Source organism: Oncorhynchus clarkii, chromosome 5 (assembly GCF_045791955.1).
Source record: "Oncorhynchus clarkii lewisi isolate Uvic-CL-2024 chromosome 5, UVic_Ocla_1.0, whole genome shotgun sequence".
In the NCBI taxonomy this organism is placed as follows: domain Eukaryota; kingdom Metazoa; phylum Chordata; class Actinopteri; order Salmoniformes; family Salmonidae; genus Oncorhynchus; species Oncorhynchus clarkii.
Genome location: NC_092151.1, coordinates 61,632,672 through 61,758,058, shown reverse-complemented (window position 1 = coordinate 61,758,058; position 125,387 = coordinate 61,632,672). Strand labels below are relative to the sequence as shown.

Sequence of the window (125,387 nt, the reverse complement as noted above, 5' to 3'; positions counted from 1 at the left end):
TAAGCTGTGAGTGTGTAATGGAACAGCAATCCCCCCATCAACTCCCTCCAGCATGAACGATCAAACAACAATTCCTCAATACTGATGAGACCTAGAGGCATCTTGGCGGTGCATGGGAGAGTGGGGGGTCAACTGATGGATTGGAGAGGTGAAAGGGGTTAACGAAGCAACGGTCTGGTCGTCTGTCTGTGCCTGTGTGGTACAGAGGGTGCCGCAATCTGACCCGAAACATTGGCTTTTCTTTAATCAGGGAGAGAGAAGGAGGGCAATTCCTCCAAATCATGCATCACATCTGTAACGAGCGAGAGGCTATCAAAGGCTTCACAGATAGTTACGGGCAGATTTGCCTTGCGCTTTGTGACTCACGGCTTCTGCAGTTTCCTGCACTTTGCTATCAAAAGGGGTTCGGCCGGGATTCGAATCTGAGGTCATTCCCCCAGTGCCACTAAATTGCAGTTGGAGTTGCATCTGCAGCTGGTTTGCTGTCCAGACGCAGGCACCGGCAGTCCTCTCTGACTGGAAACAGAACCAGAGGAAAACAAGGTCTTGTTTATCATTTCCTACCTTCATCTGTTGCGGCCCCTTGGAAAAAAAGTGTAACACTAATTCAGGACCAGCCACATCTGAATTTAACCAGAGAATATCAGATAAAACACTGGAGCTCCAACACTGAGGTACAGTGAGAACGTGGCGCTCATGTTTACACACCTGATTATCATGCTATCAGACTACATGCTATTTCATTAACTCATTTGAAATTCACTTAGCTCCCTTTAGCCTTAATGAACCCTATCGAGCCCAGTGATGACATCTGGCATCTCTGGGTTTCTTTTGAACCTCCCTTTTTCCAAATTATCCAGGGACTTTAAAAACAGAGAAAACAGGGCCTGTGTTGCCGTGACAACCTGGGTGAGACGAGGTGTGTGTGTGTATGCGTGTGGTGGGGGATGAGGTTGAGTGAGACGAGGTGTGTGTGTGTCTGCGTGTGGTGGGGGATGAGGTTGAATGAGACGAGGTGTGTGTGTGTCTGCGTGTGGTGGGGGATGAGGTTGAGTGAGACGAGGTGTGTGTGTGTCTGCGTGTGGTGGGGGATGAGGTTGAATGGCTCGTCAGGTTCAGCTCCGAAAAGTTCCACTGGATGAATATGACACAGAGCAGTCTCCCTGGCCTCAGTTTGCCCCGTATTTACATTATTAAAATGAGACGGGCAGACAGGGAGGTGACAGGCGGCACAAGAGGGAAATCAGGGCCCTGTCAGAACTGTCACTTGCTCCACTGGCCAAAGGGCCCTGACCCCAATCCTATCCACTGCAGGGGAGGAGAGAGAGAGGAGGGGGGAGGGGGCTGTCATCTAGACCCTGTCTGTCTGCTCATCTCAGTCACCACACACACACACACACACACACACACACACACACACACACACGCACACACACACACACGCACGCACGCACGCACACACACACACACACACACACACACACACACACACACACACACACACACACACACACACACACACAATTGTTTTACTATCCTTGTGGGGACCAAACAATTGATTCCCATTCAAAATTATTTTTTCCCTAACCCCAACCCTAACTCCTATCCCTAAACCTCTAACCCTAATTCTAGTAAAACCAAAAACACACCCACACTCACAACCAGCTCATGTTGCAGCCGCTCCAACTGTCACTGGCAAAGATGTGTTGAAAGTCTGCAATTTTAAACACATCGAAATATTCTGTCTTGGAACGCCTGGCTACGGATGGCTGCAGGCTTCATAGGGGGACTTTCATCGCCTGCTCCACACTGTTAGCTGACTCGCATTCTTCATGAGTCATAGTCATTCCAAAATAGATGCTAAATTATCTGATATCTGAAGGCCCCGTCCCATATGAAAGTGATTTTTCACTATACTCCCTCTCTCTCTTTCCCTCTTTCGCTCTCATTCATAATATTTCTGAAAAATAAGCCCTCAGCTGGAACCAGGATGAAGTTTATCATTACTGTAACTGCTCAATGAGAGGGGCTGGCTTGTTTTAGATGAAATCCTACTGATCTACTTCCTTACTGCAGCTGTCCGTGGAGAAAGACCACTGACACTACAATGCTTTGTGACCACCCTCTGTGCTTTAATGAAGAGCATGACCTCCTGCACACGCACACGCACACACAAACACACACACACGCACACGCACGCGCACGCACGCACGCACGCACGCACACACACACACACACACACACACAGATCTTAATCTACTACAAGGTGAGGTCTGGATCTGATTACGCATTAGGGGAAGGAAAGGCACATCTTTTTCAGTTTAGAGTCCACTTCATGCTCCTACAATGGCACAAGTATAAACACTGAACATGCATTCTAAAACACACACGTACAAGTTCACAAAGAACTTTGACACGCTACTCAGATCCTGCTCATGTTCAATTAGCTAAATGCTCCCCCTTATACGAAGCAGGTACAGAGAACGTGTATGTAATGTCCTTTTAGAGGAAGGTGGAGTGCATGGTCTAAACCTGATGGTATGCAGGGACCTGGGGAGTTGACTTTCACATTTGCATTCATTATCCACTTCCAGAAATGGCTAAGGTTACAGTACATCAGATAGAGTCTGTAGACCTGCTCTTTCCTTGACTTTGGACGGGCATACGAAACTATAGTAGGTCAGGCTATTCCGCCTATCTGGAATATTGTACTGCACTTGTTTTGTAGATGTGTCTGTCTGTCTGGCTGGGTGTGGTCTAGTACTATAAAGGGGTCAGGGTTCACTTCTCAGGATGACCCACTAACCACTCACTCCTGTAATCTGTGAAATCACACCCTGTCCTAGAAACGTGCCAGAGAACGTCTCACACAGGAGGACCTTGGATTAGTGCCAACGATTCATACCAACAAACCCAGCACCACTGTATAATAATGAGTCATAGAGATATGGTGTAACGACAAGGCCTAGTAGTAAAACCAAACCAGTTTTCCCAATAAATGTCATTCACATGATTCAAATAACCTGTATAGCTGTTATTTCCAGTATATTTCACTGTGACACAATGTGACTTCCCTGTGGAGACGTAATTAGCCAGATATACAATCTATTACACACATAGTAGCAGTCAATGAAGTCTCTCAGTTGCCTGACAGCAGGTCATTATTTACTGCAGCCATGCAGGCATGTTGCTGATGTGAGGGACTTGGGTCCAGAGAGCTTTCCACACAACACTTCTCCTCCCTCCACAGACAGATGAGGCAAGGCAGGTGGGTCTTTCTGGCCGGGCCCCAGACTGAAGTACGCAGGAAATGGAGGGGAGGCGGAGGCCCAGATTTACCTGAGTGTGGAGGCGCGTGGCGTCTTAACCTAGCCCTGTTTTATGGTTGCATATTGCTTCCTTTATGACCCAATCTATAGTAATCTGTCTTAACTCCAATGGGTGGGCAAGCTAGTCAACAACCGGTAGGTGTGCCGACTACGCATTCTTAGCTGTTATTCCTTTCTGTCTGTTACCGTTTTTTACCCACATCGAGGTTCCCTGTGATTTAAGGGCTCCTCTTTCAGCTTCCTTTTTTTCCCTGGGCTGACAGCTCTTTCCAAGACAATGATGTCTGGCTCCATCGAACTGGGAGGCGAGACTCTTCATTTGAAAAGGTCAAAACAAAACCATTAAAACTCCGGCAGTTGGCCTGAGGGAGGGACTGCCCTTGTCCTCCACCTTGCAGTGCCTCGCAGTCCCGGGGTTGAGCCTATGTCTCCCTCTCCATCTTATGGAGCGGCCTAATTTAAGCCGAGAACTGAGTGCTGCTGACAATATTTTCTTTGGCAGATGATGATTCCAAACATATGGTGCTGCTGCCTGAGTAAGACTGGCTGACTGGCGGTTCCCAGCTGATCTAATGAATACTTACTTTACACCTTTCACAAAAACCTCTCTAATAACAGTGGTCATTGAGGAAAACACTGAGCTCTATTCCCCTCTAAAAAGTTACTGCTTGGCTCACAGTCTGTGTATAACACTGCAATGCCTACTGTAATGTATTGTAGGTCATTACAATGGTGTATGAGGAGGGTAAATCATTTTGGGGAGCATGGCTTGGACTCTATTAGCAACAGTATATTAGTCTGGGTAGCAGACAGAGCTGAATAACATCACTGGGAAAGGGTTGTTTCTGGCATCAAGAACACTTGGTCCCTTGTCTCACTGTATCTTTAATCTAGATTCAGATTCAGATTGTTTAATTGTCACATGTACAGGGTTGCAGGTGGGATTGCAGTGTACAGTGAAAATCTTGCAGGACTAGTGAAATAAAAAGTGAAAATATAATAGAAACAATACAAATAGAAATACTGTGACAGTGATGACTAAAAACACTGGGCTGGAGGCAGAGTAAAGACTGTTGAGGGGGGTGGTGGGGAATGACTATAGGGGGAGCAGCAGCATGATCAAAAAGTAATAATAGACATTTTAACAACATAATATACATGTTACCATCTAGGCTATCAAACTCTGTAATTGTTTCAGTTCTCCACAATTAGCTCTCTCCAAAGTCTATAGATAATTTGTGAAGCTCTAATTCCCCATGTCATTAAAACAGTCATGCAAATGGACACTCTCCTAACATAATTAGCTCAAGTCTTTGAAAGAGGGTTCCTTATTGGCAATGGTATTGTCTCCTTTTTCTACTCTTTCAAATCCACAGGATGTACAAAGTGGTAAGATGTAAAAAGGAGTGGATTCTTGGAGCCAAAGTCAGACTCAATAAACCCATTGATGAACCCAGTTAAGAACAGAAAGGATCAGACTGTGGTTGTTAGCTGGTATTTGTATTTTTTAAAAGTTGGCCATTCATGATATCAAACTCCGGTGTTAGAAGCCATTGAGGTTAGACTAATTAGAGTACCACACTGCCACACATTTTCCGCAACATTCCCAGGGTGTCTGAGTGTGTGTGTGTGTGTGTGTGTGTGTGTGCGTGCGTGCGTGCGTGCGTGCGTGTGTGTGTGTGTGTGCGTGTGTGCGTGCGTGTGTGTGTGCGTGTGTTTTATTTCGCCTTTTGCCTCTCAATGCCAGGAACAGCTGGCAAGAGATCGATTTTCATCGTTTCCGACTCAGACCAGGGCCACAGTCCTTATTCGGAAGGATTAAAGTGGCAGGATTCGTGGAATTTTCCCCTCCTGTTCGCACCATGATTCTCTCTGAAGCCCCTCAGACTCTTTAGAGGAAACATTGCATAAGGTCTAATGAGCAATGGGAAAGCCTCTAGCTCACATATTAAATGTCCACCACAATACTAAGCAGAGCACAACCCAGCCCTCTCACACCCTCATTAACATGTGTGCCCTCTCCCTATTCAAAACAGCCTGTCCTTACTTTAGCCAGGTGCTTCCCTTCTTAGCTTTTACTCCATGCTGTCGAGGCAGTCACTCTGACTTAGCATTGATGGTGAGTCATGAGGAGGAGTTAGACATAATATTTAAGACATAATATAACTTTCTCAGTTAATGGTTGAGCTTCTTGTCCTTGTTCCAGTATCAGGAACATCATCAATAAGGAAAAATAAGTGACAGACGGAATCACATTTAAATACTCAGGTGTCCATACTGCCTGCAAGTGTACACCAACGATAGGTCAGGTTTACTGCAACTTCATTTTAAGGTGTCCTTATTAAAGTATAAATATATATGTAATTACACTGTAACAAGTATTGTAATTAATTGTCATAATTAATAGTTACACTATACTAACAACATGAATGAATTAATGAATAAATGAAATTTTTTGAATGAATGAAGGAAATTGTATTTTTGTGTCAAATAGCCAACTGGCAACCCATCCCTTATGGGATTAATTGAGACATAAACAAACATAACAATAATTCACTATGGTAATTCAATTATAATTATTCTTCCGGTGTTCTCTGCATTGAGAAATGTTTTTCTCAATTTTTCATGTTTTTAGTCAATATGTCCCACTCATGCATTTTCATCATGTTGGGCTAAATTATAGAACTCCGGGATGCGACTCTGGGATGCTGGCCTTCCAGGCAGAGTTTCTCTGTCCAGTGTTTGTGTTCTTTTGCCCATTTTCTTTTTTTCTTTGTATTGGCTAGTCTGAGATATGGCTTTTTCTTTGCAACTCTGCCTACAAGGCCAGCATCCCGGAGTCACCTCTTCACTGTTGACGTTGAGACTGGTGTTTTGTGGGTACTATTTAATAAAGCTGCTAGTTGAGGACTTGTGAGGTGTTTGTTTCTCAAACTAGACACTCTAATGTAGTTGTCCTTTTGCTCAGTTGTGGACCAGGGCCTCCCACTCCTCTTTCTATTCTGGTTGGAACCAGTTTGTGCTGTTCTGTGAAGGAAGTAGTACCCAGCGTTGTACCAGATCTTCAGTTTCTTGGCAATTTCTCGCATGGAATAGCCTTAATTTCTCAGAACACGAATAGACTGCTGATTTTCAGAAGAAAGGACTTTCTGGCCATTTTGATCCTGTAATCGAACCCACAAATGCTGATGCTCCAGATAGTCAGCTAGTCTAAACAAGGTCAGTTTTATTGCTTCTTTAATCAGGACAACAGTTTTCAGCTGTGCTAACATAATTGCAAAAGTGTTTTCTAATGATCAATTAGCCTTTTGAAATGATAAACTTGGATTAGCTAACACAATGTGCCATTGGAACACAGGAGTGATGGATGCTGATAATAGGCCTCTGTACGCCTATGTAGATATTCCATTAAAAATCAGCCGTTTCCAGCTACAATAGTCATTTACAACATTATCAATGTCTACACTGTATTTCTGATCAATTTGATGTTATTTTTAATGGACAAAAAATGTGCTTTTCTTTCAAAAGCAAGGAAATTTAGCAAGGACATTTAGCTAGCTAACCAACAACTGTAACAATGTATTTGAGAGACAACAAGTAGTTATTGTACAAAGGTATTTAAGTTTTCAATAAACATTGGAGACGACATATAGCTTACATGTTGTCAACAATCTAAGTCAACCTATCTGTTTTGCCCCATGGTTGTGCGCTTGTCATTTTTGTTGGTAAATAATCAACCCGTCTATAGAAATGATAGTGATCATAGATTGGAGAACGGTAGGGCTAGTAGGCTAATTGTAGTGTCTTTGCTAAATTGTCATACAGTCTTCTTCTTTACCACAGATTGCCACAAGGTCTCGAAAGACTCCAGGGTGGGAAAATGCTTACAAAAAGAAACAGATGAAGACACAGATCCTGTCAATTTCCATTGTTACTTGTAATGTTAAAGGATAGGTAGCATGAGTTTTTACTCACAACGTAGTGTGGTCAAAGACTTAGTAACTTAGTTGTAGTCACGGTGTGGTCGTTTATTTTCTTAAATCACTGAACACAACAGGTGTTTATTTAATACAGGCTTATGCATTATAGCTGTATTTCTTTGTTTTCGCCAAGGGAAAGTTCAATCAGTGACGTCATTGGTTGATTGAACCTGCTGTTTGCTGTCTGATCAAAAAATAATGATTTGTAGCTATTATTCTGGCCTTTGTGTTTCGATGATTGCGTGATCATGCTAGCAGCGAGTAGATATAGTTGTCCTTGTTCAAAAGAGCCATTGGACATGTCTCAACGAGGTTCCTATATGCCAGGACATTGTCGGATATCTAGGTTGTCTCATTTTCCCTGGCTTTGTAAAGACTACAGCCTGACAGGAACCATTAGTACCACTACAAGCCAAGCTAGCTATGTTTAGCTAGCTAGCTAGCTGTGTTTGCTATACCTAAAATGTACTGTAGTCTAACGTTATAGCTACAGTAGATAACTAGTCTAGGTAGCCACAATGCCTCTCATTAGGATCAAAACTGGAGACATATTTTAAGGATGATAAAGGAGAGAAAAGGAATGACTGGCTTGATGCCTCATATTAGTCTTGGAATAACTATACCTATGTGTTGTAGCTAGCTAGCTAGCTAACGTGTGTCTGTGAGATGTATCACATTTAACTTGTTTAGCGTAGGCCGTTTCCAACTTCACTCACTATTTGTAGCTGTATAGTCTTTTTGTTTGTATTGTAGGTCTTCACTAGCTTAATGTTCCGTTTGGTAGCTAGCTAGCACTCACTCACATGGCTGGTAGCACAGTCATGGAAAGGGACATGAGGGAAGCTCTTTAATATTAGGTTTTTCTAAGTAGTGAGAATGCTCAGGAGCAGGCAATGTTTATAACTGATCTTTAGACATGTACTTTTCTTAAATGTAGTTTTGTAATTGACTAAAACAAGCAGACAACAATAAAAGTGTTTTTGAAAAATGTCAAGTTTTAGGTGTGAGTCAATGGGGCAACCTAGGCTGTTTACCCCACAGGCAGGGCCGTGACTTTCTATCTAATACAGGCTGGGACAATAACTATAAAAATAGTTTTTAATTTTTATTTTCAGATATCTTCAGAACTACCCACAATTCACTGTTGTCAACGTCAGCTGGCTAACGTTAGCTACTAGCCATGCTAGCATGTAATTACATTCAAAAATAAAGAAGAAAGCATATAAATTCATGTGAAAAACTGCATTTCCTCTTCTCCTGTGCATTTGGTAGTGGTAGTCAAGCTAGCGAGTGAGTTGTAGTAGTTTTCCGTCGTCCACAGCTAATGTTCGTTTTCAATTCAGACCCAATAGCTTTTTAAAAAGTGAAATATACCAAGGAGGTGTGTTATTGCTGGGTGCAGTAATACCCACAAGGAAAGGGGTTTCGACTAATTTGTGTCCCAAAAATGAGAAGCTAGCATTAAAATGGGACCAGTTTGTCTGGTTGAAGCGAGCGGATTGGAGTAAGGGAACAGTGGGCACGTCTACTGTATGCAGTGCTCATTTCATCCCAAAGGACTTTGATGGCTATAACCAGTGGAAGGCAAAATTTGGAATGAGGCCCCGACTGAAACCAGGTGCTGTGCCGAGCGTGAATGTGAAGCCTGCAACCTCTGTTTCCTACCGACCTACCGGTACATTGTGAGTGTCAGCAGTGATAGAGATAAACCGCTTAAATTCAATTTGGATTTACCTTACTATATTGCTATTCAATTAACTGACTCTCCCTCGGCTGGTAAAAATGCCTCTCCCTCTGAAGTGCTAACTCATCTGTCTATCAGTAAGTTCTGTGGGTTCTTACCTGTGCTAGACTAGTTAGTGTTGTTCTCTGGCTTACTACTTAGCTATGCCAACCGTGGGGTTGGCTAGCTAGGCAAGTTAGCTGGCTAAACTAGCTAGCAGGCTAAAATAACTAACTTTAGCTGGCTGGCTTGCTGGTTAAGATAACTGTATATACCAGTAGTTAACATTTTTTGATAACTGATTAGATGGCGTTATGTATTTCCAAAATGTTGGTTTACTTTAATTTAGCTGTAATCTAGGTGCTGATAGCGCCTGTGTCACGTTCTGACCCTAGTTCTTGCGTTATTTGTTTGTTTTAGTTGGTCAGGACGTGAGTTGGGTGGGCATTCTATGTTTTGTGTTTCTAGGTTGGTTTTCTGTGTATGGAACCTAGTATGGTTCTCAATCAGAGGCAGGTGTCGTTAGTTGTCTCTGATTGAGAATCATACTTAGGTAGCCTGGGTTTCACTGTTGTTTTGTGGGTGATTGTTTCCGTGTCTGTGTTTGTTCGCCACACGGCACTGTTTCGATTTTGTTCACATTTATTGTTTTGTATTCATTGAGTGTTCAGTTTATGTTTTATTAAACTATATGGACACTTACCACGCTGCGCATTGGTCCTCCGGTCCTTCTCGCTACTTCTCCTCAGAAGAGGAGGAGGAAAACCTTTACAGAATCACCCACCAGCCAAGGACCAAGCGGGGTGGTAACGGGCAGCAGCAACAGCGGCCGAAAACACAAGACTCCTGGACGTGGGAGGACGAGTTGGACGGAAAAGGACCCTGGGCAGAGCCAGGGGAATATCGCCACCCCAAAGCAGAGCTGGAGGCAGCGAAAGCAGAGATGTGGCATTACCGGGAGCTGGCACGGCAGCGCGGCTGGAAGCCCGAGAGGCTGCCCCAAAAATGTATTGGGGGGTGGCACAGGGAGAGTGTGGCAGAGTCAGGAGTCAGACCTGAGCCAACTCCCCCTGTTTACCGTGAGGAGCCAAGGATGGAACCAGAGCCGGTGTTGGAGGTGAGCGAAGCAGAGACAGTGAAGGAGTTAATGGGGAAATTGGAGGAGAGAGTTATGAGGGAGGTGCTGTGTTGGTGCATGAGGCACGGCATTCGCCCGACGGAGCGTGTCGGGGATTTGATGGCACCTGGGTCAGCTCTCCATACTCGTCCTGAGGTGCATGCTAGTCGTCTGGTGAAGACTGTGCCAGCCTCACGCACCAGGCCTCCTGTGCACCTTCCTAGCCCTGCATGTCCTGTGCCAGCTCAGCGCTACAGTGCTCCTAGCTGGGCTAACCGTGGCGGGTGTTGTACAGGTCAGGCACCGTGTTATGCGGTGGAACGCTCAGTGTCCCCAGTACGCGTGCTTAGCCCAGGGGGCTACATCCCAGCTCCCCACATCTGCCGGGCTAGGGTGAAGATCCAGCCAGGACGGATGGTGCCAGCCCTGCTCTCAAGATCTCCAGTACGCCTTCACGGTCCGGTCCATCCAGTGCCACCTCCACACACCAGCCCTCCGGTGGCAGCCCCCCACACCAAGCTGTCTCTGCGTCCTTTGGCTACAGGTGCCCCCGCCTGTCCAGCGCTGCTAGAGCTTTCCTCCTCTCCAGCGCCGCCAGATTCTCCCGTCTCTCCAGAGCTGCTAGAGTCTGAAGTCTCTCCAGAGCTGCTAGAGTCTCCCGCCTGTTCAGAGCTGCTAGAGTCTCCCGCCTGTCCAGAGCTGCTAGAGTCTCCCGCCTGTCCAGAGCTGCTAGAGTCTCCAGCCTGTCCAGAGCTGCTAGAGCCGCCAGTCTGTCCTGAGCCGCCAGAGCTGCCAGTCTGTCATGAGCCACCAGAGCCACCAGTCTGTCATGAGCCGCCAGAGACACCAGTCAGCATGGAGCCGCCAGAGCCGCCAGTCAGCATGGAGCCGCCAGAGCCGCCAGTCAGCATGGAGCCGCCAGAGCCGCCAGTTAGCATTGAGCCGCCAGAGTCAGCATGGAGCCGCCAGAGCCGGCAGTCAGCAAGGAGCCGCCAGAGCCGTCAGTCAGCCAGGAGCCGCCAGAGCCGTCAGCCAACCAGGAGCTGCCAGAGCCGTCAACCAGCCAGGAGCTGCCAGAGCCGTCAACCAGCCTGAGCTACCTGAGATACCCCTCAGTCCTGAGCTGCCCCTCAGGCCGGAGAAATTTGTCAAGTCCAGAGGTGTCCCTCAGTCCTGTGGGCCTATTTATTAGGGTTCCCAGGTCAGGGTCAGCGGCAAGGGTCGCCGTTCCTAGGAGGCCACAGAGGCGGACTAAGACTATGGTGTAGCGAAGTTCGCACCTTGGAGGGGGGGGGGGGGGGGGGGTACTGTCACGTTCTGACCCTAGTTCTTGTGTTATTTGTTTGTTTTAGTTGGTCAGGACGTGAGTTGGGTGGGCATTTTTTGTGTTTCTAGGTTGGTTTTCTGTGTTCGGCCTAGTATGGTTCTCAATCAGAGGCAGGTGTCGTTAGTTGTCTCTGATGGAGAATCATACTTAGGTAGCCTGGGTTTCACTGTTGTTTTGTGGGTGATTGTTTCCGTGTCTGTGTTTGTTCACCACACGGTACTGTTTCGGTTTTGTTCACGTTTATTGTTTTGTATTCATTGAGTGTTCAGTTTATATTTTATTAAACGATATGGACACTTACCACGCTGCACATTGGTCCTCCGATCCTTCTCGCTACTCCTCCTCAGAAGAGGAGCAGGAAAACCTGTACAGCCTGGCTGACTCATATAGTGCTAACATAACATTAGCAGGCTATTAGGGTAAACATTGACTGGCTAGTAAGCTAGCAACCTTGCAAGCTGATTTGTAACAATAAATTCAAAAACTATTTTCTTGTAAGTTGGCTAAAAATGTAATTAAAACCAGTAGTTATGAATGCATATGATTTGGTTTTATTTTAAGTTAAACATTTGACGTTATTTTTGTTGGAGTTTACATTATAGGGAAGAGGCTGGCTTGCCGGGTCCTCCATATAACATCACACCCCACATAACATTTTTCAGCATTACTTCGGCATTATTCAGAATTCTGATGGGTTTTATGTAATAACTCCAAAAATAGAAAAGTGAGGTGTAGCTTTGCTTTGGGACTTTTGATGCATATACTTATGCAAATCCATATGTTACACGTGGTTTAGTTAATGCTACCTACCCTTTGAAAAGGGGAAAAAGACAATGCTGTTTTTTTCTGAATTAGCTAGCTAGGCTACACACCATACTATAGGCTGTAGATTTGAGTCACTAACTATTAAAATCGTTATTTTATGTTATTATGTTATTCTAATTAATCAAATTATTAATACAACAATATAAATCCTCATTATTTTGTAAGAAATGTAAGGTATTTTTAAATGTTGCAATTAAGTTGACTAAATTAGATGCTCATATTTAGTTTGTTTTCACTGGGTAATGAGTAGTAAATAGGTATATGGTAATTGTTCATGGGTAACTATGTACATAGGTGACGTACTATGTAGGTACACAATAATTACAATTACAATAAGTAGCCCTTAAGATACACTTTGTTTTAACTAGCTAAATCTTGTTTAATTACATTGTAATTATTCAGATAGTACATGTACTCTGTGGTGTACTAGTGGGTTTATCCTCCCACTTGGACGGCAAGGAGCTTCAGGTTGTCATAATGGGCAACAACACATTAATTATAAGTAATTTTTGAAATTACAATCTGGGATGACATTTGTATGGTAGACCCCAGTCAGTGAGGTTGACCTATATCTGATCTGTTTTTGTCAACTCAACCAAATTCACCCAGATTATACACTTTTGGGGTGCAGCTGCTAGTGACAACATTGAGTGGAGAATTTGTTGAACAGTGCGTATTCATGGGTAGGTAATTAGAGCCTATTGAGCCACCAACCTTTCCAACCTTGGACACCTATAGCGCTTCTGTCCACGAGAGATTCAAATTTTGTGACAGTTGGTACTGAACCAGATGCAGCTGAGAAGAAACGAAACAAATGGTGGACACGTGCCCATTTGTATCAAGCATGGTAACGAGCATTTGTTGTTTCACCTGTAATTAGACTGCAATTACCGCCTGTTACATGTTGTTATTACAGAGTCATTACAATTAACTACAATACTTGTTACAGTGTAATCACACATGCAATTACACTGTAATAGGAACCCTTAAAACTAACTGTTAGCAAGTTCTAGCTACAATAAACAGAAATAAACTCGTATTTTAGGGACTAAACAATAAATATCATAACGTGGACATTGCTGAGGCCAATTTGTAAGGTCTTTACAAGCAGCTAGTTGCCTGTAAAATAATTTATCCTACCCAATTCAAGTTCAACCTAGTCCTTCTCTGGCCAGTGAGTGACAGTTTCCCCTCTCTCAAATGGGTTTAAATCCTTTCCACAACATATTCTAGAGGGGTGGAAGATTTTCTTCCTATGGGCCCAGTCCAAGTCAAATACTCATGAACTCATTGCAGAGGAAAGTCGCACATCAAACAGCAAGATGTTGCAAAGCTAAGCTGAAGGGAAATGTGGTAAACAGGACACACCTCCTCCCAGTGTAAACTGCACAGATGAAGAACGTTAAAACAGCAAACTGACACATAGCGAAGCAGACATATTTTAATGTGACTTCTCTGATTATACTTGTCACATTACCTTATTTCCTCAGGTTAAACGCGGTGTCATAGCCTGGAGGCTGCTCAACTGTTTGATGCCCTTAGCCACACACACCCTTCATTTCAACAGTGTGTCCTTTTCAAGTGAGATGTGAACATGGCTCATACATTGGCATGCCTGCCAACTATATTTCATGCTGACCTGACATGAGAAAAAAGGGAAAAGTATGAAAACGAGGTTGGCCAAGCATAATGATCCAATATGTATTTTGAACTGGACTAAGGCTGGCTGAGGAACATCAAACATTGTGTTGTGATTTTATTGGTCTCCCTACTCAGTGATTGGCTGTTGGGGTTTATCGTGTGGAGGTCGGTCTGACCTCGACAGCTGTTGTGCTCTGCTTAATTCGTAAGTTATGACCCATGACCTTGGACAGGATATGATTCGTGCCGACTTTCAGAGCTTTTGTAAATACATTGATTTGTTTTTCTTTTCGATCATTGTACCTCCACCATTGGCTAAAAAGAAAAACATGTTGAACCCCAATCAGTCAAAAAGAAAACTCTCTCCTCTCATTATTATTTCAACAAGCTATTTTTAGCCCCTTGGTGACACACAAATGAAGGCCTACTTAGCCCGTGTGGTTTTTGCAAGCTATCTTTCATTGGTTTGCCAGGCACTTTATCATGGCTGATGGATATTTAGGTGATTTGATTAACAAATACTTTAAAGAGCTGTGGGGATTTGGTCTGAATGCAACAATAACACGTTTCAGGTATTGATATCTGACCTGTGTGTTCAAAATCATCAGGACAGAACAGCATGCTTTTTCAGACAGAACTGCACCTTGGAGTGGATTAGCAAAATTATGCAATTGATGTCTGGCCACAAATCGTGTCCAGACCAGTACAAGAAGTGTTACATTTCAATATTCCACAGATCATTTAGTCATTTAGTATAATATTCCACTGAACTCTAAGAACATCACTGTAGAGTGGTGGTATCATATTGTATCTAAACACAAATATGAGAACACGAATCAGCATCTATCTGGATCTCATACACAGTTGAATTAATTCAGATATCCCAACCATTTAGATTTTGGACTATCACTCCTTTGCTCACCTTTTGGTCTCAAGACTGTGCTACCTGCTCTCTTCAACCCCACCTTCCCTCTCTCTGTCTCAGTTCCTTCCCTCTCTCTGTCTCAGTCCCTTCCATCTCTCTGTCTCAGTCCCTTCCGTCTCTCTGTCTCAGTCCCTTCCATCTCTGTCTCAGTCCCTTCCATCTCTCTGTCTCAGTCCCTTCCATCTCTCTGTCTCAGTCCCTTCCGTCTCTCTTTCTCAGTCCCTTCCGTCTCTCTGTCTCAGTCCCTTCCGTCTCTCTGTCTCAGTCCCTTCCGTCTCTCTGTCTCACTCCTTTCCGTCTCTCTCTCTCAGTCCCTTCTGTCTCTCTGTCTCACTCCCTTCCGTCTCTCTCTCTCAGTCCCTTCCGTCTCTCTCTCTCAGTCCCTTCCGTTTCTCTGTCTCAGTCCCTTCCATCTCTCTGTCTCAGTCCCTTCCATCTCTCTGTCTCAGTCCCTTCCATCTCTCTTAGACCCAGCTTCTTCCCTCAGCTGTTCCATACTCAGGTCCACTGGGATTGATACAATATTTTCCGACCTCAATTAGCAGAGTGCCTGTTGACTAATTCCGACTGTTTCTGCACCTGAGAGGTTGGAAGCATGGTCTGGAAAAACTGAGTGGGGCGAGGGCGTAGTAGGGCTGTCGGGGCAAATGTAGCCGTGTTGACAGACTGTAAGGGCAACACAGAGGACAAGGAGGGGCCTCGCACTGGACAGTATTCAGGGCTCTGCTGAGCTGTGCTTCCCCACTCACACCAGCAACATTAAATCGTGTGGGAAGGAGCAAGGAGTCTGCTGTGGGTGAGTGGTGTGAATGTGTAAGTTTGTGTGTGTGTGTGTGCTTGCGTGCGTGCGTGCATATGCATTTGCGCGTGCGTGTGCTCATGTGTGATGTGCTCACAGAAAGTGAGATTTATGTTTGGATAATTAAGTAATTGCTGTTTTCTTCATCTTGTATTAGACACTTGAGAAAATCAACTGAACACAAAAATCTACTCTGCCAGCCAAGCCACTTAAAGATAATATACTCTCTTTTCACCGGGACAGTTGTACTGCGGCTGCACTCTTGTATCTGTGTCAATGGAAGCTCATTACAAATGCAGAGCTTCCTCCCAGTCGTCCCTCTCCAATCTATAGCACAGTGACCGTATCAGTATCAAGGAATTCTCTAGGTAAAGAGGGTTTAAGTCGAATTGAAAAAGCCTTTACGCAATGGCCTGTGGTGACACAGAACCCAAACTAGACCTCAGAATAGACCGAACCAGATTGTCTCATTGTGAGGTATGACCACATCACGACCACACGGTCCCTTGAACTAATTTCAAGGCAAAGCCTGAATGACCACTGGTTTGGCAGGGTGCTGCTGTATGTGTACAGGCAGGTACACACCCTCACTGTGCTGTAGTGTTCATAGAGAATCTTTCTTTCCAGGGCAGGAAATGAGAGGATCGTGGTTAAAGACAGCATTGCATTTGGGGGCAGCACATTTTCATGGGGAACCACTCTGTACAACCGACTAACCACTTCTGACAAGATCATGGAAAGCCACAAATCTTCCAATCCAGATGCATCACTTTTCCTGCTTTCTAAGGGAGCATGAAAAAGTTTCAGCTAGCTACAGTCCTCTTATTAAGTTCCCTTGTCATGCCAATTCAACATTTCTACTGCTGCAGCCAATGAATTTAAAGGTCCAATGCAGACATTTTTATCTCAGTATCAAATGATTTCTGGGTAACAATTAAGTACCTTACTGTGATTGTTTTCAATTAAATTGGTCAAAAAGAAATACAGATGACTTCTTTGCAAAGGCCAATTGCTCAAGCAAGAATTTTGCTAGGACTTTCCGGGAGTGGTCTGAGTGGGGAGAGGAAAACTGAAAATGAGCTCTTATTGTAAGCATTTCACTGTTAGTCCACACCTATTGTTGACGAAGCATGTGATGAATACAATTTGATTTGATTGATTGGCAGAGAGGTTTGGAAATCTTATTGGCCTATTAACTAATTTACTACATGTTGATGTCACCATGAAAGGCCAAAACTCAATCCCACCAAAACAGGCTGACATTTCTGGCAGTCTTTTCAAACAGCTATTACACTGAAAGGGCATTATCATAATTTTCACAGTATTGTTCCAACCTCATAGTGTGGAAATATATATAAAACACAGGAAAATCACGTGCTTGACTCAGCAAAACTGAGTTTTGTAGTCATGGCTGCATCACATCGTAAATTAAGGTTGGGTTGGTTTCAACCCTGCCCACATGCCCACAACTGGCAGCACACAAGTAATCATCAATTTGGCGTGCAGATGCACGCGACCTGATCGTAATGCCTATGGTAAATTTGGGTTAAGTTTAGATATCCCTATGGGGCTAGTTAGGGAGCATCGGTAAATTACAAAATATACATTGGACAATATGTTAAAATTCCACTTGCTCCATATTTCAATAACTTAAAAAGCTCAAACAACATTTAAATGGTAGAAATTTGCATACAAATATTGAAAGTATTTAATGAGAACTGAAAGGTGTGCAAAATTAAAATATTGTCTTATTTACATTGTGTAATTTATTGACGGTCCCTAACTAGCCCGAAGATAGGCTATCTAAAGTCAAACCAACTTTGCCACCTTCGCACACCAGCCAGCTGAAGCTAATTGGCAGAAGATTTGCTAACTCTTTCCACCTGTGAACACACACGAGACACCCACATCAACCACACGCCGAAACCAACTCACATTTGAATTGAGTCAGGGCCGCTAACGTTTCTTAATGACCCAAACGAGGCCAAATCAGGAAGTTCCGCCTCCCTTTAAAGTGTCAAACATAGATAGTTACATTTAATGATTATATCTGACATCTAAACCACCAATATGAAAATTTGAATCCCCATTTGAGGGAAACGAACACCGACACAATTTTGAATTGTGATAATTCAAGTCAATGTGAATTTATGTTGGCGTGTGTGTGAGGTATAAAACTGTCTGCCAGATGAGTAGTCTAGTTAACAAATGTTAACAAATGTCACCAGACGGTTATAAGGCTGTACACAGTGGCAGACTGACTGGGCAGTCCCTGCTGTTACCTCGGTAGCATGGAAAAAACCTGACTCACCCACTGGCGTAAAAAGGCATTAACGACTAAATGGATAAATATAACCGTCAAAGGTGTAAACGTCTCAAGGCTGTCCAGTGGCCACTGGGAAGTCAGTTCATGACCAGCGACAACTTGTCTGACCTGGTCAAAGGTCTGAAAGACACCATTGATTGAGATCGTGGAGTGAGTGACACCAGTGCACGTCCCTCCTCTCAAGTGTCCTTATTACTAACATCAGATACAGTGCTGTCCAATCTGGAAAAACTAGGACAACTGAACATACTGAGATGAGATGGTAGCAGGTGATGAGGTCTGATCTGTTTAAGGCATTTTTGGAAGATCCTTGATGATACTGTAGGTATGTGTTAGGAGATTTATCACGTTGCATGGGTATGTGGAAATTCTCTGACTGTCTACAATAAATTAAACACTGTTGGCGAGCCCAGTACACTTGCTGTACACAGATGTGAAGCCAGCTCTCTGATCTGATCTGAAGTTTTCACACACACAGGATCGGTGTTAGATTGATTCTGGGTCTGTACTTAACAGTTTAAATCACAAAGGCTCCAAATTATCCTGACTATCCCCTTAAAGAGCGCTAAATAAACTTGGTGAGAAAACAGTGAAAAATTTAAAATTGCTGTGCCCATGTAAACTGTGACAGAAATGGTTTGTGGGTACATCTGCCCCTTGCTACTAGAGGACTTTCAACACAGTTTTGACATGTTAAGCCCCTGTGAAATTGAAGCTTTTTCCCAAGCCCAGTTTGCACGACCAACTGATGCACAATGTCTTTCCTCAAGTCTGCCTTGCTGTAAACACAGTGCCGGGGTTCCCATGAGGAGGCTTAAACCACACTAGCTTACCTAGCAACGTCTACCGCTCCAAACACGGCACAAATAGGCGCAAAAGGCTGATACAAGCCAGTGAAACTCCTATGAACCACTATAAAAGTAGCAAGATCAGAGAGTTTACACCACCATAAAAGACAATAGGCACCCCATCTCTTCTCCGTCACATAGGAAAGATAGAAAGGGGAGATAGTGTCAGCTTACTCACTTTCAGCGTAGTTTTTCCGTCTGGTGCCGTCCACCTTGCCTGTTTTGTCGATACAGAGAAAGAACTTGTTGGCGGAGTAGAGCCGCCGTAGTCGGACGTCGCCCTCTAGGTGATTGTAACTGCGTGTGTGCCGCTCCAGTGTCCATGAGCAGTTGATGCCTCTCGCGAGTACTTGGAGGGGTTCATGCCCTACCCCGAGCGGGCAGCCCCCCAGAGCTGTGCCAGCCACCAGGAGCAGGGTGAGGAACGCCAAGCGAAGGGATGCAGCACTGGGCAAGGGGGGAAGCCCAGCGTGGGCAGTGCCAATGGCAGCGAGGTCAGGACGGAGACTAGCGACGGGTGGCATCCATCTGCACATGGTGAGTCAGACTCCCAAGGTGCACATTGCACAGGCAGTATGCATGCTGGCTGGCTGGAGACCCGGGCTGTGTGGTCCAGGTGAGTGGTCGCTCTCTGAGGGTGGGAAGGGGTGATGATCGAGGGAGCAGCAGACCCTGTCACTGAGGATCAGAGCAAAGAGGAGCCTGGGCTTCCAAACAGCAGAGCAGAGAGGAACCTGGGCTTCCAACCAGTCCTCTTTCCCAGATGAGTTTGTTTCTTAATTTGTGTGTCTGATGAGGATCTCCTCTTCTTTGTATTTCAGCTTTTATTCACCGGAAAACAATTCACTTTGTAAATCCATTGCCAAAAGCAATCTGTTCTTTTTTGTTGTTTCCTTGTTCTCCGAAAGCTTGTTTTGTTCCTTGGCTTGCGTCCTTCTTTTACGGCTGCAGAGTCAGTCAGTGTCCTGTCTTGCGATGTGTGCACCTTGCGATGCTCCTCTCTCCAGCTGGACTGGAATAAGGTGCTTGTCTGTGCTGCTGACCCGTGGCTGAGAATGAGTTGAATGAGGAGAGAGAGTGAATGTGTGCATGTGTAAGTGTGTGTGAGAGTGTGATAGGGAGAGAGAGTCACAGAAAGAGTGAGTGTATGTGTGTGTGTGTGTGTGTGTGTGTGTGTGTGTGTGTGTGTGTGTGTGTGTGTGTGTGTGTGTGTGTGTGTGTGTGTGTGTGTGTGTGTGTGTGTGTGTGTGTGTGTGTGTGTGTGCGAGAGCGAGAGAGAGAGAGAGAGAGAGAGAAAGAGGAGAGAGTGAAAGAACGAGGGAGACAGAGTTAGAGTGTGTGTGTGTGTGTCTGTGTATATGTGAGTGAGGAGAGGCAGAGTTAGAGGGAGGCAGAGGGTTGAGAGACAGTGTGTGTATGAGGGAGAGAGAGAGACAGAGGCAGCAGCTCGTGAGTGAGCGAGCGAGCGAGAGAGGCAGTCAGTGAGTGTGCGTCAGGTCTGTCTGCCTGTATAACGCAATGAAGCAGTAAATGAATGTCCTCACTCTCCCTGTGCAGTCAGTCCTTTCTCCTGTGTAGAATGGGAGGCTTGGGCTTGTCCTGCATTTTATCCTGGGCAGGGCTTGCATCTGGGGGGTTGAAAGGAGAGGGGTGGGGCCACAATCATTGATAACTATTTAAAATAAACGAGAGAGGCTTGCACCATCTCCCTTCTATAATTTCTTAACATAGAATTGTTCTCCTAATCATGGTTCCTAGACAGCCATTAGTGTCATTAAGCCTGCGAACTATAGGTTTTATTGCATCATGGAAAGTGTCAACTGGAAAGTGTCAAGTCAAACACCTTTGTTGTCCCAGCTCTTGAAGATGGTGAGGAGTTCTCCCAGGTCAAATCATCAGTAAGAAAGTAACTCCAGTAAAGTGACATGGGAGGTGGACTTTTGTGACACCTGAGACTGGACTGTTTGTAGACACATGGGACAGATTAAAAAGGGCTTTAGTTTTTGCCCCTGTTTTGCATCAATATGTCGGAAACAACGGCAGAGGGGAGTGTTGGTAGAGCTGTTCCAGTGAAGTCTTTCTGGTCACCTGTGTTAATGTTTCTATGAGGCTGTGTCTGATGTTCACCTTTGATTCGTAAGACCAGGGTGGTAATGGTGAACACGTGTTTTACTACTTCACATTGTGTCTTTCTGTCTGTGAATCAGGACTGAGTCATTGGCTTCAGAGAAATGAAAGACACCCTAATGCATGACACTAAATATTTCTCAAAACTGTCCATATACTGTCCTGTCCTCACTCCTTAAGTTTGTTCCTGATGGTATTTGAAGAGTGGCTCAAGTTCACTGTTATATTCATTAATAACGAAATTATGATAAGACTGTAACTGCACTGTAGGCTATGTGTTGACCTTCTTTTTTTGTTTTGTTTTTTTTACACCAAAGTGAAACAAAATGAAATATTTGATATCATCTGTTTCCGCCAGCCGAGGGTGCTAGGAGCATTCACTATGAGACCAGCCGCAGCACTCCACAGCACATGTTTTAAAGTGTGTCTATCCAGTTAGTGCGGCACTTACTTCCCGGTTTCAATGATGTGTACCGCCCCGGGGCGACCACGGTGTCCAGGGGTGGAAGTGTGTTTGAGGGGTGCGTGCACAGAGAGGGCGACAGTCACTTCACACTCTTTAGCTTGTTAACTGCTACCAGGAGTTGGCTGTCCTTATATCTCCCCCCTCTCCCATCATAAAAGACCAGTGAGACAGAAACCAGCCGCCCTCTCTCTCCCCCCCCCAGCCCCAACCCCCGGCAGCCGTTCCTGTCTACCTGCTTGTTCTGGCCATTAGATACAGTGGACCTCCTCATCAAAGCCTCTCTCTCTATTTATCTTCATAGGCTCTAGTAAAAATCACAATTTTCCCCCACCAATTAAACCACGCTGCAGTGTCTCTTGACTTCCAGTAGGTTTATTCCTTTTTTCCTACAGACTGTCCTTTCTTCCCCTTCTTCCGCCCAGCGGAATAACTGTCTGTTTGTCGCTGCCTGCCTGTGCTGTTGCCAGGCTGGAGGAGCCTGGGCCGGGAGAGCACAGCACACATAGGGGATGTGTTTTATGTTAGCATTGTATAAAACTGTTTCCCAATCTTCAAAAAAATGTAAATAGTTCTCAGGACAGCTGAGTGTTCGCAGGCTTGCCTGTGTAATTGTTATAGGGTGCTCCAGCTCTCTCTATCAGCGGTGTAATGGAAAACAATATTCTTCAATGCCCTCTGAAGTACTAGAAGACCTTCTATCACAGCTGGCTTTGCTTATGCCTGCTCAACAATGTGTGAAGTTAAATACAAATATGCAAATCTAATTGTAATCAATAAAGAGTATACATCTACATTCACGTGTGGCTGGTAGACTTTACATCATGCTGTGGGCGTGTAGGTCTACATACCATTATAAAAAGATAGCTCAAATAACTGGGTCAAGGGGGTTTTCTTTGGGGTGTTTCTTTGGAATTCTATTTGAGTTGAATGACTCTTTAAGCTGATTTCTATGATAGCTCTTCTATTTCCACTTCATTCATATGCCAGCTGCTTGGTCATCCCGATTTTCCCTTCATGGAGAGGGAACTCTTTCATGTGGCCTGCACCAATCTGGTGCCCCTCTGGCCTTCACATACCCCCCCAGGAAGCTCCATTTGCCCATCCTCTCTGAAAATTGGCCATAATTAAAATCATACAATCATGCTATGTACTGTATAACTTCTTATTTAAAAGTCAGTCTTCCCCGGAGGTCAAAGAACAAAGGTTCTGCCCTCATCCGAATGTCAGATGTGGCAGTAGATTGCTTTGTGGTGTCCTGGATCCAAACGTCAGTGCAAAGCTAGACACAAGCTCATGCATTGCTGTCTGTGGCTTGACTATAGACCCATACAGTATCCTTAGTTATTGAAGTTAGACATATTATTGTAGAGGTTGAATATGAGTGACCCAAAATGAGTTGTGTGGATATGGTGCTTCAAATAATGTCGCATTTTTAAATTATTTTGAATATTTAAACACATTCAAGTATATTTATCTTGGTGTGCAGCATATTCTCAATAACCAGTACACAACATACTATATTATTTATTTTGATTTATTTCACCTTTTTTTAACCAGGTAGGCCAGTTGAGAACAAGTTCTCATTTACAACTGCGACCTGGCCAAGATAAAGCAAAGCAGTGCGACAAAAACAACAACAGAGTTACACATGGGATAAACAAATGTACAGTCAATAACACAATAGAAAAATATATGTACAGTGTGTGCAAATGTGGTAAGATTAGAGAAGCAAGGCAATGAATAGGCCGCAGAGGCAAAATAATTACAATTTAGCATTAACACTGGAGGGATAGATGTGCAGATGATGATGTGCAAGTAGAGATACTGGGGAGCAAAATAGCAAAAAAAAGAAATAACAGTATGGGGATGAGGCAGTTGGGTGTGCTATTTACTGATGGGCTGTGTACAGGTACAGTGATCGGTAAGCTGCTCTGACAGCTGATGCTTAAAGTTAGATAGACACTTATAGTATAACATTAAATACAGTAGGCCTATATGACAGCATCCAAGTCCATTCAAGACTTTTAGTCAATGTGATGATCGTTAAGAAACAAGGCCCAAAGCCCATTGGTTCCCTATCCTAAAATACAAGGCATATGCTAAACTCAGAGATCAGTAGCCGGTGGGGGGCCCTCTGGTGTGACGCAGCTCTCTCTCCAAATGAGAAAGGGCTTGCTTGTTGGGAGTTTGAGCCCTCCCCTCTCTCCTGCAGAAGGCTTTCAGTCGGCTCCCACGTCGCGTCTCCCAGCCAGGGTGCGCCCTGAGCTGAGAAAACTCTGCAGCCCGGGCACCAGAGGAGGATGTTCACAAGCGAAGGAACCTAATCTTTCCCAGCAGGGATCCAAGCGGCTCTGTAAGTGTATGAATGGAGATAATATCTCTGTAATGAGGCCTGTTTTGTACCATCAAAGTCTTCAAAAGGGCTTGAAACTCGACCTCCCTCTTAGCACTGACGATCCCTCAGTAATAGCTCCTATTATTAATTGTTTTCTCTCTTTTGCTAACTCCACTGACTCACTCCCTGTTTCTGGACTTAATCTCTCTCTCTCTCTTTCTCTCTCACTCTCTCTCCCTTCCTCTCCCTCTCTCTAACTCTCTCTCCCTCTCGCTCCCTCTGAGGCTCAATCGCTCTTCCCCTTCCTCTCTTTATCTTTATTCCTCTCCTACTCTCTGTCCCCCTCTTTCCCTCTATACTTCTCTTGCTGATCTTCAAGTTTCAAGTTTTATTACAGTAGTATGGGATACACATGTTATACACCATCCAACTAAATGCTTACCTACAGGTTCCTTCTCGATGATGAATAACAATAATAAATAATAAAAGATAAGACTATGAACATAATGTAAATGGCTCAGTAAAATAATTATAGTCCAATATTTACACGTGCTTTTGGAAAAAGGGGATTGGGGGCAAGTGTTTAAATTGTACAGTATTTAACAATCATAATAAGAGTATGCCAGCAGCTATGATGTGTCTGTAGCATGAATATATGTGTGTGTGTGTGTGTGTGTGTGTGTGTGTGTGTGTGTGTGTGTGTGTGTGTGTGTGTGTGGATGCGTGTATGTCTGTGTGGGCGGGTGTGTGTGCGTGAGTGAGGTGCAGAGAATCAGAGCAGGTGGTCAGTCCAGTTCAAGTGTTCAGCAGTCTGATGGCTTGTAGATTCTTTCAGTTGCTGACCCCTGACCTCACTTTTTAAGCTTATGATAGAATAATTCTGCTCTTTTATCTCTTATCCAAATATTAAAAGGCAGATTTATATTGTGAGTATACAAATGTCTTCACATTTACTGTAACAATGTGTTAGCTAACATCTATTTGTAACAGCTGTGGGAAAGTTAGTAAATTCGCAAGGGACATAATGTGTAAATACAGTGCATTCGAAAAGTATTCAGAACCCTTCACTTTTCCACATTCTGTTACGTTACAGCCACATTCTAAAATGTATTACATAGTCCCCCCCACATCAATCTACACACAATACCCCATAATAACAAAGCAAAAACATGTTTTTAGAAATGTTTGCAAATCAAATAAAAAAAAACTGAAATATCATATTTATGTAAGCATTCAGACCCTTTACGCAATACTTTGTTGAAGCACCTTTGGCAGCTTTTACAGCCTTGAGTCTTCTTGGGTATAATGCTACGAGCTTAGCACACCTGTATTTGAGGAGTTTCTCCCATTTTTCTCTGCAGATCCTCTCATGCTCTTATCAGGTTGGATGGGGAGCGTTGCTGCACAGCTATTTTCAGGTCTCTCCAGAGATGTTTGATCAAGTTCAAGTCCGGGCTCAATCTGGACCACTCAAAGACATTCAGAGACTTGTCCCGAAGCTACTCCTGCATTGTCTTAGCTGTGCGCTTAGGGTCGTTGTCCTGTTGGAAGGTGAACCTTCGCCCCCAGTCTGAGGTCCTGAGCGCTCTGGAGCAGGTTTTCATCAAGGATTTGTCTGTACTTTGCTCCGTTCATCTTTCCCTCAATTCTGACTAGTCTCCCAGTCCCTGCCGCTGAAAAACATCCATACAGCATGATGCTGCCACCACCATGCTTCACCGTAGGGATGGCATAGGCCAGGGGATGAGCGATGCCTGGTTCCTCCAGACGTGATGCTTGGAATTCAGACCAAAGAGTTCAATCTTGATTTCATCAGACCAGACAATCTTGTTTCTCATGGTCTGAAAGTCCTTTAGGAAGCCTTTTGGTAAACTCCAAGTGGGCTGTCATGTGCAATTGAGGAGTTGCTTCCATCTGGCCACTCTGCCATAAAAACCTGATTGGTGGAGTGCTGCAGAGATGGTTGACCTCCTTGAAGGTTCTCCCACCTCCACAGAGGAAGTCTGGAGCTCTGACAGAGGGACCATCGGGTTCTTGGTCACTTCCCTGACCAAGGCCCTTCTCCCCCGATTGCTCAGTTTGGCCAGGCGGACAGCTCTAGGAAGAGTCTTGGTGGTTCCAAACTTCTTCCATTTAAGAATGATGGAGGCCACTGTGTTCTTAGGGACCTTCAATGCTGCAAAAAAAGTTTTTGGTAGCCTTCCCCAGATCTGTGCCTTGACACAATCCTGTCTGGGAGCTCTATGGATAATTCCTTCAACCACATAGCTTGGTTTTTGCTCAGACATGCACTGTCAACTATGGGACCTTATGTAGACAGGTGTGTGCCTTTCCAAATAATATCCAATCAGTTTAATTTACCACAGCTGGACTCCAATCAAGTTGTTGAACCATCTCAAGGATGATCAATGGAAACAGGAAGCACCTGAGCTCAATTTCGAGTCTCATAGCAAAAAAAAAAAAAAATCTGTTTTTATTTTTAATGCATTTGGGATTCGATCTAGCAACCTTTTGGTTACTGGATCTAACCACTACGCTACCTGCCGCCCCATTTCCCAGCATGGGCATAGGGTATTGTGTGTAGATTTTAAAATAAGGCTGCAATGTAAGAAAATGTGGGAAAAGTGAAGGGGTATGAAAACTCTCCGAATGCACTGTGTAACATACTGCCAATCAATTATTATAACAAAATAACCTCTGTGAATATGCAAATTCATCTGTCTTCACTTGTCGACTTCCTGCCAGTTTGGACCAATGAACGTGTTATTGATATCTCTGTGCCACACACTGTGGGTGACTGAGTAAACATCCAGGCCTCATTCAGGAACTGACCATACCACCACTATCACTGTGCCCTGGCCTAGTCAGAGCATGGCTCATTTGCATATCCTGCTTCGTGACTATTGTCTATTGTTGGTGGCCTGGTAATAAACGGGGCACCTATCTGATGGACTGAACTGTTCTGAGAGACCCAGAAGCTATCCTCATCCTCCTACGATGGCGGGAGTAGATCTCAGGGCGATAGCACAAACTGTGGCTTTTTGAAGAAAAAAAGAGACATGACAGGTGTGATTAAGTAGCTGTGATTTTGCACATCAGTGATACCAAAGCAGATAATCAGAACACTGATAAGGTGAGACACAGAGATAGCGGCATGTAGACGTAATTACTGTAATGACCTCTGCTGGCTCAGCATTTTAAAACCCCTCAGAGGTTTTGGACAAGAACCAAAAGGGTACTTTGAGTCTAGCATTAAGTACAGTGATGGGAATAACTAAGCATCACAAAGGCTAAATGTTACATGCACCTCTGTAGTCTCAGCCATTATTCCACTAAGTAGCACTTGTAAATACCAGCATAAAAAATCTTTACAATATTTTCTGAGATGACTCACTAATTCAAACCATCTTAATGTGCCTTGCCTCTTTGTGTGGGAAACCCTGTGAGAGTGGTGTGAGTCAGAATGGTCAAGATGTTAGTATTAATCCACTGTTGACACTCATACTTCAAATATTTGCTCAATCTGTTTGGTAAACGAACAAAAGAAAGTGTTGGAATTAAAAATGTTATTTATGGCAATATTTGGAAGAGAAAATGAATAATGAATACTTACGTAATGTGACCAACAAAAACACATTTCCTATAAATGGCTATGCATATACTGTACTCACTGGCGTGCCACACACCCCTGCACCCCCTGCAAGGCGGAGGTGGGTTTGGGTTGGGTGAACCCTGGAGGTCTGCCCCCTCCCCAGATAGCATATGAACACGTCATAAACCATGACAGAACATTTGGAATTACAGGAAATTGGTGGTAAAACTGCAAAATTATATCACAGCCTTATGGCAAAATGTGTAGAATAGCATGAAAAAAACTTTCAAATCTAAATTCTCTCAGCCTCATTGCAAATGGTTTAGAATAGCATGAAATTAGCTATACAACTGTTTTTTTCTCTTTGCCCCATGGTAAAATGTGTAGAATTGTCTGAAGTTAGCTGTTTCCCACCCAAAAAATCTACCAAAACAAAAAATATATATATACTTTTGGGTGGGGGAGCTTGCTCAGAAACTGCAGTACGCCACTGAGTGTATTATACATATACTGTCCAGTACACACACAATCATTTCCAAAATATGTTTTCTTGACCATTTCAACATTATGACTAATATTTGACATGTCCAAGAACGACTCCTCTAGGAAGTCAGTTGGACAGCCTAAAGCAGCCATCTCTAAAAACTTTTTTCCACAGGAATGTCATTTGTTCCATCTGAGAGGAACACACACACACACACATGCCAAAAACATTTACAAACACAAGCATTTCACAAGGCATCTCCATCAAGTTTCCCTGGCCAGGAGAACTTTCAAAACAGCGTCCATCTGTAAAACAAATAGCGAGCCCCTACAGAGGTGTGCAAAGAATCCAGATGATCAAAGTGTGTGAGAATGGCAGCCTTGTCCTGGCCTGGCTATTATCAGGGCCATGAATGGCTGTCTTCTCGCCTTTTGTTGGCCCAAGCATTGACAGTCACTCACCCTGCAATGACTGTCACACCAGCGTAAAGAGCCAGCCGCCGACAGAGGCCAACCACATCAAACGAGCCTGTCGAGGGGCCCTACTCGTGAACCGTAACAAGAAACACCTCCTGATCCTCACCTACATCTCAGTAGCAGACACCAACCGCTGTGACTGTGATCCCAACCACCACCTCCATTGAGAAAGATGTACTGCCTGGACCTCATTTCCCAGCCTGGCCTCTCAAGTAGTACTTATGTTAACTTCCAGCGCCTCACACAAAAGGCTGCACTAGTCTTTAGGAATGCTTTACGGGTGACAAGAGGAATCTGACACTTGTTAGGTCAAACGGCATGCAGGCTATTAGAACGATGTAGAATTTATTTTCTGCATTACTTCAACTAAGGATACATTGAAAAGGGCCTATGAAAGAATATTCCATTTTGATGCAGCGCGTAAGTGAATCTCATTGTATTGTATTGCAGAAGCACTGTGCATTTGTTTCAAAGGGTATGCTGAGTATGATATTGTAGTGAACAGAGGGGCTGTATGCATCGCACCAGTAGGGTTAACCGAACCAATTTACAAGCAGAACTAATATGATTATTTTTAAACATGGTGTTATATTGTAATTACACATCGACAACGTGTATTGGCAGTTCAAATGTGTTTCAAAAGTTCATCAGTGGTATTTGGAAGCCTTCCAAAAGGTTGTGATGTGGCAATTTTTCATTCCAACCAACACATAATTGTACTGCAAGACCACTTATGTGTTACACCTAGTTTGACCTTAGTTCTACTTATTTTATGGTGAGGCTGCCACCTATAGGTGATATAGGTCATTCACAGGTTTGAAACTCATTGTCCTTTATTCTTTTCAACAGAGGTCATCATTTCTATAATTTTATTTAACCTTTATTTAACCAGGTAGGCTAGTTGAGAACAAGTTCTCATTTGCAACTGCGACCTGGCCAAGATAAAGCGTAACAATTCGACACATACAACAACACAGAGTTACACATGGAATAAACCAAACATACAGTCAATAGTACAGTAGAACAAAAGAAAACAAAAAGTCTATATACAGTGAGTGCAAATGAGGTAAGTTAAGGAAATAAATAGGCCATGGTGGCGAAGTAATTACAGCATGAAATTGATCAGATATTCCTGAATAATACAATAAAACTTCATTTTCAACAAACATAAAAGTGATTATTCACTGAGACTAAAGGTAAAACAAAATCAACTTTGCGCATACATTTCACAAATTGCATATTTATGATTCCTTGTTTAATTGGAAATATTTTACACTCCATTGCAGAAAAAAACGTGTACCTCCTTTCAAAACAAACACTGCTCGATTTATCGGTGCTCTTCTATCCGTGCCTGTACTCAGATCCATTGTGTTCGATTAGCTGGTGTAATTCAAAATGGCAGCCTAGTGTGGGGAAAAGTAATGCGGTTATTATGTCAACATGTCACTTTTGAGACTCTGTACCTTTCCAAAGTGTCTGAGTGGTCGCATACTGTTGGAAATAAGTGTTCGTCGCGTGCCATATGTTGACCATTGCCTTACAATCCGGAATAACATTGAAAAGCACATTTCAGGTATGTTTTGTCCCTTGCTATCTAGCTAACGTTACTTACTGTATGTCAAGCCAAGGGGACGGGTGCACGAGAGAGTTCCAGCACAGCACTGTCTAGTTATAATATATAACTAGTTATAATATCCTTGCAATATTTGGTATCCCTCGATAACTATCTATTAGTATTATAATATATAAATTGATTTACCAGCTGTAGTTGACCAGCTATTACATACCCATGCTCAATTCTCATCCTGTCGAGATTTTAAAACCACGTTTGTAAACGCAGAGATGAGCTAAATGACTGTATTTACAGCTTATGTAACTATATTAGGATCTCCATATTATAAACTTGCAGGTCGTTACCTGTCAAAAACGTCAATGCAATATTTGCTCAATTTTATTTATAAACCTCAACACGAATTGGCATCTGATCTGCGAATGTCCCAGGATTGTTTTTGAAAAACACAACTAAAGTCACAGTGCATTCAGTGTGTCAGTTTTTGTCAAAGAAAAGCTCACAACACCTACTACTTGCAGAGCCACCATGGACATCACAACGAAGACATTTCTCAGCTCTGATCCCAAAGAAAGAAGATGGGAAAAAACGAGTATGGGAACAATCTCAGCTGATGGATGGTGCGTAGGCCTACTTGCTTTACTAGGTTTGGAAATGGTCAATGGTTTTACATTTTGCATGCTATTCTTAGCATGCATAAGATACCTCATTCTTATGTTGATTATTTCATTATTTTCTCTCTTCCCTTCCTCTTTGCAGTGCTCGAAGCCAGGATCCAGCAACTCCAATCTGACGTCATTGTAGATGTCCAACATGAAAAGGTACAATTTGTTAAAGCTTCCAAGTCAGGGATAGGGGCTTCTTCAGGGAACAGTCCCAAGAATGTGTTTGGGGAGAGGACTGAGGTGCCCAAGGCGGGACAGACTATTAGTAAGGGAGGGGGACAGACTGGTAAAGGAGAGGGCAAAGATGCACCAGCCTCCAAATCCCGCTGGATGGAGAAACTGAGCCAGGAGAAGAAGACAAAAACAAAGAAACTGAAGCAGAAGCTAGGCCTAGAGGATAAACCTGTGAAAAGCAGCAAAGGCAAACTGATGCTACCAGGTACCTCACATAAAACCATATCGACAAAAGCAGGAATAAAGACTGCATCAACTGTTAAAAAGAGTAAAACTCTGAAAAACCAAGAGCACACCATGGCAGCTTCAAAGCATGAGCACACTATGGCAGCTGCACCGGTTGCTGCTGCTAATGTGCCTATTAGAAAAGCCAAAAAGAAGGGTAAAGCCTCGAAGGAGCCAGCTCCTGAGTTGTCGGAGGCCAGGAACAGGGCCGAGGAGATGGAGAGGAAGGCTGAGGCCAAGGCCCGGGAGCTGGCAGAGGTGGAGGAGCTGGAGAGGAAGCTGAACCAGTGGGCTGTGTCGGCCAGACCTGAGCTTGTGCAGGATAACAGCGAGGCCAGGGTGTACGGCGACGTCCAGCGCAGTGTGCGCTGCTACCTGGAGGCCTGTGTGTTCTGTGGGGACATCGACAGAGCTCACCGCTTTCTGCTCGGCCACCACCGTATGGTCAGCCGACGCAACCTGCTCAACATAGGACTCTACAACATCATGATGAGGGTCTGGGCCAAGAAGGTAAGTGCAGCTCAGTATTTTATTTCTATGGCATGTAGAGCTGCAACTCTGTGGTATCTTACAGACTTGTGTAGAAATTATGCAGGGCCTCCCCATGTGGAATATAATATTATCCTGAGTGCGTCTCTCCTTGTTGTATTCCAGGGCTCTTTAAACCAGATTGGCCGTATGTTCATTCTGATAGAAGAGGCTGGTCTGAAGCCTAACCTTGGCTCTTACTGTGCTGCTCTGGAGTGTATGGGTCGAAACCCTGACTGTTCCCCACATGTCATCAACAGGTAGGCTAACCCACAGACATTTACAGGCCTTAACTCATTAGTGTAACTCTGAGCCTCTTGATCTTAGATAAAGATACTAGTATTTGCCAAACATTATATACAGTGCCTTGCGAAAGTATTCGGCCTCCTTGAACTTTGCAACCTTTTGCCACATTTCAGGCTTCAAACATAAAGATATAAAACTGTATTTTTTTGTGAAGAATCAACAACAAGTGGGACACAATCATGAAGTGGAACGACATTTATTGAATATTTCAAACTTTTTTAACAAATTAAAAACGGAATAATTGGGCGTGCAAAATTATTCAGCCCCCTTAAGTTAATACTTTGTAGCGCCACCTTTTGCTGCGATTACAGCTGTAAGTCGCTTGGGGTATGTCTATCAGTTTTGCACATCGAGAGACTGAATTTTTTTCCCATTCCTCCTTGCAAAACAGCTCGAGCTCAGTGAGGTTGGATGGAGAGCATTTGTGAACAGCAGTTTTCAGTTCTTTCCACAGATTCTCGATTGGATTCAGGTCTGGACTTTGACTTGGCCATTCTAACACCTGGATATGTTTATTTTTGAACCATTCCATTTTAGATTTTGCTTTATGTTTTGGATCATTGTCTCGTTGGAAGACAAATCTCCGTCCCAGTCTCAGGTCTTTTGCAGACTCCATCAGGGTTTCTTCCAGAATGGTCCTGTATTTGGCTCCATCCATCTTCCCATCAATTTTAACCATCTTCCCTGTCCCTGCTGAAGAAAAGCAGGCCCAAACCATGATGCTGCCACCACCATGTTTGACAGTGGGGATGGTGTGTTCAGCTGTGTTGCTTTTACGCCAAACATAACGTTTTGCATTGTTGCCAAAAAGTTCCATTTTGGTTTTATCTGACCAGAGCACCTTCTTCCACATGTTTGGTGTGTCTCCCAGGTGGCTTGTGGCAAACTTTAAACGACACTTTTTATGGATATCTTTAAGAAATGGCTTTCTTCTTGCCACTCTTCCATAAAGGCCAGATTTGTGCAATATACGACTGATTGTTGTCCTATGGACAGTCTCCCACCTCAGCTGTAGATCTCTGCAGTTCATCCAGAGTGATCATGGGCCTCTTGGCTGCATCTCTGATCAGTCTTCTCCTTGTATGAGCTGAAAGTTTAGAGGGACGGCCAGGTCTTGGTAGATTTGCAGTGGTCTGATATATATATATATATATATATATATATATATATATATATAAATAAAATGCCTAGACCTTCAAGACTCTGTTGGAAAGTGGGATTATAATGTGTAAGATAATTATTTGTGGTCTTGTATGATTATTTCTAGGTGGCCAGTGCATGCGTTGCCTGAGTTTGCCACTAGATGATGTCAGACTCTCCTATTAGCTTTGCGGTTCATGTTTCTCTTTATTCTAGCCTCTTCTGTTATACAGTGTTAACAACAAAAATGTATGCATGCATTACTTTAATTCGCTTTGGTTAAAAACGTATGCCAAATGCATTTATTATTATTATTATTATTATTATTATTATGTCTAGACATACTGGGATTCACAAAAGCCTGATGAAATATTCTGAAAATTAGACATTGAGCAGCTAGTTAAATATGAGATCTGATATTTCTGCCCATTTTGTTACCCCATGCCTTTACCATGGTCTTTTATTTTAAAGAAAGCTGCTATAATAGTTCCTGTAATATGTTGTTGAGTGGGGCATTGTGGCTCATTGTGGAGTGCTGAGCATGTGGACCAGCTGTGTGTGGAGAGGTGCCATCGAAGCGTCTCTCCTGGAACTGAGGTGGCAGGTCAAGGAGAAGTGTTATAGTTCAGCCTCCGTGATCCATCATTTCCTGCTCTCCTCCATCACTATAGGGCCTATTGTGGTCTCCACATCAACCCATTAGAGGAAACTGTTTTCAAGTGGACTGGTTACTATGTGTCCTGTGCTATGTTATTTTATCAATTATCAATTTATCCTTCTGACATACACTATATATACAAAAGTATGTGGACACCCCTTCTTCTTAGTCAATTTGTCTATTTCAACAACACCCGGTGCTGACTGGTGTATAAAATTGAGCACGCAGCCATTCAATCTCCATAGACAAACATTGGCAGTAGAATGGCCTTACTGAAGAGCTCAATGACTTTCAACGTGGCACCATCATAGGATGCCACCTTTACAACAAGTCAGTTTGTAAAATTTCTGCCCTCCTAGAGCTGCCCCGGTCAATTGTAAGTGCTGTTATTGTGAAGTAGAAACGTCTAGGAGCAACAAATTCTCACCTGAAAAGTGGTAGGCCACACAAGTTCACAGAACTCCGAGTGCTGAAACACGTAGTGTGTAAAAATCGTCTGTCCTCGGTTGCAACACTCACTACCGAGTTCCAAACTGCCTCTGGAAGCAACGTCAGCACAAGACCTGTTTCGTCGGGAGCTTCATGAAATGGGTTTCCATGGCATAGCAGCCGCACACAAGCCTAAGATCACCATGCGCAATGCCAAGCGTCGGCTGGAGTGGTGTAAAGCTCGCCGCCATTGGAAACACGTTCTGGAGAAGTGGAAACACGTTCTCTGGAGTGATGAGTCACGCTTCACCATCTGACAGTCTGACGGACAAATCTGGGTTTGGCGGATGCCAGGGGAGTGCTACCTGCCCGAATGCATAGTGCCAACTGTAAAGTTTGGTGGAGGAGGAATAATTGTCTGAGGCTGTTACATGTTTCCGGCTAGGCTCCTTAGTTCCAGTGAAGGGAAATCTTAATGCTACAGCATACAATAGCATTCTAGATGATTCTGTGCTTCCAACTTTGTGGCATCAGTTTGGGGACAGCCCTTTCCTATTTCAGAAGGACAGTGCCCCCGTGCACAAAGCAAGGTCCATACAGAAATAGCTTTGTCGAGATCGGTATAGAAGAACTTGCCTGGCCTGCACAGAGCCCTGACCTCAACCCCATCAAACACCTTTGGGATGAATTGCAACGCCGACTGCGAGCCAGGCCTAATCCCCCAACATCAGTGCCCGACCTCACTAAAGCTCTTGTGGCTGAAAAGAAGCAAGTCTCCACAGCAATGTTCCAACATCTAGTTGTAAACCTTCCTAGAAAAGTGGAGGCTGTTATAGCACCGAAGGGGGACCAACTCCATTTTAATGCCCATGATTTTGGAATGAGATGTTCGATGAGCAGGTGTTCACATACTTTTGACCATATAGTGTATTTTAATATGCTTCTTCTATATTGTGTTTTCAATTGTTTCGACTCTTGGCCAACTGAACGGAAGCTTGGGAAGTTGTGAATACTGTAGCAGAGTACCTACAGAGAAAATAATTGATGCGTATCAGGTTTCAATAAGGGATACAGTATTTGTCTCGTCCAGATGTATCACAACTATAGTGGCCAAATAACTTCTTAAAATTAAGCACATGAATCTGATTTACAAGGGGGGGTAGAGCCTAACTGGCATACATAAGCAGCACGTGAGTTTCAAGTTTGGGGAAGATAATTTTCACCATAAAAATGCACCTTTTATAATAAAAGCATTACATGCATAATTGCATTTGCGGTCACTTTTGATAATGGTGTTTTCGCATCCCAGAACTGTCCCAGACTATGTTTGGAATATTTATTTCTTGCACAGAATAGAATAGGTTGACTTTTGTACTACGGGGATTGTAGATTGACATAGACTAGTGCTGTTCGTTCGGCTTACTCATCTTGTTGGCTGATCTTCCAATATCGTTAATATGCATCTCGGAATTGGATAAGGACGTGCGCAGTTGCGTCCCCCATGTGACTCTTCACTTGTAGCCTGTGAGAAAGACCCCATCACGTGATAAGTGACAGGTGAATCAGAGCGCTCAGCACTCGGAGAGAAAGTTCACTGGTCGCAAAAGGCATAGATTTTTTTGGGGGTTCATTACGGCCACACAAAGGGGATACTGCCGTGAAATTCTAGCCATTATCAAGTGCTTGTCAAATTGTGAATGAGTGACTGATGTAGTGTGTACAGTCTGCACAAAAACAACGAAGCAGCTTATGCCTTTCAAGCAACCTTTTTTCAAATCCTTAGTCGCATCATGCAGCCTTACAATGTATTAAACATCAAAACATATAGCCCAACATATGTAGAATAAAGTTACATTAATAACTCTAAGTTAAGAATATAGGAATACCTATTTCTTTGTTAACCTCTCAACACAGATGTGTTGAGGGAGTGTGTGTACACTCCCTCAAATCGTTTGGAGAAAATGTCCTTTCTATTTTATTCAGCTTTGTTCAATTGTATTCTTCATACTATAAAATAATGCCACTGAATTCTAAGCAAATCTTGTCTGCTAAATGAACTAGTGTAGCCCACAGCCATTTGGCATAGCCTGATCAGTACCTAATACAAGGACAACTCAGAGTATTCTATTCTTCTGAAATAGACTACATTTTCTTCATACCATGCTTCGTTAGACCGGTCTAAAATAAATAATGGATTTATTGCGAAGTTGTAGGCTATATTACATGGATTTATTCGACTATTTAAAATGTAGATGTTCCAAAGGTCTGCATCAGTGGCTTGTAGGCTGTGTGGAAGCCAAGAGTGGCTAAATGTGTTTATGTTAATTAACGGTCAATTACTGTGAGACCGACAGTTATTTGCTTGATAATCACCAACTGATGAAGTTTCGTCACCACCGCAGCATTAGCCTGGGGGAGAAATCACCAATGAGTGTTATTAATTGAGTTTAGGCCAGTGGTGGTGTCAGTGACTGTATGCTTCCTCCAGACATTGGCCTAGCCTACATCAGCCTATCTGCTGGCTGACTATATAGAGACAGGAGCCGGATGGATTTCAGTCATGCCAAATGGATTGTGATTGATACTGTATGCTTTTGGTTTCTTAACAACTTGTTGTCAGTAATTTGATTTTGCTTATTGGACAAGGAACTTACACCGATTTTTCACCAAGCTTCCAAACAATTTCTCATTGTCAATTTGCTGACTAGAACGTTTGGCTAATTGATTCAATGTTTTTATTTTTCTCTCTGCACAAACTGGCTTGTATGAAGGTGTTAATATTCATAATAACACAGGTTTTTCTATCAGATTTTCTTTCTAGTTGTGTTGGACTGCAGAACTTGTCTCCAGCTATCCCTCCCTACTACTGTTCCCCCTGAGGATGTCACCCTATGCAGGGTGGCCCAATGACAAAGCAGGTTGCAGTGCAGTAGGGGTGGAGAGGGGCAGCTGGTTGGTCCATCGATCGCTGTAAGGTGATACCAATGACATTGTTGTTCTGCGGTGGTGCTCTCTTGCTAACTCTTCAGCCCAGCCAGTACATATTTTTCGCACACTCTGTTCTTCTTCCCCTGTTCGTCTCCAGTTCCCCCTCTCTCTTCCTGTCTCTGGCCGTACTGTATCTCCTGTTCAGATATGGTTGCCATTGTCCGCAGTGGCGCTGTGCCTAGCGACTAGCATCCTTTTAAAGCACATGTCATTCCTACAGAACTAAATCTTCAGCTTGCTCAATTCAGCTTGCTTCCTCTGAATGGTGTTTTTTTTCACTGGTTGCCCTTTTCTTGTGGCAACGGGTCACAAATCTTGCTGCTGTGATGGCACACTGTGGTATTTCACCTAAAAGATAGGAGAGTTGATCAAAATTGCATTTGTTTTTGAATTATTTGTGGGTCTGTATAATCTGAGGGAAATATTTGTCTCTAATATGGGCATACATTTGGCAGGAGGTGAGGAAGTGCAGCTCAGTTTCCACCTCATTTTGTGGGCAGTGTGCACATAACCTGTACGGCGGCCTCTCAATAGCAAGGCTATACTCACTCAGTGTACATAGTCAAAGCTTTCCTTAATTTGGGGTATGTCACAGTGGTCAGGTATTCTGCCATTGTATACTCTCTGTGTATGTTTTTTGGTTAATTCTTTCCATTGTGTCACGTAATTATATTTGTACCTCTCTTTGTTGTCATGGGCCAGCTTGCTGAGGGGACTGTTCTTCAGGTTCATTGCTCTGTATCAGAGTTTCCTAAAACAATAATTGCCCACCTCATGGTTCAGCTGTCAGAAATTTGAGCACTAAATGTATCAGGGCATTGCATACATAGGCCAATAGGCTTAGTCGTCCACTGTGTGACATTTAATATACAAAAATACAGTGCCTTGCGAAAGTATTCGGCCCCCTTGAACTTTGCGACCTTTTGCCACATTTCAGGCTTCAAACATAAAGATATAAAACTGTATTTTTTTGTGAAGAATCAACAACAAGTGGGACACAATCATGAAGTGGAACGACATTTATTGGATATTTCAAACTTTTTTAACAAATCAAAAACTGAAAAATTGGGCGTGCAAAATTATTCAGCCCCCTTAAGTTAATACTTTGTAGCGCCACCTTTTGCTGCGATTACAGCTGTAAGTCGCTTGGGGTATGTCTCTATCAGTTTTGCACATCGAGAGACTGAATTTTTTTCCCATTCCTCCTTGCAAAACAGCTCGAGCTCAGTGAGGTTGGATGGAGAGCATTTGTGAACAGCAGTTTTCAGTTCTTTCCACAGATTCTCGATTGGATTCAGGTCTGGACTTTGACTTGGCCATTCTAACACCTGGATATGTTTATTTTTGAACCATTCCATTGTAGATTTTGCTTTATGTTTTGGATCATTGTCTTGTTGGAAGACAAATCTCCGTCCCAGTCTCAGGTCTTTTGCAGACTCCATCAGGTTTTCTTCCAGAATGGTCCTGTATTTGGCTCCATCAATCTTCCCATCAATTTTAACCATCTTCCCTGTCCCTGCTGAAGAAAAGCAGGCCCAAACCATGATGCTGCCACCATCATGTTTGACAGTGGGGATGGTGTGTTCAGCTGTGTTGCTTTTACCCCAAACATAACGTTTTGCATTGTTGCCAAAAAGTTCAATTTTGGTTTCATCTGACCAGAGCACCTTCTTCCGCATGTTTGGTGTGTCTCCCAGGTGGCTTGTGGCAAACTTTAAACAACACTTTTTATGGATATCTTTAAGAAATAGCTTTCTTGCCTCTCTTCCATAAAGGCCAGATTTGTGCAATATACGACTGATTGTTGTCCTATGGACAGAGTCTCCCACCTCAGCTGTAGATCTCTGCAGTTCATCCAGAGTGATCATGGGCCTCTTGGCTGCATCTCTGATCAGTCTTCTCCTTGTATGAGCTGAAAGTTTAGAGGGACGGCCAGGTCTTGGTAGATTTGCAGTGGTCTGATACTCCTTCCATTTCAATATTATCGCTTGCACAGTGCTCCTTGGGATGTTTAAAGCTTGGGAAATCTTTTTGTATCCAAATCAGGCTTTAAACTTCTTCACAACAGTATCTCGGACCTGCCTGGTGTGTTCCTTGTTCTTCATGATGCTCTCTGCGCTTTTAACGGACCTCTGAGACTATCACAGTGCAGGTGCATTTATACGGAGACTTGATTACACACAGGTGGATTGTATTTATCATCATTAGTCATTTAGGTCAACATTGGATCATTCAGAGATCCTCACTGAACTTCTGGAGAGAGTTTGCTGCACTGAAAGTAAAGGGGCTGAATAATTTTGCACGCCCAATTTTTCAGTTTTTGATTTGTTAAAAAAGTTTGAAATATCCAATAAATGTCGTTCCACTTCATGATTGTGTCCCACTTGTTGTTGAAAAAAATACAGTTTTATATCTTTATGTTTGAAGCTTGAAATGTGGCAAAAGGTCGCAAAGTTCAAGGGGGCCGAATACTTTCGCAAGGCATTGTATATACAGTACCAGTCAAAACTTTGGACACACCTACTCATTCCAGTTTTTCTTAATTTTACTACTTTCTACATTGTAGAATAATAGTGAAGACATCAAAACTATGAATCCAGAAAAAAACAGCTTCCAAATTGCGCAACGGCACTTAAAAATATTTCAAAAGTTGCCTGTAAACTTTGCCAAAACATTTCAAACTACTTTTGTAATACAACTTTAGGTATTTTTAAACGTTAATAATCGATCAAATTGAAGACTGGTCTATCTGTGTTCAATACAGGAAGACAACAAACCAAGCTACTTTTCAAGTCTTGCGCAACTCTCAACAGTGTTACGCAGTTCCTAGATGGCCATACTTCTTCATTGCACAATGGAATAACCTCAACCAAATTCCAAAGACTGGTGACATCCAGTGGAAGCGGTAGGAACTGAAGTACCCCGAGTTCCTAAGAAATATTGTTTCCCAATGAGAACCCAATGAACAGACAGAGACTTAAAAAGAAATCTGAACGGTTAGTCCTCGGGGTTGTGCCTATTACATAAGTTCTGTTATACTGACATGATTCAAACAGTTTTAGAAACTTCATAGTATTTTCTATCCAAGTCTTCTAATAATATGTATATCTTATATTCTTGGCATGAGTAGCAGGAAGTTGAAATTGGGCAAGCTATTTATCCAAAAGTGAAAATGCTGCCCCCTATACCTTTTAACAGGTGTGCCTTGTTAAAAGTTAATTTGTGGAATTTGTTTTCTTAATACATTTGAGCCAATCAGCTGTGTTGTGACAAGTTAGGGCTATCTTCTGTATACCCTCCTATTTGGTAAAAGACCAAGTCCATATTATGACAAGATCAGCTCAAATAAGCAAAGAGAAACCACAGCATCATTACTTTAAGAGATGAACATCAGTCAGTCTGGAAAATTTCACATCTCAACATCAAGTGTTCAGAGGAGACTGAGTGAATCAGGCCTTTATGGTGGAATTTCTGCAAAGAAACCACCCCTAAAGGACACCAAAAAGAAGAGAAACATGCGCAATGGACATTAGACTGGTGGATATCTGTCCTTTTGGTTTGATGAGTCCAAATTTGAGATTTTTGGTTCCAACCGCCGTGTCTTTGTGAGATCCAGAGTAGGGGAACAGATGATCTCTGTATATGTGGTTCCCACAGTGAAGCATGGAGGAGGATATGTGATGATGTGCGGGTGCTTTGCTGGTGACACTATGATAGACAGCCTCTCCGTGACAATTTGGCCCGCTACAATTGTATTTATCGGGTTGTATTTATCGGCAATTACCGGCTAACGAAAACCCTGCTTTGTATGTGATTGCTTTGTTATGGAATGTTTGGGAATCACTTCCTTTTAGATAGTTGTAGAATTTAACGACTTTTCTCTGGATTTTTTACATTTGCGGGTATCGTCCTAATTCTGCTCTACATGCATTATCTGGTGTTTTACATTGTACATGGAGGATGGTTTTGCTGAATTCTGCATGCAGTCTCAATTTGGTGTTTGTTCCATTTTGTGAATTCTTGGTTGTGAGTGGACCCCAGACATCACAACCACAAAAGGCATTGGGTTCTATAACAGATTCAAGTACTTTTAGCCAGTTTCTAATTGGGATGTTGAATGCCTTGTATCTCAGATCATTTACAGCTTTGTGGAAGTTACCTGTGAGGCTGATGTTTAGGCCGAGATATGTATAGTTTTTTTTTGTCTGCGCTAGTGCAATGGTGTCTAGATGGAATTTGTATTTGTGGTCCTGGCAACTGGACCATCTTTGGACACCATTATTTTTGTCTCATTGTCTCATTGTCTTATTGTGCAGGGCAGTTGGAGGAGTTGTGATCAGACTCAGGATGGGGGAGTCATCACCAAAAGAGAGCCCCTGGTTGTGCTCTGATCCCCTTAAAGTCCTGCTGAAACCGCACCACCACTGTTCCAGACTTGCACATGTTGACGGAGGTTGTTTCAGTTTTATGGTCCTCAATGTCTACTGTTCTGAGTTTCCACCCTGGGCCAATACCCTTTCTCATGACAGAGGGGTAGTGTGCTCCTATAGCACAGTGCCATGCAAGGAGATTAAGCCATGGAGCAGTGGGATGAAAAGATCTCTGCATTTGGGTGGGGGAGGCTGTGATGCTCTGCTGCCATTGTTGGGTTCACATGATTTCACACCTTAGTGCTAATTGAAGTTTCAGCTGGGACATCTATCCTATCCTAGGAAGCGCGGTAGCTTAGTAGCCTTATTAACTTAACATAAGCCTTTATATAACACAATTACCTTGAGATTATTATTTTACTTTTTGCCTTCAGAGGTAGCTTCAGTGTGAACATTGCTCACTCAGTTTTGGGTTGGATGGTATTTCCAGATTTCTTCTGTGTTTCTTCTCCAGGTTTTGATTTGACAGAAGTTTTTTTCTGGATAGTCTTTGGTAGTAATAATCCTTCAAGGTAATTTTGTCCAAAATAATGGTTTTTAGATTTGGAATTTTTTATGTAGAGGGTATAATCCCTTTATAAGTCATTGTGGGAAAAATCCAGGTTTGTCTAAGTTTTTCCAACTCGAATCATGTGCAGAAGAGTTCAGGGAGCCCATCAGGTCATGACCCCCCCACCCCCTCCTTCCTGCATCATTGTCTGACCAGTTTACAGAGGAGTACAGAGTCCAGGGATGTGTCCTATAAGGAGCATTGGTGCCAATTCTGATGGCTGAATGGTAAAGAACATCTAGCCGCTCGAGAGCACCCTTGCCTGCCGATCTATAAATGATGTCTCCGTAATCTAGCATTGGTAGGATGGTCATCTAAATTAGGGTTAGTTTGGCAGCTGGGGTGAAAGAGGAGCGATTACGATAGAGGAAACCAAATCTAGATTGAACTTTAGCCTGCAGCTTTGATATGTGCTGAGAGAAGGACTGTGCACCGTCTAGCCATACTCCCAGGTACTTGTATGAGGTGACTACCTCAAACTCTAAACCCTCAGAAATAGTAATCACACCTGTGGGGAGAGGGGCATTCTTCTGACCAAACCACATAACTTTGTTCTGAACACCTCCAAAACAAAAGTTAAAGTGTAGAGAGAGCTTGTTGGACACTAAGAAAGCTTTGTTCTAGAGCATTTAACACAAAATCTGAGGGGCCAGCTGAGTATAAGACTGTATCATCTGCATATAAATGGATGATAGAGCTTCCTATTGCCTGAGCTATGTTGTTGATGTAAATTGAGAATGTGTGGGGCCTAGGATTGAGCCTTCGGGTACTCCCTTGGTGACAGGCAGTGGCTGAGACAGCAGATTTTCTCACTTTATACACCGCATTCTTTGAGAGACGTAGTTAGCAAACCAGCCCAAAGACCCCTCAGAGACACCTATATTCCTTAGCCGGCCCACAAGAATGGAATGTTCTTCCGTATCCAAAGCTTTGGCCAAGTCAATAAAATAGCAGCACAATATTGCTTAGAATCAAGGTCAATGGTGACATCATTGAGGACCTTTAAGGTTGCAGTGACACATCCATAACCTGAGCGAAAACCAGATTGCATATCCGAGAGAATACTGTAGACCTCAAGAAAGCCAGTCAGTTGACTATTGAGTTTTATTTTATTAAGTTTATTAAGTTTTTCCAACACTTTTGATAAACAGGGCAAAATAGAAATAGGCCTATAACAGTTAGGATCAGCTTGATCTCCCCCTTTAAATAAAGGATGAACTGTGGCTGCTTTCCAAGCAATAGGAACCTCCCCAGAAAGGAGAGATGGGCTTGGCGATGATGGGAGCAGCAACCTTAAAGAAGAAAGGGTCTAAACCATCTGACCCAGATGTTTTTTTTGGGTCAAGTTTAAGGAGTTCCTTTAGTACCTCGGACTCCAGGAGAAACTTTGTAGCGGTGCAGGGAGAAGCATCAGGGAAATTAGAAATAGAAGGGGTGGGAGATAAGGAAATGTTGGATGGGCAAGGAGGCATGTCTGAGTCAAATAGGAATCCTGACTTAATGAAGTGGTGATTAAAGAGCTCAGCCATGTGCTTCTTGTCAGTAACAACCACATCATCAACATTAAGGGACATGGGCAGCTGTAAGGAGGAGGGTTTATTCTCCAGGTCTTTAACCATTTTTCCAGAACTTCTTGGAGTTAGATCCAGAGAGAGAGAACTGCTCCTTAAAGTAACTAACTTTGGCCTTCCGGATAGCCTGAGTGCACTTTTTTCTCATTTGCCTGAACGATAGCCAGTCAACCTGAGTATGCGTGTGCCGAGCCTTTCACCAAATGCAATTCTTGAGGTGGAGTAACTCTGCAACATCAGAGTCGAACCATGGGCTGAACCTGTTTTTTTAATTCTCATTTTCTTTACGGTGTGTTTTTTAACAATACCACTTAAAATATCAAAAAAGAGGGTCCAAGCGTCTTTGACAGAGGGGCTTAAACTGATTCTATACCATTTTACAGAGGCCAGTTCAAAGTTTTTTACCAAGCGTCTATGACAAATCAGGACAGGTTGTTTCACTGAGCAGCCATTACGAACACAGGCTCTAAAACGGTGATCACTAAGGTCATTACAGAACACCAGACTGATACCTATCAGGATTATTTGTGAGGATAACATCGAGGAGAGTAGCCTTTTCTGGGTGTTTGTAGTCATACCTTGTGGGATTGGTAATTTAGGGAGTCCCATTGCTTTAGGACTTTGTCAGGTGGTTTAAGCATGTCCCAGTTTAGGTCACCAAGCAGGACAAATTCAGACAGTGTAAGGGGCCAGGAGAGAGTTTAGGGCAGGTAGGGTACAGGGCAGGTAGGGTACAGGCCGGTGATGATGGAGGACGACAGCACCCAGCAACAGTAAACAAAGAGGTATTTGAAAGTTTAATGCTTAAAACCAGCAAAGCAAATTGTTTGGGGACAGACTTGGTGGAGACAACCGAGCACTGAAGGTGATACATGGTAAAGATTGCCACTCCCCCACCTTTGGAAGATCCGTCTTGCCGAAAAAGGTTATAACCAGAAAGGTTAACAGTATTAAACAGTACAGGGAATTTAAAAGCCAATCCAATGTGTCATTCCCATCCAAGTATTTTAAACAATACCCAACACATGCAAAGAAGTCGGGGTGACATAGAGGCAGGTATCCTAGCGTTAAGCGTGTTAACTGAAAGGTCACTGGTTCGAATCCCTGAGCCGACTAGGTGAAAAATAGTCTGTACCCTTGAGTCAGGCACTTAACCCTAATTGCTCCTGAAAGTCGCTCTGGATAAGAACATCTGCTAAGTGACTAAAATGTAATAAAAAGGGAGGATTACATTTGATTCTGTGAATGCCTAGAGAATTGAACTGGAGTGGTAGCAGTGTGGCAGCTGCTAACGAGGGGCTGCTGGGTGTTTAAGCAGGATTTCCTGTAGAAGGTAATTAGAAGGTAATTAAGGTAATGTTATTTAATCACTGTCTTGCAGAAAGGTGTAGAGGGCAAAGGAAGGCTCTCATTATCAGAGGCTGATGACAAATCTTACACCCTTCCATCCCTTTGTCACAGTGTTCTGTCTTACTCCACTAGAGGGCAGTGGTAACACGTAAGCCCAGCAGGGCCCTCTGTCTCTGGGTTACATCAAGGTGTTACACATCAAATGCCACAACCTAGGCTGACTCTTCCTCTTCCTACAGTGCTCTGAAGTAGTCACATATAGCAACAGTTTAAATCAGAAATGTAGGTTGACTTAGCCAAATAATACACTTCAGTTTTGTCTCTTGTTTTGTTCACAAAATCAGTTATCCAAGGGTCTGCTTTAAATTAATCAGGCTTTAGTTTCCTTCCTCCCTTTTAAGCTTCAGTTGTTGCTCCATACACTACCATCTGTTTCCCACTGGCTGTTTGCACATTGCTGTCTCCTGAATTGAGCAGTTCATTTATGGCAGGTGTGGAGTCTCTGGATGATATCATTTGAATAAACATGACACTGACTTTCTCTGTGACCATCTGTCTGTGGACTGCCTGATATTTCCAATGCGTCTGAAAGAACCAAGTGTCAATGCAAATATTCTGTTTGTTATGCTGCCGTTGTCAATCAGCTGTAATAAAGCCATGCATAATGATATCAGAGGTGCTTTCAATTTGATTAAGTCACCATGGGGCCACTGTGAACTACACTGAGTGTACAAAACATTAAGAACACCTGCTCTTTCCAAGTTCATAGACTGACCAGGTGAACGCTATGGCCCCTTATTGATGTTACTTTTTAATTCCACTTAAATCAGTGTAGATGAAAGGGAGGAGACAGGTCAAATAAGTATTTTTAAGCCTTGAGACAATTGAGACATGGATTGTGTATGTGTGCCATTCAGAGGGTGAATGGGCAAGACAAAAGATTTACGTGCCTTTGAACAGGGTATGTTAGTAGGTGCCAGGCTTCAGAAATCCGGTTTGTGTCAATAACTGCAAAGCTACTGTGTTTTTCACGCTCAACGTGTGTGTGTATATAAATGCGGAAGACGCATTTCAGTTGAATGCATTGTTGTACAATAAAATTGGAATCAATCACATTTATTTATAAAGCCCTTTTTACATCAGCCGATGTCAAGTGCTATACAAAAACCCGGCCTAAAACCCCAAACATCAAGAAATGCAGATGTAGAAGCACGGTGGCTGGGAAAAACTCCCTAGAAAGGTAGGAACTTAGGAAGAAACCTAGAGAGGAACCAGGCTCTGAGGGGTGGCCAGTCTTCTTCTGGCTGTGCCTGGTGGAGATTTCTAACAGTACATGGCCAAGATGTTCAAACGTTCATAGATGACCAGCAGGGTCAAATAATAATAATCACAGTGGTTGTGGAGGGTGCAACAGGTCAGCACCTCAGGAGTAAATGTCAGTTGGCTTTTCATAGCTGGTCATTCAGAGTTGGAGACATCAGCTGCGGTAGACAGAGAGAGAGTTGAAAACAGCAGGTCCAGGACAAGGTAGCCCGTCCGGTGAACAGATCAGGGTTCCATAGCCGCAGGCAGAACAGTTGAAACTAGATCAGCAGCACTACCAGGTTGACTGGGGACAGGCAGGAGTCATCAGGCCACGTAGCCCTGAGACATGGTCCTAGGGATCAGGTCCGGGGAGAGCGGGAGAGAATACTTAAATTCACACAGTACACTGGATAAGACAGGAGAAAACCCCACCCAATTTGCCAAAGAACAGCCCCCTCACCACTAGACGGATATCTTCAAACGACCAACTTACTACCCTGAGACAAGGCTGAGTATAGCCCACGAAGATCTCCCCCATGACACGAACACGAGGGGCGCGCCAACCTGGACAGAAAGATCACGTCAGTGACTCAACCCACTCAAGTGACGCACCCCTTGTAGGGACGGCATGGAAGAGCACCAGTAAGCCAGTGACTCAGCCCTGTAATAGGGTTAGAGGCAAAGAATCCCAGTGGCGAGAGGGGAACCGGCCAGGCAGACACAGCAATGGTGGTTCGTAGCTCCAGTGCCTTTCCTTTCACCTTGACACCCCTGGGACAGACTACACTCAATCATAGGACCTACTGAAGAGATGAGTCTTCAAAAAGACTTAACTTCTTGACACACCCATCCCGTTAGCGGGATCATTTTTGTCAACATCCGCTGAATTGCAGAGCGCCAAATTCAAATTAAATTACTAAAAATATTTAATTTTCATGAAATCACAAGTGCAATATAGAAAAACACAGCTTAGCTTGTTGTTAATCCACCTGGTGTGTCAGATTTCAAAAAAGCTTTTCGGCGAAAGCATACCAAGCGTTTATGTAAGGACATCTCTCTCAGCAGACCAAACATTACAAACAGCTAGCAGCAAAGTAGATTGGTCACGAAAGTCAGAAAAGCAATAAAATGAATCGCTTACCTTTGATGATCTTTGGATGTTTGCACTCACGAGACTCCCAGTTACACAATAAATGTTCCTTTTGTTCCATAAAGATGATTTTTATATCCAAAATACCTCCATTTGGTTGGTGCGTTATGTTCAGAAATCCACAGGCTCGAGTGGTCACGACGGGGCAGACGAAAATTCCAAATAGTATCCGTAAAGTTAGTAGAAACATGTCAAACACTTTTTATAATCAATCCTCAGGTTGTTTTTACAATATATAATCGATAATATTTCAACCGGACCGTAGCTTCTTCAATAGGAAAGAGAGAGAAAATGTCTGCTCCACTCTGTTGGCGCATGCTAAACACTGCTGGCAGCCATCCACTGACGTGATGTGATCTTTCTCGCAAATTTTTCAGAATAAAAGCCTGAAACTATGTCTAAAGACTGTTCACACCATGTAGAAGCCATAGGAAAAGGAATCTGGTCCTTTAAATGGAGGGAAGGCATGCAATGGAACAGAGAGCTTTCAGGAAAAACAGCACTTCCTGGTTGGATTTTCCTCAGGTTTTCGCCTGCAATATCAGTTATTTTATACTCACAGATAATATTGACAATTATATGCATATTCTAGATTCTGGGCCTGAGAAATAGGCAGTTTCATTTGGGTACGTTTTTCATCCAAACATGAAAATACTGCCCCCTACACTCAAGTTAAAGGTCGAGACCAAGTCTGCGTCTCTCACATGGATAGGCAGACCATTCCATAAAAATTGAGCTTTATAGGAGAAAGCCCTGCTTCCAGCTGTTTGCTTAGAACTTCTATGGACAATGAGGAGGCCTGCGTCTTGTGGCCGTAGCGTACGTGTAGGTATGTACGGCAGGAATAAATCGGAAAGATGGGTAAGAGCAAGCCCATGTAATGCTTTGTTGGTTAGCAGTAAAACCTTGAAATCAGCCCTAGCCTTAAAAGGAAGCTAGTGTAAAGAGGCTAGCACTGGAGTAATATCATCACATTTTTTGATTCTAGTCAAGATTCTAGCAGCCGTGTTTCGCACGAACTGAAGTTTATTTTGTGCTTTATCCGGGTAGCCAGAAGGTAGAGCATTGCAGTTTTCTAATCTAGAAGGGACAAAAGCATGGATTCATTTTTCTGCATCCATTTTTGGAAAGTTTCTGATTTTTTGCAATGTTACGTAGCTGTCCTTGAAACAGTCTTGATATATTCGTCAAAAGAGAGATCCGGGTCCAGAGTAACACTGAGGTCCTTCAGTTTTATTTGATACGACTGTACAACCATCAAGATGAATTGTCCGATCCAACAGAAGATCCCTTTGTTTCTTGTGACCTAGAACTAGCATTTCTGTTTTGTCCGAGTTTAAAAGTAAAACATTTTCCGCCATCCACTTCCTTATGTCTGAAACACAGGCTTCCAGGGAGGGCAAATTTGGGGCTTCGCCATGTTTCATTGAAATGTACAGCTGTGTATCATCCGCATAGCAGTGAAAGTTAACATTATGTTTCCGAATGACATCACCAAGAGGTAAAATATATAGTGAAAACAATAGGGGTCCTAAAACGGAACCTTGAGGAACACCGGACAAACCATCCACAGAGAGGAACTGATATCTTTCCGACAGATAAGATCTAAACCAGGCCAGAACTTGTCCGTGTAGACTAATTTGGGTTTCCAATCTCTCCAAAAGAATGTGGTGATTGATTGTATCAAAAGCATCATCAAGGTCTAGGAGCATGAGGACAGATGCAGAGCCTTGGTCTGACACCATTAAAAGGTAATTTACCACCTTCACGAGTGCAGCCTCAGTCCTATCATGGGGTCTAAAACCAGACTGAAGCGTTTCGTATACATTGTTTGTCTTCAGGAAGGCAGTGAGTTGCTGCGCAACAGCCTTTTCTAATTATTTTTAGAGGAATGGGAGATTCGATATAGGCTGATGTAGTTTTTAATATTTTTTGGGTCAAGGTCTTGCTTTTTCAAGAGGCTTTATTACTGCCGTTTTTAGTGAGTTTGGTACATATCCGGTGGATAGGGAGGCGTTTATTATGTTCAACATAGGAGGGCCATGCACAGGAAGCAGCTCTTTCAGTACTTTAGTTGGAATAGGGTCCAGTATGCAGCTTGAGGATTTAGAGGCCATGACTATTTTCATCAATGTTTCAAGAGATCTACTATTAAAAAAACGGTGTCTCCCTTGGTCCTGGCAGTGTTTTGCAGACTCAGGACAACTGAGCTTTGGAGAAATATGCACATTTAAAAAGGAGTCCTCTCTTGGGGAATGCTGCTTTTTAGTTAGCTTTGCGACAGTATCCATTTTTGAGGGGATTGTTCTTATTCATCTCAATTAAATTGGAAAAGTAGGATGATCAAGCAGCAGTGGGGGCTCTTCGATACTGCACGGTACTGTCTTTCCAACGGTACTGACTTCCAGTTTGGTGTAGCGCCATTTCCGGTCCAACTTTTTGGAAGCTTGTTTCAGGGCTCGGATATTCTCTGTTTACCAGGGAGCTAGTTTCTTATGACAAATGTTTTTGTTTTTAGGGGTGCGACTGCATCTAGGGTATTACGCAAGGTTAAATTTAGTTCCTCAGGTGGTTAACTAATTTTTATGCTCTGACGTCCTTGGGTAGGTGGAGGGAGTCTGGAAGGGAATCTTTGGGGTGCACGGGAATTTATAGCACGGCTTCTGATAATCCTTGGTTGGGGTCTGAGCAGATTATTTGTTGCGATTGCAAGCGTAATAAAATGGTGGCCCGATAGTCCAGGATTATAAGGAAAAACATTAAGATCCACAATATTTATTCCACGGGACAAAACTAGGTCCAGAGTAGGACTGTGGCAGTGAGTAGGTCCGGAGACATGTTGGACAAAACCCACTGAATCGATGATGGCTCTGAAAGCCTTTTGGAGTGGGTCTGTGGACTTTTCTTTGTGAATATTAAAGTCACAAAAATGTGAATCTTATTTACCATGACTACAGGATCCGATAGGAATTCAGGGAACCGTGTAAATTGATATTTGGTATCGTAAATGTTACCAACACCTCCGCCATTGCGGGATGCATGGGGGATATGGTCACTAGTGTAACCAGGAGAAGAGGCCTCATTTAACACATTCAATTAATAAGGCTTAAGCCATGTTTCAGTCAGGCCAATCACATAAAGACTATGATCAGTGATTAGTTAATTGACTATAACTGCCTTGGAATGTGAGATCACAATCTCTTTCAATAATGACAGGAATGGAGGAGGTCTTTGTTCCAGTGAGATTGTTAGAGCGAACACCGCCATGTTTAGTTTTGCCCAACCTAGATCGAGGCACAGACACGGTCTCAATAGGGATAGCTGAGCTGACTACACTGACTGTGCTAGTGGCAGACTCCACTAAGCTGGCTATCTCATTGTGGAGCTAGAGGAGTTAGAGCCCTGTCTATGTTCATAGATAAGATGAGAGCAACCCTCCAGCTAGGATGGAGTCCGTCACTCCTCAGCAGCAGGCCAGGCTTGGTCCTGTTTGTGGGTGAGTCCCAGAAAGAGGGCCAATTATCTACAAATTCTATCTTGGGAGGGGCAGAAAACAGTTTTCAACCAGTGATTGAAATGATTCAGTGAACAAGTTTATTAGCAAGTGCATCGGTGATGTTTTATCCACTGTGGCTATTAAAACCTTCCCCAACCAGAAACCGTGGATTGATGGCAGCATTCGTGCAAAACTGAAAGCGCGATCCAAGGGAATCAAACAAGCTAAGCGTCAGTATATGGCTCAACGGGTCAGACACGAGACCTATGTGGCAGGGTCTACAGTCAATCACAGATTACAAAAAGAAAACCAGCCCCGTCGCGGACACCGACGTATTGCTCCCAGACAGATTAAACAACTTCTTTGCTCGCTTTGAGGACAGTACAGTGCCACTGACATGGTCCGCTACCAAAACCTGCAGGCTATCCTTCACCGCGGCCAACGTGAGTAAAACATTTAAACGTGTTAACCCTCGCAAGGCTGCAGGCCCAGACGGCATCCCTAGCCGCGTCCTCAGAGCATGCGGAGACCAGCTAGCTGGTGTGTTTATTCAATCAATCCCTATTCCAGTCTGCTGTTCCCACATGCTTCAAGAGGGCCACCATTATTCCTGTTCCCAAGAAAGCTAAGGTAACTGAGCTAAACAACTATCGCCCCGTAGCACTCACTTCCATCATCATGAAGTGCTTTGAGAGACTAGTCAAGGATCATATCACCTCCACCCTACCTGACACCCTAGACCCACTCCAATTTGCTTACCGCCCCAATAGGTCCACGCAATCACACTGCACACTGCCCAAACCCACCTGGACAAGAGGATACCTATGTAAGAATGCTGTTCATCGATTAGGCTCAGCATTTAACACCATGGTACCCTCCAAACTCATCATTAAGCTTGAGACCCTGGGTCTCAACCCCGCCCTGTGCAACTGGGTCCTGGATTTTCTGACAGGTCGCCCCTAGGTGGTGAGGGTAGGAAACATCTCCACCCTGCTAATCCTCAACACTGGGGCCCCACAAGGGTGCATTCTCAGCCCTCTCCTGTACTTCCTGTTCAACCATGACTGCGTGGCCATGCACGCCTCCAACTCAATCATCAAGTTTGCAAACAACACTATAGTGGTAGGCTTGATTACCAACAACAACGAGACAGCCTACAGGGAGGAGGTGAGGGCCCTCGGAGTGTGGTGTCAGGAAAATCTCACACTCAACGTCATCAAAACAAAGGAGATGATCGTTGACTTCAGGAAACAGCAGAGGGAGCACCCCCCTATCCACATCGACGGGACAGTAGTGGAGAAGGTGGAAAGTTTTAAGTTCCTCGGCGTACTCATCACGTACAAACTGAAATGGTCCACTCACACAGACAGCGTGGTGAAGAAGGTGCAACAGCGCTTCTTCATCCTCAGGAGGCTGAAAAAATATTTCTGGTCACCAAAAAACACTCACAAACTTTTACAGATGCACAATCGAGACTATCCTGTCGGGCTGTATTCCCGCCTGGTACGACAACTGTTCCGCCCACAACCGTAAGCCTCTCCAGAGGGTAGTGAGGTCTGCACGCATCATCACTATGGGCAAACTACCTGCCCTCCAGCACACCTACAGCACCCGATGTCACAGAAAGGCCAAAAAGATAATCAAGGACAACAACCTCCCGAGCCACTGCCTGTTCACCCCGCTATCATCCAGAAGGTGAGGTCAGTACAGGTGCATCAAAGTTGGGACAGAAGCTGTTTTTCAGTCTCGATCTCAAGGCCATCAAACTGTTAAACAGCCATCACTAACATTGTGTGGCTGCTGCCAACATACTGACTCAAATCTCTAGCCACTTTAATAATAAAAAATTGGAGGTAATACATGTATCACTATTCACTTTAAACAATGCCACTTTACACAATGTTTACGTAACCTACATTACTCATCTCATATGTATGTACTGTACTCTATACCATCTACTGCTTCTAGCCTATGTCACACAGCCATCGCTCATCCATATATTTATATGTACATATTCTTATTCATTCCTTACACTTGTGTGTATAAGGTAGTTGTTGTGAAATTGTTTGATTACTTGTTAGATATTACTGCATGGTCGGAACTAGAAGCACAAGCATTTCACTGCACTCGCATTAACATCTGTTAACCATGTGTATGTGACCAATGAAATTTGATTTGATTGAGTTGTGAGACTCTGCTGTACAGCTCATCACTCCCCCTAACTGGGAGGGGGCCAGAGACAATTACTCGATGCCGACACATCTTTCTAGCTGCTTTTCTAGCTGCTTTGCACTTGGTGACCTCTGACTGTTTCATCCTAACATCTTTGGTGCCGACATGGATAACAATATCCCTATACTCTCTACACTCGCCAGTTTTAACCTTAGCCAGCACCATCTTCAGATTAGCCTTAACGTCGGTAGCCCTGCCCCCTGGCAAACAGTGTATGATCGCTGGATTGTTCTTTTTAAGTCTAATATTGTGGGTAATGGAGTCACCAATGACTTGGGTTTTCAATTTGTCAGAGCTAATGATGGGAGGCTTCGGCATCTCAGACCCTGTAATGGGTGGAGGATAGACCAGAGAAGGCACAACCTCTGAATCCGACTTGGGGAAAACCGGTAAAATGTTTCTGTCGTCTGAATGAGTGACACCGGTTGAACATTCCTACAGCATTTCCTTCCAGAAGCCATGAGAAAATTGTCCGGCTGCGGGGACTGTCCGAGGGGATTTATACTACTATCTATATTTATTGGTGGCACAGACACTGTTTCATACTTTCCTACACTTTATTTACCCTTGACTAACGATTGCGTCTGAAGCTGGGCTTGCAGCATGGCTATCCTCATCATAAGGCGATCGTTCTCCTGTATATTATGAGTACAGCGACTGCAATTAGAAGGCATCGGAGGTCGTGTAGTACCATGTCCAGATAAAGCGTCCGGGGTGAAAAAGTTGAATAAAAATTGTTGAGCGTTTTAAATATAAAACAGTAATTAAAAAGTAAACACCGTAAAGTTGGCAGGTAGCGAAGTAACGTTATCAACAAACCGCACATCAGTACGTAAACAAGTCTACAAGTTGTGACCGGAAATTACATCAAAACTCCTAGCTGAACCAATCTTAGTCCTGTCACCCCTTTCCCTTTATCAAGAATGGTCCACTACCCAAAGGACATTCAGCTAACTTGACACAACTGTTGGAAGCATTGGAGTCAACATGGGTCAGCATTCCTGTGAAACGCTTTCAACACTTTGTAGAGTCCTTGCCCCAACAAATTGAGGCTGTTCTGAGGCCAAAAGAGGGTGCAACTCAATATTAGGAACGTCTTCTTAATGTTTTGTTCACTGTGTATGAGACACTTGGCCACACCTTATGAAGACTAAGGTCAAAATATTGACTTCTATGTTTTTATACTGATAAATGTGCATTCCTAACTTTGAACTTCAAGCAAATAACATATTACCTAAAGATGGTGTTCAACACTTGTAATCGATCCGTTGCCTTTACCCCCAAGGCACTTGTCATCTGGACGTAGGCCTGGATATTTATGGCAAAATTCTGCTTTTTAGGGAATAATGTGTATTTTCTAACTCAACCCATTGTGTTTCCTGGTCTGTCCTCAGGGTCTTGCGTCAGATGGAGGAGGATGGCCTGCCTGTGGACGAGCTGTTCAGTCACTGTGTCTTCAGGCAGGATGAGAGGGACATGGTGCTCAGAGCCATCCACACCGTGCAACCAGACTTCCAGTCCAGCATCAACACTATCCTGCAAACCTGCTCCTCACCACTAGTCAAAGACTTCTACACAGAGGTAGGACACAAGTTGAACCATGAGTAAAGTAGAGTAGACACCTCAAGCCAAGAGTAGAGTAGACGCCTCAAGCCAAGAGTAGAGTAGACGCCTCAAGCCACGAGGAGAGTAGACGCCTCAAGCCACGAGGAGAGTAGACGCCTCAAGCCACGAGGAGAGTAGACGCCTCAAGCCACGAGGAGAGTAGACGCCTCAAGCCACGAGGAGAGTAGACGCCTCAAGCCACGAGGAGAGTAGACGCCTCAAGCCACAAGGAGAGTAGACGGCTCAAGCCACGAGGAGAGTAGACGGCTCAAGCCACGAGGAGAGTAGACTGCTCAAGCCACGAGGAGAGTAGACGGCTCAAGCCACGAGGAGAGTAGAAGTCAAATAGAATAATTATCACATCTAGAGTAAGTAGACTGGACTAGAATGACAGAATAGAACACTACTTCCATTGTTGGAGACAGAAATGTCTCTTTGGCCAACTGCCTTGCTGTCTGACACATAACATGCTTCTTCTCAGTCCATGCCTGGAGCCCTCTCTGAAAGCAGTGGTTGGACTAGGTCGTGTTTTTATGTCCTATAACAAGCTCTATGAAATCATGGTGCATTAGCTACATGTATTTTTGAACATAGTGTACACTTCTTTTTAGACCTCATGTTGTTGTCCTACATACAGTCTGTTGGTAGAGTAAAGGAAAACAATATTCGGGAACAGAGAAAGCTTGATGAATTTATTGATGATGACATCATCATAGAAAAACAACAACTGACAAAGTAGGGTTCTAGGAGTAGTGATGGGTGTTAAATAGGTGTTTAGTTGGGATGACTGTAGAGTTGGAGCAGCAGTGTGAATGAGGAATATGCCAGCCAGGAGACCCTAGCACTAGCAGCAGAATGATATGATTGTCACTCCTCCTTTCAGACATGTATCATGATATCCATTTTTAGACATGGTGGCAAAACGCTGCTCTCTATCTGGGGGTGCTGCTGTGCTGTGCTTCCTCACACAATTCATTTCCAGCCAGTACAGTACACAGTTGTGTTTTTTGCAGTGCTGGCCCACGTTCATTCTCTTATATTTTGTGACTAGAGAAAAAAATCGATATAGTTACATATCGGGATATTATTTTTGACGATCGATCGTATTGTTTTGACAATATTGCAATATTATTTTTGTGCTTTTTGGCTGTACCTGCACCAAAACTCCAGTATTTTCCTTCATAGCTTATTCTCCATTATCCTTTTAAATAGGCAGCCAATTTGCTTTCAGCACTTCTATTTCCATGCCTTCCATGCCTATTTCCTTACCTTTTATCTTCGCTCCCTCTTGTTTGGAGCATTGATCACAGTATCGAATCGCAATACATATAGAATCGCAATACATATATATAGAATAGCAATTCACATATATAGAATCGCAATACATATATATAGAATCGCAATACATATATATAGAATCGCAATACATATCCTAAAGGCACCCAAGTATTGAGATGATATGGTATTGTGAGGTCCCTGGCAAATCCCAACCCTACTTACATTATTTGTCAGGCTGACATATCGCAGGGTGCCATGCCAGTAATGATATGCCTGGCTCTCTCCCTGTTTGGTCTCTGACGGTCTTGGAATTTGATGTTACAGTAATTCCCTAGGCCAATGTACACGGTCACCAACATAACCGTGGATTTTCTCTGCAACGTCACTATTACAGTTACACTTAGTTATTATCAGTAGCATTTCATTATTATTATTTAAGTTATTACCGCTAAATATTAGTCTAGTATACAAATTAAGAAATCTCTGATTGGAGAGGATTGTAACATTTTTGTATTGACACAATTTAACACATAGGCTATCAGACTCAAAAGAAATGTGGAATTTCACTATTGCATTACACTTTGTTGCTGATTTTACCTTTTCTTTCCATATTCACGTTTTTTTTCTCGTGTCCATTTTGTTTAAATGTATGTTACTGTTTGTCTTAGGTCTGTAAGGCCCTATGTAAAAAGGGGACTTCACAATTCTTTGTACACTTGATTACATGCATATACTTCTTAATATAACCTTTTTGAAACAAGGCATTACACTTCGTTATTATCATGGCATTTCATTATTGTTATTCAGTTTATTACTTATAAATATTAATCTATTAAATAAGAAATGGCAGGTTGGAAAGGAGCTGTCGCATTTTTCATATACTGAGTCAAAATAAAGCTATATGCCCATCTTGCCCTTGTCTGTTGGCTTTAATGAAAAAAACACAGATCCTATTTTGACGCACAACTCCATTCACATGAAGTCCGATGGTTTCTTTAAAATTTCCAAAAATATTTGCGTAACGTCACAAACCCTGCTGGTCATTCAATGGCAGTGGCCTTGGCATATGTTCCGTCAGAGAAGATGCCATAATGAGAGAAATTATGTAGCGTAAGTGACTGAATACAGGCCTTTTTACAAGATTAAATCATGACAGGAGTGTTTGATTCTTATTAAAGAGTTGGAGTCCAGACAGGCTACTTCAGGAAACTTTCTGAATGGACTTACACTACCCTGGTCAAAAGTTTTAGAACACCTCCTCATTCAAGGGATTTTCTTTATTTTGACTATTTTCTACATTCTAGAATACCAGTGAAGCCATCAAAACTATGAAATAACACATATGGAATCATGTAGTAACCAAAAAAGTGTTCAACAAATCAAAATATATTTTATATTTGAGATTCTTCAAATAGCCACCCTTTGCCTTGATGACAGCTTTGCACACTTGGCATTCTCTCAACCAGCGTCACCTGGAATTCTTTTCCAACAGTCTTCAATGAGTTCCCACATATGCTGAGCACTTGTTGGCTGCTTTTCCTTCACTCTGTGGTTTGACTCATCCCAAACCATCTCAATTTGGTTGAGGTCGGGTGATTGTGGAGGCCAGGTCATCTGATGCAGCACTCCATCACTCTCCTTGGTAAAATAACCCTTACACCGCCTGGAGGTGTTGGGTAATTGTCCTGTTGAAAAACAAAGGATAGTCCCACTAAGCCCAAACCAGATAGGATAGCGTATCGCTACAGAATGCTGTGGTAGCCAGGCTGGTTAAGTATGCCTTGAATTCTAAATAAATCACAGACCGTGTTACCAGCAAAGCACCCCCACACCGTAACAGCTCCTCCTCCATGCTTTACGGTGGGAATCACACATGTGGAGATCATCCATTCACCCACACCGCGTCTCACAAAGACACGGCAGTTGGAACCAAAAATCTCAAATTTGGACTCCAGAACAAATGACAAATTTCCACCGGTCTAATGTCCATTGCTCGTGTTTCTTAGCCCAATCAAGTCTCTTCTTATAATTGGTGTCCTTTAATAGTGATTTATTTTTTATCAATTTGACCATGAAGGCCTGATTCACGCAGTCTACTCTGAACAGTTGATGTTGAGATGTGTCTGTTACTTGAACTCTGTAAAGCATTTATTTGGGCTGCAATTTCTGAAGCTGGTAACTCTAATGAACTTATCCTTTGCAGCAGAGGTAACTCTGGGTCTTCCACTCCTGTGACGGTCCTCATGAGAGCCAGTTTCATCATAGCGCTTGATAGTTTTTGCAACTGCACTTGAGGAAACATTCAAAGTTCTTGAAATGTTTCGTATTGACTGACCTTCATGTCTTAAAATAATGATGAACTGTCGTTTCTCTTTGCATATTTGAGCTGTTCTTGCCATAATATGGACTTGGTATTTTATTTTTGTATACCCCCCTACCTTGTCACAACACAACTGATTGGCTGAATTGCATTAAGAAAGAAAGCAATTCCACAAGTTAACTTTTAAGAAGGCACACCTGTTATTTGAGATGCATTCCAGGTGACTTCCTCATGAAGCTGGTTGAGAGAATGCCAAGAGTGTGCAAAGCTGTCATCAAGGCAAAGGGTGGCTATTTGAAGAATCTCAAATATAAAATATATTTTGATTTGTTGAACACTTTTTTTGGTTACTACATTATTCCATATGTGTTATTTAATAGTTTTGATGTCTTCACTATTATTACACAATGTAGAAAATAGTCGAAATAAAGAACAAGTAACTGTTCTAAAACTTTTGACCGGTAGTGTATAGGCCTGTAGATAGAATCAGCGAACCCACACACGCATACCCCCGTAAAAGGATCCGTCAATCAAAGCAACCAGCGTATGTCAGACACAAGCAAATATTTATCCTTTCCTTAAAACTTATGAAAAAACCTAGGCCTACCTTAGGCTTTCCGAAAGTACGCTATATGATAATGAATTGACAAGGAAAGTATGAAGGAGAGAGACAGCTATGCGATTCGTATGAAATTGACTGTCATTAAAATAGAAACGAATACATGTAAAATTTCCATTGCCTATTTATCAGCATTTCATTGGTCTATAAATTAAGAAAATATTCTGTATCAAATTATACCATGCCAGGTGGGAAAGGATTGGTGCGTTGTCCATTTGACACAACAGTAGGGCATTCTACGCCTCAGAGCCAGAACAATCTTGTCTACTGCTGTTGAATCATTTTTGAATAGTCACACATCCAACTTTTTTTTTTTTAAGGAAGACTGATTAAAAACAATGTAAACCTACTTCCTGTGTAACTAACCAGGCTGGGAAGGGTGTACCAGGAGAGCATATTATCTATCATATCTAGAAAAGGTCAACAGAACACTGTGCAGCTGACTACATGTAAAACAGGTCAAACGACATACAGTTGAAGTCAGAAGTTTACACTTTACACATACACTTAGGTTGGAGTCATTAAAACTTAAAACACTCCACACATTTCTTGTTAACAAACTATAGTTTGGTAAGTCGGTTAGGACATCTACATTGTGCATGGCACAAGTAATCTTTCCAACAATTGTTTACAGACAGATTATTTCACTTATAATTCACTGTATCACATTTCCAGTGGGTAAGAAGTTTACATACACTAAGTTGACTGTGCCTTTAAACAGCTTAAAAAATTCCAGAAAATGATGTCATGGCTTTAGAAGCTTCTGATAGGCTAATTGCCATCATTTGCGTCAATTGGAGGTGTACCTGTGGATGTATTTCAAGGCCTACCTTCAAACTCAGTGCCTCTTTGCTTGACATCATGGGAAAATCAAAAGAAATCAGCCAATTGTAGACCTGTACTGGTTCATCCTTGGGAGCAATTTCCAAACGCCTGAAGGTACCAGTTCATCTGTACAAACAATAGTACGCAAGTATAAACACCATGGGACCACGCAGCCTTCATACCGCTTAGGAAGGAGGCGCGTTCTGTCTCCTAGAGATGAACGTACGTTGGTGCGAAAAGTGCAAATCAATCACAGAACAACAGCAAAGGATGTTGTGAAGATGCTGGAGGAAACCGGTAGAAAAGTATCTACAGTGCCTTGCGAAAGTATTCTGCCCCCTTGAACTTTGCGACCTTTTGCCACATTTCAGGCTTCAAACATAAAGATATAAAACTGTATTTTTTGTGAAGAATCAACAACAAGTGGGACACAATCATGAAGTGGAACGACATTTATTGGATATTTCAAACCTTTTTAACAAATCAAAAACTGAAAAATTGGGCGTGCAAAATTATTCAGCCCCTTTTACTTTCAGTGCAGCAAACTCTCTCCAGAAGTTCAGTGAGGATCTCTGAATGATCCAATGTTGACCTAAATGACTAATGATGATAAATACAATCCACCTGTGTGTAATCAAGTCTCCGTATAAATGCACCTGCACTGTGATAGTCTCAGAGGTCCGTTAAAAGCGCAGAGAGCATCATGAAGAACAAGGAACACACCAGGCAGGTCCAAGATACTTTTGTGAAGAAGTTTAAAGCCAAATTTGGATACAAAAAGATTTCCCAAGCTTTAAACATCCCAAGGAGCACTGTGCAAGCGATAATATTGAAATGGAAGGAGTATCAGACCACTGCAAATCTACCAAGACCTGGCCGTCCCTCTAAACTTTCAGCTCATACAAGGAGAAGACTGATCAGAGATGCAGCCAAGAGGCCCATGATCACTCTGGATGAACTGCAGAGATCTACAGCTGAGGTGGGAGACTCTGTCCATAGGACAACAATCAGTCGTATATTGCACAAATCTGTCCTTTATGGAAGAGTGGCAAGAAGAAAGCCATTTCTTAAAGATATCCATAAAAAGTGTTGTTTAAAGTTTGCCACAAGCCACCTGGGAGACACACCAAACATGTGGAAGAAGGTGCTCTGGTCAGATGAAACCAAAATTGAACTTTTTGGCAACAATGCAAAACGTTATGTTTGGCGTAAAAGCAACACAGCTCATCACCCTGACCACACCATCCCCACTGTCAAACATGGTGGTGGCAGCATCATGGTTTGGGCCTGCTTTTCTTCAGCAGGGACAGGGAAGATGGTTAAAATTGATGGGAAGATGGATGGAGCCAAATACAGGACCATTCTGGAAGAAAACCTGATGGAGTCTGCAAAAGACCTGAGACTGGGACGGAGATTTGTCTGCCAACAAGACAATGATCCAAAACATAAAGCAAATTCTACAATGGAATGGTTCAAAAATAAACATATCCAGGTGTTAGAATGGCCAAGTCAAAGTCCAGACCTGAATCCAATCGAGAATCTGTGGAAAGAACTGAAAACTGCTGTTCACAAATGCTCTCCATCCAACCTCACTGAGCTCGAGCTGTTTTGCAAGGAGGAATGGGAAAAAATGTCAGTCTCTCGATGTGCAAAACTGATAGAGACATACCCCAAGCGACTTACAACTGTAATCGCAGCAAAAGGTGGCGCTACAAAGTATTAACTTAAGGGGGCTGAATAATTTTGCACGCCCAATTTTTCAGTTTTTGATTTGTTAAAAAAGTTTGAAATATCCAATAAATGTCGTTCCACTTCATGATTGTGTCCCACTTGTTGTTGATTCTTCACAAAAAAATACAGTTTTATATCTTTATGTTTGAAGCCTGAAATGTGGCAAAAGGTCGCAAAGTTCAAGGGGGCCGAATACTTTCGCAAGGCACTGTATATCCACAGTAAAACGAGTCCAAAATCGACATAACCTGAAAGGCCGCTCAGCAAGGAAGAGGCCACTGCTCCAAAACCACCATAAAAAAGCCAGACTACGGTTTGCAACTGCACATGGGAACAAAGATTGTACTTTTTGTAGAAATGTCCTCTGGTCTGCTGAAACAAAATTCGAACTGTATGGCCATAATGACCATTGTTATGTTTGGAGGAAAAAGGGGGAAGCTCGCAAGCCGAAGAACACCATCCCAACCTTGAAGCACGGGGTGGCAGCATCATGTTGTGGTGGTGCATTTCTGCATGAGGGACTGGTGCACTTCACACAATAGATGGCATCATGATGAAGGGAAATTATGTTGAAGCAACATCTCAATGCATCAGTCAGGAAGTTAAAGCTTGTTCGCAAATGGGTCTTCCAAATGGACAATGACCCCGAGCATACTTCCAAAGTTATGGCTAAAGGACAACAAAGTCAAGGTATTGGTGTGGCCATCACAAAGCCCTGACCTCATCCTTTTGAAAATGTGTGGGCAGAACTGAAAAAGCGTGTGCGATCAAGGAGGCCTACAAACCTGACTCAGTTACACCAGCTCTGTCAGGAGGAATGGGCCAAAATTCACCCAACTTATTGTGGGAAGCTTGTGGAAGGCTACCTGAAACGTTTGAACCAAGTTAATCAATTTAAAGGCAATGCTACCAAATACTTATTGAGTGTATGTAAACATCTGACCCACTGGGAATGTGATGAAAGAAATAAAAGCTGAAATAAATCCTTCTCTATACTATTATTCTGACATTTTACATTCGTAAAATAAAGTGGTGATCCTAACTGACCTAAAACAGGGGATTTTTTACTAGGATTAAATGTTGGGAATTGTGAAAAACTGAGTTTTTAAATGTATTTGGCGAAGGTATATGTAAACTTCCGACTTCAACTGTAGGCTATACGTACCAAGTGGCATCCTATTCACTGTATAGTGCACTACTTTTGACCAGGGCCTTGGGGCTCTGGTCGAAAGTAGTGTACTAAATAGGGAATAGGCTAAGGTGCATTGCAAACACCAGAGGTCTGCAACATTTACAATCTGCTTCTGCTTTCATAATTGAGTACTGGCTGAGAGTGAGTGAGAGAGAGAGAGAGTTGTTGTTTACTCAGTGCCAAGGTTTCATAACACTGTCTCATGAGTAGTCTCAATTACTGTCGGCATAAGCTCGTTAAAATATTATTTGTGTAATGTACTATTTGGAATATGTATGAAGTTTTAGCAAATGCAGTTTGGTCTACTATTTAGACATTGTCATTGAAGATTTTGTGTTTTTATTCTTATAAAGCACACAGCCTTCTTAGTGGTCATTCATTTTGATTCCCTCTCCTGCCCTGGGCTGTGGCTTAGCTGACAGATAAGTCTTTGCCAGGGGCCCTTGAAAACAGACAGTGAGGAGGAGGAAGAGAAAGACAGTGGGAGAGGCGTGGTAGTTGTCCCATTCCAGCCTATGCTGAAAGCCGGGCATCGCATGACACTGCTCCCTCTCTGGACAATCTCACAGCCCCTGGGTAGCAACAAGCATCTGACTCACTTCTTCTCACGCAAACAACAATACACATGAACAAATGCTTATTATTCAGTCCCCTCTCTTGGCCCAGCATGAACTGCCATAGTCAAGCTGAAACACAATGTCTTGAGACCTACACAGAGATGTGTCTATATACGTCAGTATATATCCTGTCGTTTCTCAGCAGCAAAGCTTGCTCTTAAAAAAAAGATTAAGAGCCCATCTACTCCACAGAGAAGGTAGTATTTTGCCATGATGTAGTGCAGCAGAGCCAATGCCCAAGTGATTTATCTCCCGGGTAACCTTTAGCTTTGTTTTGGCTGCGGTCCAATAGCGTGCAGTCTCTTCTCTTGAGGACAGATTTAGTGTTTGTCTCCTGGGTTAATAAAGCATCAACCCCTATGTAATGTGTTTTCTGATAATACCCAGTTGTCCTTGCACAGGCCACTGACGTCCTCTTTCAATAATAAATGACAACATGTATAAGCACACCGGACCTCTCAGTATGTAGGCCTACTCAGTACCCTTCCTGCTGGACCACTTAGCCAGCTCTGTATTTATATAATGAGTGTATATGGGTTTTTTAATTGGGTGGCTGCCATACCTTTGCTGGTTAAGCTTAAAGCAGCAGCACATAACGATATAAGCATAGTTATTTTTTAATTAGCCACAGGGAGGGTGATGGGATGGAAGGTAATTTGCATATCTACTGGCCGTTAAATTAAGGCTTTGTGAGTTTGGTTTGCATTAGTTTGTGCCCTCGTTTCCTCCGTATTTGTCTCTGTCAGGTGACTGCAGGCACAGGGGGAATGATGGCATGGGCCTTAGTCCATTTTGTGCCATCACTCCCAGCACTATACACACCAACCCTGTTGGGCCAGTGGGCAAAAGGTCGCTGGTTCAAATCCCTGAGCCGACAAGGTGAAAAATCTGTTTGTGCTGTTGAGCAAGGCACTTAATCATAATTGCTCCAGGGTCGCCATTGAATGGCAGACCCTGTCTGTGTCCCCGCTCTCCGAGGGTGTCTCAGGGAGAGTGGGATATGCAAAAAACACATTTCCAATTCACACGCGTGTATTAACACCCACTTGTACATGTGTGAAGTAGGCCAAATATAAGTACACCCCACACACACACACACAGAGAGAACTACATTGACGTTAAATGTGTTACCATCCAATTCTAGGTGTTAGCAATATCCACACTCCTATGTAAAGACGTATACTGTAGTTAGATTTTCACTTTGATCTCGGAAATGAAATGCCGATCGGTCAAGGTACCAGCTCACAGTAATACAATTTGATGGCGCACACAGGACATGACTACACGTTTTAACACCGAGCATAATGAGCCATTTGTTTTGCTTTATAGTCTTGTGGAGCTGAGCGTCTAGTGATAAAAGGCTGGGTAAGGCTCAGCACCCTGACCTGACAAAACCCTACCCATCAACACAGTCCCTCATTATTCAGCACACACACACACACACATACCCTCTCTTTGGCCAGGATTGTACACACACACACTCTCACACACACACATACACATTCCAAAATGTATCAAAGCAATGTGTGTATTCTCCACAAGGAAACATTGATGTACCAGAACTATTAAGTCTAATAATAGACTTTAGGTTTAATGTAGGCTCCCTTCTAGTGTGTCTCTCCTATGATGCAAGGTAATAGTCTCTCCCTGGAGATCCCAGTCTGTTTATGCCCCCCCCCCCCTTATCCTCTGCTCTGTCTGTGTGTTTCAGAGGGCAGATGCTAAATACCCCAAGATGGCCTTCAGCCTGGAGGAGCTGCAGGAGAGGTTCAGCCGTCAGCTGAGCATCGAGCAGGCCAGCACCATCACCATTCACTCTGTGGAGGCCATGAAGCCTGTCACCTCACACATGGCCAAGATGGTAAACAAACTGGCCACCTACACATATAGTCTGGCCTAGCTGGAGTAACAGTGACATATACTACTATAGTAATACATTATGGAATAGAAATACACTATAGTAATACAATATGGAATAGTAACACACTGAAATATACTACTATAGTAATACAGTATGGAATAGAAATACAATATAGTAATACAGTATGGAATAGAAATACACTATAGTAATACAATATGGAATAGTAACACTGAAATATACTACTATAGAAATACACTAGGAATACAGTATGGAATAGAAATACACTAGGAATACAGTATGGAATAGAAATACACTATAGAAATACAGTATGGAATAGAAATACACTATAGGAATACAGTATGGAATAATAATACTGAAATATACTACTATACTAATACAGTATGGAATAGTAACACACTGAAATACACTATAGTTTATTGCCTGCACCTAGCAAACAGTTTTTTAAATGATTTGGAACGGCAAGCCAGGCAGAATTAAACGGGCCTATTTATATAATGAATATGAATTTGGAGGGCAGAAATGATTAAATATTAAAGCATTAGACCTCTCACTAAAGGCTTCAGTCATACAAAAGTTATACTGAAATCCAAACTGGTTCTCTAGTAAATTGGTAGGAATGTCTCACCCCATGTTCAAGAATGGTCCGTTTCCCTTTATTCAGATTACAACCTCTCACTTTCAGTTATTTGAAAAGGAAATCATCTCAAATATTGCTATTTTTTTAAACAAGCCATAGATAGTTGGTTGCAATTTCATTTTAATCCACCAGAAAAGACAGAACAAATAATACAACAAATATTGTGGTTAGTTTCTATTTTTAAAACAAACCATAGAAAGTTGGTTGCAATTTCAATATAATCCACCAGAAAAGACAGAACAAATAATACAACAAATATTGTGGTTAGTTTCTATTTTTAAAACAAACCATAGAAAGTTGGTTGCAATTTCATTATAATCCACCAGAAAAGACAGAACAAATAATACAACAAATATTGTGGTTAGTTTAACCATATTTGGGAGATGATTTCCTTTTCAAATAACTGAAAGTGAGAGGTTGTAATCTGAATAAAAGGAAAAATACCATTCTTGAACATTAGACAGTTTTACTAATTTGCTCGTGAACCAGTTTGGATTTCAGTATAACTTTTGTATGACTGAAGCCTTTAGTGAGAGGTCTAATGCTTTAATATCTAATCATTTCTGCCCTCCAAATTAATATTCATTATATAAATAGACCCGTTTATTTCTGCCTGGCTTGCCGTTCCAAATAATAATTTTTTTAAAACGATTTGCTATGTGCAGGCAATAAACTAGAGTGTATTTCAGTGTGTTACTATAAATATATTTATTTAAAAAATATTCTTAAATAAAAATGTAAAAAAAGGTATAATCGTCATAAATGATAAATAGGACTGGTGGAGTTATGTCACACATGCAGCTAACAAAAACATATGGAAATGTCTGCTCTACCCAAAATTACAACCAACTATTTGCAATACTATTCTGCAAAAATGGAAGAGGAAAGTGGAAGGGGGAAAAAGTAAGGAACCTGTCTGTCAGCCCTGCATTAAAGACCATAATTGGTTAAAGAAAATTGTGATAAATAAAAAAAGTATACCAGTTTAATTTATTAAGGACCAAGAAATTGACAGTCGTGCAGTATAGATTGCAAAATAGTTTGGAAGAGATTTTTGACGTACCATGGCACATGATACGCAAAATGATGCCAGATTCAAAACTTTGAATTTTACCATTTAAATTATTATACGAAATTCTTGCAACCAATATAATGTTATTTATATGGGGGATACAACCTTCCCAGCTCTGCAGATTTTGCTGCAAAGAGACAATCATTAGATCATTTTTTTAAATACTATCCATATGTAGCTTGTTTTTGGTCATAGGTCCAGGAATGGCAGAAGAATTGCAATATTTACCTGGAGCTAACCCTGCAGATAGCACTACTGGGTGATCGGAAAAGTCAGTCAATCGATCAATAATATAATAATTATTTTTTATTTTCAATTTACATTCTGTAGAAACAATGAGAATAGAAAGGTTCAGAACTTTTGTGAAACATCACATCAGTTGAGAAATATATGGCAAATAGAAATCCAATATGGATTATGTTAAGAGATAGATGGGAGGGGTTGAATAGAGCTGAAGGTTGAGACTAATAACAACTTATAATAAATAGACTGTGTCCATAAAATGTATGTAGTACGTATAAGCTGGAAATACAGGCGTAAGCGTTGTTGTTCACTAGTTTACTCCAATTGGGGGAGGGGTGCTAGGGTTAGACAGTAATAAAGTAAAAAAAATTTTTTTTTTAAGTGTGTGTGTGTGTGTGTGTGTGTGTGTGTGTGTGTGTAAGCAATATAGCATGAGGGGGTGTGGTATATGGCCAATATACCATGGCTACGGGCTGTTCTTAGGCACGACGCAAACCGACCTCAAAAAGCACTATTCGCTCAGCATTACCAATGACAAAATCATATATTTTCATGATGTTGATGTATTTTTTTCATGTTCAGTCAGTGTCATCTGTGAGAAAAGTTTGTGTCCAGACTTCAGTCAAAACTTTGAACATTATGCATTGAGGCCACCAGACATCAGCTATATTATTCCTGCGATGTGTCCCTCTCCCCATATCTCAGTGGTCTGGGGCCAGGCATTGGCATTTACAGTTTAAACTCTCGCTGCATTTCCAGACAATGTTTCAGACTGGGAGCCGGAGGACGAGGGTCCCTGGTGGTCCTGCAACATTTACAGCAGGCAGAGCAGCATGATAATATATTGTAATGAGGCTCTCCTGAGGAGGGAGCTGAGTCACCTTTACAAGCCAGGCCAGCCTATCTGCTCGGTGTCAGCTGGGCGCTCTCCTCCTGGCATGGATGGGGAATATGACAGTCCCATGGATGGAAGGCTGACCTGGTTTTACAACCTGGCTGGAGACGTCTGTCCTCTCACCATCTCTGAATCTGAACACATACAGATGCACCAAATATATTGGCACCTTTCCACGATTCACTATTTCTTCTCAAATAAGTTGAAATTGAAAAACGTTGTGTTCACACGTGTATTTGTTTGATTTACAACTGCACAGGACCCAAAAAATTTAATGTATTTCACCTGTGGTAAGTTGCAGGTGCCTACCGGGTAAAAATAGCCATTCAATCAGTTTTTCAAAGAGAAAACATAATATTCTGCTTCATTGATCTCCATTGAAAAAGTGCAAGGAACGCCTTCCAAATATTGAGTTTTGTATTTATTATGGATCCTTTGGCAACAGCTACTCTTCCTGGGGTCCAACAAAATTAAGGCAGTTAACATTTTTTTTAAACATTACAATACATCCACTGGCTTTACTCAAGGGGGGATATGCCAGTGGCATGTCGTTAGTAAAGATTTTAAAAAGTAAGGGGCCTAGACAGCTGCCCTGGGGAATTCCTGATTCTACCTGGGGGGAGATGCAGGGTGGTATGCTGCTGGCTTAATAAGTGTAAGTGCTTGTTGAATGTCCTCCCCTTTAAGCGTGCTGAAAGTCTGTCAATTTGTTTACTGAAAAATAGCATTGGATCTGGTCAAACACATCCAAATGGTTGGTAACAGGCTGATTGGTCGGCTATAACTTGTGCTTCCCTCCATGCCTGAGGGAACACATTTTCTAGTAGGCTTAAATTGAAGATATGGCAAAAAGGAGTGGCAATATCGTCCGCTATTATCCTCAGTCATTTTCCATCCAAGTTGTCAGACCCGGTGGCTTTTTCACCTCTTCCACACTTACTTTACGGAATTCAAAATTACAATGCTTGTCTTTCATAATTTGGTCAGATATACTTGTGTAGTGTCAGCGATGTGTAGTGTCAGCATTTGTTGCTGGCATGTTGTGCCTAAAGTTGCTAATCTTGCCAATAAAAAATTATTAAAGTAGTTGGCAATATCAGTGGGTTTTGGGATGAATGAGTCATCTGATTCAATCAATCAATCAAATGTATTAATAAAGCCTTTTTACATCAGCCGATGTCACAAAGTGCTGGACAGAAACCCAGCCTAAAACCCCAAACAGCAAGCAATGCAGATGTAGAAGCATGGTGGCTATGAAAACTCAATAGAAAGGCCAGACCCTAGGAAGAAACCTAGCGAGGAACAGGCTCTGAGGGGTGGCCAGTCATTTTCTGGCTGTGGCGGGTGGAGATTATAACAGAACATGGCCAAGATGTTCAAACATTCATAGATGACCAGCAGGGTCAGATAATAATAATCAGCTGAGTTTTCCTTTTTGCCCCATATGTAATTTAAGGTGCTCCAAAGCCTTACTATCATTCTTTATGTAATTTATCTTTGTTTCATAGTATAGTTTATTCTTCTTTTTATTCAGTTTAGTCACAATTTCTCAATTTGCTGTACGTTTGCCATTTGGTTGTGCCGATTTTCCTGACTTTAAGATCACTGACGTCATGATTTGACCTTTTATCCTCCAAGTTCCCAATTTGTCTTGAAAGCACCACAAGATGCAGCAGCAACATATTTTCCACTCAAAGGCTCTGTATCTGTATGCTGTACGCTTGTGATAAATAAGATGCATAACGAATGTACTGTACACAAGCCTATTTAATTCCACTAAATTAATTTATAGACAGATAAGCATGACCAGTCAAATGTATTTCCATCAATGAATCGGCTAAAAAGCATTATTTCGCAATGGGATTTTTTTCCTTTCTCCTGGACAATTGGCTGGCGCAAATTTTATTCATCGTCTTTAAAAAGATATATCGGACAAAAGCTGGCTATTACCTAGCCCTGCTATTACCATACCCTGTTCAAAGGCACTTAAATATTTTGTCTTGCCCATTCACCCTCTGAATGGCATACATGCACAATCCATGTCTCAATTGTCTTACGGCTTAAAAATCATTATTTAGCCTGACTCCTCTTCTGTATCTACACTGATTTGAAGTGGATTTAACAAGTGGCATCAATAAGGAATCATAGCTTTCGCCTGGTAAGTCTATGTCATTTGAAGAACAGGTGTTCCTAATGTTTTGTACACTCAATGTATTTGGCCTCAATTGTATGTGCTGAATGCCACAGATACTACAGATCTAATGTATTTGTTGTTTAACCTTAAGTCAAAGTTGAACTCATGTCCAGAGTGGATATAAGGCAGAACATGTTTTCATCCACACTAGACCATGCAGTGAGACCATGTTGTCTGTTTCAGCGGGACCTTCTGGCAGTGCAGCGGTTAGTGTGGCACAAAGCCCTGGTTGGGGCCCTGAGGGAGGGCAAGATAATCCTGGCCAGCAGCACCCAGAAAGCCGTCAGACTCAGCCTCTACCCCTACCTCTGTCTGCTGGATGAAAAGGACTATGTAGACATCATGATCCAGGTATATAACCCGCTGAATACTATCAGTATATTGGTGCTTGGGTCATACACACATCTGTTGTTTTAAATCTCACCTTTTTGAAAGGTGATGATCTGAATGATCCAAAGTTGAATTTGACTTTCCGCAATGTTCTGCGCTCGGATCCCTCAGATAAAACCCACTGAATCCCAGCAGTATCTATGACCTTGGGTCCTATAGACCTCTGTTGTATTTAGAGTTCAGCGTTTAGGTTTATTTAGCAACTTTGTAGCATTGCATAAAATGTAATTCTATAAAATCTGGATAGTCCTAATCATGTTGCTCTTTGTCTGTGGTCAGAGTCTGTCCAACCTGCCTCCCAGTGGGGAGTCTCTCCACATCCTGGCCAAGGAGCTAGGCAACCGGGTCCACAACATGTTCTGCATCCGCATGAAGGGACACAATCAGATGGTGGACAAGCTTAGCCATATCTACAATGAATATGCTGAGCTACTGGCCAAAGACTCTAAGGTATGAAACTCCTCCACATCTGGTCTTTATCTGGTCTTTATCTGCATGCAATTAGAAGACGTATCAAATTATTGACCTACTGTTTGACTTAAAGAAAACCTCCTTACTGTGCCTTGCAGGAGTTTGACGTATTGCCTAGGGAGCGATGGTGGAAGCTGGAGGCGGAGCATAGCTCTGGTCCCTCCCTGCTGGGGGACGAGACCCACTGGCCTCACATGGTGGTGGTGGAGCTGGGTACCTATCTGGTGGACCTCATGGTCAACCACATGAAAGTGAACAGCGACATCCTCAACTCTGCCTACGACCGAAAGCTCATCCCTGTGCTCTACCACATGTACACCTTCCGCAGTAACAAACAGGTAAAGCATATAATAGATTGGAATTGTTAGTTGAAGTGATTTTATGCTAGTTTGGACAGGGCTGTCTGTCATAGCTTCTCCATCTGTCTTCAGCTCTCCTCTCTCAGCTCAGCTCCCTCATATTACTCTCTGCCTGCACGGTCTGGCTCATAGGCATATGAATAATAAAACCGCTTTCCCTGCAAGAGTTGACGGCGGTGCAGTTGAGTAAGACGAATGGCTTCCAAACTAATCCTTTTTTACTGTCCCCTTAATTGGCTGGCTGATTTACTGTCCTGGGATAACTGACAAGGAAATTAAGACACTTTCTATATTGTCCTCCGAGCCTCGTTCCTGGTGGGGGAAAAAAGCACCTGCCGGCATCTCAACCTGGTGGACTTGATGTGCTTTGACAGTGGAGTCCACTGTGGGTTTCGAAGCTTGTCTCTGGCCACCCATCCTTCTGCTGTTCTGGCTCAGAGGGATAGAGGGTAGGCCAGCAGGGGTGCAGCCTAATGATTTTACAGCATGCACAGTTAGGCTCTGCCTGGTTGATGGACTGAATCTGTTATAATATCTCTCTTTCTCTCTTTAGCTCTCTCTGTGCACTGTTGGTTTATACTGTAGTGCTGTTCAATGCTGTTTCTGTCTGTCTGGGTTTGGATGGTGAAGCCTTTCAGGGAGTAGTTAGTTCATCTCCGGCTGTCACGTGATTAAAACCGCTATGAACTGGGTTCCCGAGTGGTGAAGCGGTCTAAGGCACTGCATCACAGTGATAGAGGCGTCACTACAGACCTGGGTTCGATCCCAGGCTGCGTCACAACCGGCCGTGATTGAGAGTGCCATAGGGCGGCGTGCAATTAGCCCAGCGTCATCCGGGTTAGGGGAGGGTTTGGCCGGGGGGCTTTACTTGGCTTATTGTGCTCTAGCGAATCCTTGTGGCGGGGCGGACGCCTGCAGGCTGACCTCGGTTGTCAGTTGAATGGTGTTTCTTCCGACACATTGGTGCAGCTGGCTTTTGGGTTAAGCAGGCGGGAGTTAAGAAGCGTGTTTTGGTGGGTCATATTTCGGAGGACGCATGACTCGACCTTCGCCTTCCGAGCCTGTTGGGGAGTTGCAGCAATGAGACCAGATCGAAATTGGGAAGGAAAATGGGGTAAAAAATAATAAATAAACCTTCTATGAACCAGACACCTTAGCTGAAGCCATGATTAATGTGTTGCTGTCTCAGCAAATAAGCCTGACTGTTTTACTGAAGCTTAATTGAAACATTCAGCTCTGTTTTGAGCATAAATTTGATTGGACTGGTACTGTATTTGTATGATTTGTATTTCATGTAATTAATTAGATCTCTTGTGATGTGATTGGCTCCAGGTCGGCTTCATCAAGCCGCACCCCATCCTGACGCAGATGCAGCAGGATGCCATGGACACCACGCTGACTTTTGACTCCTACGTGATGCCCATGCTGTGCCCGCCCGTGCCCTGGACCTCGGCTAAATTCGGCGCTTACCTCCTCACCCCCACCAAAATGATGCGCGCGGTGGAAGGCGCCAACCAGCATGAGATCCTGCTGGAGAAGTGCCAGGATGCTGACCTCCATGCCGTGCTGGACTCCCTCAACCAGCTGGGCAACGCGGCCTGGAGGATCAACCAGCCCCTGCTGGACATCATCATCTCCATCTTCAATGACAAGGGTAGTGAGAAGCTGGACGTTCCGCCGCCCAACTCTGAGGCTCCTAAGATTCCCCGCTACAACCAGCAGGACTCAGCCACCTTCACCTCAGCCGAGAAGGCCCACCTGAAGAGGGAGGTGGTTAATGCCAAGAAGAAGTGCAGTGAGATGCACAGCCTCAGGATGGACGCCCTCTATAAACTCTCCATCGCCAACCACATGAGGGACGAGGTCTTCTGGTTCCCCCACAACATGGACTTCCGCGGGCGCACCTACCCGTGCCCGCCCTACTTCAACCACCTAGGCAGCGATGTGACCAGGGCCGTCCTGGTGTTTGCGGAGGGGAAGCCCTTAGGGCCGGGCGGGCTGGAATGGCTGAAGATCCACCTGGTCAACCTGACAGGCTTGAAGAAACGCAGCTCGCTGGCCGGCAGGTTGGAGTACGCCAACTCCATCATGGACGACATCCTGGACTCTGCAGACAACCCCCTCATCGTCAGTCTGCTAACAATGTTTTCTGTTTCTTATCATACTGTTGGAGCTCGTAGATTGAGATTATTATTCTACCCACTGGGAGATATTCGAACCGTTGAGTAGTAATGTTGTGTATCTAGTACTGCATTGTCTATGAGTATCTAGTACTGCATTGTCTATGAGTATCTAGTACTGCATTGTCTATGAGTATCTAGTACTGCATTGTCTATGTTTCCATGGCAGGGTAAGAAGTGGTGGCAGAATGCAGATGAACCCTGGCAAACCCTGGCCTGCTGTATGGAGATAGCCAACGCCGTCAGGTCACCTGACCCCACACACTTCATCTCCCACTTTCCTGTACATCAGGTAATGACGTTGACCTCTAACCCCTACCACTTGACCCTCCATGTAGATCTGAAAGGATTATATAGGTACAGTTGAAGTCAGAAGTTAACATACACTTAGGTTAGAGTCATTAAAACTTGTTTTTCAAACACTCCACACATTTCTTGTTAACAAACTATAGTTTTGGCAAGTCGGTTAGGACATCTACTTTGTGCATGACACAAGTTATTTTTCCAACAATTGTTTACAGACAGATTATTTCACTTATAATTCACTGTATCACAATTCCAGTGGGTCAGAAGTGTACATACACTAAGTTGACTGCCTTTAAACAGCTTAGAAAATTCCAGAAAATTATGTCATGGTTTTAGAAGCTTCTGATAGGCGAATTGACATAATTTGAGTCAATTGGAGGTGTACCTGTGGATGTATTTCAAGGCCTACCTTCAAACTCAGTGCCTCTTTGCTTGACATCAGGGGAAAATCAAAAGAAATCAACCTCTGAAAAAAAATTGTGGACCTCCAGAATTCTGGTTCATCCTTGGGAACAATTTTCAAATGCCTGAAGGTTCCACTTTCATCTGTACAAACAATAGTACGCAAGAATGAACACCATGGAACCACACAGCCTTCATACCGCTCAGGAAGGAGACACGTTCTTTGGTGCGAAAAGTGCAAATCAATCCCAGAAAAACAGAAAAGGACCTTGTGCAGATGCTGGAGGAAACAGGTACAAAAGTATCTATATCCACAGTAAATCTAGTCCTCTATCGACATAACCTGAAAGGCCGCTCAGCAAGGAAGAAGCCACTGCTCCAAAACCGCCATCAAAAAGCCAGACTACGGTTGCAACTACACATAGGGACAAAGATTGTACTTTTTGTAGAAATGTCCTCTGGTTTGATGAAACAAAAATAGAACTGTTTGGCCATAATGACCATCATTATGTTTGGAGGAAAAGGGAGGCTTGCAAGCCGAAGAACACCATCCCAAACGTAAAGCACGGGGGTGTCAGCATCATGTTGTGGGGATGCTTTGCTGCAGGAGGGACGGTTGCACTTCACAAAATAGATGGCATCATGAGGAAAGAAAATGATGTGGATATATTGAAGCAACATCTCAAGACATCAGTCAGGAAGTTAAAGCTTGGTGGCAAATGGGTCTTCCAAATGGACAATGACCCCAAGCATACTTCCAAAGTTGTGGCAAAATGGCTAAAGGACAACAAAGTCAAGGTATTAAAGTGGCCATCACAAAGCCCTGACCTCAATCCTATAGAAAATGTGTGGATGGAACTGAATAAGCCTACAAACCTGACTCAGTTACACCAGCTCTGTCAGGAGGAATGGGCCAAAATTCACCCAACTTATTGTGGGAAGCTTTTGGAAGGCTACCCGAAACGTTTGACCCAAATTAATCAATTTAACGGCAATGCTACCAAATACTAATTGAGTGTATGTAAACTTCTGACCCACTGGGAATGTGATCAAAGAAATAAAAGCTGAAATAAATCTCTCTCTACTATTATTCTGACATTTCACATTCTTAAAATAAATTGGTGATCCTAACTGACCTATGACAGGGAATTTTGACTAGGATTAAATGTCAGGAATTGTGAAAAACTGAGTTTAAATGTATTTGGCTAAGGTGTATGTAAACTTCCGACTTTAACTGTAGGTGTAAGCAATATGGTCATCCAGCCTAAATGATGTGTTCAGACATCAGTTAGCTGTCTGTTGGCTGGGCTCTGGCTGTGTAATAGAGCCAGTGGTAGAGCAATCTGCAGGGGTAAGCACAATCGGTGCCCAGTTAAAACCTCACGAAGAGCTGAGCAGCCCATTGACCTGGTCTTTCTCTGCTGCTTCAGGACTCCATCCATGGCCACGGTTCATCTTTTATTTGCCACTCCAATAAAAGTTGCTTGCTTATTTGCTCTCTATTTTCCTTTTTATTATTTTCGAGTCTCTCTGTCTCTGTGTGAGAAGTCAAGGTCCAGATGTCTTTTGGAATGAGCGTAGTAATTTGACTGGTACTTAATTGTCTGTTACTCTAGCCTCGGAAAAATTACAATCTGTGGGCTATGTCATTGTTAAATTAAACGAATGCTGCCAGCAGTATCACACTCGACTCCATCCACCATTTTTGTGATCTGTTATAGTGTTGCATCTCTCCCTCTCCCTCCTCTCTCTCAGGATGGCTCGTGTAACGGACTGCAGCACTATGCAGCCCTGGGTCGAGACGTGATTGGTGCCACCTCTGTGAACCTTATTCCCTGTGAGGTGCCCCAGGATGTCTACAGCGGGGTGGCACAGCAGGTCAGTCAGCCTGGGCACCAGAGGGCGCAGTGGGCAGGGGTTCTAGTTAATGCTGGGGTGGTTGAATCACCCTTCCCTTACCACCTGATTCAGATGGGTTGGGTTAAATGCGGAAGACACATTTCAGTTGAATGCATTGTAGTAAAACCCTTTCCCTTATACTGTAGTAATAACACCAACTGTCAAAACAGCTTGGCTGTAATGCCCAAATTCATGTTCTATTTATCTTCCTATTTCCTTGATGAGTGTCTTACATTATTGAGCTTCTTTATTCATTTACTTGGGTGGTTGGACTCCTATTGAATGTCCTTTTCCTTAGCACAGTCTATAATAACAGCACCTGCTCTCCTCAGCCTTACATCAGGCTTACTTTGCCTCTTTGCCCCAGAGCCCTCTTTGCCCCAGAGCCCTCTTTGCCCCAGAGCCCTCTTTGCCCCAGAGCTCCTTTTTGCCCCAGAGCTCCTCTTTGCCCCAGAGCTCCTCTTTGCCCCAGAGCTCCTCTTTGGCCCAGAGCTCCTCTTTGTCCCAGAGCTCCTCTTTGTCCCAGAGCTCCTCTGCCCCAGAGCTCCTCTTTGCCCCAGAGCTCCTCTTTGCCCCAGAGCTCCTCTTTGCCCCAGAGCTCCTCTTTGCCCCAGAGCCCCTCTTTGCCCCAGAGCCCCTCTTTGCCCCAGCTCCTACAGCCCAAGCATTCTGCTCTGAACAAGCGTCTCATTTTAAGGGGAAATAATTTGAGGCTAATAGTGAGCCTATTGATTTTAGCACCGGTGGGAGTGGAGAGTGTTTATGCTGTGATAAAGCACAGTGCGGCCATGCCAAAAACATCAAGCCTCATTTAACTGGAGCAGCAGAGTACATTGAGGAGTTCTCAATGAGCTGGGCTGCCCGTCAGAATAGTGCTGTGTCAGTGCTCTCTGCTCCCTCCTACCTCATTGTCCACTCACCCCTGGGAGCTCTGATTAGAAAGCAGCTGATGAAATCATCTCCGCTCTGAGTCCTAGGGAGGAGAAACACCTCCTGTACACACAGGGCCCCAATCATCCAGGTTACAATGTTTACAGGAAGTATACACCCGGTGTAACTTTAAAGTGATTGCAGTTCATTGATTCAGACTGTACACTTGTATAACTAGTACAGCAGGTTCTGTACAGGCTATACAGCAAAGTGCTGCTAAAGCAATTGCTCTATTGAGGCAGTGTGGTAGCTGTGTCGCAGGCACTGACAGTCTAAACCCTTGTATTGTCTGTAGCACACTGAGTCAATGTGGTGCTCTTATGCTCCCAAATGATGCTCTGTGCCTGTCAGTCAGTGAATGATACTATTGTGAGTCAGTGCGATTCCCTTTGGACAAGATGACAGTGTGTTTGGTGCTCTCTGTGGGTTTTATAGGTGGAGGAGTTCCGTGTGCGGGATGCTGAGAAGGGTCTGAAGATCGCCCAGGTGCTGGAGGGCTTCATCAGCAGGAAGGTGGTGAAGCAGACGGTGATGACGGTGGTGTACGGGGTGACGCGCTACGGAGGACGCCTCCAGATAGAGAAGAGGCTCAAGGAGATTGATGACTTCCCCAAGGTAAGGCCTACCAGTAGCCTCCAGTACCCCAGTGAGGACAATAAAGATTGGTTCCATTTATCCATCCTCGGGTGTTGGCTAATCTATACCATTATACTAGTGTGTACCGATACCACGATAGTATCACGGTACCAAAACGTCATGATACATATGATACCAGCATTTTAGAATACCGTAGTACAATTTCATATGATACTACCACATTTTCGTCCCCTACTGATCTAAAGAACCTGCTGGCGCCTGTTATAAAATGTTTATATATTCAGTTGATTTGAAGCAACAGCCACCAGTCTCTGGTATGCGCCGGTCCAATAATATCCACTTCACTTTCATGTTGCAACTGTAATCAGCCAGCAGTATCCCCTTCCAGCCATCACTCGCATGCCTCTCTCCGTCCACGCTTCCTGCACATCTGTTCCTCCATCAGTTTTGTAAATATCATTTAGGGGATGCAGACCCCGATGAGTCTTCTGGTGTTACATTGGAGCAGCGCGCAGAGCGTACAAAGTTGGCATCATTTCATTGACTGTTACCAAGAGCACAGGCTAGTCTTAGTAGACTGCAGGTTCACTGTCATGCGCAGCCTCTGAGTGCCAGAGAGGGGAAATGGACAGGCAGGCTTGCAGCTTTACAGCAAAGAAATGGCTCGTCTCTAGCCTAAACGGTTACAAAGAATATGAGCCATAATAACGGAGATAACTTTTATAACTAGACAAGTCAGTTAAGAACAAATTCTTATTTACACCGACGGCCTACCGGGGAACAGTGTGTTAACTGCCTTGTTCAGGGGCAAAACGACAGATCTTTACCTTGTCTGCTCGGGGATTCGATCCAGCAACCTTTCGGTTACTGGCCCTGTGCTCAAACCACTAGGTTACCTTCCACCCCGTCTACACCATTTGACCACTTCAAATCCCCAAAGAGAGCTGTTGTTGGTTTTATGATGTCACTATGAACTTTCTAGATGAATACTTAACAGTATTATATAACAATCTCCTATATCATATGACTGTGTTACGAGAAATGGCATACACAGCGATACATTCCCATGTGTGGCATACTGATGACTGATGTCATTCACTGTATATCCGTCTATGATAGCCATTGATTTTATTGATCTTTAGGTACTTCACACAAGCACGTAGGCCTGTTATAATACAGTAGCAAGGGTGCAACTTTCACTGGGGACAGGGGGGACATGTCGTCGTCCCCCCAACATTCAGAAATTATATTTCTGTCCCCCCCTAGAGTTTCTTTTCTCATAGCCAGAGAGATGTTAACACTTGTAATTAGTTCAACAGGGAATCTGGGAACAGTGTAATGGGAAATTATTACTACAGTGGAACGAACGGCTGGGGAAACCGTCTGATCACACTGAGATTTATATACCACTGTAATGTGACGATCGTACGTCTCTAACCTTTTAGTTCAATGCAGCAATATCACAATGAATTTAATACCCCTATTCTCAGTCAAATTCTATGCCAAAATCATTGATACCTATATACCTATACAATTGGTAATTGTCCCATCATAACCTACTGTATTATGGTAATTGATAACAGTATGGAATAAGCCCCCCACCCAGTTGATGCAATCATACAGTTGAGTATGTAAATGTGGTGGTTGGGATGTCATTAGTTACAGTGGTGTCAGGGGTAATGAGAGTGCTGATGGCAGTTCTGTGGACTCACAGCCTGTCTAAGGGGCCCTGCTGTGGTAGGGTACAGTAAAACTTCTGTGCTCCCCCAACAGCAGAACTGGGAAGGAGTTGGGATAGACAGGCAGCAGCTGGGAGCTTGTGGCACCACACACACTGATATCCATTTTTTGTTTCTGCTTATAATTTCCGACATTTTGGTAGGCTATGTGTTAGTCGACTTGTCTATAATTAGATGAGGCTTCTCTTTGTCATTATGTTGCCCTAGAAGACTAAATAAACCTTTGCTCAACAGGATAATGTAATAGATCGATATTATTAATTTTTCAATTTAGTTGAAATTGGTAAAGTTTTCTCTGTCATCGTTCGCGGAGCAAAATAATTCAATAATGTAACAAAAAAACGGGAAAAATGTGCAAAATGTCCAAATGACATCCGTTTAACCGGTGGTAAGGAGAAAGAAAGCTGTGAAAACGACCCAACGATTTCAGTTCGGCTTAGATGCATATTTTATGTCGTTAAAATACTATCCGATTTTATGACGCTGTTACGATAAAGACAGCACCTCTGCAGATGGTATATAACTGAGCATTGCATTCTCTCGATATGCAGAAATAAAGATATCATATTTCTCCAGTCCAAATTTTGCCTACATTTGGTGTATCATTTTACTCGAAGAAATGCTTAATTCTGCAGGAGTTATTATTGAGGCTACTGCCTTATTTGCACAGGACTAGTATTACTAGAGAACGTTCTTTCTCTTTTTTATATCATTTTACAGATATAACGGAAGGCTGGAGTTTTTGTCTAGGCGTGAAGATATTTCAACAAGTCCAGGCGATAACCGGCTACACTGATATCTCGAGCTTGGTTACCAAGTTTCTAAACCTTACCAAACCATATTTGATATAGTGTCGCCATTATATTTGAAATGAGCAAGTGTGATGATAATCATTAGTATATTTTAGCGATCTGTAGTAGAAGATATCCTAATTGTCCCCCAGCCTTCAGATGTGAGCTAAACAGTTAACTTGGTATGCGTTTTTTGGTTATATATGAGGAAGTGAAATTGTTCCAAACGTTGTATGCTGCTTTGCGATCTATTAACAGCAAGGGTTGTATTAAATAGACGCGATATTTTTTAATGATGCATTTGGCGATGTTCAATTATAATTCGCACAAAAGAATTCACTGTGAAAGTTGATACATGTGGGCCCTTCATATATAGGCTATGCACAGCACTTTGTTCAATATATCGAATCAGTTATTATTTTTTTGCTCAAACCGCGAGCAATACCTGGCAAACTCAGACATTTATCTCAAAACACAGGGCTGTCGATTCGCACGAGACTAGTATTATCAGAGGACTTTGGAGTTTGCCAAAAAACAATGGGTTTTTCTGGTTAGTCAATGTCCAGATAAGCCCTGAAGTTTAAGTGTATGCAATAATACTAGAGAGCCTAAAATAATTAAATAAAACCTCAATGTAGCCTATATAAATTGCGCAATAATAAAACATTTATGGATTATCGTTTCTCTTTATTCAACCCTCCTGCCACCCACCCGCCCTTCAGCCACACAAGATTTAATGACCCTTAACCCATCCGCGTCTATCAACTAGGGCTGAGCAGTTTTACGATATACCGGTATTGATGCACATACCTTCTTGCGTTTTTTACATTACCTTCTATAACTGTATTTTAATGTTTGGTTTGTTGAATATGATATGCCGTGTGTAACGCCCATTTTTATAGTTTACTCCGCTACTTGAGTCATCTCTCTCTCTCCATGCTGCTTTCCACACAGACCTAGCCGCCCCCTGTCACTCAAGGGGCGCATTTGTTGTTCCTCGACCACCAAGACACTTGCGTTCAGGCTGCATGGTCAATGCAGCACATGTAACAATGTTGATGACAATGATGCTGTTTTCACTTTGCGTCTTAATATGAACCCACAAACGTTCTATAATTACACAATTACTCTGTGTTTCTTACATCTGCAAACGGCTAGTTTATTTTCTGAGCAAGTTGGGCCTAAATCGTGTTAGCCGCTAATGCTAATAGAGCAAACATAATTAGCTATACAGCCTGATAATACCGGTGATGGTGTAGACCTAAATCAGCATGTTGTTTGTGCAACAGTATCTTCTAAATCCAAAAGGAATATGTGAAGAAAGAATATGTTAGCTACATGAAGTAGCTAAGAGAAAACATTCAATGTAGCCAAAGATTATAGGGTCCACTAGGAAAAAACGTATCAACACTTTGGTTCCTACCCTGTCACAATCACTCCTCCCTGGCATTTTCATTCGTTGTCATGTCAAACAACACTGTATTCAAAGTGCCCACTATTATATTCTAACTATAGAATTAGAATAATCATTCTATTTCCATGATTCCAACAGTTCATTCAAGGGTTTTGCTCTAAATCGCAACATTTTGTTAAAAATAAAGCCCTGATTGTTTGCCCATATCTTGCAGCCCTTACGTGGCAGTGTGGAAATGATCTCAAATGAGTGCAGGAAATACAGAAATATATGAAAATACAGAAAATTATTTTTGGTTGAATTGAACAGTATAAAACAATCAGAAGGGAGACAGACCCATTTTAATCACTTAGAATGTATGTGTTGCCACCCTAGGATCACACGCTACTCCTAAAGCAAACGTAGAACTTTTATTATTCAAAAATGTTAAATATTGTAATTCTGTCCAATTTTTTAAAATGTATTTAAAAAAAGTGATATGATATTTTGGCCATATCGCCCAGCCCTAATACATGTATCAACCCATGAATTGTATGGAACAGACCATAATTTACCTTGTGGAGTTCCTCAGGGTTCTGTACTTGGTCCTTTTACTCTTTTTGAATATGTGCAAATAAATGTGTATATAGATGTGCTCGATTTTGATATATGTATTGTCCTGCCTTTGAGATGTGTGTGTTGTGATTGCAGGAGTATGTATGGGATGCCTCTCACTACCTGGTCCACCAGGTGTTCAGCAGTCTGAAGGAGATGTTCACCGGCACTAGAGAGATCCAGGTACATGACACACATTACTAATATATCCATTTACCTGCTGCATATGCCGTCTCCACAGTTCACCCAGCGCGCAAAATGAGTGTGTGAACTTATTATTAACGACTAATTTACTTTACTATTAGCGCAATAGCTGTGCTTGGTCATCATTTTCATTCCCTTTATAGTTCACATACATTTAGGACGACATTCACCAGCACCTGGTACGGTCTCATAAATTAAAACCATAGGAGTGAGAATGATCAGGGTATCTTAAGGACCCACCGCCCACTGTTTCTATTAGCTCACCAGGGGGTGAGGGCTGACATGAAATATCCCTCCTTCGCCTCGCCCCTGCTCCCGGTTCATCTCTAAATGGGTCGGGTCCTGCTGGGTCTACACAGCAGTGGCTCAAGGAGAGAGCAGCAGTGGTTAAGTACATGATCAATCCCTCTCTCCTCTTCCTCTCCTCTCTGCCTGGGTAAGGGAGGAGAAATAGGAGCGAGGGAGGGAGAAAGAGGGCCACAAGGAACACAGACAGTCTGATGAATGGGCAGTGGATGATGACCTCTGGGACGCTAATATGGCTTCCATTCCTAGACAGTGAATCTGTGTGAGAGAGAGAGAGTGAACAGACTCAGCAACAGCCAGCCCAGCACTGTAATGTGTCTAGTGTAGTGTTCTACTGTCTGCAAGCAACAACTGTCCACCTGTTTATACAAAAATGCTCCATCTGTTGGCACTGGATAGAACTAATCACGGAAGAAGCTGCATCTAAGTTTAAACTGATCATACTTTCAAGCTGCTGAGTGAATGTAATATGTCTATTTTCTAAAAGCAATTTCACAAACATCCTAATTTGAGCAGAACATAGTCCATATGTACTCACCAGTCAACAGTAGATGACGAAAGTGATTTGAATCCCCTAGCTCTGATGTGTATCTACAGTAGCTGGCAGCAGAGCAGTTGCATGCTGTGACCTGTGAGTGGTGTTTTAAGTGTCTTACTTAAATTTCACTGAGTGACCACCTCTCCTCCAATTAGCTAACCCGTGGCGGGGCCCTCTGTTTCAGGACTGGCTGACGGAGAGCGCCAGGCTCATCTCTAAGTCGGGCAGCACGGTAGAGTGGGTGACACCCCTGGGCCTTCCCATCATCCAGCCCTACCACCGCAGCCGGACACAGATGGTAAGAGTAAATGTCACTTACTCTAGATACTTAAGATGTTGCTTAGTTGGATCTCAGAGAAGAATAAAGAAATAAGTATATATTGAACATCTTACACCCAAGCGGTGATCCTTCCTTTGTGTCCTACTACACTTGTGTTTACAGTAAAGGCACCCTGTCCTGCTGCACTGTTATACAAGCTCATACATGTCAACTTTGCCCTTTTCAAAGAAAATATGTGCATATTTATACAACATACAGTGGGGCAAAAAAGTATTTAGTCAGCCACCAATTGTGCAAGTTCTCCCACTTAAAAATCAAATCAAATCAAATCAAATTTTATTTGTCACATACACATGGTTAGCAGATGTTAATGCGAGTGTAGCGAAAAAGATGAGAGAGGCCTGTAATTTTCAGCATAGGTACACTTCAACTATGACAGACAAAATGAGAAAAAAAATCCAGAAAATCACATTGTAGGATTTTTAATGAATTTATTTGCAAATTATCGTGGAAAATAAGTATTTGGTCAATAACAAAAGTTTATCTCAATACTTTGTTATATACCCTTTGTTGTCAATGACAGAGGTCAAATGTTTTCTGTAAGTCTTCACAAGGTTTTCACACACTGTTGCTGGCTCATTCCTCCATGCAGATCTCCTCTAGAGCAGTGATGCTTTGGGGCTGTTGCTGGGCAACACAGACTTTCAACTCCCTCCAAAGATTTTCTATGGGGTTGAGATTTGGAGACTGGCTAGGCCACTCCAGGACCTTGAAATGCTTCTTACGAAGCCACTCCTTCGTTGCCCGGGCGGTGTGTTTGATATCATTGTCATGCTGAAAGACCCAGCCACGTTTTATCTTCAATGCCCTTGCTGATTGAAGGAGGTTTTCACTCAAAATCTCACGATACATGGCCCCATTCATTCTTTCCTTTACACGGATCAGTCGTCCTGGTCCCTTTGCAGAAAAACAGCCCCAAAGCATGATGTTTCCACCCCCATGCTTCACAGTAGGTATGGTGTTCTTTGGATGCAACTCAGCATTCTTTGTCCTCCAAACACGACGAGTTGAGTTTTTACCAAAAAGTTATATTTTGGTTTCATCTGACCATATGACATTCTCCCAATCTTCTTCTGGATCATCCAAATGCTCTCTAGCAAACTTCGGGCAGGCCTGGACATGTACTGGCTTAAGCAGGGGGACACGTCTGGCACTGCAGGATTTGAGTCCCTGGCGGCGTAGTGTGTTACTGATTTTTGCTCACCGTTCTTGTGATCATTTTGACCCCACGGGGTGAGATCTTGCGTGGAGCCCCAGATCGAGGGAGATTATCAGTGGTCTTGTATGTCTTCCATTTCCTAATAATTGCTCTCACAGTTGATTTCTTCAAACCAAGCTGCTTACCTATTGCAGATTCAGTCTTCCCAGCCTGGTGCAGGTCTACAATTTTGTTTCTGTTGTCCTTTGACAGCTCTTTGGTCTTGGCCATAGTGGAGTTTGGAGTGTGACTGTTTGTGGTTGTGGACAGGTGTCTTTTATACTGATAACAAGTTCAAACAGGTGCCATTAATACAGGTAACGAGTGGAGGACAGAGGAGCCTCTTAAAGAAGAAGTTACAGGTCTGTGAGAGCCAGAAATCTTGCTTGTTTGTAGGTGACCAAATACTTATTTTCCACCATAATTTGCAAATAAATAAAATTAAAAAAAATCCCCTCATTTTGTCTGTCATAGTTGAAGTGTACCTATGATGAAAATTACAGGCCTCTCTCATCTTTTTAAGTGGGAGAACTTGCACAATTGGTGGCTGACTAAATACTTTTTTGCCCCACTGTACAGTACCAGTCAAAGTTTGGACACACCTACTCATTGTGTCAAGTTGGCTGGATGGCCTTTGGGTGGTGGACCATTCTTGATACACACGGAAAACTGTTGAGTGTAAAAAACCCAGCAGCGCTGCGGTTCTTGACACAAACCGGTGCGCATGGTAGCTACTACCATACCCCGTTCAAAGACACTTAAATTGTTGTCTTGCCCATTCACCCTCTGAATACACAATTCATGTTTCAATTGTCTCCAGGCTTAAAAATCCTTCTTTAACTGATCTCCTCCCCTTCATCTACACTGATCGAAGTGAATTTATCAAGTGACATCAATAAGGGATCATAGATTTCAACTGGTCTGGTATGTCGTAGAAAGAGCATGTGTCCTTAATATTTTGTGCACTCAGTCTATGTGTTCTGTAGACTAACCAATCTGGCTGTGTTCACCATTAATGCCAGTCACATGTTATCTGGAGAGGTCATGAAAATAACAAGCAGACTAGGGTCCCTCGTAAGGTCCCCTTTCCCCCCTAATTGAGACCAGTGTCTCTCTGTGAGCTTGTTGTTTGGCTATAGTGGTGTGTCGTGAGCTGGTAGAAGGGCCTAAAAGCAGTAGCCAATTACAGGGCTCTCTTCACCTCACCTGACCTCTGCTGACCTCACTGACAGACTGGGGGCGGCGGCCTCTGAAAGGTCTCGTGCTGCCTCGTGTTCTTGTGAAACAATAAGCCAGCTGCAGCAGTGGCTTTGCATGCTCCCTCTCTTCTTCCTCCTTCCCCCTCTTTCTCTTCTGTCTATTCTCCCCTTCTCTCTCTCTCATCTGCCTCTCTGCCTGCCAGACAGTATTAAGAGCCAGAGCCCGAGCTCAGAGGTGGTTATGTTGTGTGGAAGTTTAGGCAGAGCTGCTTCTTCCCACTTCTGCTGAAAGCATCTGGCTGCACATCTGTCTCACTGGCACCGAGGTCTCTGTAGCATTTATTGTCACTGAGCTGGCCAATATACGTCCTGTGGTCAACACTGGCACTGGTTCCACCAACCCAAGCCTCTGGAGAAGGGTGTGGCATTAGGGCACCTGAAATTGAGAGTTGCTTAATGTTGGCTATGTATGCATGCGTGTCTTTGTTCTTTTGCCACATGTTTTACATTTCAAATGTCATTCAAATCCAAGGAAATGTGTAACCGCCATTTTGTCTTGCCTGACACCGCCTTGTGGTTGAACAGGAGTGTGTGGCAGGGCTCCACTGTTCCGAACACATGAACCAGGTAATGGGCAGAGGGCACACTGACTCTACTTTGGCACAGCTCTGCTCATCATCACTGCAATGCAGAGAGGGCTGTGACTTCTCTACCCTTTCTTGTCCTCTACTCTCTCCTCTCGTCCTCCAGAATACAGAATGCACCACCACCACCAGGCCCCTGTCTGTCCTTCAGGCCTGTGCTGTCAGCCAGTCAGACAGCAGTGATGTCAGATGGCACCCTAATAGTCTGAGTTAATCTGACGGCTACTATTCGGCTGCCCACTGAGACAGAGGTGCTGCTAAATCAAATCAAATGTATTTATAATGCCCTTCTTACATCAACTGATATCTCAAAGTGCTGTACAGAAACCCAGCCTAAAACCCCAAACAGAAAGCAATGCAGGTGAAGAAGCACGGTGGCTAGGAAAAACTCCTTAGAAAGGACAAAACCTAGGAAGAAACCTAGAGAGGAACCAGGCTATGAGGGGTGGCCAGTCCTCTTCTGGCTGTGCCGGGTGGAGATTATAACAGAACATGGTTGAAATGTTCAAATATGACCAGCATGGTCAAATAATAATAATCACAGTCGTTTTTGAGGGTGCAGCAAGTCATAGCCGATCATTAAGAGTATCTCTACCGCTCCTGCTGTCTCTAGAGAGTTGAAAACAGCAGGTCTGGGACAGGTAGCACGTCCAGTGAACAGGTCAGGGTTCCATAGCCGCAGGCAGAACAGTTGAAACTGTAGCAGCAGCACGGCCAGGTGGACTGGGGAAAGCAAGGAGTCATCATGCCAGGTAGTCCTGAGGCATGGTCCTAGCGCTCAGGTCCTCTGAGAGAGAGAGCATACTTAAATTCACACAGGACACCGGATAAGACAGGAGAAGTACTCCAGATATAACAAACTAACCCTAGCCCCCAGACACATAAACTACTGCAGCATAAATACTGGAGGCTGAGACAGGAGGGGTCAGGAGACACTGTGGCCCCATCTGATGATACCCCCGGAGATGGCCAAACAGGAAGGATATAACCTCACCCACTTTGCCAAAGCACAGCCCCCACACCACTAGAGGGATATCTTCAACCACCAACCTACCATCCTGAGACAAGGCCGAGTATAGCCCACAAAGATCTCCGCCACGGCACAACCCAAGGGGGGGCGCCAACCCAGACAGGAAGATCACGTCAGTGACTCAACCCACTCAAGTGACGCACCCCTCCTAGGGACGGCTTGAAAGAGCACCAGTAAGCCAGTGACTCAACCCCTGCTTCCGAGCTCGGGTATATTCTGTATACCAGGGAGCTAGTTTCTTATGACAAATGTTTTTAGTTTTTAGGGGTGCAACTGCATCTAGGGTATTGCGCAAGGTTAAATTGAGTTCCTCAGTTAAGTGGTTAACTGATTTTTGTCCTCTGACGTCCTTGGGTAGGCAGAGGGAGTCTGGAAGGGCATCAAGGAATCTTTTCCATGTGAATATTAAAATCACCAAAAATGTGACTGTTATCTGCTATGACTACAAGGTCCGATAGGAATTCAGGGAACTCAGTGAGGAACACTGTATATGGCCCAGGAGGCCTGTAAACAGTAGCTATAAAAAGTGATTGAGTAGGCTGCATAGATTTCATGACTAGAAGCTCAAAAGACGAAAGCGTCATTTTTTTTTTTGTAAATTGAAATTTGCTGTTGTAAATGTTAGCCACACCTCCGCCTTTGCGGGATGCACGGGGATATGGTCACTGGTGTAACCAGGAGGTTCGGCCTCATTTAACACAGTAAATTCATCAGGCTTAAGCCATGTTTCAGTCAGGCCAATCACATCAAAATGATGATCCAGTGATTAGTTCATTGACTATAACTGCCTTTGAAGTGAGGGATCTAACATTAAGTAGCCCTATTTTGAGATGTGAGGTATCACGATGTCTTTCAATAATGGCAGGAATGGAGGAGGTCTTTATCCTAATGAGATTGCTAAGGTGAACACCGCCATGTTTAGTTTTGCCCAACCTAGGTCGAGGCACAGACACGCTACTGCAGCTTCTGTGACCCTCCCTCCCCAATCTTCTCTGAGAGAGTTACTCTAATAACATTGCCCCAATTTTGGACTTAATTTACCAGTGTTAAATGCAGGGAGTTAGTATGCATTTAGGAGGGTTCACAGAGAGGGTGTGTGGGGGTTGAGGTTGTTTGATCTCAGCTCCAAGGTGGAGCCTTGCAGGCCTATTTGCTGTATATAGCAATATACTGTTATGTTTTGATTTGATTAATATTCTCCCTATTAGTCTACTTCCTGGGATTTCCTCAGGAAGTCTGGGCTCGGGAGCTTGATATCATCATTCCACTGTGTGATTTCAGGTCATTACATTTTATTGGACTGTTACGGCATTTCTTGACGAAGGTCTTCATAAATCAGGGGGCTGTGTCAATTCTTCTCCTCTTGAATTCTTCTCCACTTAATCATTTTTAATCACACACCCAACCGTGCTGCCATGCCATCTCACATGTTTCCCGGTGCTGGAGAAAACACACAACACAATCTCAATGGATGAAGAATCACCTGACTACTACACTACACACTTAACTGCTCTGCCCTACCAAGCAAAAGAGCAGGAATTGCTTCAATGTTTTTTTTTTATTGTCCAGCAAAATACATTGTAGGCAGATTATTGGAGGTGTGGTTATCTGTTGTTTTACTGCAAGGTTATTTTTTATTCATATTTACCCTGACCTCTGACATGACCTTTGACCGTAGCTTGGTACACCCACTGGAATACGTTTCCATGACAATTTATTTTCTTAACACAAACTTGTGTTATTATATTTATTTGGACGTGGCTGTCAATGTCATACAATTTGATACTTCTATCAGCAAAGAACAATAGATAATACCAAGGTCAACAAACCGTAGACACTGCAGCCCAAAGCTCAGTGAAACCAAGGTAAAAAGCTGACTTGAGTGATGGCAGTTACAGTGAAACCAAGGAAAACAGCAGTAACTTTTTTCAGTTACCGTAAACATGACCCCCCCCCCCATTTTCTCCATAACACAACACATTGGAGGCAGGATATGGAGGCAGGATATTTGTCCGCATGTATTTAATGTATAATGTATAATGTATATTTAATGTGCAGTTATTGCTCTTTTGAATCACTAGTCTAGTCTACACTATACACTGAACCGCTGCACTCTCATTGTAACTAAAGACCAAGATATATTTTGTATAATTCTACTAGAAAAAACATAGGCCTATAGCCTATTTTCATTTCCATTGCAATAAAATATTAGTGCAATCCATTTGATCAACTTTATTTGTATATTAAATTAGTAATAGAGAGTAATTTGAGTAATTACTAAAGTAATTTAGAGTAATTACTAAAGTCCAGTTACAGCTTCTTTTGACAAAGTAGAAACTAAAAAGATGATGATAATAATAAAATCAAAATCAAATCAAATTTTATTAGTCACATGCGCCAAATACAACAGGTATAGGTACACCTTACAGTGAAATGTTTACTTATTAAGAGCCCCTAACCAACAATACAGTTTAACAAGTAATTAAAGAGCAACAGTAAAATAACAATAGCAAGACTATATACAGGGGGGGTACCAAAACAGTCGATGTGCGGGGGCACCGGTTAGTTGAGGTAGTATGTGCATGTAGGTAGAGTTATTAAAGTGAATATGCATAGATGACAACAGAGAGTAGCGGTGGTGTAAAGAGAGGGGGGGGGTGGCACTGCAAATAGTCTGGGTAGCCATTTGACTAGATGTTCAGGAGTCTTATGGCTTCGGGGTAGAAGCTGTTTAGAAGCCTCTTGGACCTAGACTTGGCGCTCTGGTACCGCTTGCCGTGTGGTAGCAGAGAGAACAGTCTATGACTACGGTGGCTGCAGTCTTTGACAATTTTTAGGGCCTTCCTCTGACACCGCCTGGTATAGAGGTCCTGGATGGCAGGGAGCTTGGCCCCGTGGTGCACTGGGCCATTCGCACTAACCTCTGTAGTGCCTTACCGTCGGAGGCCGAGCAGTTGCCGTACCAGGCAGTGATGCAACCAATGGTGTTGAACGCTGAGCTGTAGTTAATGAATAGCATTCTCACATAGGTGTTCCTTTTTGTCCAGGTGGGAAAGGGCAGTTTGGAGTGCAATAGAGATTGTATCATCTGTGGATCTGTTGGGGTGGTATGCAAATTGGAGTGGGTCTAGGGTTTCTGGGATAATGGTGTATGTGAGCCGTGACCAGCCTTTCAAAGCACTTCATGGCTACAGACGTGAGTGCTATGGGTAGGTAGTCGTTTAGGCAGGTTACCTTAGTATTCTTGTGCACATTGACTATGGTGGTCTGTTTAAAACATGTTGGTATTAGAGACTCAGACAGGGAGAGGTTGAAAATGTCAGTGAAGACACTTGCCAGTTGGTCAACGCATGCTCGCTGTACACGTCCTGGTAATCCGTCTGGCCCTGCGGCCTAGTAATTTTGATCTGTTTAAAGGTCTTACTCGTGTCGGCTGCGGAAAGCGTGATCACACAGTCTTCCGGAACAGCTGGTGCTCTCATGCATGTTTCAGTGTTATTTGCCTCGAAGCGAGCATGGAAGTAGTTTAGCTCATCTGGTAGGCTTGCATCACTGGGCAGCGCAGTAATATAACCAGCCAGGTGCGCAGGTGAAATTATTTGCTCTATTCCTAAGCAAAAACACCAGTTCATGACCAATTGTAAAATATTTATTGCATAAAGAAATATTAGTGGAAATACATTGCATTTGTAAAGTATTCAGACCCCTTGACTTTTTCCACATTTTATTACGTTACAGCTTTATTATTATTATTTTTTAATGATCCTCTTTAGCTCTGTAAGGTTGGATGGGGAGTGTCGCTGCAAAGCTTTTTTCAGGTCTCTCTGGAGATGTTTGATTGGGCTCAAGTCCAGGCTCTGGCTGGACCACTCAAGGACCACTCAAGGACATTCAGAGACTTGTCCCAAAGCCACTCCTGCGTTGTCTTTGCTGTGTGCTTAGGATTGTTGTCCTGTTGGAAGGTGAACCTTCCCCCAGTCTGAGGTCCTGAGCGCTCTGGAACAGGTTTTCATCAAGGATCTCTTTTCTTTGTTCATCTTTCCCTCGATCCTGACTAGTCTCCCAGTCCCTGCCACTGAAAAACATCACCACAGCATGACGCTGCCACCACCATGCTTCCCCGCAGTGATGGTGCCAGGTTTTCTCCTGACGTGACACTTGGCATTCAGGCCAAATAGTTAAATCTTGTTTTCATCAGAACAATTTATCTTTTTTCTTATGGTCTGAGAGTCCTTTAGGTGCCGTTTAGCAAACTCCAAGTGGGCTGTCATGTGCCTTTTACTGAGGAGTGGCTTCCATCTGGACACTCTACCATAAAGGCCTGATTGGTGGAGTGCTGCAGAGATGGTTGTCCTTTTGGAAGGTTCTCCCATCTCCACAGAGGAACTCTGGAGTTCTGTCAGAGTGACTATCGGGTTCTCTCTGACCAAGGCCCTTCTCCCCAATTGCTCAGTTTGGCTGGGGAGCCAGCTCTAGGAAGAGTCTAGGTGGTTCCAAACTTCTTCCATTTAAGAATGATGGAGGTCACTGTGTTCTTGGGGACCTTCAATTCTGCAAACATTTTTTGGTACCCTTCCCCAAATCTGTGCCTCGACACAATCCTGTCTTGGAACTCTATGGACAATTCCTTCGACCTCATGGCTTTGTTATTGCTCTGACATCCACTGTCAACTGTGGGACCTTGTACAGACAGGTGTGTGCCTTTCCAAATCATGTCCTATCAATTGAGTTTACCACAGGTGGGCTCCAATCAAGTTGTCGAAACATCTCAAGGATGATGAATGGAAACAGGATGCATCTGAGCTCAATTTCTAATCTAATAGCATCGGGTCTGAATACTTATGTTACTAAGGTATTTCTAAAAAATAAATCTAAAAACCTGTTTCGCTTTGATGAGGATAAAATACATTTATTCCAAAATGTGGAAAAGGGAAGGGGTCTGAATACTTTCCGAGTGCACTGTATACTATCGTCACGTCTATCATTGACACATTATTTGCACCACTACAAATAGAAAAAAATAAATGTGGTTGAACGCTACCCTGTTTTGCCTCTACCTAACTGGGTATGAAGGCCCCGGCCCTTACAATTGGATTGTCTTTGAGCTAGCTGTTTGTCATTGTGCCCTATTGCCAAGCATGGGGCTGGGAGGGCTAAATTAAATATTGTCTTCCCTTGTCAATAACTCCTCCATTCCATCTACCCCCCACAGCCTACTTTGCCCAGTCAGGTTTACATGTTAAACAGTGGCAGAATTTCAGAGTGGATTTAGAGTGTCATGCTCCTTCACCTTTACTGACCATTGATGGGCTAGTTATATACTGATAGCAGTGCTGCTGCTCTCTCTCTTTAGCACTTGCGCTCTCTCTGTCTCTCTCTGGATTTGCTCAGTAGGGGTTCCAGTTCCCTGTTTGAAAATGTCACGGTGCCTGGCCAGATTCATGCAGAACCAGCCTGGATTCCATGAATAATCTTAAAGACAGGACACCGCCTCAGATCCGCACCACCACAGTCCTCTTATAGCCAGGACACCACAGCACAGATTTCCTGCAGCGCCTCTACTACTGGAGTGTAAGGATACAGACAGTAGCCCTGGAGTTCATGTTAAGGTCCATATCCTTCAATTTTCTTGGATAAAGGACTGCCAGAGATTGTAATTGATGTGCCAATTCTTAAGTAGAAGCAATGTGCTTTCTTGGATATATTGTAGTACAGTCAGTGTATTTGAGTGTGCATTGAATGCAAGGTTTGGGATTGAAAAGCTTTTTGAGTGCAGTACCTGAAATGGAAAAGCTTCTAGGACTTGCAATTGCATTTGTAAGTCTATGGCTTCATTATAATAATACAGTGTATTGATGTGAACCGTCTCTGTCCAACCTGGGTTCAGCTGAAGGTGCTCTTCCCCAGCAATCTGTGTGTGTAGTGTGTGCGCATTTGTATGGAATGTTCTACCCAAAGATTTGTAAGGATGACTGATGGGGGCGCTGTGTTGAAGCCACCGGGCCTCCATCTTGGTACTCCCCCACCGTTGTAAAAAATATTTTGGAAGCTATATAAATCCATTTATTGTCTACATGTCCCTCTTATTGTCTTTTTGCCTATTTTATTCTATTACAGACACTTTTAATGCATTCTTTGACATTATATTATGTGAGCTAAACATAAACATTTCAAATGAAGAAATATATACAAACATTTTCCTTAAAGGGCAGCTCCACCACTTTTCTTCCTCATTTTCATTCTCTCCATCACAATACCAGTGTCAGCATATATGAAAACGTCGCATTTCTACGTTTTGTAGATACATTTTTAAAGTAAAAAATGTCTACCTGTTGACATCAAACATTTAACACAGATTAAATGTTTTTTTTTTAAACACTATGAGATTCAGGGTGGTGTGGGGAGCAAGGAAATACTCTCACTTGGGCTAGAACCTCGTTGCATGTTTTGAAAATCATTGTTCTTTACTTTTAATCCTATCCTGTGATGTCACAAAGAAGCATTTTTTAGGACTTTTCTTCATCATGTTTTTAACCACAGAGCATAGAAATGCTGGAGATGATGAATATGAGGTTGAAAACTGGTGGATTTGCCCTTTAACCCCCTAGAGTCAATGTCCACGCACCTGCGGAAATCCAATTAGCATGATAATAAAAAAATCCCCATAAAAATGTGTTAGTTTAAGCTAGAGAGATGTTTTTTTTGCATTGGATGCGTCTCAATCCACCAATGTTGCACTTCTGCATCTGCGGTGAAAGCTGACAGAGCTAGAGCGGTGTTTGTCAGACCATGAGACATCCCGAAAATCGGTCTTTTCACAAAATCATCTGTAGCTCCGAACGGTTTGTACGGTAGCTCTGAACGGTTTGCCTATAATCTATTATTTCCTCTATGGAAATATGTGACTCATGAACGCTATGGTGTTCTCCGTTTTGCTCTAGGATGCCCACAGGCCTCAAGACTCGTCTGAAGGTCCCCCGGTATCTGTGGGGGAAAATGTATGGAAATACAGTACCAGTCAATAGTTTGGACACACCTAATCATTCAAGGGTTTTTCTTTATTTTTACTATTTTCCACATTGCAGAATAATAGTGAAGACATCAAAACTATGGAATAACACATATGGAATCATGTAGTAATAACCAAGTAAGTGTTTTAACAAATCAAAATATATTTTGGATTCTTCAAAGTAACCACCCTTTGCCTTGATGATAGCTTTGCACACTCTTGGCATTCTCTCAACCAGCTTCATGAGGTAGTCACCTGGAATGCTTTTCCAACAGTCTTCAAGGAGTTCCCACATATGCTGAGAACTTGTTGGCTGCTCTTCCTTCACTCTGCGGTCAAACTCATCCCAAACCATCTCAATTGGGTTGAGGACAAATGATTGTGGAGGCCATGTCATCTGATGCAGCACTTCATCACTCTCCTTTTTGGTCAAATAGCCCTTATACAGCCTGGATGTGTGTTTTGGGTCATTGTCCTTTTGAAAAACAAATGATAGTCCCACTAAGCGCAAACCAGATGGGGAAGGCATATCACTACAGAATGCAGTGGTAGCCATGTTGGTTAAGTGTGCCTTAAATTCTAAATAAATCACCAACAGTGTCATCAGCAAAGCACCCCCACTCCATCACACCTCCTCATGGTGGGAACCACACATGCGGAGATCATCCATTCAGCTATTCTGCATCTCAAAGACACGGCTGTTGGAACTAAAAATCTGACATTTGGACTCATCAGACCAAAGGACAGATTCACACCGGTCTAATGTCCATTGCTCATGTTTCTTGGCCCAAGCAAGTCTCTTCTTATTATTGGTGTCCTTTACTATTGGTTTCTTTGCAGCAATTCGACCATGAAGGCCTGATTCACGCAGTCTTCTCTGAATAGTTGATGTTGAGATGTGTCTGTTACTTGAACTCTGTGAAGCAATTTTTTGGGCTGCAGTCTGAGGGGCAGTTAATTGCCAATTTCTGAGGCTGGTAACTCAAATGAACTTATCCTATGCAGCAGAGGTGACTCTGTGTTTTCCTTTCCTGTGGCGGTCCTCATGAGAGCCAGTTTCATCATAGTGCTTGTTGGTTTTTGCGACTGCACTTGAAGAAACTTTCAAAGTTCTTGACATTTTCTGGATTGACTGACCTTCATGTCTTAAGATAATGATGGACTGTCATTTTTCTTTGCTTATGAGCTGTTCTTGCCATAATATGGACTTGGTATTTTAACAAATAGATCTATCTTCTGTATACCATCCAGAAAATGTATACCACATCTTCTGTATACCACCCCTACCTTGTCACAATACAACTGATTGGCTCAAAAGCATTAAGAAAGAAAGAAATTCCACAAATGAACTTGTAATTAATTCAACTGCTGTTAATTGAGATGCATTCCAGGTGACTAACTCATGATGCTGGTTGAGAGAGTGCCAAGAGTGTTCAAAGCTGTCATACAGGCAAAGGGTGGCTACTTTGAAGAATCTCAAATATAAAATATATTTTGATTTGTTTAACAGTTTTTTGGTTACTACATGATTCCATATGTATTATATCATAGTTTTGATGTCTTCACTATTATTGTTGATACTTAAAGGGGTCTTTTAAAATTCAAAATCAAATAGCAAAATGATCCTTGGCATTCCATATAGCTTAGTAGAACCCCCCCCCCGTTTAGACAGAGCTTAGGACTTGTTGGCTGCTCTGGGTTAATGGGTTAAAGTTTTTTTTTTTTTTTTTTTTTGAGATTACTGATGTTACTGTCCCCGTTATAACCAAAAATTGGTGTGTGTATGTGGTTGTGTGGATCCGTTTGTGTGTGTGAAGCTGCGTGTGTGCTGTGCTGCTTACGTGTCTGGCATTCAGCACTAACGGAGAGCAGACAGACATCCTAAGCAGGTCTGTCAGCTAGCCCAGCGTGCTCTGGTAGTGTGGTATCAAGCAGCGGTGATGCGCTGGGCTAGCTGGACCTCATCAGCAGGTGCTGGGGAGCAGAGGTGACAGATGGCAGGCCTCTGGAGGGCTCTCTCTCTCTCTCTCTGTCTCTCTCTGTCTCTCTGCCTCTGTCTCTGTCCCTCTCTGCCTCTGTCTCTGTCTCTCTCTCTCTCTCTCTCTCTCTGTAGACGTGATTTGTTTCTCTGTAGACGTGATTTGTTTCTGTAGTGTGAATCATATATTTAGCTGCCGATGCAATGTGTGTATCATAGTCTGCTTTGTAAGTAATAACACCCTCAAACATACACCCACACACACTACCAAGACGAATGTAACTCACCCTTACACTATTATTCCCACACTTCGTGTTATATACCCTACATACTTCTATTCCCTCTCCATCTACTTGCATCATGGGGCCAACAGAAATAAACACTACAAAGGTCACCTTTTCTCCCTAATATTCCACCATACTTGATTCAATCTTTTTTTCCTTTCATAAATGGACTCTGTGGAGCATTAATTAGAGTAGACAATATGGGAGAAGATGAAGCACCCGGAACAACCAGTACACAAATAAGCAGGAAGAGAAGGGAGAGAAGCGTCCCATAATCAGTCAGTGGCGGATGGAGGGAAGGTGGCCCAGTGCTGATGATAGGTTGGAGGAAATGACAGTAGCAAGCTGCGAGCAGCGTGGACATGCATCAATATGGCTGCTAACGGGATTGTAGGCAACTAATCAGATTAGGGGTCACTTTTGCCTGGGCGAAGATTTTTCTCCTTTCCACCCTCGCTGGCTGAGTTACGTAAGTGAAACTGGAGAAGTGGATTTCACCGGGGAGAGGAGTGGTGGATTATGGGGTTACTCCATGCTTTTATTACCCAGAGAGACAGACAGTGGATCTATGTTGAGTTGAAACTCTTCCATTAAGGGTCTTTTCCCTAGAGGGAATCCATCTACGCCGTATCCTCAACTAACCTTGCTGGTGGAAACCCAAAGGATCGGGGGTCCCACTGTTAAAAACACTTTATGTTGGGGTTTAAAGACAACTCTCCAGTCTTTCTACACTCTATTTTGCCTGCTGTGTGGAGGCCTACTTAAGATTTCCTTTCCAATCCTAACCCCTTGTCTTGATGAAACATGCTAGCTGCTGTAGTCACGATGAGTATGCTAGTGGAATATGCACTGTACCATACACAGAATCAGAATGAGTTATTCTAATTCCATGATACCGCACTTCTCCAAATGTTGACAACTCCTCTCCCTCACTCCCCGAGAACCAAAGCCAGCAACTCCCCTCGGTTTTGGGGTGAACTAATCAATGCTGATGGAGTTTCAAGGACACCCTGGAGGTAATGGATAAAAGAAGCAGAAGGGAGGGATGGAGGGGAGGAGAGGAAAAGGTCAGTGGGAATTTGGTAGGTCTCTCCAGGGGGGGGGGGTGAATAATTGTGTTGTACTTCATCTGTGGACTGTCTGACCACAGTGATCAATAAGGTGAGTGAGTGACAGCTGGGGGGAGCGTGGTAGAGAGTTGGCGCGAGATAGAGGGGCCAGGAATGCTCAGGTTAGCGTAGAGTGGTTGGCTCATTGGGCTGGAGGCAGGGCTGGGCTAGACATGGACTGATGATGGTTGTGGTAGGAAGTGCCACAACAGAGTCGTAATGTGATGGGAATCCTCCCACTTCCGGCACAATGCTGCTTCTTCACTGATACTTATGACTGTTTTATCTAGTGCTGTCTAATAGAGTAACTCTCAGGTGAGTTGGGACTATTCTCTATGGAGAGAATGTTGCACAGTATCAAGGGCAAATTCATCATAAGCTATGGATTGGGCTAGGCTGGCAAAACTGGTGCAGATATAATGATGTGGGTATAGTGTACAAATCAAGACATAAATTAAAATCTCTCTCTTCAAAGATATATTGCAGATCCATTCCTAGGGAAAATTACAATGATCAAGATTTTAAAGGTAGACTCAGCGATATGACATATATGCAGAAAGTAAACAACACGAGGCTCAACTTCTCTGCTGTTTTGGTCCCGTGGCTCCCACACTGAAGGGCGACATCTTACGAGCTCCAACCCAACTTTGTTATTTAGTGACTTTTATCGTGTTTATGTTGATTTCTTTTGTACAGAAAGTTCATACTATCATCGCATAATGACCACCAAGTACTTCTGGACATTATAACGACAGCTGTTTCACTGTTCCACGACTCAGCTATTCCACTGTTCAACCCTATTCCTTTGTTTCATAAGCTACCAAAACGCCACCGGCGAGATGGAATCCTGGTAAAATTGAGGCGAAGAGAACTGAACGGCACTCCTCAGCGTTCTATTGGCAAATGTTCAGTCACTCAAGAATAGCTTTGTTCGAGAGTCTCCTATCAGAGAGACTTGAAAAGCTGCAATATTATGTGTGGCAGGGATTGCACACGATAACGGATTACAAACGGAAACCAAGCCGTGAGTTACCCACCGATGCAGAACTCCCAAATGAGCTAAATATCACACTGTGCCTTGCGTGAAAGCCCATGTTTTTTCGGATGACTGTGTGATCTCACTGTCTGTGGCCGATGTGAGCAAATCTTACCGGAGCATCGTCTCTCGTACCAACAGGCTCTGAGACCTCTTCTTCCCACAAGCCTGCTAAATAGCCAGACTACTAAGTGGTTTGGGTACCATTAACTGACTATCTGCACTGACTCTATCTTGCACATACCCTACGCACATTCACTAGACTATATAGACAGTGCATTTGGAAAGTATTCAGACCCCTTGACTTTTTCCACATTTTCTTACGTTACAGCCTTATTCTAAAATATATATATTTTTTAATCTACACACAACATCCCAAAATGACAAAGCAAAAAAAAGGTTTTTAGACATTTTTGAAAATTTATTACACAGAAAAAAATGGAAATATTACATTTAGGTAGGTATTCAGAACCTTAACTTAGTACTTTGTTGAAGCACTTTTGGCAGCGATTACAGCCTCACGTCTTCTTGGGTATGACGCTAAAAGCTTGGCACACCTTATTTGGAGAGTTTCTCCCATTCTTCTCTGCAGATCCTCTCAATCTCTGTCAGGTTGGATGTGGAGCGTCGCAGCACTGTTATTTTCAGGTCTCTCCACAGATGTTCAATCGGGTTCAAGACCGGGCTCTGGCTGGGACACTCAAGGCCATTCAGAGACTTGTCCCCAAAGCCACTCCTGCGTTGTCTTGGCTGTATGCTTAGGGTCGTTGTCCTGTTGGAAGGGGAACCTTAGCCCCGGTCTGAGGTCCTGAGTTTCCTGGAGAAGGTTTTCATCAGCAATCTCTCTGTACCTTGCTTCGTTCATTTCCCTCAATCCTAACAAAAAAAACATCCCCGCATCACGATGCTGCCACCACCATGCTTCACCGTAGGGATGGTGCCAGGTTTCCTCCAGACGTGACGCTTGGCATTCAGGCCAAAGAGTTCAATCTTGGGTTCATCAGACCAGAGAATCTTGTTTCTTTAGGTGCCTTTTGCCAAACTCCAAGCGGGCTGTCATGTGCCTTTTACTGAGGAGTGGCTTTTATCTGGCCACTCTACCATAAAGGCCTGATGGATTGGTGGAGTGCTACAGAGATGGTTGTCCTTCTGGAAGGTTCTCCCATCTCCACATAGAAAACCTGAAGCTCTGTCAGAGTGACCATCGGATTCTTGGTCACCTCCCTGACCCAAGGCCCTTCTCTCCCGATTGTTCAGTTTGGCCGGGCAGCCAGCTCTAGGAAGAGTTGGTGGTTCCAAACTTCTTCCATTTAAGAATGATGGAGGCCACTGTGTTCTTGGGGATCTTCAATGCTGCAGAAATGTTTTGGTACCCGTCCCCAGATCAGTGCCTCAACAAAATCCTGTCTCGGAGCTCTACGGACAATTCCTTCGACCTCATGGCTTGTTTTTTGCTCTGATATGCACTGTCAACTGTGGGACCTTATACAGACAGGTGTGTGCCTTTCCAAAGCATGTCCAATCAATAGAATTTACCACAGGTGGACTCCAAGTTGTAGATGATCAATGAAAACAGGATGCGCCTGAGCGCAATTTCGAGTCTCATGGCAAAGGGTCGGAATACTTATGAGTAAGGTATTTGTTTTTTATTTTTAATAAATGTGCAAAAATGTCTACAAACCTGTTTTCACTTTGTCATTATGGGGTATTGTGTGTAGATTGATGAGGGGAAAAAACAATTGTATCCTTTCTAGAATAAGGCTGTAATGTAACAAAATGTGGAAAAAGTCAAGGAGTCTGAATTCTTTCCAAATGCACTGTATACACACTGTATACATTGACACTCCCACACATTCACAACACAAACATACACACACACACACTTTTACACTCAACATTTGCTGCTTCTATTCTGTTCTTTATTTTACACCTATTATTATCTATCCTGATGCCTAATCACTTTACCCTGCCTTTATGTACATATCTACCTCAAATACCTCTGCACATTGATCTGGTACTGGTAGTCCCTGTATATAGCTTCATTCTTGTGTATTTTATTTTATTTCTCTTGTTACAATTTTTATTCTTAAACTCTGCATCGTTGGGATGGGCTCGTAAGCAAGCATTTCAAGTCTACACAAGTTGTATTCGGCGCATGTGACAAATACGATTGGATTTGTGAGAGTGATGTCTTGCATTTCGATAACTGCAGCTCTAATTATGGCAGCGTAATTTCGCTACGCCTACCTTTTAATTCCAATTTTATGCAAACTCAATAAGGATATGGAAGATACATAAGACATTTTAAGTAAGTTACAGGAGCAATTAGGTTTAAGTTCCTTGCTCAAGGGCACATCGGCAGATTTTTCACCTAGTCGGTTCGGGGAATCGAACCAGCAACATTTTGGTTACTAGCCAAACGCTCTAACTGCTAGGCTACCTGCTGCCCCTACGTACAATAGAGTAGTGTGAGTTAACCCCAGATCCTTCCATCATTACCTCTTCCTTTCTCCCTAAATGTATCCCTGAGGACATGGGGAGATCGGAAGGACTTTCTGCCACAGTGATAGACACATCTTTCCTTCAACTCCTCCTAGAGGGCTGATGGATGAGATCGCACTACATGGCACATGCTGATGGGAATGTATCGCCCTGTGTGTCTGTGTGTGTCTATTTTCAACCTGTTTGGTTGTTTCTGTAATAAATCAATGTGCCCTGGAGCCATTGACAGGAGAGGAGGCAGCTTGCTGGGTAAATCAAGAGAGCTGCTACCCTGCATGAAGGCTTGTCACTGTGGGATTGGATTTATCTCCAGAAGTCCTAATTCCTGATTTATCTATTTTTAATTTAGCATAAAGAACTGACCTCATTAGGCACAAAATGGAAGAAAACGGGTAGAAACAGGATGGCACTATCTGAACCTGTCCAATAACAAATTCTTATTTTCTGTTGCAAAATGTTTCACTACGGGTTCCACTAATGAATAGCACACAGGCTTTTGCAGCACATTTCCATTCATGAAAGCAGTTGCAGACACTTTTCTCCTCTGGTTCTAAACTAGAAGCATGAATGAACCGCATTCAGTTAGAGACACTACAGTCTGGGTGAAGGATTTAAGTGTTTTAAAGAGATTCCCAACTCACCTTTTGTATTATTTTTATCCAGTAGTTCTGAAAGTAGAGGTCACGAGCCAAAACTGGTCCCAGAAATGTGCGTACTAAGTCACATATGTGCAGATATGTGCACCACGTCATTGCTCTTTCTCTCGCTCTGCTGTGTGTTCAACTTGCTAGCTGTCATTCAAATGGCAAGGGACTGAAGCTTATTGGCTAGAACTTGAATTTCTAGGGGGCTGCCCCATGTGGGGGGAAATGTAGGGAAAGTGGCACAGCCCATCTTCCAGAAAAACTGTTTTCAAACTAAGGATTTTGTGGCTAATTTAGGTAAGACAGTAATTCTACAAAAAATGATGTTTGTATGAACTACACATTGACACATTTAGCCCAAAGCGGGAGGTTTAAAAATACTTAGTCGCCAAAGTTCCGGAGCATGTCTTTAAGTGTTCTCAGTGCTTTTGATGATTTACTTTTAAGTGAACCAGTGTCAGTGAGAGCACTTCATTTGGAGAGCTTTCAGTTAGTCAGGAGTTCCAGACGAATGAATGGTTCTCTTCACTTGTGGCGGGCAGACAGACATTCATTCTTTTCCAGAACCAGCGGTGTTCATGTAATGTGTGCTATGATGTGCAGTAGTGTCTGCTGTCTGAAGCCAGTCTTATCTGGTTGTTGATAGATGTTTTCATCACACAGGCCTACTGCCAGGGTGTATCAGTGGGAGGACTGCCCTGGCTGCCTTGGTATGGCTAGATGTAGGAGTGAAAGTAGTGAATCCTATTTGATTCCGAGCCACAAAATGTTATTTTCTTAGATGGGCATCATTTTGACCCATAACGAAGGTCTTTCTTAGATGAAGGAGATATACTGCTACAATGATGATGACCTGATCCAGGGATGGGCAACTCCAGTCCTCGGAGGCTGGAGTGCTGTCACACTTTTTCCCCATCCCTAGCAAACACAGCTGATTTAAAGTAATTGCATTCTAAACCAAAGATCATGATTAGTGGTTTATTCAAGTCAGATGTGTTAGCTGGGGCAAAAGTGTGTCACCAAGGACTGGAGTTCCCCAGGCCTGACCTGATCCTTTCAAGTTATGTCCATTTATGTCTATATCAGGGTACTCTATTATCGTAGAGAGCCTGTTTGGGTAGAGGTTCCCATTCACTGCTAGTCTTATCACTTCGCTTCACCTTCAACCTGAGTATAAAAGACTGTTCTGTTCTTTATTTCTACTGTCTCTGTAGAGCCGTGTTTCTTAATCCTGCTCCTGGGACCCGAAGGAGGGCCCTAGCTCTACACACCTGATTCCACTCCGACCTAGGTCCAAAGGCTTGATGAGTTGATTATTTGAATCAGGTGTGTAGTGCTAAAGCGAAAACAAAATTGTGCACCCCTTTGGAAGCTCTGCTGTAGAGGAATTGCAGGGCAGAATAACTAATGAGCGAGGTGAGTGAGCAAGGTGTCTCTTCACTCTCCTTGTCTCTCTCACCCCTAATTCTCTCTATGTCATTCTCTCTCTCTTTTTCTGACCCCCCTCTCACTCTCTTTCTCTCATCTCTCCTACATTAAGTGGTTATTCTATTAATGGGGTCTAATAGATTTATAAATCATAGTGATTGATGACCACCCACAGGACTGCATCTCAATTTACCTCATGGCCAGCACACACACTCCACCCAAGCTCCAGCTCTCAAGCTATCCTCAGCACTTCAGATGTCCCTCGGCTGTGTGCTGCTTGTCTCTCTCATGTTTCTCTGTCTTCTCTCTGTCCCGGCTCAATGCAGTGTCACCTTGAGCAGGGAACCTCTCTCCTCTACTGCTCTCTCTGTGTGTGTGTGTGTGTGTGTGTGTGTGTGTGTGTGTGTGTGTGTGTGTGTGTGTGTGTGTGTGTGTGTGTGTGTGTGTGTGTGTGTGTGTGTGTGTGTGTGTGTGTGTGTGTGTGTGTGTGTGTGTGTGTGTGTGTGTGAGAAAGAAAGGGAGAAACTAATCTGAGCTGTAATGTGATTGAGGCACTCAGGGGCGTGACAGTGATAGGGCCAATGTGGAGAGCAGTCACTCACATTCGTGACAAAATGGCTTCCCTTACAGCTCTTACAGGGCCAAAATGATGGGCTCCATTATTCACCTCAGCCTGGCCAAACTCTCTTCTGTGGCATAACCTATAGTAGTTAGTGTGTCTGCTCTGTCAGTAGCTGTTGTTGAGATTTGAGCACTAGTCAGGTTTATTTCTAGGACTACGGTTCCCAACCTGTTCCTTTCCGGGGACCACCAAATAACTGTCAAAAGCTCTTGAGGACCACCATTTTTTACATAAAATATCTTAGTCAATTCTATCAGTGAATGTAACACATGAAATGCCTATTATTACTGATGGATTTTTGTTTGACAGTTTCTAACATCTAGATGCTCCCAACTGTTATTACTTTTGGAAGACAATTGATATTTTGATCCCTTTTTTGATTTATTATAATTGACTCACAGGTTGGAAACTAGTGTCCTAGGAGACAATTACTGTTTGTTAGCATGTCACAGTACGCTTGTATGTTGGCTCAAGTCAGGTTTTACCAGTCATTAATGTATTGTGTTCTATTGTCATTTCTGTGGCAGGTGGGCTGGGAATCAATGGGTAGCACTTGTAGGTCAATCAGAGGCTTTCAATAAGAATGGATTCCACATTCATTTGATTTTCCATCAATGTGTTAGAAATGTCAAACAGAAGGACTGCTTTGGGTGTTAGAAGTTTTCCCTGTTTGCTTTGTGTTTGTTTACAGAATGTCTAATACTAATCCAGTCCCCTCTCCCAACCTCCACCATTTCATTGACCGAAATGACATCATCAAACCTACCTGACTCATTCATGTCCCCCCCCCCCCCTATGTCTCCTGCAGCTGAAGGCCACCATCCAGTACCTGAGTCTCCAGATCACCCACGACTCTAAAGAGTAAGTTCCTCTCCCTCCAGACCCTTCTAACACTATCAGAGTTGGGATCAATTCAGTTTATTATTCCTGTCAGTTGCATTGGACATGGGATTTCTCCATAGGGGAAAGTTGTTACATTCCTGACTTGACTGGTATTTAGATGGAATCGACCCCAACCCTGTCATCCATCGGTATCTTCGCAGGGCTCACTTTTTTTCTCTCCACTCATCTCCAACTTGCTTTAGAGACTTTGACATGTACACCCTGTATAAAAACAGTATACAAGACATGTTTACCACTTTTGATTGGTCACATCCTGATCCGTTCAGCGACAGCAAGCACATCATCAGGATGATGTGGCAAGTGACACTTTGCGTCTTGAAAATCCTATATCTTAACTTGACTGCTGACATGCAAAACATTTTGGGATTGTATTAACAGTGGACTAAAGGGAGTTTCTGGTGACGTCGTGAACGGGAAAACAGCTTGAAGACGCAGCTGCGACCCAAATGGAAAAGTAACTAACTACTATAGTACTATATATTAAGAGTGGCAAATATTGAACAAAGTGGCAGGAAAAGTTGAATAATGACTTTGTCAAGTAGATACAACAACAAATAACGACAGTTCAAAAGATTCCAGAGGAGACCGGTGAGGACAGAGCCACGGTGTGTGACGACTTGGAAAATATGCTGAGGTAGCAGGTAGCAGAATGCGTTGAAATAAATGATATGATGAGCTTTGTGAGGGCACTGGTTACGAAGCTGAGAGATACAGAAGCACCGTATAGTGCGGTTTCTGGACTTTACTGTCAAAGAAACGATTCTACGCCAGGCCTGGGAGCAGAGGCAAGTTACATTTCAGGAGAAAACAATCTACTTTGACCATGATTATTCCCCAGACCTACAGAAGAAAAGGATGTGAGTCCGAGAAGTGATCAAACAGCTGAGAGGGAACAACATAAAAGCGAAGTGCCCATACCCAGCCCAACTGAGGATGACACTAAACTCAGGCACGAAGACCTTCAGAACTTTTGATGGATGCAATCCTGACCCTGAGGGAGTTGGGAATCACGGTACGGATGGACGAAAGAAACCGTCTGGAGAGAGATTCCGAGAGAGACCGATGGCAGGTGCAGGAGGCAGGGACAGAATAGTGCTGTCAGATATGGATCTGAAGACATTCATCCAGGAAGACGTTTGAAATGTTGACGTTGAAATGCATTACAATGTGTGTTTACACTGAGGTAATGAACACATTGATTTGCTATGTAGATGTAGGCCACTTTATTTGGTTTAATTATTGTATAACGTTGTCGACAGATAGTATACATATATAGTATGTTAGCAAGTCTATAACTTTTATTTAAAACTGATAATAAGTTCAATGGGTCGTGTGTGGGGTGGTGGGAGTCCGGGTTTGAGCAGCAACTTCCTAGGATGGGGATTTGACTCTTTTGGATCATGGCATCCACACAGACTGTGTTTACTCCAGACAGACAGGAAAGGTCATACAATACCACACATGAATATACAGTGCACATACAGTGGGGGATAAAAGTATTTAGTCAGCCACCAATTGTGCAAGTTCTCCCACTTAAAAAGATGAGAGGCCTGTAATTTTCATCATAGGTACACTTCAACTATGACAGACAAAATGAGGAGAAAAAATCCAAAAAATCACATTGTAGGATTTTTAATGAATTTATTTGCAAATTATGGCAGATTTTGTTTGGTTATGTTCGATGTTCCATTTGTCCTTGACCATCATATTGAGGTCATATAGGAGTGAGTTTCTCTACTTCACAGACATTACTTTTTTTAATGGATTTATATGATGAGGGAGGGGAGTACAAGTTGAGGAGGGAGTTATGTATCAACGCAAAACAACAGATTAAACGACTAGTTAATTGTATTAGTTATAATATAAACGTTCAGTAGAACATTTCAAGGAGACCCATTTAACAAAGAATTAACTAAAAAATGAAGAAGAGAATGGGTAGATCAAGTATTTTGTGCATCTTTTCATGGTGGGGAAAAAAGAGGTGTTGCAATCTTATTTAATAGATCTGTGTGCTTTGCCAAGAATAAAGTGTTGAAGGATAATCAGGGTAGATGAGGGTAGTGGGGACATAAATTACTATTCTGAACTTGAATGCCTCAAAATGAGGACTGCCCAGGGTTCTTTAAAGATATCGCAACTGTAATCGTGGACAATGCAAAAGGGATGGTTATTATTGGCGGGGACTTTTAATTGCATACAGAATTACAAGCTTGACCGACTTCCTGCTGAGCACAGTCCACATTCTAAGAAATCTAAAGCCCTGGCTGCCATGATGAATGAACTGGGGCTTATTGATACTTGGCGTTCAAAGCATTTCAGAATAAAATACCCATTTTTTTCTCAAAGGGTCATGGCAGCTACTCCAGAATATACTTATTTTGTATATCCAAGCAGTATTTACATAAAGTAAAGTAATGCAGCGTTGAAAACTATATCGGACCCCAGTCAAGTATGTCTAAAGATACATCTAGGAAGGGAGAAGCACTTTAAATTTTGTCTCCATATTGACATAACATATTGTAAAGCAAGAGTTACAATGAACATTTGAAAGATTACTTCTTTTTTTTAATAATGATGTATCATCAATCCATTTTGTGGGAAGGGGCAAAGGCGGTATTAAGAGGTAAGATAATTGCTTTGTCTGCCAAATTAAAGAAGCAGTGTATTGACAAACAGCAGCGTTTGGAGGATAGTTTAAAGAGACTTGAACGAGAACATAAAAAAACAAGGGAAGATGATACATTGCATAAGTTGAATGAATGTCAACAAAAGTTATGTAAGTTATTGACTTACAAAACAGAAGGGACATTTAGATTTACTAATCAAAGATGTTATGAGATGGTTAATAGAGACAGCTGGTTGTTAGCCTTCCAGCTAAGAAAAGCCCAGGCTAGCAGAGTAGTCCCTAAGATAATTAATCCCTTCTCTAAAGCAGAAGTCTCAAAACCAAGTGACATTGCGGAGGTGTTTGCAGCATATTATAAAGACCTTAATGATTCAGCAGAACAAGACCATAAACAAGAAAACATTTGAACCCTCTTGTCTAACCTAAATCTCACAAAATGATCACAGGAAGATTGGGCCGAAATGACACGGCCAGTTATAGAGAACGAGGTTGAGTAAGCCATCAAGAGATTGCAAAATAATAAATCACCAGGGGACAGATGGATACTGAGGTGAAGACCTTCATTGTGGATATTAGCCTGGTTTTGTGCAGAGTATATAACTATGCATTATCAAAGGAAGACCCACCCAAAACATGGTCTATCATAACAGTAATCCACAAGGAAGGTAAAGATCCTTCCCAGTGTAGCTCATTCAGGCATAGTAGTCTCCTCCCCACGGACCCGAAATTTACTAAGAGAATTCAGAAACATATACAGTAGGGAAACTGATTAACCCGGTTCAGACAGGTTTTATACTTGGCAGACAAATTACTAACAATATTAGTAGGGTATTAAACATTCAGTCACTGGCTAAGGGTAGACAACAAACAGCAATGCTTCTCTGCAACAGCCTTGCTTCTCAGCCTAGATGCGTAGAAGGCATTTCATACTGTTGATTAGTTCTACCTAGAACAAACACTTTTGAGAATGGGATTCATTCCATTGGTTATTAAGGATTAGAGTATGGATACCCAACCCTATATCCAGGGTTAGAGTGAATGGCTACAGCTCACAATTCATTTCCGAGAATAACCCTTCCTTCATTACCGTTTTTAGGCCCATTACATTGGAGGAAGGTTAGATTGAAGACTGAATGTAAAAGATACACTCTTAAGGTATGGACAGCAGTCCATAATGGCAGAAAGGGTTGATCACAATTGACCCTTTGGTTAGCCCCAGAATTCCGGGGAACCAACAGCAGCAACTGGATAGCAACGGACATCAAGTCCAACACCTCGGAAAAGCTCACGTTTATATTGCATGAAAGCCAATGAGGGCTATGGCAAAAACGGAGAGTTTTCATCCAAAGAAACATGTTTAAATTGATAAATAATTTAAGTGTACCAGAAGTACTTGTCCTTGTGATTCCTGAAATGCATAGCCTGTTGAAGTATTTTTCGAATACAAAATTATACTTTTGTTACATTGTTTTCTAACTCCGCTGCTTAGCTAGCTCTCATTATCATTGACCACCAAACGTTGCTAATACTAAATAGCTTGCTAGCCACTCAATAAAACGTATGTTCTCAAAATGTACAGTACCAGTCATAAGTTTGGACACAACTACTCATTCAATATTTTTTCTTTATTTTATTATTTTATACATTGTAGAATAATAGTGAAGACATCAAAACTATGAAATAACACATATGGAATCATGTAGTAACCAAAAAAGTGTTAAACAAATCAAAAAGTATTTTATATTTGAGTTTCTTCAAAGTAGCCACCCTTCGCCTCGTTGACAGCTTTCCACACTCTTGGCATTCCACTTATTCTACCATTTAGAAAATAATACAAATAAAGAAAAGGTGTAGGTGTCCAAACTTTTGACTGGTACGGTATATATTTATACTTAAGTCTTCAAAGTAGCCACCCTTTGCCTTGATGACAGCTTTGTAAGGGCTATTTGAACTCCAAGACTGTTGAAAAAGCATTTCTGATGAAGCTGGTTGAGAGAATGCCAAGAATGTGCAAATCTGTCATCAAGGCAAAGGGTGGCTACTTTGAAGAATCTCAAATATAAAATATAATTTGATTTGTTTACTACATAATTCCATATGTGTTATTTCATAGTTTCGATGTCTTCACTATTATTCTATAATGTAGAAAATATATTTAAAAAATAAAGAAAACCCTGAATGAGTAGGTGTGTCCAAACTTTTGACCGGTACTGTATGTTAGCTAGCTAAGTTAGCAATGTTATGAATAAAACTCCCATTTTCTGTCAACATCAGGGTATGATTTTAGAGCACTTGCTAGCTAGTTTGCTCCAAATATATTTATAGCTTTCACTGCATGCTGACAGTGAATTCAGAGCCATTCAGTGGCTAGCTATACTACAAACATAATTTTACCAGGTTCCCTTTCCCGTGAAGCAACAATCCACCACAACATTACCCAAGAGTTTCCTGATTAGCAAGGGGTAGTCTGTTTAATTTCATTGTGTATTAGAAACACAGTTTGAGATCATTGTGAGGGCATTTCGCCAGTGGTTGAATGGGGAATTGGGCTTCCTGGGAAAATGCTGTCTGAGGTTGCAACAGTAACCAAGGGGGGTGGGGCTTAGCGAAGGGTCAATTAACCAGCTTTTTGAAGCGAATGTTCACAAATCTTTTACTCCGCTCCAAACCAAATATGGTCTACCTGCAAATGACATGTTTAGGTACTTCCAGATAAGACACAACCTAATGACACACAAGAAATGGGAGGTCATACAAAAATCGGCATTCAGTGTCGAGCAATATTTCATAAACATATTGAAGGTCAAATAGCCCAAAAATATGTGTCTCAGTTATATAAATGGTTTCACACGCAGGATGTGAAAGGAAAATGGAAACTAGAGATTAATTTGGTGGTGGAAGATCAATCATGGGAGAGAATTTGTGAAAGTAGTCACAAATGCACTAGTTTGACTGGAAAGTGAAAATGAGATACTTTGGAACACCTTTCTTGATATTGAAATTGTATGCTGGGGGGGGGGCTGTTGACCAATAGGAGACCACACACATATCTTCTGGTACTGTCCAAAGTTTACAAGGCTTCTGGAAGAACATTAAAAAAGAAGTAGTGAAGACACTCCTAGACATTAGTTACCACTGGAATCACTTTTCATTGTATTGGGAGCAGTACCTTGTAACCTGGATGATAAAAAAACAAATGTACATGTTAAGGGAACTGTTAGTGATTGGACAGAAAATGACTACGGCCAATTTGGCTCAAACCACAGCCGCCAACTGTAAGTCAAAGGACTCAGAGACTGAAAAATGTGTATGTAATGTCAATTATAACAGCCGGGTTGCGACTAAAGACATGTTGTACCCTGCCAAATAACTGTATAGACAAAAACAGGAACGTGTGTGTTAATTCTATTCAATGACATTGAGGTAAACTGCTGTAATTATTATTTGTATTACTTACAGTATTTTTGTCCTTTTAGGGATAGTTTGTAAGAAATTACTTTATTTCTCTCTCTCTCTTTCCCTCTGTCTCTTTCTCTTCCAAAAACATGACATGTTTTATAATGTATAATGTATATGTGAACTTTTTGAACTTGAAAAGGAAAGATATGTTCAAAACAATGGGGCCATCTGCACCAGATGGACAGACGGACGGACAGACAGGCCACTGATAGCCCTGGGTAGGGTGGCATTTGGGCTAAAATGTCACCGCTGAATGTTTTCTGTAAAAGGGCCATTGAATGTGTGATTAGTATCAGAGGTAGAGCTGGAGGTTAATACACCGTGGTGGTTGTTTGTTGGGTATTTGGTTTGAAACTTTTTTTTAAAGTAGCCTATACATATTCCTGTGCAACATAGGAAACTAGGCCTAGTTGGGATAGTTAGTGTAAATCTTTGAGTGAGTGCCTACACTATAACACAAAACACTAGAGCTGTATCACTAAGATTGGAAAAATGCATATGGGTCATTTCTAACTTTAAAATAAAAAGTTAATTTCATACTCTGTTCTTCACAATGTCCATGCTGACTGACAGCCACACACGTTTTGTGACTATTTCATCCAGCTCGTGACTGGGGCAGAGCTACCCTTTAATTGCTGCTGTCTGTAGCCTACTGTCTGATCCCTCAGTGGGGTGAGGCCTATGCCTTGTGACAGTCTCCCCATTACTCTGAGGTCTGCCGCTGACATCGAGAGAGACCATAAATACCTCACTGACATCGAGAGAGATCATAAATACCTCACTGACATCGAGAGAGACCATAAATACCTCACTGACACCGAGAGAGACCATAAATACCGCACTGACATCGAGAGACCATAAATACCTCACTGACATCGAGAGAGACCATAAATACCTCACTGACATTGAGAGAGACCATAAATACATCACTGACATCGAGAGACCATAAATACCTCACTGACATTGAGAGAGACCATAAATACCTCACTGACATCGAGAGACCATAAATACCTCACTGACATCGAGAGACCATAAATACCTCACTGACATCGAGAGACCATAAATACCTCACTGACATCGAGAGACCATAAATACCTCACTGACATTGAGAGAGACCATAAATACCTCACTGACATCGAGAGACCATAAATACCTCACTGACATTGAGAGAGACCATAAATACCTCACTGACATCGAGAGACCATAAATACTTCACTGACTGAGAGAGAGGAGACAGATTGACAGCCTTCTGTCTGACCTGACATTCACCGCCACACATGAGCACGGCGACACACAACAAAAAGCTTCCTCCTCTTTATCTCAAACTAAAGTGTGTGTGTGTGCTTGTGCGCGCGTGCGTGCGTGCGTGCAGAGGGATGCTGCTGCTTATAGAGTTATTCCTCTCAACTTAGATTTCTGCCAGAGAAAGTATCCGTATTTCACAGTCTGCCAGTTACAGCCGAGCTCAGCATTCCCTCCTCTCTGCTGATTTCCCCAGCTTTCACTCGTGTACATACACACAGCTTTGTTTTCGTGAATTTTCAGGACTTTTTGCGGAGCAAAAATGTATTCCCATTCAAAATCCTATTTTTCCTAACTCCTACACCTTAACCCTAAACTTATCCCTAACCTTAACCCCAAACCCTAAACCTAACCCTTAATCCTAAAATAGCATTTAAAACAAATTCAGGACATGAAAAAAGTCCTGGCTTTACAGAATGTTTCCTGTTTTCCTACTTTGTCAGGACATTCTGGTGATTAGTCAGGACATTCTGGTCCTGAAAAGGCAGGAAAACATGTATTGTACACATGCGCGCACACAGTATAGGCCTTAAAAAGGCCTTTGTTAAGGTAAGTAAGTGGTGTGGTTGGCTGTGGCTCTCCTGTGCTTACAGGCCTCTAACCATCTAACCAGACGTATGTGGCAGGGCCTACAGTCAATCACAGATTACAAAAAGAAAACCAGCCCCGTCGCAGACACCTTCATCTTGTTTCCAGACAAATTAAACAACAACTTTGCTCACTTTGAGAACAATGCAGTGCCACTGACACGACCCACTACCAAAGCCTGTGGGCTCTCCTTCTCCGTGGCCAACGTGAGTAAAACATTTAAACGTGTTAACCCTTGCAAGGCTGCCGGCCCAGACAGCATCCCTAGCCACATCCTTAGAGCATGCGCAGACCAGCTGGCTGGTGTGTTTACGAACATATTCAATCAATCCTTGTCCCAGTCTGCTGTGGCCACATGCTTCAAGAGGGCCACCATTGTTCCTGTCCCCAAGAAAGCTAAGGTAACTGAGCTAAACGACTATTGCCCCGTAGCACTCACTTCTGTCATTATGAAGTGCTTTGAGAAACCAGTCAAGGACCATTTCACCTCCACCCTACCTGACACCCTAGACCCACTTCAATTTGCTTACTGCCCCAATAGGTTCACAGACGACGCAATCCCCATCACACTGGACACTGCCCTATCCCATCTGGACAAGAGGAATACCTATGTAAGAATGCTGTTCATTGACTACAGAACAGCATTTAACACCATGGTACCCTCCAAACTCATCATTAAGCTCGAGACCCTGGATCTCGACCCCACCCTTTGCAACTGGGTCCTGGATTTTCTGATGGGTCGCCCCCAGGTGGTGAGGGTAGGAAACAACATCTCTACCCCGCTGATCCTCAACACTTGGGCCCCACAAGGGTGCATTCTCAGCCCTCTCCTGTACTCCCTGTTCATCCATGACTGCGTGGCCATCCACGCTTCCAACTCAATCATCAAGTTTGCAGACGGCACTACAGTGGTAGGCTTGATTACCAACCGTGACGAGACGGCCTACAGGGAGGAGGTGAGGGCCCTCGGAGTGTGGTGTCAGGGAAATAACCTCTCACTCAATGTCAACAAAACAAAGGAGATGATCATGGACTTCAGGAAACAGCAGAGGGAGCACCCCCCCATTCACATCGACGGGACAGTAGTGGAGAAGTTGGAAAGTTTTAAGTTCCTCGGCGTACAAATCACGGACAAACTGAAAAGGTCCACCCGCACAGACAGCTTGGTGAAGAAGGCACAACCGTGTCTCTTCAACCTCAGGAGGCTGAAGAAATATTTCTTGACACCTAAAACACTCACAAACTTTTACAGATGCACAATCGAGAGAATCCTGTATCACCGCCTGGTATGGCAACTGCTCCGGCCACAACCGTAAGGCTCTCTAGAGGGTAGTGGGGTCTGAACCTACAGCACCCGATGTCACAGGAAGGCCAAAAAGATCATCAAGGACAATAACCACCCGAGCCACTGCCTGTTTACCCCACTATCATCCAGAAGGCGAGGTCAGTACAGGTGCATCAAAGCTGGGACCGAGAGACTGAAAAACAGCTTCTATCTCAAGGCCATCAGACTGTTAAACAGGCATCACTAACATTGAGTGGCTGCTGCCAACATACTGACTCAAATCTCTGGCCACTTTAATAAATGTAATAAATTGATTTAATAAAGGTATTACTAGTCACTTTAAATAACGGCACTTTAATAATGTTTACATATCCTACATTACTCATCTCATATGTATATACTGTATTCTATAGCATCTACTGCATCTTGCCTATGCCGCACGGCCATCGCTCATCCATATATTTATATGTACATATTCTTATGTACATCCCATTTGTGTGTACAAGGTAGTCATTTTTGTTAGATTACTTGTTAGATATTACTGCACTGTCGGAACTAGAAACACAATAATTTCACTACACTCGCATTAACATCTGCTAACCATGTGTATGTGACCAATAAAATGTGATTTGACTTGACTAACTGTTGCTAAAGTGCTTGAAGCTAAACTCCCAGTCTATCCCATTCCCCATAGAGACAAAGTTAACCGCATAGTTTTCAATCGCATAGATTTCAGAGTAGGTAGAAGTTACCCCTAAGCACTGATACAGGCTTGGCTATTTTCTCCATCACTCTGGCCAGTTCCCAGCCAAACGGCGTTACAGGGGAGTGGAGTTGACATCTGTATAGCTGGCATGCCTATGTCTAGTCTGTGCTGCTGGGTGCATCCCAAGCTATTATCCCCCTGTACTCCATCCTCATTACAAGTGCACTGGAGCAGTGGGTTGGGAGGTCAAGGCCCAGGCTAATGAGGATAATGTGTGCATATACAGATTGGGAAAGTGCTCACTTTCAGCAGAGGTCGATGCACATTTACATTTCTCCAACCCTTCAGTTGGATGACAGTTGCCAAAACAGCTTCTAATACTGCAATGTGTTTTTCTTTTCTCGCCAACACCCAATTAGCTGGAGGCTTGCACGGGAATTTGGACGTTTAGAGTGCAGTTGTTATTGGCGAGATGCCGTTGTCACGTGAACATCTGTTCTGTTGTTTCTTTGTCACTCATACATAATTCATATTGATCTACCATCAGTGATTTATGGACTTGGAAACTGTTTTTTCAGTTCCTTGCATCATCAGGGACTTCATAGTGGGGGGTATGTGTTGGTGTGTGAGAGAAACATAGTTAGCGTGTGACTGTGTGTGTCTTCTCCTGTTGTGAATAACTGTCCTGTTTTTCATCCACAGGAGACCAGACACTGTGAAACAGAAGAATGCCTTCCCTCCTAACTTCATCCACTCTCTGGACTCCACACACATGATGCTGACTGCTCTCTACTGCTACAGGTACACTAAGGCCTAACCTATAACCTCTGACCCACACCACACTCTACAACAGGGATGGGGAAACTGGTGGCAGGCTGCATCCATTTCCAAGGAGGTCTCAACTTGCTGTTGAGAGTTAGAAAAGTAGAATAGGCCTATTTCTAAAATGTGGTTGTGCATCAGCAGTTTTTCTCTTGTCACTCACTGACATTCACTCAATTATCTAAACTTTTAGTAATCGTGGACGAATTAATTAATTTATTTTCTTAGTCACTCTCACTCAGATTTTTCTGCACCCTATGGCAAACTGAGTAGAGTTGCAGGAAATAAGCTGTAGAATTGCACATTTTTCTCTCCGGTCCATGGAAAAATGTGTAGAATTGCAAGAAAGGAATTATAAAATTGCTACATTTTCTCTATGCCCCATGGCAAAATGTGTAGAATTGGGGCCCGGCAACCTCATGTTACGGTGTCCAGTTTCCACCACGATTTCCTTCCACCGCGTCTAGCCCTATATCTCATGTCTCTTTCTTCCTCTGTGTGCTTCTCCAGCGCCGGCCTGACGTTCGTCTCCGTCCACGACTGCTTCTGGACCCACGCCATCACAGTCGACACCATGAACAAGGTACGTCATCTTCATTTTCTTCTATCACCTTCATTCCTCCTTTGACCTTAGCACACAGCTCCTTGTGGCTGGGTGGGGTAGTATACTTAAGCAATAAGGCCCAGGTCAGGTGTGGTATATGGCCAATATACCACGGCTAAGGGCTGTTCTTACGCATGAAGCAACGATGGGGGGCCTGGACACAGCCCTTAGCCGTGGTATACTGGCCAAATACCACAAACCCCCGAGTTACCTTATTGCTATTATAAACTGGTTACCAATGTAATTAGAGCAGTAAAAAATAAAGGTTTTGTCATACCCGTGGTATACAGTCTGATATACCACAGCTGTCAGCCAATCAGCATTCAAGGCTTGAACTACCCAGAGTATAATACCCCGTATAGGCCTTCCCTGGTGGCCAGAGTCAATTACTTTACACCACTGGCTGCCTGGCTGTTAATACATGGCTTTACAGCTATTGGCAGCAGACAGCACCATATGTCCCAGAGTTGCATCCTGTTACAGAGGGCCATTACGGAGTATAGAGGGCTGTGTTGGCCTGTCCTTTTTAGCGTGACTCCGAGGTGTTAACAACACTAAATTGAGACGCTCCGAGGTGTCAACAACACTAAATTGAGACGCTCTGTTGAGATCCAAAATGGCCGAATTACCATAATGGTATTTCTGTGTGAATTATGTTAAGGAAAGTTCTATTTCTTCATCCAATCTCCAATAATTAGCATTGAAGCGGGTTTTCACAGTGTGGTTATTTCTTGTCATGTTTAAATCTCAAAGTGCCCTTCCCTCATTACATAGCCAATTGAACACAAAGGCTAGGGGCAGCACTTTAAATATATTGGTCCGCACCTTAACATATGACATAGGATTTTATATTATCATATTTCTATTCTTCAGGCAAGCATTAAATTGGCACCGACCTGGCAGTATAAATGAATGGCCCCAATCATTCTAGCTAGTCTCCTATCCCTTTCCTCCTCCATTTCTACCTCTACCCCCTCTTCTCCTTCTCTCCTCCTGTCCTCCCCTGTTGTCTATGTAGTATCAGGGTCTGTGACCGGTCTCCTCTCCTTCCTCTCAGAGGGATTGTGAGCGTTTCATCAACCTAGTTTAGATCTCCCCAGTCACACAATGGAGACCGACGGGACTGGAGAGGACAAATGGAGCAACCCCAATGGAGATCATTAGCATAACTCAAGTCAGCAGTGTGACTTCGAGTCCTGTGTCAATGAAGCTGGAGAGTTGAGTAGTGTTGTTGGTTCTGCTTGTATCATGAGGACAGAGTGAGTGACTCTCTCGGGTTGCCAGATCACTCTAGAACTCCCAGTACAGTCAAATGCCAGTGTTGAATAGAGTGATTGCTTGAGTGCTGGGAGTACAGTAGAGTGACTGTGTGTGGTGTGCTCTCTTGGGTTGCCAGGTTTGCCGGGAGCAGTTTGTGGCACTGCACAGCCAGCCCATCCTTCAAGAGCTGTCCAACTTCCTACTGAAGAAATACTGTTCTGGGCTACAGTAAGTTTCTACACACCACACACACTGGACCACTGATACACCACACTGGGACTGGCAGTTTAGTATGCTTTATTTAGCTATAAGATAGGAGGAAAGGAGCATAGAGGGAAAAAAGTGTTGGGGAGGGGAAAAACCTGACTTTATATGTCTTTATATGCAAACCTCGCCTATTTTGTGCATTTACCAGAACGTGTTATTGCACATTGAGCATTTTTTACTGAGAATACATAACTCAACAAAAAGTAGATTCAACAGCACTGCCGATGAACCTTTCACTTTCTCTCAGCCATGTATGCAAAGAATGTACAAACATTCATCAACTTGGAAGTTTACTGCTGTGGTCTCTCTCTCACCCTGTATACGCTATGTACTTGTTAAGCCTGGACAAGCCATAGCTGGACTTTAATGATATACAGTGCATTCAGACACTATTCAGACCCCTTGACTTTTTCCACGTGTTACGTTAGTCTTATTCTAAAATAGTTTAAATTGTTTTGGGTTCTTTTCCTCATCAATCTACACACAATACCCTATAATGACGAAGCAAATATTGTGTTTTTTGTTTTGCAAATGTATAAAGAATAACAAAAATGATAGTACGTTTACATAAGTATTCAGACCATTTACTCCGTTCTTTGTTGAAGCATCAAGTCTTCTTGGTTATGACGTTACAAGCTTGGCACACCTGTATTTGGGGAGTTTCTGCCATTCTTCTCTGCAGATCCTATCAAGCTCTGTCAGGTTGGATGGGGAGCGTCACTGCACAGCTATTTTCAGGTCTCTCCAGAGATGTTCGATCAGGTTCAAGTCCGGGCTCTGGTTGGGCCACTCAAGGACATTGACACTTGTCCCGAAGCCACTCCTGTGTTGTCTTGGCTGTGTGTTTGGGGTTGTTGTCCTGTTAGAAGATTAACCTTCGCTCCCAGACTGAGGTCCTGAGCGCTTTTCATCTCTCTGTACTTTGCTCCGTTAATCTTTCCCTCGATCCTGACTAGTCTCCCAGTCCCTTCCAGTCCCTGCCACTGAAAACATCCCCACATCATGATGCTGACACAACCATGCTTCACCGTAGGGATGGTGCCAGGTTTACTCCAGACGTGACGCTTGGCATTCAGGCCAAAGAGATCAATCTTGGTTTCATCAGACCAGCGAATCAGTTTTTTGGTCACCTCTTTGACCAAGGTCCTTCTCCCCTGATTGCTCAGTTTGGCCGGGCAGCCAGCTCTAGGAAGAGTCTTGGTGTTTCCAAACTTCTTCCATTTAAGAATGATGGAGGCCACTGTGTTCTTGGGGACCTTCAATGCTGCATAAGGGTTTTGGTACCCATTCCCAGATCTGTGCATCGACACAATCCTGTCTCGGGGCTCGTTCGGACAATTCCTTCAACCTCATGGCTTACTTTTTGCTCTGACATGCATTGTCAACTGTGGGACCTTATATAGACAGGTGTGCCTTTCCAAATCATGTCCAATCAATTGAATTTATCACAGGTGGACTCCAATCAAGTTGTAGAAACATCTCAAGGATGATCCATGTAAACAGGATGCACATGAGCTCAATTTCGAGGCTCATAGCAAAAGGTCTGAATACTAATGTAAATAAGGTATTTCTGTTTTTTATTTGTAATACATTTGCAAAAATTCTAAAAACCTGTTTTCACTTTGTCATTATGGGCTATTGTTTGTAGATTGATGTTTTTTTTTATTTGTTTTAAATGTATTTTTAGATTAAGTCTGTAACTACACAAAATGTGGAAAAGGGGAATGGGTCTGAATACTTTCCTAATGCACTGTAGTTGCATGGTAAAGCATACACACATCGTTAAAGTAATAATAATTTAAGCACTGTAGAAGGTAAACATACTCAACTCTGGATGGGCTTTTAACTATGCTATCCAATAGAGACATGATTTTTAACGTCAACAAATTCCCAGATCCCAGACTTCCTTTGAAGGTAAATGTGTTTAGAATCTCAACAGACTACTTGTATTACAGTAAAAAAAAAAAGGCTGTTTTACTGTTAGTGAGGTTGCTTGTAAAAAGTGTTGTTTTTACGGTAATCCCCTGGGCTTGGGTTAAGTGTACATGGTATCCACACTGCTCCTTCTGTGAGGTAATTGGGCACCTCAGGCCAGCCCCTCACCCCCTGTGCCCAGGCCCCGTGAGGTCATTAGTCCCTAGGAGGAGAGGCGAGGAGAGACTGAGGAAGGCTGGAGCTTAGGGAGATGAGCCTGAGGATCCTGCACCACTATCCTGCTCTTCTCACGGGACTCCTGACCAACGTCTTACCACCACAACAACAACAGTTAAATAAGGCTTTTATCGTGTCCTCCCTTCTCCTCCAGGAGCGAGGTCAAAAGCAAAAAGTTTCTGGAGTACCGGAGAATGCTGCTGCTGCTGGCCAAAGTGCCCCAAACAGGTCAGTGTCTCTGTCTGCCTCTGTGTCTGTCTGTCTGTCTGTCTGTCTGTCTGCCTCGTTCTCTCTCTGCCTCGTTCTCTCTCTGCCTCGTTCTCTCTCTGCATCTCTTGTGTGTGTCTGTCTCTCTGCATCTCTTGTGTGTGTCTGTCTCTCTGCATCTTTGTCTCTCTCTCTATCTGCACCCTATGTGACCTGTGTGTTCTGTCCATCAGATTCCACCTCTAATTCCCACAGCATAGACATAGGGTATGATTGATAACAGCGTCCGTTGTTCTGTCAGCACCACGTCCATCCATCAGTTCTGAAGGAGGCTTTACTCAACCTCTCTCTCTGTCCATCTGTAGTGGCTGGTTGGCACCGGCAGCTGAATTGCATAAAGTTGATTACCATTAATTGTCCCCACCCTCCACCCGCATTCATAATCTGTTTACATGGCTCAGGCAGATGTGGTGGTCTGCTTTGTGTCCGAACCACACAGAGGCCATCACCACGGTAACCCCTGGCTGTCTCCTCTAACAGGATACAGTGGATGAATACTAGCTGGACATAATCCAGGATGATTTTCTGCATCACTCCGCCAGGTTACATTGAACAGGTCGTGGTTAATTTCAGCATCGCCCATTGTTATACAACATAATCGGAACATTTAGTTCCTCTCGTGTAGTAGGTTACATGTGTTAGTTGAGATAGAATAGCTATGCACAGAGTGGGTGTCTTGCCTAGCTGTCATTTCCCCTCCTCTAAATGACAGAATCAGTATTATAATCTGGTCCCTTATATAGACGGTCAGGCCCCTCCCTACTCTTACACTCACATATGACAGGTTACAGTCAGTAGTCTGGCCCACCTATATAATGGTAGAGGAAGCATTGACTCCTATAATGTATCTATAGGAGTCGACAGTCATGTACAGGGGCAACTTTTCAGAGTTGAATTCAATGCGGATCTGAAGATGGAGATTGATATTAGACTGATCAGTCACTCCGAATTGGACCACAATATTTGACAGATCAAAACTTAAGCAATCATCACACATCACTTTTCACTGAGGTGTGTTTGTGTTGTTTTTGTCTCCCAGGCAACTTTGATCTCCAGCGGGTAAAGGAATCCACTTACTTCTTCAGCTGAGAGGAACAGGCAGACAGGAAGCTGAAGCCAATGGAGGGAGATGAGTGGGATTGACAGGCTGTGAGACTGAACACTGGGAGGGCTGTGTGGGGCCTGGGAGGCTGGGAGGTCTTGTCTCCCTCAGACATCGGCTGATTGATCCACAGCCCGCTGGGCGAAGCCAAGGCCTTCGGAAGCAGCTCAATCACTCATAATGTCCCAGACAGACAGCTAGCCACAGACCATTGTGGGAGGAGAGGAGGAGAGGCCAGCTCTGGAGAGGAGAGGAGAGGAGAGCAACTCCCCCACCCTGGACTGAAGATCTCAACAGAGCTCAATTATGACCCATGCTATGACTTTCACTCTCCTATTACTGTAGTGTGTGGGTGGTTGTGAGAGAACGTTTCCGTGTGTCAATGTGTGCGAATGACATTTCTTGATGAGAATGTGAACGTTGCTTTATACTGTATTACGCTCGTGTTCCTCACACCTGTGTGTCCTCCCCTTATCAGGTATACCCCCATTACATAAAGAGCCAGAGACACTAAGCGAGACTTCTGAGTGAGCGTTGATCAACGGTGTAGCCCAGTGTGGTCAGTCTGTGCCCTCCATCCCCCCTCCTTCTCTGGGCAGAGTCGGTCGGCTCTCTCCCTCCGGCTAACACCTGGGTCATTAAAGCACATGATCCTGCCTTTCATCGATTCAGAGGCACCCAGGAAGAGATGCCCACTCTCACATTTCGAGCGATACTTCATTTACATCACAAGTTTCCAATAGAGACAGTTACTCTCACTTACAGAGAGAGGGAAGAAGATATAAATAATGGATTGGAATGAGGGAGAAATCTGTGACTTCGTGTTCTTATTTTCACCTTTTGGAGTAATTAAGCAATAGATTTTTTTTAAATAAACATGTATTTCTTAAAGCATCTCTTGTTCATTTGATGATAAGAGTTTTGATTGGATAATGTGTTTACAGACATGGGGGTTTATTTAATTATATCTGTACCCTTTAATTGTATCGAGCGTCATAAGATGGTCCACAAAGGGTTTGAAGAATTGCTAATCAACAAAGATCATATTTTTCTGGGCCAGTGCCCACATCTAGAGGTACAAAAAAAGCAGGAATGGTATCTGATCTGGGCTTCAAACGCAACAGCAGTTTCAGACAAAAGGTGTTGAGTCGATGTTCAAATGCAAATGTAGCCTAGACCCAAACAGAACTGGCTGTGAGAGGGAGGACGTCATGAAATATGGATGATCCTGCTGTTTAAAAAAAAAAGCCACATTATTTTTTTCTGCTTTTCCAGTCTGTGTAACTGGTCATTTGTTTGCCATGAATCTGGCACAGTTACAATTGTATGTAGCGTTGATGAATTCTTTTAGTGTGGCAGTTGAAACGGAATACTTCGGCGACACTACTTAAACTAAACCATTTCATAAATATAGTATTACTGAACAATTCGCATGCCATCTGTCTCGTGCCATCTGTTTACCAACTCCTCACAATGTTCACAAGTGATTACAAAGAAGTAATATTTGCTCTTTAGGCATGGATACGTCCTCTTATTCTGAGCAAAGTCCTCTATCATTAACTCAAGAGCCTTGTTTGCAATCACCTCAGAGCCATCTGTATTAATTCCACACTTAGACTTGGTTCATTTTCAGAATTCAATTGAACGGACTGGTTTTTACTCGGCCATCCCCACTATGCCTCTTGCTGTGTTATAAGCCTGTTGATTGTGAGAGGTCCTCTGTTATCGTTGTGTAATTTCAATGACAAAGCAAATCAAGTCGGGGTCCTCGAATGGTCTAAAAAGCACTCCCTGCATGTCTTAGCTCTCTCTTCTCCCCGTCAGTGTTCATGTTCAAGGGCACAGCTCTGATTGTTGCTGTGAAGTGCTTTCAGGTTCTCATACACTCATGCATATCCCCTTTCACAACTTGGCCACTGACGCAGAGCACAGAGCTCTGTCTGCTAAATCTGAGCAGAGAACTAAGAAGTGATTGGTGAAAGGGTTTAATCTGTCAGACAAACAGACAGAAAAAGGCTCTGTACATGTCTGGGCTGATGGAACATGGCTGCTAGGCATGGCTACATGGAGTTTCAATAATGATCTGTGGCTGAGGTATAGATGTGTTGTTCTGATGCATTATGGCAGATTCTCTCTCTCTCTCTCTCTCTCTCTCTCTCTCTCTCTCTCTCTCTCTCTCTCTCTCTGGGAGAACACCTTACAGACCAGACTAGGGTTGAATATTTTACTGGTAAGTGTTCCATCCCGAGAATAAATCACTGTTCACCAGGGTAACCTGGTATTTCCTTCCAAAACCGGAAGCGTGATTCAAAAGCACATAAATAGGCCTACGTCTGGATTTGATTAGAGATTTGATCGAAAATTCAAGGCTGGTGCTACCTGAGCCTGATGAGCCATACTTTAAATGGGATCTGCCCCTTTTTTTCAATTTCCGCCTAAAATGACATACCCAAATCTAACTGCCTGTAGCTCAGGACCTGAAGCAAGGATATACATATTCTTGATACCATTTGAAAGGAAGCACTTTCCTAACGTTTGTGGAAATTTGAAATTAATGTAGGAGAATATAACACATTAGATCTGGTAAAAGATAATACAAAGAAAAAAACATGATTTTGTTTAAACCTCTAAAAACCTCTTACGGATTCCGTAAGATCGGAGTCCCTATACTGGGACGGTTGTTGCTAACGTGCGCTAATGTGACAATAATGACGTTGTAATAACAGCAAACTTTTCAGGACATACATGATTCCATATGTGTTATTTCATAGTTTTGGTGTCTTCACTATTATTCTACAATGTGGGAAATAGTAAGAAGAAAGAAAAACCCTTGAATGAGTAGGTGTGGCCAAACTTTTGACTGGTACTGTATATATTTTTTTAATACTATATTTTCCCTAATGTTATAGCCTACCTCCTCTTTCTTTCTATTGCTTCATTCCTTTCTAGCTTTCAACAATTACATGAAATACGTTTTGTTGTCTTCATCATTCTAATGACATGCTTGCATAATATAGGACTAGAAATAGGTGCAGATGGCTTTCACTTCTCTTCACGAAGATTGAATGGTTATGAGTCTGAATAAATAACTGCTATAGCCTACCATCATTGCGCATTCGCTCTTCAAACTACACGTGAGCTCGATTGGCTGCTGTATTTAGCATTCAGCAAACAAGAGCTTGCATCCCTCTGAATAGTTTATTGATATAAAAAGAAGCCCGGCAAGCTATTGTAGTCCAGCTTTTTCTGCATGGGACTCAAAGAGCTAAGGAGCGTTTTCTTATGGAGAGGTCAGCGGAGCACAGGTGCTTGCATGTTGCGCAAGAGGCAAGCTATAAGTTAGAAGCTTATTATGCATAACCCATCATTAATTAGACTAATATAAAGGCTGATACTGCATTGAATTTATTACCTGAAAGAGGTAGACTAGGACATCTATATATATATCTAGAACATGATTATCTATTTTGGATGCAATTTGAATGGAATTGAGAAAGACTGCAAGAGAGTGTTCGCTTGTGAACTAATTTAAAGCAACAACATTTTAGTGATAGGCTGTTTTAAAACTGCAATAATAAAAATGAAGACACCTTTACCATTTAAAAATTAGGTAGTCGTCCTGAGTGGTGCAGCGGTCTAAGGCAC

The 125,387-nt window shown here is 43.0% G+C and overlaps 2 protein-coding genes across 3 annotated transcripts in view; one reads left to right on the top strand and one right to left on the bottom strand.

Moving 5' to 3' along the window:
- Window positions 1–20,421, bottom strand: part of LOC139410147 (fibroblast growth factor 22-like) — a 44,903-nt gene extending 24,482 nt beyond the window's left edge. Inside the window, exon 1 of the mRNA XM_071155591.1 lies at window positions 19,019–20,421. Within this exon, the coding sequence (XP_071011692.1) occupies window positions 19,019–19,376 (358 nt within the window). The 5' untranslated portion in view covers window positions 19,377–20,421. The remainder of the gene's footprint in view (window positions 1–19,018) is intronic.
- A 9,267-nt stretch (window positions 20,422–29,688) lies between these two features.
- Window positions 29,689–124,847, top strand: LOC139409155 (DNA-directed RNA polymerase, mitochondrial-like). 2 transcript variants are annotated; one of them, XM_071153926.1, is made up of 21 exons: window positions 29,689–29,893; window positions 30,412–30,510; window positions 30,650–31,524; window positions 31,669–31,802; window positions 54,542–54,728; window positions 65,046–65,195; window positions 70,441–70,608; window positions 70,927–71,097; window positions 71,217–71,456; window positions 72,810–73,604; window positions 73,827–73,949; window positions 76,121–76,243; window positions 77,630–77,809; window positions 82,426–82,512; window positions 83,562–83,675; window positions 105,209–105,261; window positions 115,972–116,070; window positions 116,602–116,674; window positions 118,092–118,183; window positions 120,528–120,601; window positions 121,680–124,847. In XM_071153926.1, exons 1-21 carry the CDS (start codon window positions 29,761–29,763, stop codon window positions 121,727–121,729), a joined length of 4,020 nt encoding a protein of 1,339 aa, XP_071010027.1. In that variant the 5' UTR covers window positions 29,689–29,760; the 3' UTR covers window positions 121,730–124,847. The 2 variants fall into 2 exon arrangements, with proteins under 2 accessions (XP_071010027.1, XP_071010028.1); XM_071153927.1 differs by lacking the exons at window positions 105,209–105,261; window positions 115,972–116,070; window positions 116,602–116,674; ... (1 more) ...; window positions 120,528–120,601; window positions 121,680–124,847 and adding an exon at window positions 85,736–85,781 and having other exon boundaries at window positions 29,693–29,893.
- Window positions 124,848–125,387: the final 540 nt, after the last annotated feature.

Coding starts and splice junctions, on each gene's coding strand:
- LOC139409155 (XM_071153926.1), top strand. CDS start 29,761: ATGTCACTTTTGAGACTCTGTACCTTTCCAAAGTGTCTGAGTGGTCGC. Junction 30,511..30,649: donor ACAATCTCAGCTGATGGATG/GTGCGTAGGCCT, acceptor TCCTCTTTGCAG/TGCTCGAAGCCAGGATCCAG. Junction 118,184..120,527: donor AAATACTGTTCTGGGCTACA/GTAAGTTTCTAC, acceptor CTTCTCCTCCAG/GAGCGAGGTCAAAAGCAAAA.